Below are 137,925 nucleotides of genomic sequence, written 5' to 3'. Positions count from 1 at the left end.
AAATTATGCAAGTAATGCAATTAAGTCAGGTCAGTGGAAGCAAGGAATGATTTTTTCCTCTTTTTTTATTTTTAGAGCAGCACTTAGGATGACAGTAGATAATACAAGGAAAAAGAGAAAGTTCTCAAGCAAAAACTTCTGAATGCCTGAGAAAGGGTCTTGAGTAAGTGTTCTGAGCTGTGTTAACTTCATGATCTTCCATCTCTAGAAAGGGAAATCGTAAAACACACATCACAAAACACCTGGACAAGTTACCAAGAGCAGACTTTTCTAAAAATTCAGCATGTAGTCACATGTGTAGCTAGTATCTTTTTTTTTTTAATAAAGCTGACTCATCCTTCTCTTCCCTTTTCAGTGCTTTTTTCAAGTCTTTGTTTTTCTAAGTCTTTAAATGACCAGATGTAGCTCCATTTCAGTTTCTCCTGGAAGTGCCTAGTTTTTATTCTTAGTGTCTCTTTCTTACTTGAGCCACTCCTGGGTTTTTACTTTGTAAACTGGTTAGCTAATATCTTGGTTTCCTAAATCTCTGTGCTAAGATTTGGATGCTCAGATGCTTTTTCCTTGAATTGGATCAACATCTACTGCTAGTTCTGGTTTCTTTTTTAGTTCCTCTTTTTCAAAATTTCAACTAGAGAAGGAGTCAAAACTCATTCAGCTTTCTCCCTGCACTGGCCAGAGGGTGAGCCCAGTAAAAAAAAATTAAAGGAAATAAATCTACTTCATTTAAAACCTCTTTCCAGCTAAGCTTATTTACAGAGTACCAGTGAATGATAGCGTGAGGTGTCTTTTCACTTGGAAGTTTGTCCAAACAGAATTTGAAATTAGCCAGACTAGGTGTGAGTGAAAAAGCACAAAGGAAGTCTCTTGAGGACTGCAGTGTGTTGGCCAGAAACACTGGTGTTTCCAGAGAGAGATGGGTGTTGTGGACGAACAGAAATATGAATGAGTGACAAAGAAAATTCTCCCATTTTCTGACCTTCCTCTCCCAAAGGTCAAAGTTAGATCCAAATAGCAAGAGCACTAGATCACAGAAATTGAGCCAGCTGCGAAATTTCAAGACCACCAACAAACCTCATGGAATCGTAGAACCACAGAATGGTTTGGTTTGGAAGGGACCTTTAAAGATCATCTAGCCCAACCCCTATGCCATGGGCAGGGACATCTTTTACTAGATCAGGTTGTTCAAAGTCTCATCCAACCTTGTCTTGGTATGGATTTCACAGGATGGGTTGTGGGCACATCTCAAGTGTCAGTGTTAGACTGAAATATCCAATTACTTTATTCATCCATCCATATAGACAGAGAGAAGAGGAAGCATCTCCCCCAGAGTCTGGGCAGAGTGATTAGAAACCTATTCAGCCTTAACAGTAGTACAGTGTGCAGGAACGCAGCTATGAAAGTGAAGGATGTATGCACCTAAGTTAATTGCCCATCTCAGTCCTTCACAGCTTTTGCAAATGGCACTTTCCAGACTGAGTTCAGAGTCAAACTGAATGATCTCAAAAAAATAACCTACCTAAAGGTCAAGACTGCACAGTTATTCGGAGACACCTGTGTCCACAAGCCCAAAGGAAGCTTTACCTGCAGGGTACCACCGTGCTGAGCAAATACTCCCTGTCTGGTGCTGAATGAGCTCACTGGGCACCCGCTGATGAGCAGCCATGTCAACACGGAGCTTTGGCCTGGAGTATATACACTGCTTTAAGCAGAAATGAGCTGAGGCATTACGCTAACACTCACTGAGAGCTGCAGTGGTATCCCGTTGACCCCACCTCCCTGTAGCTTGTGACTACCCTTGTCCAGAGGTCACTGGCCCTGAAGCAGGATCAGCAGAAGGAGATGGCCTCAGTGCTCCCCAGCAACTTCAGCACAAGAACCAAGATAGACACCAGGCTATTTTCAGGATGCAGATAAAAACAGCTGAGGGTTTAGAACTGAAAACCAGTGTGAATTGAGCTTTTATTCAAAGTAGGCAGTTCTACATTAATCCACAAAAATAGGGCTTTTATCTGACATGTTTAAAATCTTTATAAAAAAAAACCCAAACAAGTTATATTGTGAGCATATACAGAGTTTTCCAATGGTAGATTGTTGGTTCATTTCCAGAAATATTTGCTCTTTAGACATCCAGACCAAAGACAGTGCCCAGTGAGATGGAAGTTCTGCAAAACAGAACTTTTTATAGGTTTTGACGAGAGAATCCTTTCCTCGCCAGGCATCAGAATTGACAAGTCTTACTTCCTAACAGTTTAGCCTGTCATCGCCCATAGCAGCATCATGGGATATTTAAGGAGACTTCAAAACCTGAAAAAGACATTTTGTTAAATACCCTTTTGATTAAAAAAAAAAAAAAAAAAAAGTTTTAATATCACAGAGGTGTAGGCTGCACTTGAAACTGTTTGGGAAGAGCAGAAATTTAAATGTGCATCATAGGATCACCTTTATAAAGTGTATCAAAGTCCTCTTTACTAATGTTCCAAGTTTGAACCAAGAAAAGCCGAAAGCCTCACCAGTGGAATTTACTGAACTATTCAGTCTTGCAAGTCTTGCAGCCAGTAGGTTTGTTAAAACCAACCAATGCACACAACAACAAAAACCCTATTAAGAGCCTAGCCAAAAACTGTAGTTTGATCTTTTTAAATCACAGACTCAGGTCACATATGTAATTACACGGAAGGGAATTACACAGCCAGTATCAAAGGCCTCTTACCTGTGGTGACGGATATGATCTTGGCTCATGGTCTTTATAACATAGCAAATTTCACTACTTCGAGACTTTTGTGTTCTGCTAATTGCTCTTTCATCCTAAGAAAAGGTAGAAAGAATGGTTTCTAACAAAGTAATTGAAGTAAATGAGATTGAAAGCATAACCCAAGAGAAGTTTGCTCTTTTTTCCTTTTTTTTAATTAAAAACCACCCTCTTTTCTGTATTTTCATGCATGGAACATGAGAGATTTGAGCCTAGCTACTGTGCTGGGGATGGGGAGATATGTTCATAAGTGAGGAGATTCCCCAGTTGGAGCCATTTAAACGGGAACCAAGTTTATAAGAAAAGCCATCCAAACATTGCTCAAGCATCCTTTTCTTATTGACCGTTTAGACCAAACACATGCGTTCATAGTGTACATCCCCCTAACATTGACTTCAGAAGGAAGTAGCACTGTTGGGTGCCACTGTTGGAAGATACTTTTTGCACTGTGTATATCCTGGGAAGGGCCAGCACTCTGCTCATGCAAACCAGCATCAGGCAGACCTACTCTCCCAACGTGTGCTGCCTTGGCCCCAGACCATGTGGCCATACAACACCCCAGTGGGAGACTCCATCTGGACCTCGACTTGGGTGTACCAGCTTGGGTGCACAAGGAGCTGAAGCCCCTTGGTTATATATGAGCATGGTGGGACATCAGGGAGCTCGAGGCTGAGGAGCAGGATGCCAGCAGGAATCCCAGCCTAAGCAGACCTGGCCCCTGCCAGTGCAAACAGCACTCCTTCCTCAGGCACAACCTGGGCTGGTCTGGCTTCCCAGTATGAGAGAACACTGGTCTCTTGTGAACTGGTAGGTCTGACTGGGGCAGGGGTGGAGGGTGAGGAAACAGCTGACAGTGCATGTTTCTTTCCTTTTAGCAAGCCTGCTCCCTTTGTTCACAACCCTGCCATAGCACTTTTACAGACAATTAAGGTGTCAGCTAAACCTCATCCTTCAAACACTTAGCTCAGACATACAAGCAAGCATATGGCCTTTTGCCTGTGGCTAAAGAAGGCAATGACTTGCATATGGTGTTAGCTTGCTTGTGCATCTGGTCTGAAAAAAATAATGCAAAATTTTATGGCATTTAGAACAACAAAAAAACTATCAGAGGCAGAGGAGGGTCATTAGTACACGAGGGAAGCAGTAATAACCTGGTAATTACTGTACATTAGCAAATTTTGGAGGGGTTCATTATTTTTAACAAAAACGCATCCTTTACACCCTTGATCTCTCTCCACTGCATCTCCTCAACATAGCTGACTTCCTCCCCAAAAGGGGGCTTGCAGAAGCAGCAAATTGTTTAGCCTTCAGGGAAGTACAGCCAACTACATTTATAAGCCTCGTCAAAAGTTTAAGGGCAAGTTCTTAACCAGACCTTGGTGTTCAATGTAAACTAAATGTCAACTTTAGTATTCAAAATAAGCTAGAGTTGGCCAGAAAATCCCCCTCACTTCCCCCACCTGTCTTTCCCTTTTTTCTCCAGCACCGTGCAGGATACTGACCAACAAGATACCAGAAAAAAGAAATTGTCTACCTGAGTGAAAATGCTATTTTTTTTTTTGTCTCTAATACTCTGGCTTTATTTCCAAAGCTGTCCTGGGTTACATGCAGGACAGCTGAGACACTTACCAGGAACATTATAAACAGGGATGCAGGCAAGCTACAAAACCATAGAGTTCTGGTCAGGTTTGGGGTGGAAGACCATCTCCACTAAAGCCAGCGAGAAGCTGTGACAACAATATTAGTGACCTTTAGGACCTGGATTTACCCCTTAGGATTCATAGATTTTGATTGAATACAGAGGAAACAATCATAGCAAATATATGAAAGACCCTTTAGATTAACGACTGTTTTTTTAAAATCTGTGTATAAACCAACAGCCTCAGCCAAAACACATTTTAGACTTCTATTTCCAGAGTTTTTATTTTGAGTAGCCCAAACAGGTTGTACTGATAACAGAAAGTTACTGTGTGTCAAGCAAAAAGGAGGGGGAAGGTGTCACTGAATTTATAATAAAAAAAATTCTTAACCCAACCAAAATGATTCTATGATTCTATGGTTCTATGATGTCCTGTCTCTTCTGTATTACTGTGTGTCATGAAAGGAAGTGGTTTAGATCACTTAAAGAATCGACTTCAAAGATATTAGCAAAAGTGATTTTTTAATGTGAATTTGTAGAAGTGTGGCTTAATAAAGTTCAATGACAAGGTTCACTCTGTTACTACATGGGAGAAACATACAAAGGAAAATGGAGTTAGAATCAATTTAGAATAATTTACACAGAGACCGGAGATGCAAAAGGCTAAGGGAGACCCTCCCATTGAGTCACAAGGTTCAGAGTGGATCCCCTTGCTTTCTAAACTCCTGATGGACCCTAGGTGCAGCTAGATCCAATCTTAGTTCCAGACTTGGTCTATGGTTTATGTCTAATGGAATTAGTACAAGGGTAAGGAAAACGTCCCATTGAGTCCCAAGGTTCAGAATGGACCCCTTTGCTTTCTAAACTCCTTCTCGGAGAGGAGTCTAGGTGTGGCTGGATGCAAACTTAATCTCAAACTCGTACAACCATTTATGCCTAATGGAAAGGATATAAAGCGTAAGGAAAATCTCCCATTGAATTACTATGCCAATTTGTCAGTGAATGTGTGATTATGGATCCTACATGACTTTGAGGTAGCAGCAATTTAAGATTTATTAGCACTGTTACAGTAAATCACAAAATTAGGTTATATGATTTTTAACAATCATCAGTCAATTATCAGAGTGATTTAATAAAGTTTGCTATCAGCACTACAAAGGTTCATAAATCAAATCACACATACAAACACACACACACACAGAGGTTAACCTGTGATCAAGATGTTTCTCTCTTTGCCAATTGTAATAAGTTACTGGTACCAAATGATGTTTAAAACCTCGCGAAATCTGATTGTAGTGAATTACTCACTTTTCTCCTTTGTCAGCCTTTGACCCCTTCTTCTTTGTCAGCATCTACCAGCCGACAATCTTGGAAATCCTCACAAAATCTGTTCTTTGAAATCCTCACGACATCTGCTACTTAAAATCCTCACAAAATCTACCCTGAGAGGTGTTCCACCTCAGGGGGAGATACTGGGTCACAGCCTGCTGTGATCCTGGAGAGCTCAAAGGATCTCACTTAGGATCACTGTTTACAGGATCACAAGATGATTGACGTTGGTCACTATATTTCCATTCTGGCCATAATTCTTGTCAGGTAATTCTGGCACCCTCCAAGGTGGGCCATGACCCAGGCAGCAGGAGTTTCAGGTACGGTTCCAGGCAACAGGAGTTTCAGGTATGGTTAGGAAGTGCCTAATCATCCTAACTCACTGTACCATAGCCAGGATAAGAAAGTACCAGATTGTCCCAACTCACTGTACTTGTATCCAAAACGAGCACAATGTTGGCTGGTCCTAACATTGCAATGTGGCCCGGGGCATCTGCACTGTGTTCAGCCCACATTTTCTCTTTTCCAATCTTCATACAAGTCATAGATGTAATCTTCTGCAGTCTCATTGCTATCAATTCTGAACCCATCTCCTAACAATTTTTAGCACCTTCCTCTTTGCAGCGGTCTCACACAGTGCATCTCCCTCAGTCTCATCAGTACCAGACAGGGCCATGAAACTCCCACGTATATGGCTATTTGCAGTCCTGCATTTGGATGTCATCATAAGATACTCTGATTTGCAGAGGTGCTGGGCATCTGGCATCTCCAAACTGCTGGCACGAGGCGTTAAGGGTTCCAGGTAACAATGTTACACCAACAGAGAGTTGACAACAAGATCAGAGTCCTGCAATGAATTATCATTGTTTAGGTGGATCTTTGCACTCACATGGAGCCTCACCGAAATACATCTAGTTCTGCCCATTCAGAGTTTATCAGAGGATCCAAGGCTTGCCATTTATCGACAAGTCAGTAGGAATATTATTAGCATTATGTTGTTTTGCAAGCAAAGCAGAAATTTACCAGTGCCACAAACCCTGCCAAGTGGCTTGTTAATTGCATTTAAAAATTAGGTGCAAATGCACGGTACAGAAATGCCTACTTTCATTTTGCAGTGTGTGTTGAGGGATCCCCCCTGTGCTATCTAGCATTCAGCCAGGACCCAGCAACACAACTCTCATTTTGCTAGGCTGAGCTCTGGCAGGCGAGAACTAGAAACCAGAAAGGTCATCCCTTTTTGAGTCTGTTTTACGACAGATGGTTACAATCAGCTTTTACCAGTAAGCACAAATGAACCGTGATGTTTAAATTCTTAGCATCCTCTAGATAATATCTCAAGTAAACAGAAGTAAATTGCATGTAAGAAACGACCACTTCTATTTCAACATTCCTCTCTGAAACTGAGAGCATGACTTCTTGAATATCCACAGTTCAAGGGGCCCCGAGTTTGCGTCCTGCTGGATTAACCAAACCAGTTCTTGCTAAGAGCACTGCCAAATACTGGAGATGACAGGATGTGGAGCATGTATATCACCCTCCATAAACAAAGTAACTGCCAGAGTAACTATTCATGCTGGCTTTGCACAATATATTTTGATTCTATAATGAGAACAACCTCTCTTCACTCCCTGTAGCAAATATATTTGTAAGGTTAGGAGGCCTGTGTTACCATCCATAAGACTAATTAGCATGCCTTTCTCAGCCTTGCTAAAATGAGATACTAGTATACTGAAAAGTGTATTTCTGAAAGATGGAACGGGTGGGAGAAGAAGGACAGGAAAGTTCCCTAAAAAACCAAACTGCAAGTGTTAACAGAGTTGACACCTGTTGCATCATTTACAGTTTAACAGCAAAAGAAATTGATTGTTTAGGAAATTAAACTTAACACTACTTACTACAAAGAAACACATTTCTTTTGTTCATGCTGATTCATAACCCTTTGCTGGTTACACTGCTGAAGCATTTGCTTACTTTGGAAGAAATTTACCTCTTCCCCATGAGAAAAGTGTTTCCCATAATTTTTGCCATGAGCAGAGGGAGTTCAGGGGTCAGGTGCCAGCCCTGAATATTTTTTGTAGGAATGCCAAAGTAGTATTTTGTTTGTTAGCCTGCAGTCTTATTTTCCCTGCTTCTTTGTTCTAATCTTTCCCCTCCCATTTCCTTTAGGGGGATGTGGAGAAAAAGAAAAAGAATAGGAAGTTCAATTTTTTTTATTTCCTTTAAAGAATTCTGCAAAGATGCAAGTGTACAAGAGAGAGAAACTGGGGGTGAAAGAGGTCTACTGCAGCAGAAACTCTTTTCCTCTTTGGTCAGAACATCAGGCCTTGGCTGCTACAAATTGCTTTATGGTATATAGGGAACTAGCAAAATTATTTTCTCACTAGAGTCAAGAAACTGAAAATCCAAGCAAAAGGGACGTTAAAACCAGACTTTGGGGAAATTTTCAGGGTTTTTTTAAGCTTTTGTTAACAGCTTTTTATCCTGATTTGTAATAATGGTTTGGCTAACACTTTGCAATGTCTTCCTGTCAATCAAAGAATACATGCTGACAACACACATGTGAGCCCTCTCCTGGGCCAGGAAATCCTTCACCAAAGCAAACACAGAGCAGAGCAGAGCAGCTACTCCTGATGCTTCTTAGGAAAGAGAACAACCAAAAAGACTCTTCTTAAAAACAGAGAGGTAGGTTGAGAAGAAGAGGTCAGCTCTTTTTAAAAGCCAGAAAAGCTGAAAAATAGATTAAAAACCTGATTTGAAAGCTCTTTTATGGGTTATATTTCAGTCCACCACAAAATAATGTAATAATGATAGTATCAAAGCTTTTGTTTCCTATGCAAAACAATTAAATGTTTACTACTCAGATTTCACTGCATAAACTTTCAGTGCATGGCTGCTCATGAACATACAAAAATTCATTTGACTGGAAGATGTTTGGTTTGGAGAAAGAAGAACATATGTTAATAAAGTGACATGTTGATAATGTGGCATGATAAAGTAAACATGTTTATAGTCCTCCTTCATATTCATGAGCAGTGGATGGATCTCTTCTCCCACAGAATAGGAAGGACAGTTCTGCTAATTCGACACAGATGCATAGTATTCTCTTGAAGAAAAAGCACTTGTTAATAGGATATCCAGTTTAAGTTTCACACAAACTAATCATCCCAACCATATTCTGCCTTTAAAAAACATTCAACAAAGTACTTTCATGGTTTTGTCTCTTTTTTCAAAATCACTAGTAGATTTTTTTTCCAGAGTTGAAGGAGTCACCAGATTCAGTTCATCATTTCTACAGTAGCCCTGGAAGTTAGAGCAAAATAAGCAGGGGGGGCAAACCTAAATGGAGGCAGAAAAACACATACCTTTCACTTGCAGCAATGTTATTAATCCTTGCATTTTTCTGAATCAATTTCCTGTGACTGGAACATTAGGTTCCTGTTGCACAAAAAAAGTTCTCCCATTTTTTCAATCACACCCAGTTGGTATGATGGCCATAGCTAGTCCTCTCCAGGGCTGTGGTCTTCACACATTGTACTGGTTGCAATACCCACCTCTTGTGAGATGTCTTCTTAGAATTGAAGTCTAAACATGTTACATGACTTACCTTGCCAGAAGATCAAACCATGGAAAAGTCACGTTATGTAGCCTGAGCTAATAAAACTACTCTGTGATTAGTACAGCCAGAGACAGGTAGATTTACTCAAACTGCAGAGAGACCTCCTCCCACCACAGACAGCTAGCAGAGTATAATTACAGTGTGTCCCAGACTATTCTGAAATCACAGATAACCATGAAATATCAGGCACATTTCCCTCAGATCATAACTTAACATACTTTAATTGTTTTAGTGAAAACTAGCAGTTTTCTCAGGATGACCAACCATGCAGGTTCTCAAAGCATCTGGTGTGTGACTTCCCTCCATCATTTTTACCATGCTGCTCATTCACCATTTTCTGCAGAGGTAGATGCAAAGGCATGCGTTTGGTAACAGTGACAAAGAAACAGTGTTAGGACCTCTGGTCTAACTCTCAGCATACGGAGGCTTAGGAGAGTAAAAAAAATAAAATTCCTGTGTTTCTTCTGACAGATGCTTAAGACCCCAAGATAGCCAGAAAACATACCAAGTAAAGGCTCCATTAATCATTTCCAGTGCATTACACTTCATTAATTAAAGTTTTGCCCTGGACAAGCATTTAAGTGCTGCAAAAAAGGTCCACGTTCTATAAGGCTTAACAGTATTTATTCTGAGCTTTGTGCACAGAATAAAGTTAAAATAAGGCCCAACAGGTACTAAAGCAAGCCACATTCTGTGCTCTCAGCTAGACATTAAGCAGGCAGCATTATCTTGATCTTTAATCCTACATTAATGAAATACTGAAAGGAAGGACAAGCCAACAGTGATTAAAATAACTACAAGTAAATATTTGGCAGACTTACAGAATACAATTAGGGATACGTGTATGTTAATATAGAACACATACCTGTGTAAACTGTTATTTATTAAAAGTAAGCCACAGGTAACAGACAAAGCTGCAACCTTAGAGTTGCCAGAAGGTGCTATTCAATAGGTACTGAATGCCAATACACATGCTCTTCAATACATGTTGCAACCATATTGGTGCTTAGACACTCTCAGGAAGAGGATCCTTAGACTCCATCAGCCTATGTGGATGATTGTGTCTCTTCTCAAACCTCTCTCGCATATGGTATATATACCTCTCTGGTACAATGGCTAGTGGGTTTTCTACTAAATCCACTGCTCTCACTTCTGAAACGTTAACATTTTTAGCATGCAGACATAAGGATTATTTTCTTAGTCTTAGGACTTTGCTCCCACGGATATACCAGAAGCTCCTGGCAGTGACAGGTCCAAGTCATGGAGTTTGGATCTGAGTCTGGGCTTGGAGAAATGCAAAGTTCCTGGGATGCTCCCCCCAGCAGTCTCTGACTTACAGGGCACATCTTCAGAAAGGCAGCAAAACAGGGAATTGTCTGGCCTTGTCTCCTTGGGAGCTTCATATCAATTCTAGGTGCGACAATTGCTTTCCATGACAATGGAGAAATCCATTCACATGGAAAGATTTGCACTTCACCTGCATGCATGACATTTTTAGCCCACTAAAGCTTTAAAAGGGGAGAAAAGAAATGCAACAGAAGCTTTTCACTCATCACTGGGAAATGTATTGAAGAGACTTCAAAATTTGTAAAATCAGAGAATATCAATACCAGAGATGTGTTTTTAAGTACCTGATATGGTCCTGCCCTGAGGAGACTGCCATTCAGGAGCAAGCACAAAGGCCATGCTTTTCCATCAAAATCTGCTAAGCTATTTTGCTCATGTGGGGTCTCATTGTCCTTAGTGGGTCTCCTGCCCAAGAGTTTTATGTAGTACTACATATAGTCTTTGTCAAATGGTTAGAGAAAGTTTCTGCTTCTATAGAAATGCAATTTTTCTTGAAACAAAATAGGTGGGATGTTGCCAGAGAATTTTAGTAGTCCAGTTCATTCTGACCCAGAATTACCTTCTTCTAAAATGGACAATAACAAATATTATCCATTCTAATAGTAAAATTCATCACCATTCAAAAAAAATTTGACACAGGCTTCTCATTAATCGCAAAAAATCCAGAGTAAGCACCCTACTACATTCTATGTGTAATGATTCTGAAGGTCATTAAATAAATCCTGTGAACTGATGCATTTCATTCCTCTTTTTACCAAACTTAGACTAAAGAAAACATTAAGAACACCACAGAGCGAACCCAACCTAGTAGCAGTAAACTGTCTTAAAGGGTTGTCTTTTCTTCCCCATTCAGATGAATCTGTGTATACATACTCAAGAGATTTCAAGCATGGACTGTGCAAGGGCATATCATGTTCACATCGCTGCCCACATCTTGTCTGGTGCAGTGGTAAAGCAATTTGTTCTGTGTCAGTAACAGCATTTATGGCATTGTGCTGATAAGGGGGCCTAGGATGTGATTTATTCCTAGAGCAGCTGAAGATGAAATTCCAGCTGTGTTACATTCTCTTCATTAAACAGCTGTAAGTTACAGCCAGATCCCTGCAAAAGGCAGGGAGATACTGAGAGGATGAAAAAGAAAAACATCTCCAGAGACATGGCACCTCACAGTCTCCAGGGCACTTGGCAGTCAGCTTGGCTTGGCTAATGGTCTTCTGTGTGACAAGGAACATATGGCTTTCACAGTTAAAAAAGTTCTCGAAAAAGTGTATCAGAGAAGGGAACATTAAACCTCATGCAGCTTCATTCAGTGAAGGGCAAAGGGATGCAAAGGCAATATCTTACCTGGCAAGAGCTAAACCAACCCCAAAATTTCTTCCTGGACCTGGAAACTGAAAATTATAGCTTATAGAAAAAAAATGTTATTGCAGTGAGTCATACGCTCCCATCAGTGGAGAAATAGTTCCAGAGTCACCCAGTTGACAGAAAGAACCCACCTATGCACCCACCCCCAAATATGCTTTGGTGGGTTTCCACACCTCCCCAACCTGTCGTATCTGGGAAAAAAGGACTCCAGGGCATACGATCGTTGTTTAGAAGCAGTACAGAGCCGCATTGTCTTTGGGAGCTGCTAGATATTAACCTCGAATTTGCAGTCATCAATTGTCCATGTACAGCCTGTAAACAGACTCTGGTAGAAACCAGTCTCCGCCTCCTATCTGATGTTAAAGAGAGAAGCAGCATAGGCAATAAGAGAGTTTTAGTGTAAATCAGCCCTAAGAAAACACACCACTGCGATATAACTCCATAACCAGCATTTGAGCATACTGACAATTGTCCTTTTTAGTGTTTTTTCTCAAAGAAACAGATCAACCAGAGCTCCTCAAAGCAAGAAGCCTTGCTAAAACAATGCACTTGACCTAAACTCATAACAAGAAATGGCTAAGACACAGTGGATGGAGCTCACCACCCTAACAAAACTTTAGTCCAACTTAGGTAACGTTTATCGAAATTTCAAACTCAGTGGCTAAAATCTTTCAAAGTTTTCAGCAAAAGATAACAGGTCCTTTTTTAGGCTTTACATTCAGTAATTATTGCTAGCAGATATGTCTATCATATACATATACCCCTTCACAGAAACACAAAATTCAGTTTGATCAATAGTGTTTTACAAGGTGAAATAATGATTCACAAACCGATGCAGATCCTAATAAAACCAGTTTGTTCGAGATGTACATCTGAGAAGAAAGGTCAGTCCCTACCACCTTCAGAAAGAACCAGGAATCACCAAGTAAAGCTGGCAGGTGGGGGGGTTGTGGCAAACCCAGGTAGTTACACTGCAGAACTCCTCGCGGCAGGGCAATATGGACCGTAACGTTTTATATGCATTGAAGGGAAGTCCATGCAGGTTAATGGAGAAGAAATCCACTGAGCTACAAAGTACACAGAAACCACTTCTGGCTCAGCAAGATGTGAACGGGAAAGACCAAAGGTTTGGACAGCACAGAGGGCAGGAAGGGGAACAAAATGCTGAAATGTCGTGTAGTCATCTCTCTGTTTCCACCCGCTTTCCTCAGCATCCACTTTCGGCACTGTGGGAGGAGGAGTCTGGGATGGAGACCCTGCACAGATTCAATGTAGATTCATTATATTTTTGCAGTCTTTTGAAAAATATTCGTTTAAGATGAAAATGAGAAGAAAAAATAGCTCCCCATAAAGCCATTAATAACAAGGGTTTAGTTCCTTTTTTTTATTAGTGCCAGTGTTTACTCTTTTGTAGAAAGAGCAGCTTTAGCCAGTGCCTTTTCTGAATAAATCTTTTCATTTTTATGTGGACATTTTACATCTGGAGATAGTAAAAAAAAAAAAAAGGCAAAGTCACATAAACATATCATTATCCAGTTGCAGTAAATTTCCATCACAGCACTTAGGAACCTTCTCTACTCTCTGAAATTAAAACAACTCAAATAAATTGCAGCTGGATTACTTAAAACAGAAAATATAGCTGTTCTTGGCAGTGTTGATCTGATCACCCCCATTTTCAAGTTGCTTTTAGAAAGAAACAACAGTTTCTTCTCCATTTCTTGTTAATCTGCTTGCCTTCATTCTCCAGGTCCTGTTTAGTTTCAAAAGATATCCATCAAAGGTAATCATAAGCAAAAACACTTAGACAAAAATCACAGCTAAAAAATAACAGGAGAAAATTACGCTTTTGCATACCAACCAGAGTACCATGTCTTTTCTCTGCCCATCATGTAATCTCTCTGAGGGCATGTACATCTGCCAGAGCCATGGACATTGGACCGATGCTTCTTTGAAACAGGAAGGATGCAGGAAGCAAGTGGAAGAGAAGATTCCTGGAATGTCACTGCCGCCCCACTCTTGTTGAGGGTTTTGTGGGCAGGTCCAGACCTGGCTGTAAATAGAGCTCAGTACTAGTTATGGCTGATATTTTTCCTGTAATAGATTCAACAAACCCCTGTTTTTGTAATAAGTAGAAATGTTATTGCCTTAAGTATTTCTGAACTTTTCCAGGTGGGTATCACAGGCCAGGCTGTGAATAACAATTAGTGCAAAAATACCTCCAAAAGTCCAATCTCAGCCTTGCTTAGAGACAATGAAGAAATTACCACTGGAAATCTTGTTGTTCTGAAAATTTCTGCATAAAAAGTCCAGTTGTCACATTATCTTCTTATGTCATTAATGCACAGTGAAAGTATCTGCCATGCAAAGAGCACCCATTTGTGACAGATCTTGAAATTGATATGTTTTACTTGGGTTATAGATACTATGAATTTTGATAGGCCCACTAACAATTTCTGCAAAAGTATCTCCATTGGAAGGCTAAACTGCACTCTACAGCATGGACTTCATCAGCTCAGGAACAAATTCAAACAAGATTACAGTGCAATTGCAGCACTTGCTAGAGGCATGCAATGAACAAAGCTAGAACTCCCACAGAGAGGGCAGCAATTCCTGCCTAACACTGGAATTGGGAAAATGTGTGAAAGAATAACATCTACGTGCTTTAATGAAAGAACAATACCAACGAGACCTCCTCCTCCACTCTGCAGAGTAAAAGGTATTTTACTAGCTAACCAGCAAGACCTCCAGATAGTGGGAGCTGAGGGAGTGAAAGCTGCAAGGTGATGTTGCCAGCCTTCCTGGATGACTGAGCTGTGACTGCTTAATAGAAAATGCAATTCTGACAAGAAGAAACCGAAGACTGATGGGGGAACAGGACAAACCCTGGCTAAATACAGGGCTTGTAGGCTGTAAATTTTCTCTTTCATATCAGATCCCAGGAAGCATTAAGGCAACACAATGGCAGGAGCTCAGAAAACTATAAGCGGTCAAACCTTACAAAGTTGTTATCCTGCATTTTAACTGTGGCAACCGGGTGCATGTCTTTTCTCCATGGCAAATTTAGAGTAAAATACACTGGCCAAAATCAGGAAGATGAATAATACTGAAACATTTTATCTCACCAAGGTGTGCAGGTTAAAAGCTCCAAAAAAGACCTCATATATCAAGTGTTAATTCGTGAAACTGCAATTGTGAAGTTGTTTCTTACAATAACTTCTCAGAATGGAGTGAAGCAAGGTCAATCAAACTAATACCATAAGGCACCAACACAAGTTTTGTAGTTTCTCCCAGAAAAGGATCTGTACAAGTTTGCCTTTCTAGTAGTGACCCCTAATATACCTCTTATTATAAAAGTAACATTGACTCTGTTCCTCGAGTGTTTCCATGAATAACTATATATTTTGAAGAACTGCTAATTATAAAATAATTATTTCAAATGGTCTAAATAATCCTAAGAAAGGACACAACAACTGATGAAGAGAACTCCGACAAAGGTGAAAACCAAAGAACGCCACTCAGCAGTGGAAAGCTGAGGTTTTTTTACAGAATTTGTGTTGAACAAAGCCATTCCAGAGAAATTAAAAACAGTTGCTAGAACACCTCTTCCTGATGGAGAAATTACTGGCATTCATGGGAATATAAACCTATTCAGTGACATTCCTTCCAGACCTATATAGGATTCCTGATTCCTCTACAGATTTTCTGCAAAGCTTCTTTTTCTGGTCTTTGGAGGAGAGAATTCAATAATCAAGTCCCTCAGGCAGCTAAAAATGTTGTTTGCTAGCCCTCCAGCTTATAAATGACTGGCCAGGTGCCTTGTGAATAGTTTCATTACCTGAAAGATGCATCTCTGTTACTAATGGATGAAGAGCAGCCAATTGAGCCATGAATAATAACTACAAAGCACAAGAGAAATTACAACCAGACTAGCAATAAGTTGCTTGCAATTGTGCTTTTGTTCTTTAAATTCCAACAACATAGCCAGATCAGATATCCAAGTGAGAGAGGGAACAGTATGGTGAAATCCCAGGAATGTCACAGGAAAGGACAGGAGGCATACTAAATTTTCACAAGGGAAATTGGCAATCAGTTGATTGCTACTCTGAATTTGCAGAGATTGCACAGCTAATAGATAAACTGAAGGATGAGCATTATCCACTAAAAAAAAAAAAGAGCACAACAAGCCAAACAAAACATATCAGAGCTTCTGAAAGACTTCTAAAATAAGAATGTTACTTTGACATATATTCAAATCAACAGCACAGCTGGTGAAAGGCAGTCACAGGTGAAGGCTTATGAGAGTACTAACCTCAATTAATTCTCTCCGACAGTAACATATACTGTGGAAGAGGAGACTCAATTACCTGGGATATCACTAAGACACACATGAAAATACTCAGTATTTGCATCACAGTCAACATTCAGGTAACAGATGGGGCCACACCAGAGCAGGTCATTGCAAGTGGCCACTGTGCACCCCCTCCACCCTGACTGTGGGTTTCTAATCCTGCTGCTGCCCCAGGCCTGTCCTCGATGCTGAGACACGCTTGGAGCCACACTTGGGCTGCTGATGCAAAAAGATCACAGAACAGCAGCAAGATGATCTCACTTAGTTTCAAATTTTACATCTGCAAGCAGATGGGGAATTAGGCCCAAGCTGACATCTCTGCCAATTAAGGGCTATCAAGACATTTTTCCAGCCAGCTTTCATTTCTGAGGCCTCACTGGCTTTTAGGGGGCTCTGATCGCTAAGGGCTTGCCCTTTAAATTGCATTGCTCAGCTCCCTGTGTGGTCTTCTGCTAGATGCTTGATTGAAAAAATATGGCCAGAATTAACTTTTAAAGAACATGCCTTTGTAAAGTGGTTTTGGTTCATGAAAGCTGTGGAACTTATGGGGGAACTCACAGAATAAGACTTTGCAACTTTTTCAGTAAGATTTAAAGTGATAAAGGCCAGAATTTTTCATATTTTTTAATTAATTTGCACTTACATCATGCTGAAACAAAACAACTTGCAGGCAATGGAGAAGCTTTGCTAAGGATTTTAGCCAAATATATAGGCTGACTCTCCAGTTTATGGTAGGTACTCCATTCCTCTCACTACAGCTGTGAGAGATTACAGCAGTGGTTGAGCTCTGACTGAAGCTGGAAAGCTGTGCTTTTTCTTGGGCATGAATCCAAAAGGTTACAGAGCATGAAAATATGACATTGCATGAAGAAGCTAAAAACCCAAGAGCAGCCTAGCTTTGCTAAGCTGGCTTTGTTCAGTCTGGGGTCCTGAACCCCCTTTCTTTTCACTGTGACTGCCCTGTACTCTGCTGTGTGGTGCAGGCATGACTAGAAAGTAATCATGTCAGTCCTAACCAGCTCACCTCATTCCTTCTTATACCTCAGTTTCTCTACCTGTGAAATGAGAAGACTGGTATTTTTCACTGCAGTGCTTCACCACCTACAGAAGAAAGAGCAAGCTGTGAAAACTAGGACCTTGTATCAGCACAGGTTGTAAAGCTCAGTGGTTATCTTTGTCAATAGTTGTGTATTTTCATTCAAAACTAACCAGAAAATATTTATTGAAACTGAGGACGTGGGAGAAAGGACACCAGATGAGTCAGCAACTCATTCTTACTTTGCAAGCAAGTAAATTTGCTTACAACGCTAAAGCTGTTATTTGCCACATTTTCAGCTTACACATGGTTGGCCAGGTGCCTTGCAAATAGTGTCTGCAATTTAGTGAAACACAGTAACTCTTAAGGAGGTCACTTTTTAGAAAACAAGATTGTAGCTCATTGCACATATCCTTTCATATGGCACATTCCTGTCCTTATTGTCTTCCCTTTTAGCCTAAAATATTTATTGGGGAAATAAAAAGGTAAAGTTAGCCTCCTTGGACTTCCATGCCAGGCTTTGAACAGCTGTGTTATCACACCTCAGGACACCAAAGACAAAGTTTACAGGTTTTTAGCACTCAGGAGTGGCAGCAGAATCAGTCCTGTGAAAGGCAACTGAAAATGCGTTTCAATACAGCTGCATTTGGGTTCATTTTTGCAGACCCTTACATATTTCCTTGAAAGGTTTGGAGACAAGAAGGTGTTAGAGAGATTTCCTAGATGAAGGGGAAATATCCAGGTCTGAGAGTGGGTGGTGCACATCTAGGATAACCATACAGAAGCAAATGTCAAAACCACAAGAATGTGAAACTGGGGGTTAAAAGCCCATGAAATGGTCACACTGACTGGGGCACCAACCTGAAAGCTGTTCCATGGCCATAACTATCCCTGAAGTGAGGATGAAATTAAAGGCTTTTTCAGGGTCAAGCCCTTAAACACACTCTGGGTACATTAGTGCATTTAGTCCACACGGTTAATTCCACTGAAAGACTGCAACAGTTTGATGCATGCAAGTACAGAAGTCTTTCTTCTATTGCACTAACATAAAGAATTTAAGACACACTAAAAGTCAGGAAAGAAGATATTGCATATAAATTCACATATTACAAAAATAAAGGAACATAATCTGTTTTTATTAGTAAAAAGCCATTAATTTTCACGTATGTGCCAAATGAGAAGGATTTAAAGAGGAATGTAGTGATGTAACTCATTAGTAGTGAAAAGAAAAAGCCATACTCAAGCAGCAAGAAAATATATTTTGAAGAGGAGTCAGAATAATCAGTACCTTGTGGGACTGAAGCCCAAGGAATTATACAAAGTTAAAATCACAGTGATGAACCAAAGAATACAACAATAGATTTAAAAATGTCTGGAGCCAGGCACCATTGTTCAGACATTCCAGACAAAATGCTCCACAAAAAGGCATCAGACAGTTTTTTATGAGCTCTGCAAAGAGGATATTTGAGCTTTTTTCTACTCCTGAGACTAGGATCCTCTTACAGAGGAGACACATCACTGCTGTTATCAGATATTTTAGCGTCCCCAAAAGCTGAAACAGAATGGTCAGGGGAAAGGATTAGAAGAGGGCCAAGCAAAAGCTGAAAAAGCCCATAGCAATTCAGTAGTCAAAGCAGAGAAAGACAATGGGGGTTCCCTTAATGTTTTTTACCACATTTCAGTTTGTTAACTAAGGAAGGCAATGATTTGTGATAGTATTCATCAGTGAGCTTTTGGAGAATGAAGGTATAATTAAAAATTAAAGTAGGAAGGTGTTCTGTGCATAAGATTGGCATTATTAAGCATGCAGACAAAATTGTGCAAAAAAACATATGAAAGAGGTACTCAGGCAAGCCTGTAGGCTCTGCTCAGGAGCTGATGGCATTGAAAGCAAGCCGATAGCACTGCTGGAGAGCCTTAAAATTGAGGGACATGGTTGAATTCAATGCAGTGAAGAGGAAAACTGGTGAAGACGAGGGATAAAAAGTACAGCAATGTAGTTAGGGTGAGAGGGGATAAGAAGGCAACATTTGCAGATGCCAGCATGGCCAAAGACAAAGCTAGAGTGATCATGATGGTGGTGAAGGAGTCATGAATGATGTTTGAGATCCAGTCAGTACTTTGAGATGCCTTGGAGCAAAAAAGAATGTAAAGGACAAAAGAGGATGAAGTCAGAAGCCCTCCCTAGTCTAGCAAGACAAAAGGTGGTAGATCTTGCATTTCTGGGAGCAAAACTGATCTGACAGAGCAAGTAGAGCCCACAATACAATGGTGTATTTACAAGTCTCACTTCACTGACCAACAAGCCACAGGCATGTTGAGGAGCGTGGCACTGGAAAGGACAGAACTGGTGGCTGCTCTTCCTGCCTTTGAGCCACCAGCTCTTTTACATAGCTACCAGCTTTAGGGGGAGAAAGGCAGAGCTATGATTTGTACATACTAGTTCAATTTTAGGGTCAGAAATAGATACCAGAAGATCAAACAGAGCAGACAATAGCTGCAAGGTAAGTTGTCAAAAGGAGCGATTAGATGGGAAGTGTGGGCGGTTTTTCAAAGTACAGTTCAGCAGTTTAGAGAGGAGTTTTCAGCAAAGCAGAGTGAGCATGTGATTTCCACCTCACCGATGCTGAGAGGCAGAGATGTGAACAGAAGGGGTAAAACACCCACTTGTTACCACAAGGACAGAAGATTTATGTGGAGAAAAGACTGATACAATCAAAAATAATTTCAGGAACCTAAGGAGGCATCTGAGTACATAAACAATCCAGGTCATTTTCTACAGATTCCCTTTCTAGTGCACTGAAGTGAGAAAGAAATTATCAGAAAAAAAGATTAATTCTGGAGGTACAACAGGGGAAAAGGTGATGAGTTAAAGGGTGGGAGCCCTTAAGGAGAGGTATCTTCTTAAGCCAGTCAGGTAATCATTCTTATTATACTCTATTACCATAGAGCAAATTGGAATCTGGTCCATCCTAAGACAATTACTTCACAGCACAAGGGTTTTTCTGCATTCTATATTGGGCAACTTTTAATGAAGGATTTACACCATGAAAAGAAGGAGCAGGTTATGTTTCTTTGAAGGGAATCAGTGGCTTCAAATAATACAGTAGTTCACTCTGATTTTACTGATGAGAGCTTAGGACGGGAGTAGATCTCTAGATGTGGGTGTGGTTGACCTAAACCAAGAAAATATCTCTTTAGTTTGTGTAAAATATTTCAACAAGTAACACCACAGATGGATTACATATCTCCCCATTTAGAGACACACGGGAATAGAAAGGTGAGCTCTGACTTGCCCAAGTTCAAACAGGGCATATAGAGAGGTGGAAGACTTCTGTCTCCAATTATCTGTTTTTGAATTTCCAGATTCTTTTATATCTAGGGTTTTTATTCCAGTCCCTAGAATCTCTGCACTTTACTGAGCCTTAACCTTTGTTCCTGTAAAACAGCAAGATCGAAAAAATAGTAGGCAAGATCTATGGATTGGATGGACAGTATCTAAAAACATCAGTGCACCACTTTTGATCCCTGGAAAAAGCTTCTGTGGCTCTTGCCAGAAGCTGCCTTTCATTGTAGAAATGAGATTGTATGTACCAGCATCCTCTGCCTCACTTCCTGGGAACTGACATAAAAATACCCAGATTATCCAGGGAAAGAGCTAGCACAGCTGCTGTTCTACTGATGCACCAGAACAACCAAGGGAAATAGTTCAAAATAGTCATGACAGGCTGAATCCACTCAAGGTGTAACTCCATGAGGGGCAGAGAAGGTGCAATTATGAAACCAGTCCTCATAGGAATGCCTTAGTGATGAAATAAGCCAAACTGGGCTGTATATCATCTCATTTTAATCTTCTCTGCATTTCAGACAAAACAGAACAAAGCTCTTTTTCTGTCTTCTCACTTGTTTTCATGCAGGATTTGATGGTCCTGCCATACCTGCATGTACTGACTGGGCAACTAATGAGCAAAACATCGCAAGAAGTTATCGACAGTTTGCCTTCATCTCACAGATAGGCATTCACTAACAGTAAAATTCCCTGCATGACATTGGGATTTCGGTCTTTCAGAACAAAACTTTATGCAACTTCTACTGCACTTTGCACAACAGTGTGAGAGGTGCTTCCTCATGGACACTGCAAACTCAGAATTTGTCCAGTCTTCAAATGCATTTGTCGAATGCAGCTCCTGGAAACTTCATGATTCTGTACAGAAAAGCAACAAAATGTTTCAGCTTCAGCTAAGTTTCAGTCTCAGCTGTGCTGTGCAAAAGAACTGCAGGGATCTGATCCATCTGCCTAGCAGGGCAGGTTGCTTTTGTGAAAAGAAGCCTTAGCAAGAGTGACCTTAGCAAGCTGAGTTTTCTCCCTCATTTCTTTGTAAGACTGCAGGAGGAACTAATGTTTTGCCTTCTATTTTCATCTTTTCCATTTAATTCCCCTCATGCTGCACATCAGGAAGAAGGTGGGGGGATAGCTGGACTACTAGGCTATCAACTGCCTCCAAACCAATGCTTTCAAAAAGCCAACAATCAAGTTTCCCTGACAGAAAACTAGAAATGTGAAATGCACTCTCCTTGGCTAAGCTACCTTCATTATTTCTGTTCCTAGCTTGACTCTGTTCTTACTGATTTTATCTCATTTGCTGGTGTTGTGACACCTTAATTGCTCCAAAATTACAGTTGGTATTAGACCTTAATGTTTGGTTTTTTTACATTGCCATGATTAACAATGAATAATCCTGGTATGATAACTGCTACATTTCCACCCACCATCACTCAACTTCAGCTCACACGTAATGTCCCCCACAGCACAGCAACCACTATCGGCAGGCCATCCCAAGAAAAGGCAATAGCTGAAGGCAGGGGCTGGACGCCACGGAGATTTCACACATACTATCAGGAGAGACTCTTGTCAATCTTGCTTAACTGTTGTATCCTGCAAAGATCCCAGTCAACAGGGAATTCATATGGCCATTCTGGCAGCAAAGTAGGGTCTTTTTGCAGAAGTTCTTTTAATTCACATGGATTGCTGATTCCCAGGAGGAACTGCGAATCCTAGACGTTTTTGAACAATTTGAAGCCAAAGTGACTGGATAAGTAAATAAAAAATTACAGAAAATGACAGTTAAAAGAAAAGACAAAGTCTGTTTTCCTATTGCATCTGCTTAAGGTCCTTTTTCTTCTGCAAAGCTATACTGATAAAACAGTGTAGCAGATGCAAGCATGAGGCCAAGTGGCTAGTGAAATGAGGGAAGAATTATTACAGGTTTTACAAATGCTTTCCCTTTTTGTGCCAAAACATGAATTTGTAAACAATTTGAGTCTTCGTAATTCCACTGAAAAGCACAGTCATTCCCTTTAACAGGTTTTGTTTCTAACATTTCTAAGCATACAGGCCAGAAAAGGTGGTCATGGTAGGACTGTAAAGAGTTACAGGTAATGAAAATCACAAATAGCAATTTGGTATGTAGCTTCAGGAAAGGCACAAAGCAGAGCGGTTTTTGCTGGACTTCATGTTTTCTGCACACAGGCTGAGCCACATGTGTCAAACACAACATGTACTTTTAACCTGACCACCTGTTCTGAAAAAATGTGTGTGCCAAAATCCAGAAAGATCACACAGCCTCAATGCGTATTAGAGTATTTTTCAACTGTGTGTGACGTTACATTCTGCAAACCACATGGCCACAAAAAGGCAGAGAAAGTCTCCACTGCACTGCTAGTTGCAATTTTTGTCTTCAGCCCCCATGGAGCCCAGGCTAAGCTTTTCCTTTCTCCAGCAGGGAGCCCGTCAGATTGCACAGGACATGGGTAAACAGACATCTGTTTCTCCCAAACTTTCTTGCATTTGGTAAACAAGCTGGTTTAGCCAGGGCAGGATGCAAAGGAAGGAGATCCTGACCTATGAGGGCAGTGTGGATTGCTTCAATTTGTTCCACCAACATGCACAGGCTGTGAAAGTGGAGGAACCACACTATAGATGTTAGCTGTAAAAGTCAACCCAAAGCCTGTGCAACAGGGGATGGGAGGCCAGGCCAAGCCATCCCCTTGTGAAGTACTTGGTTGTCTTGGCCAGCAGAGCAGATCATGGTCTTTCTTCTTTTCCTTTTCATTGGTACCGTATATCCCTGAGGAATGTACCTCAGTGGGACTTTGCACTTTCCTTAAAAATTTGCCCTTGTTGGGTTTTTTTAAACATTTCGTTGTGCAGTTAAAATGAAGCAGGGGGAAAAGTAATCCTTTTGCTCCTGAGATGTTTTTGACACCACGTTGCCCCTTTAGGACTATTTAAAAGCCCTTTTTCTGCAGAGGCACTCATTAATCAGCTACTTCTTAAAAGCACAGGGTATGTGTGCTGCTAGAGATCACAGGTGTCCAGGCTGTGTAACCATGCAAAGACATTTGACCTGCACTGAGACCAACCGTTTGCCTGGTCTCAGGGTAGCAGGTGGAGAAAAATCCATCCTCTCTATAACAAAGGCAAGAAGAAACTACAACACTTCCAATAAAAATCATCTTCCAAGAGGATTTTTACTTCCTCTCCCCTTTTTTAGACTTCTGAGGTTTCTCCAGCAGCTTTAATGTGAGAGGAGGAGGCAGACCTAAACCCTTGGAGCCTGATGATACTCCCTTATGGCAGGGGATGAGGGACTCCAGCGCTGGGCCAGCCTGGGAGGGCTGACGCCTCCGGCAGCTTCAGTGCTACGCCGTGAGGAGCCGCAGCCTCTGCCCCGCGCACCTCCCCTCGCTCCCACCCACCGCCCGGCAATAACTACCTGCCCAGCCCAGGGTAGGCACAGGCGGGGATGGCGGCTACGCTGGGGTAGCCCTCTGTGCGGTAGCCGGTCAGCGTGGCCCTCGGCTCAGCCCTCTCAGAGGGACCCTGGGCCAGGCCTCGGGTGGTGCCAGCAAGGAGCCGAGAGGGAAAGAAACCAAGCACTTTTGGTTGGACATAAATGGCCAGGCAAGTATATATCAGCTAAACCCTCAGGAAAGTATTTTGAGCTATGTTCAGTCTCTCTCCCTCCCACTGTCCGCACTATCCCCTTCCACCCTGTAAACCATACTCTATTTCCCAAGACACTCACTGCTTGGCTTCCCGAGGGACACGCTTCTCCTCAGCACGAGCTACACAAGGGATGTGCCTCCTTACCGGCTTCTTTCCCTGCACTCAGCTTGGCACATGCACCTCAGTCTGCTTCCACCCTTCCCTGAATTTCATCCCCAATATTTCAGCAACTCTCCGGCTTTGATGTCCATTTTCCTCATACCTTTAAGCATCTGCTTCATTTTGCCTGACAACCTGACTTCATTAGCCAGGTCAGAGCAAGATGGCTACCCTTCCTTCTTCTTCCACAGCTGGCTGCAAGGGATCACCCTGGAAGGACACAGTCTCCCTTCTGGCTTGTTGTCCCAGATCCTTGCAGACATGACAAACCGTGATATGTAGGCACCATCTTTGCTCTCCACTTTTTCCCCAGCTGGTGAGTTATACAGTTCAAGCTTTTTCTTTCTTCCTATAAGGACAGTCAGAGGCAGACCTGGAGGACCACCATTTCAAAACCTTTCTCCATTGTGATGCTTTGAGCACCTCTTATTGATTAGGAGAGGCACATTTTCCTCCCAGTGCTACACTGGTCTTGTCTTCCCACATACAGTAATGTTTTTCCTTACTGAAATGAGTCTTAGTCTCCCATTTTAGCCCAAATGGGGCTAAGATGAAGATGCCTGTGCCTACTCAGGAAGGCTATGACCTTCTACTGTTTTGCTTTGCTTTGTTAGGAGCCAGTTTTCCCCCAGGAAAGATGTCTGCCACATCATAAACTGGGAGCATCAATGAAAAAATGAGGAGGTGGGTGCATGCAGAAAGCACATGGAAAAAAAGAGGAGGAAACAACAGGGCGAGTATGGAGAGGAAATCTCACCTTAAACCTTGGTGGATAACAAGATTAAGAGGAACACAAGTTCAGACAGGCTCAACAGCATATATGGAGAACATGCAGGGCAAGAGCAGAGGGATAGCAGAAATGAGGAGATAGGAAACAGCATATTGTACTGTGACACTTATCACACCAGGTGGTTATGTTAACAGATTTACTGAGGATGCAGGTAGGAGGATGAAGAAATACAAGGGGAGGCAGGGGTTGCAAAGGAGACTAAAGACTTGGCACAAGGATGAGGAGAGGATTAACAGAGTTCCTCCACAGAAAGCCAATATGCTTTCCTCAGTTTATATGAACCCCACACGATTGGGCACTCCAGCTCAAAAAAGCAGATGTCAGATTTTAAAACAATCCTTATTATTGTTTCAGGACGTCACAGTTGGCAGTGCAAATAAACAGAGGCACAGAGTAATGAAGTGGCCTGCCCCTGGATGCACAGCTTGTCACCATGACCACTCAGAAGAGTAAATTCCAATTCAGACTACAGCACCTTACCAGTCCAACTGGTTTCAATCTTCCCCCCCAACACACTTCTTTCTTGCTAATGAGCAAGCAATCTCTCCTTCACAGACGCAGAAACATTCCCACAGAGGACTTACTTGCTGTGGAATAGAGGGCCTTTGTTCTTTGTCTAAATTCAGTATCATTAAAAGTAAGCCTAACAGCTGCAACAACAGTTTCAACTGAACTGTCCTCCCAGCTACTGAAGCTGTCCAGTTCTTTTCAAATCTTATATTAAAATCTCTCTGTTGCTCCTTATATTTGTTTCTCCAATTTTCTTCACTCTCTCTTCCTACTGTGAGAAACACTACAGAACAAGCACCTATACAAAATAATATGCAAATCAAGTGCATAATGTCTTATATTTATATATAAGTATATAAATATATACATATTTATATATGTAAATGTGATAACAAATACTTCTAGAGACTCTAATAAGAGTCAGGCCAACCTGCCACAGCCCCTTATTCTTAATGCCCTTGTGCATCAGACATCCATTTTGTTTCCTTCCAAATGCCTCCTGAGACATCAGTTCCCCTGCAAAGCCCACTGATGCTTAGTAGAAATGCCACCGGTCCATGAGTGAAAAGAAAACATGCTAGGATCCAAAGGCAGATCCTGCTCTCTGTACCACTCAGCTACTTACTCTGTGTAACTACTTGAAATTACATTATACGGTTGCTGAAACACAGGAGTCATTTTAGTTATATGCTGAAGAGACCTCTTAAGTTTCTTGAAGGTCACCCTTGTTGCTATGGTATGAAGAATGCTAAGTGCTCTCCCTGCACTTAATAATGATACTAAACAAAAGGTAGCACCAGAGGATACTTATTATACAGAAATAAATGGCAGTGCTTTTTCTTATTTTAACTAATGATTGTTCTATGGTATCAACAAACCAGGCCTGTTTCATTGATGGAGTTGATGTGAGGTGTTTCTTTTTTAAATAGCAAAAAAGGGGGATTTTCTCTGCTGTTTACTCAACAATCTCAAAGAGCACTACACACAGAAAGTAAATACTCCATTGCAGCAACTATAGGCTTTTCACAGATCAGCCCAGAAAAGAAAATGATTGAATTAGGAGCAATAATGCCTCTTTTTTTGCAAGTGAAAGAAAGCAAATATTATTTGGATGAGGTCCAAGCAAAGCTTTCCCAGCACACGCTATTTTATTTGAGGTATAAAGGCCTGCAAAAAAAATCCAGCCAGCTACAGCTTGTGAAGTTTGCCACCTACTGAGGAAAGCACAGCACAGCAAGGCCAGAAAAGGGAAGAAAGAAAAACGATTGTGCTGAAACTGTTACAGGATAAAGCCATATTCGCTATTGGAGACTATGGCCATAAAGGCTTCTGGAAACCTCTAGACAGCCAACAACGGATCGATTAAACAACAGAAATACTGCTCCTCCTCCTCCTTTATACACAAAGCCTTAGAGACAGTGTTTTATCCTGAATCGGTTCTAGATTTTGTCTTACAAACCTAGAAATGACTGAAAAAAAAAGACTCCCAGCTACTGCAGGGAACATATAATTTCATAAAGATCCAAGGTGTTGAGATGTCCCAAGTCAGAAACTGCTAGGTTATAAAAAGTCACACTGTAGCCATTTCTAAAAGTATATTGGTCATTTTTATTCACCTCCAAGGCCTATAATAAGTACTATTAAAAAACTAAGACTCTGTCTTTGCAACAGGAGCCATATGAGAAATACTACCTGTTAAAGTTTAGAAATACCTGTTACGGTTTAGAAAACCTCTCAGTATGCTTTTATGTGAAACACATGGCATTTACACAGCCTCAGAGCAAGGCATACAGTCCTTACACAGGTCATGGAGACATCACTGAACATGAGAGGGTTGCCCTCATTTCAAATTCACATAGGTAAAATATGTATAAAACTGAAAATGCTACTAAAACGTTTAACAGAGCCATGAATAATAAAAATAAATCAGAGTGTAAAACCTTCAGATGACTTAGAGCCCAGCCTGGTGTTTCCTTGCATCTAGTCATCAGGTTATAAATAAAGCCTCATCAAAATAATACTCCCCTTCTGCAGATGAGATTGCTGCCTGCCACAGCAGAGAGCAACAGCTCCACTGCAGAGCTCATCTCCCTCTCTTCAGAGCAGAAATCATCAGCCCTGGCTGCTCCCAGGTGGGTTCCCATTTGAATTTGGAAAGCCTAAAGACCATCAGAGCTACCACATCTTGCACCAAAAGCAACTGCACTACATCTGTAGCAGATGAGTACCTCTGCCCAAGCATACGGCAGTGACCGTGGCCATCTGAAGGGAGGGACACTCAGACTCCACAGTCAGCTGTACTCCCTTACTGCAATAAACCTCTCTGTGTTAGTGCCTGCACTGCAACTACAGAGCAAGCACTAACGGGGGAGAAGTGTTCTTCACGCAGCCAGAAATCCATTGTTCTAAGGTTGACATTGTTATATGAAATCATGCCTAAGTGGAAATATTATTAATTTATTTTAAATAGATATTTAAATAGCATATACACATATGTATTTATATGTATGTATGTATCTGCATGAATGTATATATATACACCACAGCAACTGATACCATATAAATAAATGTTAATAGAGATGTATATGAAATACATGTACAACAAAGATGCTGAACAATGACCCAAATTCTGCTAACTGGGTAGTGTCATTCAAAAACATCACCTCTGACAGAAGTGGTTCTGTAGTCTATCACCCACATGGATATATATGCCACTCACATGGATATATATGCATATATATTGCATCTTACACAGACATAAGATCAGGGTTTGACTGGCACAACCTAAAAAACAGAAATACTTCTTGGCAATAAATCATGATTATTATTGCAAGGCACCGAGAATGGCATACACTACCCAAATTACTGCACGCACAGTATACTGTCAGCTTCACACAAAGGCATAATTCACTACACACTGAGCTGGTGTCCACTGCTGTGAACTGCCGTGTCAGTGCTTTCAGAGCCCCACAGCAGCACTTATCGAGGCTGTGCAGAAGCTGTGGGGCCAGCAGTGCAAGGTGCCAGGCAGCTCCGACACACAAAGCAAGTGTGCTCCGCTTCCCAGAGCAGCAGTGGAAAAGGGCAGTCACTGCTCTTCCAATGTATAGGTTGAGAGAGTGACTGCCTGAGTGAGTAGCTTCCTTTTTCAGGAGGTAAACTAAATGCCCTGCTGAGGTACTCCTGGTCAATCAAACTAATGCTGCAGCAAAGCTGGTATACTCACTTTGTGCTGTGATTAAGAGAGCAGTGGCTTCTAGCAAACTTTTCCTGAGAAAATCCTATAATGTTGGCCCCTAATCTAACAGCAATGACTTTTAAAATTATCGTAGTCAATGCAAGATAATGAAATAGATTTGTACACTCTGCATTTCTTTCGCTTTCTTCCTGGTGGGCTCAATTAAGTTAGGGGAAAACATTTCGTTTCTTGAGTGCATTAACAAACTTCATTTATAATCAGAAGTAATTTGTCTCAGAATGTCCCATAAAATCAGCTGCATACCCATCTGGTCATGGTGCTTTATTATCTAATATTTCTTGCAGGTCTTCTTTATCTCTTCCACATCACATGGCTCTGTTAACTCTCTTGGCTCTCGTGCACAGCAGCAAGCACAGTAAGGCACTGGCAGTCAAGATGTAGCCTCTCTGGGTTCTGCTATGCTGCCCTCCGTGATGACAGCATGCAAAGCTATTTTCTCAGTAGCACCAGTTTTAAATTCCTTTCTCATTTTGAGCACATACCTGGAATCCCCTGGTAGGAAAATAACAGATTTTCAAAGTTTTGCAACACTTGCTTTCTCTCCTTGTGGGTGGACTGGGACGTCAATGCATCAGGACCCTAAGCCCAGTCCCAGCATCTCACCCAGCCTCTACATGCCCACCTCAGTTCTGCTTCTGCTCTGCTCCAAAATGGGCACAGACCCCAAGCATGATTTGCATTAGCTTCAAATGAGCAATGCACAAGACAGTCTGAGAAGTTTGAAAACAATCTCCATCTGTCTCAACCACCCCCTCTGATGTAATTTCAGATATGTCGTTACCTTTCACACCCTAAATGTTTGGAGAAGTTTGTCCAGCCCTATATGGCAGCTCTGTGCTTTGGATGTGCCAGATACCATGTCTACAGGGCTACAGACCTCCATGTCAAAGTGCTCTCTCAGCTGGTATTTTGGCTGTCCCCCCTGTCATGTCCTCGTGCATCTGCAGCCAACACAGCCAACAAGGCAATGACCAGTTTACAGCTGTGGAACCACGAACCCATGACATCAGTTTTTAAAAATGATTTATCTTGGTGATACTGATAGGATTTTTATTATGCCTTTAGTCTCCAGATCTTGCTTTCTGCTTTTGAGACTGCTGTTTCCTCTGTGAATAGCATTTCCCTATAACCTGCAGCTGTCTGCATTCAGTCCTCCAACTGCTTCTCCAATAATCAGAACATTGTCCTCAATAACATTGCACACATTTCTCAACTTCTGCTAATCTTGTTAGGACTACAACCATTTCTTTCATATCCAGAGAAATAACTCCCATAGCATCTTGTATTCCCAATTCCAATTAGCTCCTGTAAAGAGCAACCCCTTTTTTCTCTGCAGTTTCAGAGTCCTTCTTTGTTGTTTGTGTTGATCAGGGTGAGGATAGCTCCTGGCAGCTGTCGCTCTCCCTGTGGAGCAGAGTCTTTCCCTTCTGGGAAGTGCTTACCTGGTCATTTAGGTTATTTACTCGGGATGAGATAAGGATAGCAGAGGGAATGAACTTAGAAGAGGGAAAGAAAAAGCAAACGTGAGAGGTTGCAAGTCATGTGATTGGTGTTTCAGGGTCACTACTCGGGAGCTGCTCCCCAACCACTGCAGTTTGGGGCAGCGCAATAAGGCTGCACTTTCTGCTGTACACATGTCAACCTTGCCTCTGCCAATATCAGGGAGACTGGAGTGTTTTCCCTGGTATTGGTGAGGGAGCCCAGGCAGCACCCTCCCAGCCCCGGCAGGGGATCAGCTGGTGGGTACCATGTGGCACTGCCTCTCCCCCAGCATCCTGCAGCAGGAGCATCGCTGGTGGCTCTTCCAGGAGCTCGTTCAGATTTTGTCTGTCTGGTCGTAAAACTGTCCTAAAGCCCCTCTGGATCAAAATGCTTCCTTCCTTTTAGAAACATATTGTTCATGTGTTTTCTTCTCTCTGACCAATAATGATAGACCACTTTTATAAAGCTTAAAATAAATTATTTAACTGGTTTTGAAGTTGCCTTCCCATGCAAGGCCTAACCTTTGGTAAAGATGCAACCATCCACACCTCCATGGTGGAGACAAATCAGCCTCCCTCACCTCTGATTTCTTTCTGGTGACCAATTGGAAGACAGAGCAGTTTCAAGACTAAGATCAAGCCTAATTACTAATGAGCCCAATTTCAACACTTGCATCTGTCACTGGAAAAGTGACACATCACCCACAAGCCCTACCAGGAATACCCTCTCACATATTAGAAATAGTACTTGCTGTGCAGGTTTTTTAAGTAGGAAAGTTTAAAGCTGTAATTTCCTTTACATTATCTACCGTGTTTAATTTCCCTGTTCAGTAAGTGTAGGCTGGCATCCATACCACCTGTATGAAGAATGCCTGCAGCATGTTAAGAGGTCTGGAAATTTCTGGAAGAGAGTCAAGGCCCTGTTTTTACACACATGGTGGGTGTGCTTGTTAATTTCACATGAACGGCAGTAAGCATCCTGCTCACAACCAGCTCCACCTGCAAAGCCTGATCAGGGAACAGCGGGAAGGAACATCGTGTCGTTGCTGGCCCTGGCCACTCTCTGGGACGAGGACAGCCCCAGGCTCTGCTGCTGGGTTTCCCTGGCCTGGACACAGAGGTGGGGGACTGTGACTAGGTTATTCTCACTGGTGGTGGCTTACCCCACATTCAACAGAAAAGCTGGCTTTCTCTGCTGCCCCTGTGGCTGATTCTGGCCATCCTTTATCTTTTGCTCTGCAGCTGGGCAGGCTCACAATGTCATTTTTGCTACTGCTGTCTCAGCTCAAATGCTCTGAGTGCATGAGAGATGACTAACGTGATGCCTGCTGGCAGAACACCTCATGTCCACCCAGGTGCCAACGCTGCAAACAGTTCAAGCCTGGAAATACTGGGGTGCTCTGCTTAGAGGAAAGCCTCAACAGGGAAACCCCTTGGGTAGTTCCTCCACTTCCCCAGTTCCCAGTGTGAGCTCCCCGGCCGGCAGACGTGATCGCGACTGGCCAGCTGTGAGAAGGCTCACTCCAAACTACCTGTGTGCAGCAACCTACCTGACAGACTAAGTCCAAGGTCTCATGAGCCAGAGGTCTACTGCAAATGTGTTGCTTCTAAAAGCAGGTCTGGGATAGAGAACATAGGGTTCTTGAGTTTTTTTCTTTAACAGGGACATCTTGCAGTCTTTGGCATCTTCTTTGTTTTGTCACCTGTCCCTGCTCATGCTCACAATGTATCCCTGCGATTAACCAGGGCCACTTGAACACACAGCTGCCCTGGAGGGAATGTGAACCTACAGCAGGCAAAGCTGGGTGCGCAGGACGTAGGCTGCTCCCCTTGCTGTACAGAGTACCCCAGTGCTTCTGTCTTCAACACAGAGTGCTCTTCCCTGCATTGAGAGTTGCTGGACTGTAGGTACACCATCTGCTCCCTCCATTACACCTAGCAGAGGAGGAGGGCTGTTCAGAAACCAGCTGATTTAGGCTTGAGTCTTCATGGAGTTGGGAGAAAAGAGAAGCTACCTGGGTCTTGCTGAGGGTGGGCAAAGTATGTAGAGGAGGGGGGCAGGAAATTATCATTCAGCAAGACCACACCCCACCACCACTTCTCCCAGCTTCTTTCTTCCAGATATGAACCGCAGGATGGTCCAGAGCCACAGAAGGCATCAGTCTAAGAAGGAGGGTGAAGTCTACTAGTGATGAAGGGCCTCTTGTCCGCTACAGAGGTTGGAGAAGGTGCCTACAGCATAAGACTGAGGAAACAAAACTTTGTTCTGTAACTATTATTTTACTGCCAGATACTTCTGTTCCCTGAGCTTTCTGCTTGGATTGAATTACATAGCGCTCAAAGCCCTACCTCCAAGCCTCAAAAGAAGTGGTTTCAAGCGGCACATGTTCAGGGTCAGCTGTCACTAAGGTATATTCACTTTGTAATTAAATAAGAAGCAGTGAACACTATTCCCCACTGCTGGGTGTTTTATCCTACTTTGTTTAGATCTAAGCCCTTTCCTAAGTCTACGAGAGCCAATTTCACTGGTTTTGAAGGAACCAAAATGCATATATCTGAGACTGGAATTTGGCAACTAAAAGGCTCAGACACAGTATTGTGATTGTTAGCAAACAGCTGCTTTCATAACTGCTCTTAAAAAAATCGTATGATGTAAAATAGAGAAAACAGAAATATTAAAGAGCAAAGGAGGTATACAGAAAAAGCAAGAAAACGTTAAACGCTCTGGAATCCTAGCTGACCAACAGGTGCAATCTTAAACAAAACAGAAATTAAACACAGGCTAATAGAGTTGGAAATCTTGGTTAAAAAACTAAAAGCCAAATCTGAGGTGACATGAAAGGCTGCACTGTAAGGCTCAATCAGTAGAAGATTGGACCAGTGAGATCATTAACAGCAAATGCTTTTTATAGCAATGCTAGGTATCATTACAGGCCTAAAATCATATGCGGAATATCTTAGGTGCTTAAAGGACAAACACTTCCCTAAGCAAGTCTGTTAAAGATTGATGTTAAAGTCCACTAAAAAATGCATTTCAATAAATTTTCTTAAATCAAAATCTTATGAATATCCACAGGAATAGGAAGGAAGGAAGGAAGAAATGCACCAGGAGAAGGTGCAGGATTTTTTTTTTCCTAACTCAAAAAAACATTTATTAGTTAAAGCTGCATTTTGTGTTACGTTTCTTTCAATTTTGAGATTCACTAATATGCTGCTCATACTCCTAGCAGTTCTTCCTACTGTTTTGAACTGCTGTGATGAGACAAAGCAGCAAGCAGCCTTGTGTAAGCCAAGCACATGTCAGCTTTTGTCACGGGAACAGGGCCCAGCCTGTTTGTTCTCAGGTGTCCAGCGTCTGGGTTTTGTAATCACGTTCTCCTCATCTAACACTCTCTAATGACACTGCAATTTAATAATATGTAGCTTGTGCAAGCTACTAACAACACGAACTGAAAGGAAGTAATATAGCTTAAAATGGCTGAATTTCCAGAACATCAGCAACAAAAAAATCTCATGCTGCAACGAAACAATCCATTTTCTTTCAAAAATAAGGAGTTCAATGCCCTTCCATCTGGCTTTCTTCAAAGCTTATCCTTTGACAAATCAGCTACCTAGTGAGTTGAGATTGAACAGACCTTTCAAAAAGCCTGAAGTACAAACAAACAGGCTCAGGTAATCAGTTTCTGTTTTATTGTCAGTGGGTTTTGTACCATAAAATGTTTTCCTGATTATTCTCCAACACCCAGAAACTGGTATTCTGGAGTGACTGTGGCTTCATATTTGTTAACTGGAATTGTCCCACAAGGCCTCCTGAACTTCTGAGAAGACAGCTCCATCCAGGCTCTCTAACAGAAATGTTCATAGCCCCTTCATGGGCACATTACATGAAGTGGAGACTTTGATGAGAAAATACTTGAAACCATTCAAAAATAATTCACAGTCTTGAACCACCACTAGCTTTTTATGCCTTAAAAATTTCAGCCTTTTCTGGGTGAAGCTGCCTCTGTTGTCTCTGGTTGCCAGCTCCCCTGGAAGCCCAGGTCTCCAGAAAGATTTGAGAGATGTTGGGGGTTTTTTTGGTTTTGTTTTTAAAAACAATATTGTTTGAGCTGATCTAAACAAGCTTTTACTGATGGTATATTGTTTTTTAGTGCCTCAGGTACATGGTAGTAGCCAACACCAGGTCCCTCAAAAATGTCAGCACGGTGTTAGTGGGGGCAAGAATAAACTATCCCAAGAAACCCTGCTAAATGGCACAGCAGCACGGTGTAAAACTCCAGATGGTGCCGCTGCAGCACTGGAAACTCCTGGTTTCTTCACAAGATGTTGCAAGACACTTTTAAAGGCTCCTCAGTAATGTATAAACCACAGAAGTGTTTTACAGTGCTACAGTAGCAGCTGGCCATAGGGGACCAATTAGTACAGATAGTCACATCACACCAAGCACGCTGGAATCTATATGGATGCACTGGGTGGTAATGGTGGATTATTTGGCATTTGAAGTAGGAGTTACAATGCAAAGTCTTTCTTGTGAGATCCAGTGGGGCTACTGCCCCAGTCTGCTGCTATGCAATTTGGGTGGCAGCTACCATTATTTAGGCAGAACAGTTTAAATGTTACTTGAGTGTTCACCCAGAAATACCTGGGAGACCGAGCCTACAGCTACATTTATCTAAGCAACTTTTTTTCTAAGAAACAATGTTTTTAATTACAATAATTAACAACACCTTGGATTCATGTCCAGGAAACTCCTGCATTTGCCTACTGTAAACTATCTAGACACACCAGCTGAGTCCTCGCGCTTTTGCAGTCAGCCCGTTACAACTTCTACCTTGCCTAGCTGTATTGCAGCAGTAAACAGGATTAACAAAGGCTAATACTAATCTAACTTCTCACTCAAAAGTGTATTGGAACATCATCTGGTTTTTTCTTTTTTTGTGATTGTAATTTGATTGTAATTTGTCACAATTTGTAATTGTGAAAACTCATTGAACATACTCCTACATATAAACATAGATATGTTAATTGACCTGTCCCTAGCTAAAAAACTATTTAAGTACTCCATTCATCCAAGATGCCTTAACTGCACGTTTATGACAACCTTAGGCCAGTATGCAAGTTATCAAATGCAGAATCTGCGTGTGCTGGGGGAACAAGATGAGAGAATAGGACATTGGAAACATGCTTGGTTTATGGATGAACATACTTCATTTCAGGTGGTAGATCAGGTCTTCTGCCTGTCTCTCAGCATTGCTTCTGGTTCTGCAGATACATGGCAGACTCCCTGGCAGAAAGACTACTGGACTAGAAATAGCATAGTCCAACCCCACTCAGTCTTTTAACAGAAATCATCAGCTCCTTCAATGGTGTCACAGCAACACATGCCAGCTAAGTATTTGCCCCCAAGCTGTTATTTCAGTGTTATAACAGCATGCTTTAAATTGGTCAAAACAATGTTTTTCTATTCCAAATGAAATCCAACTTTAGACTTAAGATTTTGCTCAAAGGTTCTACTGTCTCCCCCTAGAAATAATCCTCTGTTAATGTAATGTACTTATTCAGATCTTGTGACTGAAAGTTGAGAAGTCTGAGAGTTAAAAACTGTGCATGTAAACAGACAGTTCATGAAAGTCTAATGGATTTCATCACTGCTAAAAATGTTCACCTATTGGCAGAGCTGTCAGATCCATGCTACAAAAACAATCTTGTAATTTAAGAAGTTTCAGATGAAAGAGCTAGATTTCTTCTGAATATACCACAAGCTACAATTAAAGCTTAGAACAGAATGAGATGAATTTGCATACAACATGTTCTTCATGAAAACCTTCAAACTCACAAGGCAGTATCTTACTGCAACACGTCCAGATTTCCTCTTGCTAAGATTACTAGTCAATACTAAGGTTCTCTCCAGGGGTACCTCTTCAGGGATACTTTTTTACAAATGCATTGCATTTTAAAACACTTCTCAAGAGAGGGCAGGGATTAGGCTCCAAACAATTCAAAGAATTACACAGAAAAAAATTTTAGTAAGAATATAATTTTTCACATTGCCTCTCAAGTGGCAACTACTTCCACTAGCATTTCTCATTCTGCTCCTTATCAGTGTTCTCTTTATGGTTTTATTTGAAGAGATCTTGCAACATAAGACTTTCACATGGCCATTGCACTACTACATCTCATTTTTACAGTGACTGTTGTTACATAAATTGATCCATTGAATTGATCCAAGAGGGTCTCTTCCTTGAATGATGTACATTACTATGGAGCTAATTATTTACTGGATTGGAAAATGTATTTCTGAAGTTGAAATCCAGTTAAGTTATTCCATACCACAAATTGACTAAAGATACATGAGCTTTCATTAAATGAATAGCAATGAAGAATGGGGCTTTCCCAGTTATTTCTGAAATTGCATAATATCCCTGCTCATTCTAGGGTCCCTGGTGCAAAGTTACCACTGTTTGTTTGTTTGGGGGGGGGGGGGTGTTGTTTTTTTTAAATGTACACCTAGAATAGGTAACACAGATGATACCTTTCCATCCATCATAACTGTATTAACCCCCCACAAAGAACAAATTACTTAATGGAAAGGAAGACACCCAACTCCCCACTCTCCCAGCACACACATGCTGGTCAAACAGAGATTTATCAGGCAAAGTAGAAAGAAAAAATTGTGGTCTGCCTTCCTCTCCATCTCCTTATGCCCCATCTAGAGAAACTAACCAGGTCCCCCCATGGACATACTCATCCCTGCCAGGTGCTGTCTTGGCACAGCAGCATAAGGTATTTGGGGAATTTGAATGCTGAAGAATTCAGTTAGCTTTATGTAGTAGTTGGACATGTAATGTAACCATTATGCTATTTATATTTGTATGATTTTGTCAGAAATGTTCAGAGATGTTGTTCCCACCCAATGTTTCACTGATGGTTTAAAATCAAAGAACCTAGTCTGAAAATCATCCAGGTCACAGTAACTGTGTTAGCATAAGCAGTGCACATGAAGTCAACTACTAAAATATAAACATCTTCATAAAAAGAGTTTGATCTCTTTCTCAGTGGCTTATGGACAGCATCCTGGTCTCCCAAAATTTTGACTTCCTACCCGAGACAGGAAACAAGATATTAAATCTCCTTCATAGCCTGTAAAACAGACAGTCTCTTTGGTTGGATTGTGTTCGTAAACTATCCCCCTCAAACTGCCAGACAATCACCTCCAAATAGATAGCACACACCTTTGGATAGAAACAATTTATTATGTAGTGAAAAATACAATTGTTGTGGTTGTATTAGCTTCTGTGTCAAAAAACCACACAAGCCACAGGAGAACTGCTTCAAAATTAAGTGTAAAGGTCCATAAACATTACCGATTTCACAGGAAATTCAACAACAAGAGCTTATAGGACCATCGACAACATATTAACTAAAACAGCTGTTCAAAAATTTGGAAAAGACTGCTTTATTAGCACTCTGAAGAAATCTGTACTCTAACATCAACTCATTTCAACTTTTTCTCCTAGGATGATAGGCTCTATCCTCTACTCAATTTGTTGCTGTTATTACCTCACTAAGTGATTTCTTTCTTTTAGCCCCTCAGAATGAGTGCAGTATTAAACTGTGCTATAGTGGAGAACAGACAGTTGCTATGAAGTCTATATAAACCCTGTTTTAAGAACAGTGCTCTTGGGAAGGCTGCTTACCCTAGGAAAACTTGTGTGCTGGCCCTGGCTACAGCTGGTGTCTATAACACAACTAGACTAGGCTGAGGAGTGTTTCAGACCATTAAGAGCATCCGTAGCTGCCAGCAACTCACTGATACTAGGATCCTTACGACAGCTAATGTCAGTGAAGCTGAAGCACCTTAAAAGGGGGTGGACGGGTGCCCACCCCAACCTATAATTTTACACTGAAGACAACACAAGTAACAATTCAAGACCAACTATTTTCATATTAGTTGATTTAATTTAATCTAATTTAGCCTTTAAGTCTGATCAGTATTGATCCTCATTTGAGACACCTGCCCTAAACTTTTCTCTCTGGAGGTCCTCTGAGGAAACCTGCAATAGATGCCCAGAGTTCCAATGGATATATTAATCCCAGTTCACACCTGTGTGTGGACAACTGTCTAGTTCTAACCCAGAATGAACACAATTAATTTTAAATAAAGTCTTGCCAAGTCAGTCAGTAATTCGTAAGGATAAAAGCAAACTTTCTCAATTTAACTTGGAAAAAAAACCTAAACCAATTAAATGTTTAAGATCTGGCATTGCAAAACTCCCATATTTTTTCCACAAATTAGTATGGTTTTTTTAGATATCTGTCATCCTCAGAAATGGCCATTAGTCATAGCTCTGCAAGGTTTTTACACAGGCACAGAATCCCGTTCAGGCTGTACTGATGACAGAGAAAGCCTTCATATGGCAACTTGAAACCCCCTTTCTCTGCAGTTGCCAACAGGGAACTCCAACCACATGGGATCAGCAACCACCCAGATTTCAGGAGTTGGAAGGATTTAAGGACTTCAAAGTAACTACTTTATGTCAACTTGGTTTGCAGTTTGTACCTTGTTTCTTTGAATATAGTCCCTGTAAGAGCAGAATTCACTCTCGGCAGCCCCCTCAGGAGCATAGCTCCTTCTCCCTAATTTGGCCTGATGTGAGGTCTACCCTCATCAGCTCTTTTCTTAAGCAGAAAAAACGGTTTTGTTCTGCACTACCTCTGGATCATATTGCCTCCTTTTAGCCAGCGATTACTCTGCACTATAATTTTTCTTACTTGACACTTTTCCATCACAATCACATTGCTTTACCCATTCACATTATTATTCTGTTTGGTCCCACAGTCTAATGTGACATCAATGGTTTGGGTGCTATGGAAATCCCTAGCCAATATATCCCTACTTCTACCCCACTCCTATCCTTCACATCCAAATTTCCCCTCCATTTTCTCCCTTGACCCTTTCCTAAGGGCTGTCCTCTTTCCCATCTGAATGGGGGCAACTGCTACAGCTAGCAAAGACAAGCAAGTATCTTGGTTCTGCACTATTCCAGGGAAGCAGAGAGCACAGGTACTAGTGACGGACAAAACATTTTTCTTTGAAGGCTCTGCTACCCATTTCAGACAGGCAGACAGGTAAGAATAGGATTCCAACACAGCTGTCCTAGGCAAGTAATGAAAAATTCAAGGAAGAAAAATAAAAGCAAAGTGATGGCTCCATTTTTCCTTTTTAGCTTCAGAAGTGTCCAGAAGGAAAAGAGCTGCCAACAAACTTCACTGTTCCAACAGGGTTTCACACACCAGAAACACTGGGCATACAACAGTACTCAAAGTCCACGTGGACAAAATTTCCAGATGACACAATGGAGGTCGTTCAGACTGGTAGACCTAATCTCATTTAGGTGCATAGGTAAGATTCCTGAAGTTAAAGAAACTTGCTTGTATCAGAAAGCATGAGTGAACTTTCCATTTTTGTCCTGCCAATGTCAGTCAGTAAAATTTAAATTCAGTTTTGCAGTGGACCCAAACCCAATTGTTATCTCTATTGCAACATACCATTTGAGGAGCATATAAAATAAAAAACACAGCAGTTTTAATTCAGTTAACTGAAAAAGATAGAAAATGGAACATTCATAATAAGGTCCACCAGTCTACCAAGTGGCACTGCAGACTATCCACTGGAACTGTTTGGATGAGAAAAGATATAATTTGATTTTAATTAGATTGCATGACTCCAGAAATCGCACACGTATTAATGCAGTGACTTTTCACTTACAACATGCAACCAGAATGTGAAGCTAGCTTATTTGGCTCTTCTTCAGATTTCCTTAAAAGAGGGTGAATTGTTCAATAAGCAGAACAGTTACTACTGAACAGCATACAGTATTTCAATTGCAGATTCTAGTTTTGAGGCAAGGTTTATTTTCTTCTGCTTAAACTATTAAAATCTTAGTCTGAGGAAAACCAGCCACAGCATATTCTCTAAGTTGTTTCATATTCACTAGATGCTAAAACATATGGATTGTCATTGGCCTCCAAAGTATACTGCATTTTACATAGCATCCTATTTAACTGTTCATCTTCTGTTAATCTTGAACTCCCCACAATGCATTCCACTTTCAGCCCTCTTCCTTTTCTTTAAGCTCACAAGAACCTGATTTAAAGCAGCCTCCACTTCAAAGATTCATTATGAAATAGACACAATGATTATCATATTATTTGTATTATTGACTGGAATAAATTAAATAAATTGCTTCCACAGAATATGGACAATAGAGTAAAATTCATGTAAAATACAGGAGGAGCACTTCCCATTTGGGTTGTGAAAAGAAAACAATCTTGAACTTTATTTGTATTACACACAAAACAAGCATAAACTTTTCTTTCAATTCATCTTCTTTCCAAGTGTATAAAACAATGAATAGTAGGTGAAAAAACATCTAACATTTTCTCATTGTCAACAATGATGGGAAGTTTTGAATGTTTCTATGTAAAAAATAATGCAAATTGATTTGAAGCAATTGTATTAATGTAACTGTAGAGTTTGTAAAGAGATTTAAGGCAAGCATCTTGTCAAAGTAAAGCTTGAGCATGCACATTCTAAACCACATATAAAATTTTGAACTACAGCTGGATTCCTTTTTAGAATATTGTTTAAGTAGGTTCATCAATGCATGCAACACAGAACCTCTCTTAGAAGACAGAGAAATAATCTAATCAAGATGGGTTGGGTGTTTTGGATGGAAGCTTTATACCTATACCTCAGCATATTTAGACGTTGTGTTTTGCCTGGACATAAGCTCTATCCCCTTGAGTAAAACTGTATTAAAAATAAAACCATACTTAAATTCATACTGCCCTCTTTTCTACATCAAGTTTAATTCTGAAGATCTCCTAATGCTCTGAAACAAGTTAAGCCTAACATAAGCTATATAAGTAGCATTAACCTAATTTTACATATCCATCCACCCTGATTTTAGATACTGAAATAAGAGCAGGTCATTTAAGCATCTCGAAAAAAGTTATCTTAATATAGTCTTACACCCATTTCATGGTAAGAAAATTAGCTTTGAGATCCACATTTACATGCTCCAATATATAAGGATTTAACCTCTCAAATGAGATTTCAGTAAAACCTTAACAGTTTTCCCACACAGTGGCATGTCATCAACACTGAGTATTCTTCATCCTATGGCTTCAGATAAGGTAGGTATTGAATCTGGCCCACTCAGCCTGGATGCTCTAACTACAGTTTTTATGGTACAAAAGCACGGCACAGACAACAGACAGCTCCTACTGCTAATGCCTTTGAAGAAGTTACCTCTTTAAATGAGTGACTACATCTAAGAAGGTATTCCTTGGTGCGATTACTAGCTGACATGTGCTTCCCCATAGACTGGAACTGCATGCTTATGTTTCTAGAAAAAGCAGAATATTTAATTTTGCATTCATTAAACATTGATTTGCTGTGCTAACCAGAGGCTCTGATTTTTTCCAGAGGCTACTCTTCTACAAACTGCAAAGTTCAGAGCCACAATACTTAAATTTTTTTATGAAGCTGTCCTACAGAATTTATTCGAAAATGAGTAAGTGACAAGACCAGATTTAAAAACAACAAAAACCCCCACAACCAACCAAACTGAGCTAAGGTCCCAGCACTGCTGATATCCTTCCCCTGACTGGAATACAGGAAGTCCAAGTGTTGAGCTGATGAGGTAACTATAGCTTAGCCTCAGAAATGTAACACAACTTCTGCCAAATGCTTGCAAGAATGCAGATGTAGTTCCTATTTTTGTGCCTGTATCTTTCTTCAGTGTGTCTTCCTTTTCCTTCTTCTATTCAATGTACTTCCTTTATTCAATGCTCTGCAAGCCCTCTAATCTAGCTACAAAGGTTTTATTCTGGACTATGGTATGTCTAATGTTGTAATTAGTGTCTTACAGAGAACAACAAGTATACAGAGGCATCTCCATTCTTTGGCCTTTCTGTGAGCTACATTAGCAACTGTCTGTTCTTATAACTATAATCATCATTCTTATCATTCAAACCATAGTAATTAAGTTGACCTATTTGCTGGGAAGCATCACGTAAAATTACATGCAGCTATGCAAACATTTAACCATGCCACATTAAAAAATAACTTTTAGAAAAGTAGGTGTTCAATGTTACTAAAACCAAGTCCTGCACACATGTAAAGAAATAATTTTCTCCCCGTTTTTAATGTTGGGATTTTAAAACACTCTTAGGAGTATATTATGTCTAGTTCTCACTGAATTCAGTGACATAACTGATAACAGAATGAGTTAATTATTAAATGGTATAAAATACCGGAGTGATTAAAGTTATTATTTGATCTCTGGTGAGAAATAAAGACTAAAGTAGTTTATTTTATACTTGCTCTCTACATTTCCAAAGACCTTTTATTCTCTCCTAGACCTTGATAGCTTTGTACAACCTCTCAGCCTAGATAGGTTGCATAGAAAGAGCTATATGCCCAAGTTAGTGTGTTTAAACTTGAGATCAGGCCTTTTTTCTTTAAATATTGTTTTGATAAATCTCAGGTGAAGGTTCTTTATGCACAACTAGAATACAGTGCCAAATTCAGCACTCGGTAGCACAAGCATAAAGTGTGATTTATTCCTCTGAAGTGAGAATCATTCCAATGCATCACAATGAACACTTCTACATGCTCTTAAAATCAGAATGTACTTCATCATCCCTCAGTCTTCATTATTCTGACCTTGCTTTTACTCAAGTACCAGATATGAACATGTGCAAACCTCAATAGTTTAGAAGCAAATAATCCGTACCACCAGTGCAAATATAAACATTCTTTGTTGAACTATGCAGTGTAAGAATATACAGAAACAAAAGAACATTAAACATTAAGATTAGTAATAAAATAATTGCAAAGTATAAGTTGGATTTGTTACAAGAAATTCCTTCTTTTAAACATTAGTTGGCAAGGTTTTTTGAAAACGTAACAGGATCTGATTATTGTACATTTTTCTGGCCATAAGGTGCTAACTACAGCTCCTACCCATGCATATTAGAACAGACATGAAAACAAACTTTAATCAGCTTTCTTTTAACATGTATTTTCTTTCAATTTCTGTTAAAAAGTGGTGAGAGCTAGGACTTAAAAATGATAACACAACAGTCTTTCACCAAAACACTAAACATCTGAATGATATGCACAGACAAGAAGTTTTTTTGCAATATTTTCTAAGTAGACAATTCTTAATCAAAGAGAAGGTTTGTCTTATAACCAGGCTACTTTATTATTCCTCACCTTAAAAAAATATACATCTATTATCGGAAAGATCAGAATGACCTTTTGTCGTAACATAACTGTAAGTTTAGCCTTGCTTACTTAAACTAAGGACTTAGCTTTGCTCTTATATATATTATAATTGCTAATATTATCAGTGGAGGTTATAGCATCATAGGTAAATGCTCTGCTTTGCTCACAGTTTCAGCACATTATTCAAAACTCCCATGGGACATGAACAAGTGAGGTGAAGATTATAAACAGCAGTAAGACTAAACCAGAGTTGTATTTAAGGCCCAGTACAGTATACAGCAGGTTAAAAAAAAAAAAAGCCATAGACTTTTCATGTGAACTCTTAACCGCAAATCACTTAACTTAGACATAATACTGCAGTACTAAATAATACTGCATCAATGACATATTGTGTCGGGGAGACATGCGCTTCTTCTGCAGCACTGGGAAAACAAAGCATCTCTACAGCTCTACTGAGACCTACCTTAAGTGAAGGGCTACAAATCACTCTCACACATTTATATTTCAACCCTTAATAAGCTGGAAAAAAAATCCAGAATAAAGCTAAGAAACTTGATCAATTGGGCATTCTGACAAACAAGTTTGGAACAGCAGGATAGAAAAGGAGACAAGCTGTAAACAGTACTTACGCTGGGGACCTCAGGGCATCAAAACACTACAGAGGGTATTGCAAGTTTGTGCTGATATGCCTGTTCTCTGCATGAGTGCAAAAAGGCTGATCCCAAAAAGAGACAAAGTGTAACATACACAGGGTGTTAATATTGACTTTGGAAGGCTGAACTGAAGAAAACAAAGTTCTCTTTTACTCTCTCTGCAGTCAGTATCATTATCCATGAAAAAAGTACACTGCTACACAACACTTTGTACTAAACTTTCAAAAAATCAGCTTCTAAGGAAGCTCATTGTTTACTTTCTGTTAATTTTGATTTGTATCCCAAATCACCCATAAAATACTAACTGCAAGACACTCCCCACAGGAACAAGAGCTCAGATGCTCCATCCTGAGTCTGTAGTCCCAGTTCTAACTCTTCTGTAAATTACTATTTGAAACACAATTTATAGAAGTTTTACTGGCAACTGTTTTCACAATCTTTCATGAGAAAATGAAATAGTCCCATTTAATAGCTACAATACAATAATCAGATTAAACCAAAATAATCCTAAACTGAACATGTAAATACCCAAAGAGGTATTTAAAGTATCATCTGAAAATATAATGTACAGAATTTTATTTTTGCTGCCTACAGCTTATAATCAGATGTGTATAAACAGGCAAGTAATTAGAGAAGTCAATTGGTGGCATATGCTAATCTCTGTTGACAAAGAGACAAATATCTTTTGTACTTTACAAGTACAGTCAACAGAATATATTTTAAAATAAGCATCTCGGGTATCTAAGCTTCAAACCTGTATGTGTATAATTTTACAGGATAATTTAGTTACGCATTTACAATAGGCACAAATACAAACTGGTAAAGACAGACTTTGGATCAGGCTTCCACTTTGAAAGACCAGTTATGTTTATTTAGCTAATACTTTTAAACTCTTACTTCACCTGTAAGTATGCCACTGTATTACAGATTTATATGCAATTAAATGACTCAGTTATTTATAAAGTCATAGAAGAAAGCTGTGCTCTCAGTCACCTGAGAAGAATAACTATAGCACTTACATCATATTGACTGTTGAATTAGAAACCTTCAGTAACTCATTTACTGACAATACATTTTTCGCCTATTTCTTTTGTTCTGTTTTTTCTTGGATGGGAGTTAAAGGCAGACAATCACATACAGGAGCATAGTTACTATGAATTTACTGTGCAGAAGTAAATATACTGGCATTAATGAAATATGGAAATGGGCAAGTTCTGCAGCAATTAGTGAAAGAACAGTTAAATAAACAGTTTAAATAAAAATAAAGTATATTCTTATTTTTAAGAATAGACAGCTAGCAGAATCTGCATATATAATGAATTGGGAAACTTAATTGGATACTGCTGCTCACATATTAACATGAAAAGAAAAATACATGCACTTATAAGTGTATCAATTTTACTATACATTTTTGGTAGAAAGTTATAATTAGAATATGCACATTTTCTTAACTTGAAGTTTAAAAGTGGATTAATTTTTTGATGCACAAACAACTTGCATTAATGAGTTATTCCAATTATTAGGAAAATAAATAAATCCTGCAAATTTTTATTTACTTTGGTTGGAATCCAAGAACACAGAATACCAACAAGGGGGTTAGTCTTAAATATTAGAAGACTGCTTCGAAAAAGGAAAAGAACAATCCTTTCTCCAGATCCATGACATGAAAGATGGGAAGCAATCAGTTTCAGTTGTGCCAAGAATTATTTGGAGTAGACATCAGGAAAAATTTCCCAGTCTTTTCCCACAGGGAAAGACATCCTGTGTAAGTTACAAAATTTCTCTCAGTGCAAGCATTTTTAAAAAGAAACCAACAGGTTAAACAAGTCTGTCAGGAACGACATAAGACTGTTGATTCTGCTTTAGGACAAGAATACAGAATACATGACCTCTTCATGTCCCTAGTAGCCCTGCTTTTCTATGACTGAAAAATATCCCCTGTAACCACTTGGAGTGAAACAGACCTGCAAAGACATTATACCTGTAGCCCTGCTTAACTTTATCTGACAGTGTAAAAATACTGTACTTCAGACAGGTTCATTTTATTCCCAAAATGAAATTACGTCTAAGATGATGAATTTTTTCCTCTGGAACACAAATTTCAGATTATGGTATGCCAAACGTGGGTAAGGTTATCTGCAGACATTGCATTTTTGTTCCAGAGGCAAAAAGGTCTCAAGCGTACTGCAGAAAATCAAACCTTCAAAAAAATGCAGGAATTATCACCAGTTCCACTGCATAACCAGCATCTGTTTTCACGTAAAAAAATAAAGTGTTTGCATTAAACTTTATTGCACCATCAACTTTTTTTTAAAATATCCCCCATTCAAGTCAAATATTAAATTATTTTTATCAAACAAAATATAAGGTCTTCTTTAAAGTATCAAGTAGATATATGTGCTATACAGAAAAAGAACAGTCTAAAGGAATGACATACATCAAATCAGAGATGACAGAAAACAATCATTAGGTTGTTTCTTCTCCAGGATTAAAAAAAGATTGCAAAAAGATTGTGTAGGCTATTGTATGCATGAAAAACATCCCTCCTCATTCAAGGTGTTGAAGCAGGTGACGTCTTCAAGCTGTCAAGTGCTGCATGAATTCTGAAGTGCAACCTGGACTCCATAGAGTAGTCTTTGTAGTTGTTTCTGCAAAAATAACTTTATTGTTAAGAAAAACATTTTTGGCCTGGATTGTTTCTACTTCATACATGCACGGAAGTACCAAATTTAACAGCCTTCGTTCCTTCAACAGGAAACAGAGGTTGATACACAGATGAGTTATGAGACATTTAAAGCTACACCCATAAACTGAGCAGAGAGTTACACCAGTACTAACAACTGTCCTGATAAATTGAATCCATGTCTTAGCATCTCTTTCACTTATTTTGATCCTTTCAACAGCCCTCCCAATTACTGAAGTTTCCTGTGAAAAGACAAGCTAGAAGACTACAGAAAAGAAAGGCTGTTAGCTAAAAGTGTATGTTCAGCTTCAAACCACAACTCAGCCAGAGTAATAAAACACAGGGAAATCACATTATGTAATTTAAAAAAAAAAAAGGCCAAAAACTACTGAGTTTCTAACAAAGGTGTTAGGAGGCTGTTTCTAATTCACATTTACAACACTACTGGATGATTGGTATACTTCTCTGTACACACAAGGAGCAAATTCTACCCCATACTACAATCTACAGATGAAGCGAACATGCTCCTTTACAGTAAATTTAGCTCTCTCATGCTCTTCTGTGACAGAATGTGAAAGGAAAAAGGGAGGTGGTCAGAAGCATACTGGCTTTTAACCTACTCCCACTAACACTTTTACAGCAGCAGACATAAGCCCCCCACAGCTGCTCTCTGGGACAGAGGTGGTATAGATCCTTTCTCTCCATGCATGCAGTGGAGCCTCAGCATCTCTGAAGCCTAAATGAAAACGAGACACTTTCCCTTCATAGTGTCTTGTTTGAGATTGTTGGCTCCACTGTGCCTGAAGGACAGAGTTTCTTGAAACTATAAAATTCAACTATATCAGACAACTTTTCCAAGCCAAGACCATAGATTTGTAATTACTCGCATTTTGCAAAGGGGCTGGGAGGAAATAAAAACTCATAGAATCATAGAATGGTTTGGGTTGGAAGGGACCTTAAAGATCATCTCGTTCCAACCCCCCTGCCATGGGCAGGGACACCTTCCACTAGACCAGTTTGCTCAAAGCCCCATTCAGTCTGGCCTTGAACACTTCCAAGGATGGGGCATCCACAACCTCTTTGGGCAACCTGTTCCAGTGTCTCACCACCCTCACAGCGAAGAATTTTTTCTTAGCACCTAGTCTAAATCTACCCTCTTTCAGTTTAAAACCATTACCCCTCATCCTATCACTACACTCCCTAACAAAGAGTCCCTCCCCACTTTTCCTGCATGCCTTCATTGCTAAAGTTACTCAGCTAATCTTAATCTACAGGCTGATACAAATAAAAAAAACCCACTTACTTTGCAGTTTCTATGTATCTTATTGCTTTTTCTCTCTCATCCTGTTGTTTGTATAGGAGGCCCAACTCATACAGGGTGAAGGGCACCAAATAACTATCATATTTTATTTGCTTCTCACTAGAAAAACAGAAAAATACAGAAGTGGTTAATTACAACCTTTCCTCAAGTGACCAGTTAACTTTTAAATGCAATCACTGCATGTAAAAGCACATGGCCAGAGAAAACACTCTAGAACCTTTTTTAGTGGTTAATTCCATGCACATTAATTATACCTGCCAAGAGTGGATGTAAAATACTGCCAATAGGACCTTCTACGTACAAAAAATTATTCTCTCCTACTTCCTATTGTACTGTGGTACATTGCCCAATCTACCATGAACACAATTCCAAGACTGGGATCCTGCTTTGTGACTTAACAGTTCAAAAAAACCCCAACTATCCAAAAAGATAACTTGAGATAAAAACATTCATTGGATTAGGCAGTATCATACAAGTACTTCTTTCCACACACAGCACTGAGACCGCCTTACCCTAGCTTGCCTGAACAAATCAGCAGAGAAGTCAGAAAATTCAACTTTTCCTCAATACAAGAAATTCTCAGAATCACTGTAGCTGGAAGGCACCTCTGGAGATCACCGAGTCCAATCCCCTGCTCAAAGCAAGGTCAATGGCAGCAACCTGTCCAGGACTGTGTCCAACTAGGTTTCAAATATCTCCATGGTTGGAGACTCCACAGTCTCTCTGGGCAACCTGTGCCAGTGTTTGACCAACTTGACAATAAAACCAGTACTCTGCTTATATTTAAACAGTATATCCTGTATTTCAGCCTGTGCCCATTACCTCTCATTCTGTCACTGAGTACCACTGAGAAGAGTTTGTCCCACTGTTTCTTTTTTTTTTTTTTTTTTAAAACATGCTCCCTTCAGGTAACCCTTTCAGGTCATCTCTTCTCCAGGCTGAACACTCCCTGCTCTCTCGGCTTCTTCTTGTATGACAGACGCTTCAATCCTTTAATCAGCTTTGTGGCCCTTTGTTAGACTTGTTCCAGTATGTCTCTCTTACACCAGTGAGTCCAAGACTAGACACAGTACTCCAGATTTGGCCTCACCAGTGCTGAGATGGGAGGAAGGACCACCACCCTTGGCTTGCTGATGACACTCTTCCGACTGCAACTCAGGACACTGTTGGCTGCCTTTGCTGCAAAGGCATATTGCTAGCTCACAGTCAGCTTGGGGTTGACTGATGCCCACAATCCCAAGGGCATTTTCTGGTAAACTGCTCTCCAGCCCCCAGCCTGTGCTGGTGCATGGGGTTATTCCTGCCCAGGGGTAGAGATTGGCACACTTCCCTTTGTTGAACTTCATGAGGTTACTGTCAGCCCATTTCTCCAGCCTGTCCAGGTTGCTCTGAATGGCAGCACACCCATCTGGCTTATCAACCACTCCTCCCACTTTGTATCACCTGCACAGTTGCTGAGGTTGCATTCTGTCCCATCATCCAGGTCCTTAATGAAGATGTTAAAAACTACTGGCCCTAGCCTCGAACTCTGCATTATTCTACTGGTGACTGGCCTCCAGCTGACTTCATGCTGCTGATCACAGCCTTCTGAACCCAGCAGCTCAGCCAGTTTTCAATCCAGCTCACTACCCACTTATCTACTTGAGACCTCATCAGTTTGTCTGTGATGGTATTGTGGGAGATGGTGTCAAAAATCTTTCTAAACTCAAGACAAAGAACATCCACTGCTGTCCCCTCACCTACTGAGCCAGTTATCTCATTGTAGAAAACTCTAAGGATGGTTAAGCATGATTTCCCCTTCATAAATCCATGCTGACTACTTCTGATCACCTTCATGCTTTTGGAAATGGTTTCCAGAATTATTTACTCCACCTTCCCAGGGACTGATGAGAAGATGACTGGCCTGCAGTTTCCCAGATTCTCCTTCTTGCCCTTCTTGAAGATAAGGGTGAAATTTGCTTTCTTCTGGTCCTCAGGAACTTCCCCTAATTGCCATGACCTTTCAAAGCTAATGAAGTGTCACAATGACATTAGCCAGCTCCCTCAGCACCCATGGATATATGCCAATGTCCTATGTACTTAGGTATATCCAGTTGCCATAGCCATATGTATGTCTAGTCTGTTCACACTTTTCCCAACCTGACCCTCCTCCATCAAGGGTAATTCCTGCTTGTTCCAGCTTTCCCACAGGTTTCATGGATCTGGAACTCCTGAAAGCTGATCTTGCCACTACAGGACAAGGTAAAGAAGGCATCGCATATCTTGGCCTTTCCCGTGTCTTTTACAATCAACTCTGGGATTCTTATCTGGATAGAATAACATCAACCAATATTGCAGAACGAAAAAGTTTGCAACAAGCACTGGAAAACCTCTCAGTATTTTGAAAGCAACACTTCCAAAGAGGCACCATATCCACCAAGACAAGCCTTGATGCAGAGACAGTGTGTCTAAAGCAGGGAGACTGCTTATGTGATAAAGAGTCTTAATGTACTGTAGCAGCCCAAGAAATGTAGAGTATAAAGCTGACCAGAAGGTAGACATTTAGTTTACCAGACAACTTCTCCTCATGCAAAACACCCCCTCTATGATGAAGTGTCTGAAGGTTTTTGTGATGCCTCAGCTCTAAAAGCCTCCACTGTATCAGCTACCTTTGGAACAGGACTTTCAGAAACAGCATTCCTTTAACTTGTAACTAATCAAAACCCGCTCCCCTATAACTTGCAAAGTGCTCGACTAAACACACTTGGGATCTTAGAAATGGCAAAAGAAAGCAAGATGGCAAGAAAATGATAGCATTATACATAGAAAAATTAATACTTAAGGAGAATTTGTTAAGTTATTTATTAAAAAAATTGCATGCATGAAAACTGCTTTTTCAGCCTAATTACTCTAAAAATTCTAGAAAGTTTACAACTACAATCATTACATGACTCCAGGTTATATAAAGAAAAGTTATTGCAGTAGGTATGGATCTGACACCTGAAGTATTTGAAAAATCCATAACACAGGAAACTCAAGTTTTCAACTGAAACAATTAGCAACAACAACAATTTCTCAGCTACGTAGAGAAGCATTAACTACTGAGGTACTAAATTCTGAAAAAAACAGGAAATCCATGTGAATTATCTTTACTTATATTCATAGTTCTGCAAATATAAAAATACTCATTCCAAATGTATTTAGATAAATGCATTACCCGTCAGTTTGATTTACTTGGTCTAAAATATCACATTTACATAAAGCTAATTAATGTTAAATTGCTATAGAAAAATACTAGCAAAGTTTTGTGGTTCTCCAACTACTTTCAGAGGTACTTTAATTCCAGCTCCTTAACAGGATGTTGAAGTTTAATTATGCAAAATTCTAACATGATGGCTTCTACAGGAGTATCAGAAATTTCACCCAAAGCTACAAAAAACAAAGGTTAAAAGTCTGTTTATGTTATTTTTACCTTTGAATTACTTTACTGAAACACAGTTCAGCTTGCATGAGTCTTCCCAAGTGTTTCAGGCAGAGGCCCTTCAGTAACTGCAACATGCACACATCATCCATATAATATTCACTGTGATCTAAAAGTAAAAGCGAGATACATCAAACAATTTGAAGACATCATGAAAAGGAAAATTAGATTTTCAGTAGGGAATATGTATTCAGACTCAGGACCTTGCTTCTCAGATTTTATACCTCAAAACATACATAACCTTCAGGTACAATTTTAAACACTGGCTAAGAAGATGTGTGTATAAGATCTGTATCTTTCTCTTTAAAGATACAGGCTAAGGAGAAATAAGAAGAAATTGGAACATCCAGATATTCCCTGGTCTTCTGTATCTGGAAATCAGTACAAAGCAGGCATAAACTAGCATCAGTTAAAGATTTCTAACACCTAATACAAGAAGCAAAACCTACAGTGAGACTGAAACCTCCTTCGCACTTTATTATCTTAATAGCTTCCCCTGTTGCAGAGTGCTGGCAGACCTCCAGTAGCACCAGTAACATGAAAAGCACAAGAACACACTAGGACTCTGTTCTGCAGAACTTTTCGGAAGCATTATTTGGCAGTACAAATTCAAGAAGGCATGTTTATTAGTATTCCATCATCTTCAATGATTAAGAAGCTTCACTAGTAGTGTATAACGTTTGGAAAATTCAAGAAAGTTTTATGTTCAATAAGACTGAAAATACCAGATTAAAGAGCTTTTGTGAAGTGATTCAGAAGTATAACCTTAGCAAGTATGGTCCTTTTTTGTTGCCTTGGTTTATAGCATTTGCTTGGTGCAGGGAAGGAAAAGAAAGAAAACACATATGGATAGACAGATGGCGGCACATACATTAACAATTCAGGAAGCAAAACACTCTCCCTTCAGATCACATTGTTTACAACTAATTACGAGCTCTCTAAGGTCACGTTAATTTTTTTCTTAATAGTCTGCCAAAAAAAATCCTACGTAAACAGTTCTGAAACATGCAAGACTAAAGCATTTTAGGATTCGTTGAGGTGCTTTGCCACTACATTCAGGCTTATTGCTGTCTGTGTTTAAACCCAGGAAGTCTCTATAGATAATAACTGACAGACTGTGCTTTTAGTGAAAGGCAGAAGCACAGTGGGTGAGTATTTTGCATTCTCTCTAGCCTGTTTTGCTAGGCTAAGGTATTGCATTCATGTGACTGTCTCCTAAAGGACTCATTCATTGAAATTACGGGGGGCAAGCACTGATGTCAGTAAAAGCTTGCCAGTCTTTAACAACTTCAACTAGTATCTCCCTGGTATTTCCCACAGGAAGAAAAGCTATTATGCCAAAACACTGACAGTAAATGACAGTAAATACACAGGCCAATTTAATACAGACAACCTTGCAATAAATGTGAGAGAACCATCTTCCTACAGTCCTCTATACCAGAGGGAATATTATTATCAGGATTATAAAACACAAAAAAAATGATTTTTCTTTAAGTAACAAATTCCTTTTTGTGTCTTGGAGATGAGACAACTGTGGAAAAATAAGATTTCCGGAAAAAAAAAAATTCATTTCTAATGTCTTTCATCGGTTCCTTCTACCATCTCTATTTGCAGCTCTGTACAATATAAAACCACTTTCAATCCTTGACAGATTCCTTGCTGTGCCTGTTCAGTTGAAGCAAATGAAGTATCAACAGCTCTAAGAAGTCTCAATCCCTGAATGACCTTTGTGTATAATTAACACACTTTTTTACAGCACCTTAGCAGTCCTTTAAAGTCCTTTGAGAGAGAGCTGTCTCTTAAAATAATATTGTATCCTTGCCACACTGTGCCAATAGCCCTAATCACTTTCTTTGGGTCTCAATTCAGCAGCAATTCCGGTAATCAGAGTCTTTATCTTGTCTGAGTCCATATTTTTGAAAGCAAATCACGTTCATAGATGCAAAGTCCAGAATAAAACTACATTTGGCTGCAGTTATTACTAAAAAAGATACAGAAAGCATAAAAAACAAATATGCTTCCAGATTATATTCTACTTGTAAACTGCATCTTTCCATAAGAAAAACATACTGGTTTTACTTCTGTTCCTTTTATTTTGGTACCTTGTGCATCTCTGCTTAGGAATTTGACAGGAAATTTATTTCACTGTTACAACTGATCAGAACTTACAGTACAAGCCTCTGCATGATACAGCACCGGATTCCCAACAGCTTCTGCCAGAACCCTCCACGCAGAACTCATGGGAACATTACTTTATTTGCAGATGTCTTGCATATTGCTACATTTTGGTTTTAATATGACAACAAAAAAAGGAAAAACACTTGAGATTGAAGAGCCACACTACTGATTCCACAGAAATATGAAGAACAGCACAAAAAAATTAAGGGACCCAATTCAGTCTTGGCCTTGCAAGTTGCTCTTATTTAGTTTATTATACTACCCAGATTTTACCACTATGCATTTCTCGTACGTCCTTGTATAACTTCTGATGCATCACCTCAGTTTATATGCAAATCATAATTAGATGTACTTTTACATTTCATAATTAATGTTTTAATCATGTGGCAAAACTAACTTTTGCTAAATTGTTGATAAGTGTGAATAGAATCTGGGTTCAACAGAAGTTATTTTTAGGGAATTACCATTTTTAAAAGTTTCGTGTGTGAAAAGATAGTATTTATTCATTCTAGACAACTCAAAAGAGAAGTCCACCGAGAAGTTCACATGACAGATGACAGCACCCACCAGATAAAACCTGATAAAGCCAGTACTTCTGCAGTAAACCTGTTGTAATCATGGAACTTAAGATCCTTTAGAAATAAGTTATGGACTGATTCTCTAAACATTACCCTGAACATCTATGCTTCAATACCTCAAGATCTAAAACCATGGTCAAAGTTTATTTGTTAAAGATGTTTTATTTTACAACTAGCAAACATGTTTTATTTTGCCAGAAAGTAAAAAACCTGTCTCGTGCATAGTACTTCACTACTTCCTTTATACTTAGTCATATTCTGCTCAGTATATGTCCTCTGTAGTAACGTCAATGTGTGGTGTAAGTGGGTTTAGAAAAAATATTTGTCAGACATTTAAGAAATTAGCTGATTATGCTCCAAGAACACCCTCAGACACTGGAATGCCTTAGTAAGAATCAGTTAAGTTCTCTAACTAATCACCTCACATACTTGAGTTTTCTATGTTCTTCTACAGCATCCATCAAGCCGGATAAAGAACATATTGAAGAACCACCATCAACTTTCATGCAACTCCAAAATTTCCATACTCAGATTTAATAGCACATCACTTGAGTCAACACTTACCTCACAGAACATTAGCAGACAGAAGCAAAGAAAAATGTCAGCATTTCTTACCAGCTTATTAATTCCATCCTAACTGATCACTTACTAGTTTCATTTTGTAATGCAGTTTCTTCTTTTTCAATTGTTACCAGTAAATTTTCAGTGAGGTCTGCTCTTTGGCCCACAATTGCAAAGCCATTCCAGACATACATCATTTCCTGACCAAAAAAAAAAAAAAACAACAAGACAAACTCATGGAATTGCATAAATATTTAACTAAAGAGTATCCCTTGGAAGGCTGTTACGGAACATTTTGAGTACATAAAAATACTGCCTACAAAAACTTATTTTAAACAATATGAAAGGTTCCAAAGCCAAAACACTCACTGTTGAGAAGCCCATGAATAAATGTATCTGTACGACTTCAAATAACCACCCACAATGAGTACAGGACATTCTGTCAGTTACATGCAAGTTTACAAAGACAATCACATTTGCCTTAATAATCACTTAAAGTTGCATAAGGGTATCTATCTATGCATAGGAGAGGCAAAACAACATTGAATGTGTGTGGGCAAAGTTAACCTGGGTTTCTGAGTTTTGAAAGTTTTGACACTTTTTACTGGGTTCTATCACATATTTTCATAGATCTTTAAAAACAAAACTGAACAGAATTTATCACGCAATAGTTTACCATCACCCACGTAACACATGAGCAAAACTGGGTATTTTAGGTTCAACTTGTGGACTCTGCCACATGAACTAAAGAAGCAGCTGAAAGTAGTTACTTTCTATAGGATTATAGATAAATTTGTGTATTTGTGGGTGTCTGCATGTACATACAGTATACCTATATACGCATGCACCCAAACACCCACTTGTGTGTGTGTTTATACATAGATGCTATAATGTATAGGCTGTTACCTTCCATATGGAGCAACACTGGAAGCAGATAAAACTTTCTGGATAAAAATGTAGTTCCAATACACACATTCAACACACACTTCCAATATAATTCCTATAAAATCTTATTTTAAAAAAACAAAACCAAGGGAAATCCTGGCAAAAAGCTTCCCAGATGCTTTGGTACAATAGTAAGCAATATGCTTGTTTCAATGCATTAAACATTATCACATTGTAACACATAAAGAGAATGAGAGAATACACGTACAGAGTTAACGCTAACCAGTGTGAAACTCTGCCAAGATCTTTACTTACTTATTGCAAACACAAGAGTAGCATTCGTTCTACTCTATTTGAATTGTAATTACACCTCTGAAATATGAAGCCTGACATCATTCTGAAGCTGATACAATACATTGTTGAAATAATTCCGCTTATATTGTGCTGTGACTATGTAGGTTTTCAGAGGGAGAAAAAACCTGGTTCTATCAAAGTCTGAAATAGTGTTACTGACACTATCAACTACATTATGCTAGATTCCTTTCAATTCTGTAGTCCTGTCTAATTTACACCTACTGCTGTAACACCATACGCTATTTTTGCTTAACCCATGATGGAAAAATTCTTAAATTAAAAGATACTGCATTTGACAGCAAGACCAAAGATATATACTCACAACTGAATAGCACTGTGCTGTACAAGCCCAAGACAACTTTATTACTTAGGTCTTTATACGTAACTGAGTATACGCTGAATTTTAAAACTGATGGATTAATTTTCTTTGGACCCCTCTTTCTATATCAATGAGCTTTAACATTACGAAATTCATTCTCAAATTATGTTTTTATCTTCAGTTGTTGCTAAACTACCCATGTACAAGAATTTTAGCATACACATATGCAAAGTGTCAATGCTGTGTACACATAAACAGACCATGCACTACTAATGCCTCTGAAGTTAAAAGCATGAGAAATTAGACTAGCATTAGTAAAGTATCATTAACTTCTGCACATTTTGCTCAGACTCGATATAAGTGGAAAAGAAAAAAACAAAACAAAAAACCCCTCAATCTTCATTTTCACCAGAAGAACAGAAAGTGCTGAAGTACTCCTTAACTTCCTAATGAGTCTGGAGGACAAGGACTGAAATCCTGCCAAACTAAATAACATGAACACATATGCTAGAAACCCATGCAGGTTTCTAGCTGAAAGGTGACTTTCAGCCTCATGTGACAACAGCAACCATTCTCTGTATGTTTGAACTTTCACATGAAAAATCTGGCTCTGGTTTTGGACTGCTAGTAATTGGTAGCATGATCCAGTCCCTAGTACATTTCACAAAAATACCATTGCATGAATGCAGTAATTCCTTAAAAAAAAAATTTAAAAAATGCAGACACATACTACCTGATATTATTCTTTCCCTGTATAAAGTATTATACTTATCTCTTTTCTATTTTAAAGGGATGAAAAGAAAGCAAGCATAAATACCAAGGCGGGTAATATCAGCTTCACTGGTTGAGAACTTGCATAGCGTCGTGCTTTCCTTACTGCAAACTTCTCAGTTGGGATAGATTTTCCTGCAATTCTCTGTTTTAGACCATCCACTTGTCTACAAGGAGGGAAAACAGAAAACAGAAGTTGTTTTATGTAATTTTTATTTCATCTTATTTCATTTAGTAAGATTTGCTGTTCACCTCTGAAGTATAACATCTTATATTGTTTCACACCACTTAGACCAGAGCTGTAGGACATATGTTTGCTGATAAAAGCAGCATTTCAAATATTCTGATGCTAAAAGCAAAGAGAAAAACTGAAAAGTTGATGGTTATAAGTAGGAAGTAAATAACACAAGACAAAGATACTCAAGTCACAAACTTTTATGTGGGGGAAAAAAGACCGCACATGTAGTTGCTTTATAAATATTTACCTGAATAAAGATACAATGTCCTCACCAGTCCTTTTCAAATCATCCTCTGGAAGCATACATAGAATTGCTGCCTTCTGGAATACATATATTGCCTATTTCAAAAAGAAACAACAACATATTACCACATCTAATTTGCTGGGTTGTCAATATACTAAGGACTCAAATCTCTCACCCCACTTGCTGCAGCGAAGTGTTTCCAGTAATGCTTAGGCAGGTGGATAGCAGTTTAGCACTTCCTTTGTCACATAATTTATGTTATAATTTTATTTTCAACATATTTATTAATATTCTAAATAAGTTAGAATGCTACAGGGGTCTCCTGCAAAGAACAGGACAATTTATTACGCAAATCACTGATAAAGAGATGAGTTTAAATGACATAACTATTCTAAAGTCCATTACTGTTATTATATGATCTGTTATGTGTCGAGACATGCCTAAAAAAAACAGAAGAAAATATCCCAGTACTGATTCAAGGAAAAGTTCAATAACGAGACTTTGCAGAGGAAAAAAAGATAAACATCCATAATTCTATTCTAGACATTTGCACTTCATGTTGAATATACTATTCTCTTCCTCTTTTGTCAAGAATTGGATATATCCCCTTTTCCACTAAGCATAATGAAACAGTAATCTAGAAAGCAACAGACAGAAATGATGTATCAAAAATTATTTGCACATTGTCTTTCATTCATACTTTGAGAAACATTTCTACAAGGAAAAGGTAGATACCCCAACTTTTCTCATGAGACCCTGTTTCCAGCAGCCTTCTCATTTCATGTCGCAAAGCATCTACTGAGTAGGTGTGCTCTCATCTGTCTTTAATTAACTAACACAGCTTCTTCAGCCAAGTTTTATTAGTGAGTGTTAGAACTTGACTTGAGATGCATGTAATCAGTTTTTCTCTCCCTCTTCTTCCTCACAACTCTGGTAAGTACCTCTGTTTTTCAAGGAGCTGAAGCATTGTTAGTTATGGCTCTGGTGCTTCAGAACATGAAATAAAAATTTCTCCTTAACCACCCAGTTAAACCTACCATTTTGGTGCCATTGTGCCTTTGCTTATGGGTTTCAAAAGAAAGCAAAAATTACACTTATTGTGTGAAATTAAATGCAAATTTAACTGTGGAGAGGCTACTGGTATATCATAACCATGTCCACCTGCCCATTTACCTTAGACCACCTGCTCTCTTTGCTGAGCAGGTCTGCATACCGATATGCTTGAAGCCAGTTCTGCTGGAAGGTGTAGCACCACATCAGTTCCCAGTAACAGAGATGATGAATCTGTTTCCACTCTTGCTGGGCTGCTATGCATTCTTGGAACCTCAACTGCGCCTATGATGTAGTTAAGTAAGAATGATGAAAATTGGCTCAACTGCAGCTCCACATGAGAGCCATGTCTAATTACAGAGCAAATTCTTTCCTAGCACCCAAGTGGAGAACACCTGACTAGTAAAATGAGATAAACCTCCCTTTCAGTCTCATTTACGCAGAGAGAGCTGGAATCAATATTGACACTGAACATGAACAGGGATAAGAGCATAATTATCAGTCCAACTAAAATAAGTTACTTAGATGAATTAGCTATTTTTTTCCTCAAGTTGAACACTGAACAAATAAAAACCTTAAACAGAAAAAATACATTTACCTTTTCAAAATTTCCTTTCAGTATATCTATTCTGGCAGCATAAAATAGAATAATGGAACCCTTGAAAGGAGATGAGAAAAATACCCAGTTACTATTTTAAGCTTAGGGAACTACGTTACTGTTATAAAATTTATTGAGAATACACACATTTGGAAATTTCTGGAGGTAGGGTTCAAGGAGACTGTCTGCTTCCTGAAGGTTGGCTTCTCCTGTACCTAGAAAACATAACAAACCAACCTCAATGTACTTAAAAAAATGAGTTTCATGGTTTCCAAATCATATTATGGCTTGAATAGATTAAAGGATGACTGCTTTTATGCAAAAGCAGAATTATTTAATCATATTCTGTTTCTATAAACATGAATTCTTTTCCTGAAGATACTAAGTGCTTTTAAGATAGTAAAAGTCTGTAAGTAGAAACAGAATAGAATATATGAATACTCTTTAAACTGTTCCATCATAGATCCTAGTTATATTTTGAAATCCCTTTAAGTGCTTTAGCAAGTTAGGAAAACATTCCTCAGCTGCCTCCTTTCCTAATTTTGAGCTCAGTAATGAAGTACAGGTGATACTGAAAGAAATGAAGTTCTCCTTAATTTCCTGATGAGCCTGAAAGACAAGGACTAAAATACTTCCAAACTAAAGAACATGAAAACATGTATCAAAGATGCACACAGAATTAATGGTGACTTTTAGCTGCATGTGGCAAAAGCAATTAATTCTCTACATGTTTGAGCTCCCAAGTAAATTGTTTGGGAGTACAGACTTCTTTCTAGAGATAGTTTTCATGATATCTGACATTAATTTACAGATAAGGACTTGTCTGAACTTAAAAGTGTTTTGTGATATTTTGCTGTTGCGTGTTGAGACAGCCCTGCAAATGGAACAAAATGTTGGTATAATGGTACCTACCCTCACTGTTTCTGCAGACATAGCTTTGTCAGAGATATAGTTTCAGATCATAATTAAGTATACAGCAATCTCCTGTTACAAAGCTAATTGGCCACAGTTTTGAAATTCAGTTAAAAAAAAAAATCACAGTATCTATCATAATGTGTAGCATGACTGAACAGCTACACAGTGGGTCTCACCAAGGATTAAGGAGACGTAAGTATGATAAACCAACAGGGTGAAAGTACACAGAATGGCCCTCAAACTGCTGCCAGATGCGCCTTCCCGTAGTTGACAGAGGCCCAACTCCTAAGAAACATCACAAACACATGCAAAATTAACTATCAGTATACAGAGTTACTATTAATAGTTGCTGGCTCCCCCAAATCCAGTTTTCCTTTCAGATGTAAGTATTTTGTAATTCAGCATTTCGTTATCTCAGATCCAACACAACCTTCTGCCAAAACAGTTCTGCCACAGCTGATAGCACTCAGGAAGGAGAAGATTAAGCTAACACTGAATAGAATTACCCATGCATTTCAGTGCTCTGGTGAAATGGGAACACACACAGACCATGCAGACACACAGGTCTACATCCCTTTCCCACTATTTTCTGGCTATAAGCCTTTCAGAATAACATCTTTAAATCTATGTTCAGTGAAAACTTCTCTCAACTGTTCCAGTGCTACTTGTTGGTAAGAGTCTTCCTTCACAGGAATCCCTGGTTATCCTCAATTCCTTCCATCAAGTCAGCCCCTACTTTGAGGTTCTGATCAAAATACTAGCTCTGCTGACACACCAACTTCTAGATACCATTTCCAGAAGCTACAATGGAATTTGTGTGTGCTGAGGAAAGGAATCCAGATTCATGGAGACTTATCAGCTCTTAACACATGAAACTTCTTCCCACCCTCTCCAGCTTATGCCCATTACATGACAGCTTGACTGCTTGGGGGATTGTTGAGAAGAGCTCAGAGCTTCCCTGCTCAACACATCAGATTTCAACAGTTTTGCCTCAAAACAAGTATTAACCTAACAAGAGTTTTATTGCATAGCAAATTGATGAGTTATAGGGGAATTCAAACATCATACAAAAAAATGTGGCGATACTCCAAAGTTGTCCTTTTCCTTTCAGCTTTTATTGCCTTTTCAGTCAGGGCAAAAATGTGTATTATGGCAGAACTTCAGCGTGAACCAGGTCTCTCACAGGAAGAAACAGAATGTATCAGTCTCTACTGAAGTCTAACTTTACATAAGCAGAACTGTATTTGTGGACAAGCTAACAGCAATAAGACCATACGGTGACTCTCTGTCTCATTAATAACTTGAAGTTATTCTCTGGGTTGCTTTGTCTGGGTTTGGGGTTTTTATTTCTTATGGGTGCCAAAAAGAGTTTTAAAGAGCTGTAAGATACTTACAAAACAAGGCTAGGTTTACAAAAACAAGGCTATGATTACAAATACTTTCCTTATCCATGAAAAAAAGACGTACAGAGATTCCACAGTGAACACATGATACTCAGAAATTCCTTCTCCCAGAGAAATGGGCTGGGATTGTGGGGGGAAAAATGTAGAACTGATTCCCCCTCAGTTACTGTTATGAGGAACATTAATTTCTGATTGTATAGGCTAGAAAAGAAAGCTGATATCCTCTCCTTAAGGATCAGCAAAAGGGAGGGAAATCGCAATTTCAAAACCTCTGAAGTAGACTGATCATTTCCCACAGCTGTTCAAAATCAGGATATCACCATGCGTGCTTTTATGCCTGCATCATCTAGCCCACTTCTCATCTTTTTAACACTACAATACTGATAAACAATATAGATCATTACACTGTTAGTATGAAATATATGACATTAAATCCATCAGTCTTTATCTGAGAAAAGACTAATTTGAAAAAACAAGTATCAGATCCAATACCCTATTGCCAGAAAATCCAATAAATTCTAAAAGTCGGAGGATCCTTCCTGGTAAAAGCGACAGCATCTGAAATATATTTCAAACAAAAATAAGGTAAATAAAAACCTATATACATTAAAAAAGTAAAACCACTATAAACTTGAGCCAAAAATGCCACCTACTATGTTAAATGCCAGTACACATAAGTGAAAAGTAAAACACAAAATAACTCAAAAATAGATATGCATGATCAACAATATGTAATCAGTCTGCAGCTTCAAGGAAACTCAGATCATCCAGCATGGAAACAGCAAGACAGAGTCCAGCTGTGCTTCTTCAGATAATGACAGATATTTCTGTCTTCAGCTGATCAGAATTGTTTGAAAATTGTGGGTCATTTGGAATGAAAGTATTATCCATTTTGGTGGTACTTACAATCTACAATTGTCATCTTCCTTTACCCCCAGTCAAATGACACAATGGCATCATGAAAGTTCTACTTGTTCCTACTGTGGGAGCACTGAATTAGCAGACCAGCAAGCATACTTGTGTTAGAAATACTAGCTATTGTTATCATTCTTTAGCACTCTATTACATGCACTTTTTCTTCCCCTTGTAACTGCATTCTCCACATGCTACACAACAGAACACTTACGAAGATCACAACCACCTTTTCAGCGAGCACTACAAAAAAGGTCTATTCAAAGGTCAGTTTTTGAAAGCTCCATTCATCCTAACACACTCTGCCCAGCAGAGACTTTTTCTTTTAAGCTTCCTCCTGAGGAGACTTCATGAAGAATAGGAAAGGTCAGAGCACTTATGAACACAGACATCTACCAGTTGCTTGGGTTTTAAAGACTGACAGATGCATATAGACGTGAGGAGTTCTGACCATACTCAGAACTGGCCAGCTCCAGTCTGGAATGATACAGAAATTAACATACCAGCAGAAATCAACTCTCACCATTGCCACAACAGATGTGAAAAGGCAACTGTAGTAAATTGTAAAGAAAAATGCTAGTGGATGTGCCCGGTTTTCTTTTGCACAAACCCAGTAAACTACTGCTCGTTATTCTGAATTTGTAATTACCTAAGCCAATCTACAGTATGCCACTGAAGCAAAGCATGGTATACATATGGGTGTTGGAATAAAAGCAGTCACTCCAGGTATCCTGTAATCAACAGCATAAGCATCTTAAAAATTCCTGGTACACACAGGTAGATGTAGCTGTTTTTCCTCTTAAGAAATACATAAATTAATTAGTCCAAGAGAATTAAACATAATTCAGAATAACTTAGTAAAAAGATCCTAGAAGGCATGCATGCAAAAAGCCACTGCTGTCTTCATATTTCATAAAACCTTCAAAACCTGTATCTCCATTTTACAAATGTGTAATTTTTAAGCAGGATTGCAGTACTGTATCTGCAAAGAAAGAATCCTACAGAATTATGCCAATGGCCTTTCTGTAGTCTGAAAAAGTCATACCAAGTTGAATGCTCCAATTCCAAGATTTACTCCTCCTTCAAACTGGTGATAAGTTTCATTTTTGCTTTTGCTCCCCTGAGTCATCTGTAGCACCTGATGACATTCTCTTTTGATGCAGGAAAAAAAAGGAGGGAAGGAGAAGCATGACTTAGAAATCATATGAAGAAGTATAATCATTATGACTGCTATAAAAATATTTCTTTTTATTTTGGAGGTATTAATGCAACTGAACCTGCTTATACCAACATTGAATCCAAGAGTTTTCTAATGGCTTACTTGTATATTTGGTAACTTGTCCTAATTTTGAGGCCACCTTTGATAAAGTTGATCATGTTTTCATCCTGGGAAAAAAAAAAAATTAACTGTACAGAAAAGTGCATTCAGCTATACATACAACACACAAAAATCTTCCAGCTACAGTTAAATTTATTTGTAACTTAACAGTTGTTGGAAATATTAAAAATGTGTTTCAGTTATTAGACTCATCTCTGAGACTGAAGTTAACACCCTCTGGTGTAACATTGCTCTGGTGCATATTACAAATTTTAAAACTTAAAAAGGGGGTGAAAAAACAGTCAGTTACTTTTAACAGAATTTCCAATGCATATCAATGAAACAAGAAAGCTCTCCACCAGGTGGTGCTGTAGGAACTTTTAAGAAAGTTTTGAAATACCGATTCTGACACACACAAGTGAGCCCGGAACCTGACAGATGACAAACCAAAGAATCCCCCGAACAGATGAATTCCCTTTGCTGATCAACAGTACCCACATGTACTACCCAATATGTGTGCTTACTAACCTCCAGAAAAAAGTCAAAGTAAAGCCACAATGTACTCACTAGCCATCAAAAATAAATTCCTGAAAAGCAAGATGGTTAATACCTCAACAGGACAGAATTTTTTCTCTTAGAACTCATACAGAAGAGGAATGCGTGCAGGCATTTCAGAAATGCACATTTAAATACTCAGGAACAGCATATATGATGTGGAAAATGAAGCAGCACAAAAAAAGGCTCAGCATCATCAACCAAAGGAAATTCTGTCTTCTACAAAAGGGTCACCATTTCAAAAGACCTCAGTTGTTTTGTCTGCAAGACTGAACAACCAAATGCAAGTGTTTTAGTACAAGCACTCTTGCTACTTCTTTCTTGAATGGTTACATTTTCATTATCGTCATCATCCTCAGATGCTAAGGCACGCTCATTTTATAATCATTAATTACTATATTGTTCCTGACACCATGTCAAAAGTGCATGGAGAATGATACTGAATTGGGAGACAAGCACGCATCAGTTGAAGTTTTGTTAGTTGGGAAACATTCTATCCTTTTTGTGCAAAAAAAGACTTTCACTTTCAAACAAGACATTTCCTTATACTTGAACATCTTTTTAAACAAGTGCTGGACACTGTCAGATGTGAGGCAAGTCATTTAAACATACCATCCTCGTAAGACTGCAATATACCTTAGGTTTTTGTTTCCTTGCTATCAATAACATCTTTGGTTATTCATATAAACAAAGAAAGGATTTTGCTGGGTAGCACAGTATTTACCCATACTTTCAAACACTGCCATGAAATAACATTCACTCACTAGGAAAAAGTTTGCGTTTTAAATACCATATCTATTGTGGGAACAATGTTTTACAAGTACTAACATCTTTCCATTAAACACAGATACAAAATAAACAATTGACTTTACCTGTACGAAGGTGAGAGCTGCTTTCTGTAGTAAGCATTCAGCATAGCAGATTTCAGCATGCATTTCCTCTATATAAGAAAGAAAAGTTATTTACTGTCAGCAAAGTTAGTGTCAATATTATCTTCTTGCGGTCATTGGAACAAATAAAATGCTGCCAAGAAAAGAAAAAAAGCAGAATTGTGCTGTTGCCATTTTGATAACTGCTGAATAATAGCTGTAACACACAAATCCCAATAGAATTCTTCTATTTTGCTTCTCCTCAGACAAAATCTTTGATCTTGCCAGAGCTGACTTCAGCCTAAGGCAAAAGCTACTTGTCATTCTGGTGGATGCTCTCCTGTACTTTCCATTGATCCTAAGTTTAAATATCACCCTACAGCAACTAGGTCTTCCAACCCTTCTTCCATGTCTTAGTAAAAATTTTTACAGATGAACGGTAACACTCACTGTGGCTCAGGCTTCTCCTAAGTCCAGTAAGACATTATGAACAGGTTTTCACTAAGTCACGCTCAACAAACCGAAAGCCCCAGGGAAGACTTTTTGTCCTCATGCAGCACTAAAGTACATCTGACTTAACACACAAGACATGAGCTACTCTGCACCCATGCTGCAAGACCAGCCACATGCACAAGGCTGCAGTATGTACAGTGCACATGTGGTGAGTTTGATGTGTCCAGTATTAGAGGATTCTTTTGTGTCGGGTTAGAAAAAAATGCATACTTGATTCTGCCCAAATCAGAAATAGGAGATCAGCATTTTCAGAGCCGTGAACAATGTACTGACACCATTTCCCAAAACACCTTAAGGCAAAACAGACAACCACAAAACTTAACATATTCAGATTCCAATGCAACTAATGACAAGGACATATTCCACAGCATCAATGATTCTTAAAGTTTTGGGAGCTTTCTTAAGTAAAAAAACAACCAACCAACCAAAAAAACACAGAAATCTCTCTTCAGTCCTATAATGTATTGTGAAAGACATTCCCTTCTTAATTCATGCATGTTCAGAGCCAAAAAAAAATCAGGTTGAACCCCCCATTTTGAGAAGATTTGCATTCAAATTCAAAAAAACCCACCATATAGGTGGTTGGTTTGTTTTTTACTGTAAGGCACTAGTCAAGTTACAAAGTTAAGCATATTCTTACACATTGGTAGGGTGTTTTTGAGCTTTTTTCACTTTATTTTAATTGTATTATAAACCACTTACCTTCACTCAACTGATCCACTGACTGTTTAGATACTAGATTGGACAAGGATTCCACCACCGTGCTTCTTTTCCTGAATCTAAATCAGTTGTACGTGGAAGAAAAGAAACCCACACAGCATGAGTGACATTTCAAAACAAACTTGAACTTAATTATTTGTAATTTTTAACCATTTCCAACCACAATTTATAGACATTCTTACTGAAGTGATGATTTGCCAATAGTTGCAATTCTTTCAGTAGTCTAATCATGGCCACTGGTATGCATCTAGACTCAGAAGCCTATCCAACCTTAATTGATGTTCCAAGCATGCATTTAATCTACTTTAAGTGTACACTAACTTCCACCCCACTTCCACCCACCAGCTGCAGAGGTCTCTCTGACGCTGGGCAAGCCACTTGAACTGGACTTAAAAATTTTATGAATTACTTTTTTCCATTTCTTAAACTTGCACTCAGAATTAGAACGAAAAAATCAAAGAGAGCTCTGTTTTCAATACAAATGAAAACATAAATACTTCAGTATTTTATGGAACTTTTATGCCAGATATTATGTCAAAACAGTCACATATTTTACTTTCAAGAGATCTCAACTGTCCATGTTATAAACTGCTAGTTTATTTTAGTATGGCATTCAAAAAATGAATTCGTTACTATTTACAAACAACTCTGCTTGATGAAGAAGCTAAAGAAACAATTCTGCGTTCAGAAAAGGAACGTACTTTGTAAGCCAGGAAGTCATTAATTATAAATACTGAGCATTAGCTTATCATTTGTTTACACTATTCTGCACACTGAAAAGCACAGGATCCTAACAACAAAGATTATGACACTACAGGTTAACATAACGCATACAAAAAAAATATGGTCAATTAAGGCACATGTAGTTCTGGCAATTCTTCACCTTGGAGTGTTTCACTGCCTTTATCTTGCATTTTATGAGTTTTGTGACAGACTAGGCCAGAGCACTTCAGCATAAAAGTTTGTATCCTGAAGAGATGGAGGCACTCATTGAAACCATCTGAAGTACAAAGAGACACCTAATTTTCGGATATACTAAACAACATAGTTCAGATTAAACAGAGAATCCATAGCACACCTGAAAAAGAGGCAGAAACTGCTGACCCTTTATTTTCTTCAGCAGTATCTAATAATTTTGTCCTGTTTCCTTTTCTTTTGTTTGTCATTGCTAAGGAGGTGATGTTACATGTCTAAACTAACAACATTTGGAGGTAATTTCTTTGGAGAACATTAACGATAAATTATGGCCTAACCAATATGATGAAGAACCAGTTCAGTAGAATAAAGCACTCATTTCTGGTTTTGTCAGAGGCTTGTTAAGCACTTTAGCTTTGACAACCCATTTTCTAAGGTTTTTTTAATTAAAAAAATAAAAGATCACTAATAACTTCTATTTTCTACTCTATTTCACTGTTGTTCCAAGCAAGACCAGAAGCAAAAGGTACAGATCCTTTTCTTGATGGGAATAATAGCCCATTAATTTTAAGGTAAGCTAAACACTTATATTTGAAACAATAATACAAAAATTGCTTTGGTTTTAGAAGAAGTCTCAGTACAAGCTTAATCCTATTAGACTATCAGGTCCACCTTTGCAAACAACTTTTATAAAAAGAGTAGTGTCATGATGAAAGGGAAAATTAAAAATATGGAGCTTTGAAATTGTTGATCCCCATGGAAAACAAAAAGTCATAGGTTGAAATAGCTCAGGCAGTTCAATCATGTAGTGTCAGCTTATGTGAAGGTATACATACCCAACCAAACATTTAACTAACTTCAGAGGCCATACATGCCCAGACCCGACAATCTGTCATTTCCGCAATACTAGGAAACATATCCTTACCCATAATAATTGGATAGTGAGACTTACTCCACCTTTCCAAATTTAGATCAGTATCATACTGACAATAGCCTGCTTTGAAAGTGTACAGACAGCTGGGATATCTTACTAAGAACACTTAGTGGATTAAGTACCTCATAAATGTTCACTGCTTGGGCTTACCTTTGGCAGGTTTGCAAAGCTTCCTTCATTGTAGAAATTCCCATTTGTATATCCTGCTGTTCAAAGGTCATAGCAGCTTGCATAACTAAAATAGTGCTGTACCCAAGGGCATGGTACATACTATCTTTAGACCTAGGGCAAACACATAAATCTTGTGCATTTAAAAACTTTAAATTACAATACAAAATTAAATGCTGAGACATTTGCATTAATTTGTGAAAAGTCAGAAGAATAAAGCAGGAAAGTAATGGACATGAGAACATAACCTAGCAAGTATCATCTTCCACTGGGTGCTACAGGTCTGCCTCCACAGGATACTGTCACAGCAAGTTCCAGAAAATATCCTGACTGGGTTACACAAACATTTGCACTTAATTATATCCCATTTATAGTCTGCTGGTATATCAATTTAATTTAGCTAATTAAGCCTTGACATAAATATTCGTCCGTCTGCTTTCACTTAGCGTAAGAATTAAGGACATCCTTCTAACATTACTACTTGATCCAAAGACACAAAAATCTGCATTTGCGTCATAGAAAAGTCAGTACACACATGCTCAGTCCTGCATAAATGGCTACACTGAATCAGCCTGGCTTCCACAACATAACAATTACACAATCAAAAAAAAAAAAAAAAAAAAAGTTGTTGGAAAGTGGCTATGGGAGGTCATATACTCAAACCTAAGAGTTGCAGCAGCACTATTGCCAACACTATGTCAGGTGAACTCAGGTTTTGTCTAACCAAGTTTCAAGTGGTTCAAGAAAATGAAGACTGCATAGCCCTCTGGAGGCCTCTCTGGTACTGTACTGTCCATGTACTTTTTCCTAATGTCCGGTTTGAACCTCCTAAGCCTCAACTTGGGGTGACTGCCTCTTGTTTTACCATCTGCCACTATAGAGAAAGATGTCTCTGTCTTTGCAGCTTCCCCTCAGTAGCTCCAGACTGCTGTTAGATGAATGCCCAAGTCTCCTTTTTGCCAAACTAAACCAAACCCAGCTCTCACAATCTTACTGAGTCATATGTTCTAGTCTTCTACCCATGCTGCTCGCTCTCTGTTGGATCCTCTCCAGTTTCCTTGAGTTTTTTTCTTCCCCATGGAGCCACCCACCAAAGGTAATTCTGAAGACAGGAAACTTCAGCAGAGTCAAGGAAGATAGACCCTTGGGCTAAGTGTTTATTTCTTAAATATATCAACACTTTCCCTACACTTTTTACATTATTTAAGGATTTAAGTTTAACTTTCTTTAAAAGTCTATTTTTCAGTAAAGCAATTGGCTTTTTCATTTTTAAAGGTGGCTTTTTGTTTCCTTGCTAGGCTAGGTCCTCCTTTGCAGATTAGCTGAATACACCATATAATAAGGTCAAAGTCTATTAGCTGCCATGGACTCGAAGCATCAAAACCAAGGAATTTACAGTACTTTTTTTCTTCATAGAAAAAGTAAACTAAAAGAAATACTTTACTGTAAATAAAAACACTATTGTATGAAACAAGGTTTTTTTGTTGTATAATGCAAAATGAAATACGTATGTATGAAATTTACAAAAAACATTTGGGTAATATGTGTGTGTGTATTTAGTAATACACGCATGCACAATCCTTGCATGTAGGATTTGGTATTTTGCATACTACCCAAAAATAATTTTAGCATACACAAGTGCAGGTGGGCCTTCTCAAAGCGTTGCTCTATCACAAATAACACTCCGCAATGCTCAGAGAAGTGAGCTTGGGTATAAGTATAGCTCATCTGAAAAGGTGTTATTCCTGCCTACCTCCTCTACACTTGAGCTCTCCATACAACTACAAGCAAACACTTGATAGCTGTGTCATCCTCCCAAGGTTTCATTTAACCATGTTCTTCCACCTGTCCATACTGCTGACCTAACACCACCAACCTATCATTCTCAGTCCTACTATCACCAAACTGCAGAGCAATAACTTTACCTTGCTCTACTACCTCTCACTGACACATCCCTCAACATCATACACATCTTTGAGACACAGACAGGAGAAGAACAGTGAACGGGATTCAGATCCCAGTCATAACAAACAGCCACCCAGATTGCCTCCCCAGGCAGTCACAGGTAAGCTAGGTTTATCCTACGAACCTGTCGGTATTCTTTAGTTCCCTCCCTCTGCACTGCCATGCTTTTCTTCTCAGTGGAGCAAAGGAAACAGGTGAACCACAGGCAGAATTAGTCAGAAGATCAAAAGGTGGGCTTTAATGGTAAACACTACTGTGACTCAAACATAATATAAAAAGCAACAAAAAGAGTATTCTGGAGTTTTGTTCCAGCTTTGTCGTCTTGTCAAAAGCAGTTCCACTGTACAAATTCTCTGATCAAAGATACATTGGATAAGGTCTTGCTCCCCTGCTTTTCCCCTCTGCACGAGGAAAGGCAGCTTGAATGATAAACTCCAACAGAACAGTTCAGTGCTTCATTAACAGGTTTTGCAATGGTCTTAAGGAGAAACAAGTGCACTGCTAAAACCCAAAGATACTAAGAAATGCTTTTGGACAAAAGGGAATAAGTGAAAACTACTGTCTTCAGAGGCCTTAAATTAATCTTCAACTACCAGACAGCATACTTTACACTATCTGTTTACAGTAACTTCAGCAAATAACAGGACCTCACCATGGACGAAGTAGTTCCAGGGCTTCAGAGAACTTATTGTTCAGAAATAAGTTCAGTGCCATTGAACATTCTTCCAGAGCACACTTGAGATCCATCTTGGATGCCCTAAAAAAAGATTCTTGGTTAGTCAAACTGTAAATATAAAAACAAAATGAAAAGATTTTTTTTCCCCTAGATAACACAGAAGGTCTTTTATAGCAATTTTATTACTCGTTTTTAAAATCTAGCTTTACAAAAACAAGTCACATGAGTAACACTTTATCCATGCTACATGGGTGTGCCCTCTTTGCTCATTAAGTGATGTTTATAGCTTTGTCCTCCTTTTTTACCAGTCAATATGCAATGGAGTCACTCTCACTGCTACATATGTAACACAAATACTCTGAACTTATCACTGTCTCCAAGCTCTTAATTCTCCGTATCGGTACAAATGCAGTTTCAGACTCTGTATTCATACCTAAGTCTTGAGAGTGATGACAAAATAATATTTTCATCCAAGAAAGCAGTAAACAGACTCTCACTCTGTAAACAGCTATGCCAAAAATAGTCCTGTCAGAAGCCTGCAGCTGTGCCAAAAGCTTTTGTTGTTCCTAACTCACTTCAAGTTAAATCACTTGCACTTGCTTAAGAGGAAGCCATCTAACAAAACTGCTGTCTCAGCCAGTTTTGTCTGGAAGACTCAGGAGCACTCACGAATTGCTCCATGGGCGGAACTGGTGACCAACTGGACATTCATGGTTGTGACAAATAGCTAGAAGCTACACAGCCTTCAGTGTACACAGCTGGACCTGGAAAAGATAATCTGTCCGCAGCTTTAAAACAACAGGTTTAGGCTCTATAATGGGCTTTATCCAAGGAAGGTTAAGCAGTGGTAAGCAACAGATCGTGTCAATGAGATGAATATTTAAGTGCTGACCAAAGAGAAGAACCCTGAAGGAGGAATTTAAGAGGAGAAATGACAGAAGAGTGCAGCTGCTCTAAATCTGACAGTAACACACTCACACACAAAAAACAAACCAAGAAAAAGGGGGACATGGAAATATGACTAGACAGGTTTTTTACACAGAAACATCAACTTCCCCTACCCTCCTCCTCTCTCCATCACCTAAAAGCTTTGACAACACTGGCTCTGGTTTTTGTACCCCTTCTGGGGCAGAAAATTGGGATAAGGCTAGATGACATCCCAAAACACTTTTTCAGCTTTATTTTCTGTCATTTTTCAGTGCCAGTACTTGAAAAATTCACCTTCTGTAGAAAACTAAAATCTCTAACACAGTTCTTGGCAACTACTAGATATTTATTATTGAACATACCAAGCGGCAAATCCTGCCCTTCATAATGAAGCAGTGAATTGCCCGACAGTCGAAACCTGTCAGTTTTACCATCAGATTGTTACCAACAAATTTAAATACAATTTAAATACATTTTCTCCCATACTGGGATTCAACTTGACTACTATTTATACAGTTTTAAGATTTATGTAATTTAACCTACAGCCCTTAAAAGTGAAGCGTTTGCAGCTCCGCTTCAACTGTTACCACGAGCTACTGGCTAAGCTTTTGCATCCTCTGGCTGGGCAGGCTCTGCAGGAAAGGTCATGTTCTCGGTGCAACCAACCTACAGCCCCGACCTCCCGCTGTCCAACAAAAGCACCACTGTCACACCAGCAGAGAGGGGACACTGTGGCGATCCAGTCAACTTTTTTTCCCCCCAAGCCTTACCAGCAAAGCGGCCGCCTCTTTTCCCATGTGCCTAGGGTTCCTGCCAGCCCATCACCCCCCCAGGTTTCACCCCAACATCCAGTCCTAGGTGAGAGCCTGGGGAATGAGCACTGCAACGTTTGCCCTACTGTATAGGGTATAGGTACGGCTACAAAAGTCTTTATTAGCTGTAATGATTCGTACTGCGCAACTACTGGAGAGCAAACCTACTACATTTGTGTTCTCTTCATTGCTGGCCTATGTCACCAATGACATACTGTCCCATTGCCACTATCAGTTTATGTTGTCTCACTTAAATACCCTTAAGCTAGATAATCTGAGTTGCCTTCCAATATTTTTAAACGTCTTTCATGGAAGTTATAGTCTACAGCAGGTTTACTTAGGTCTACGTATAAATACACAAGCCCCAATAACAACTAAAAATCCTTCAGACAAACAATAGTATCTTTTCTCATGCTGCAGGGACACAAAAAAGAGTCAGCATTTTGTTGTTGTTCATATACCACTCTTCATACCCTAGGCTGCACTGGAAAATATAGAACATAAAGGTACAATTTATACTTCAGACTACACTGGCTAGTCTTAGTTAACCTGTTATCTAGACATTCATTTTTTACAAGGCAGTTCCACTAATTATAGGAATATATTACAGTCTTTTATTTTTATTCAGAAAGCTTTACATTGTATATTTAAATATAAATGCACTGGTTTTATTATAAACCTTACCTTTGAGACTACTTTAACTGAAGTGTTTAAACTGAACTGTAAAAAAAACTGGGGTTTGGCTTGTTGGTTTTTTTCATTTTCAAAGTCCTAAACCTTTTGGTATATAAGAATGTGTGATTCATCTCTGCAAGATAGTTGATAATCAAGGCTACTCAATGACAGAAGTGTATCTGAGTAAATCCATAGGTTTATTTTTCAAATTTCCGCCACTACACATACCACATGAAAAGTTTCTGAAACACACCTCTCAATGAAAAATTGAAAGAGCGAAAATGTTCAAGAGAAGGGAAATGTTCCAAGATGGTTACAAAATGAGACACCGTTTTTACTATGAATTCAACAGGATCATGCACAATTTTTGGTTTCCTCTTTTAACACAGTTTGCTTAATCTTTTTGATTTTTTACTTTTTCCTCTGTCTCAAACACCCCAATTAACTCTTTCCCTTTGGCTCCTCTTTGATGAGAGGAAAAGGAAAGCACTATATCAAGCATATGATTTTTCATCAGAAAGCAGCAATTTGCTGTAGGTCACATAGGGTTAAGAACTTTCTTCTTCATGTTTCAGTGGACACAGCTTTTTATCTTTATGATGCTACTTGCACCGAAATTAACAGGGGACTTTGCACTTCTCAGATCTAACTTAAACAATCTTTGAAAAATTAGAACATCAGACATTAAATTGTAAATTCAAATCATCACTTCATGTTCACATCTTGCATGGATATACAGGCCAAAATAGCAAACTGCCTTACAGTTCTAACACAGAGACACCTTCTACCATTCCTTGACCAAGAAAGCCATGTAGGAGACACGCAGAATATCTATCTCCTCACATCGTGAATTCGTACCTTCTGTACTTCAGTTTAGGAAAAAAGCCCTCAACCTATCAAGACCAACCACAAACTCATTTTGTATTTTACACATTCTAGCTTCTAAATCCAGAAAATAAAATTACCTGGCTGAGCATTTAGTCTGGATACCTGCCAAAGCCTCAGCCTGTAACACCTCTCCATACTCCCAAAGTAAGTTTTTCTTCCAGAGCCTGGATCAAGAGAACCACAGACTCTAGATTACAAAGCATCCCACCTATTTGGCAAAGGAATGGACTTAGCACACTAATCTGCTCAACTGGTTAAAGGTTTCCCATTAACAACAATCACTAGAACAAGTATGCTTAAGATCCTACACTTCCTACTAAGTAAAGCAGAATTAAAATGTTTACCAAAACAAATACGAAGAAAGCAATTGTATTTGGGTGCATTCAGACTCTGAATATGTAAACGAATCTGTCCAAATTAAAGTATTTATACGAGCAGTAGAGAAATGTACACATTTATGTCCCCTCCAAATGTCTTAAATAGTGTGCCCTCCAAAGAACAGTGTTACGAAATAAAATAATAATAAAAAACCCCTCATTTATAATGACTGAAAGTTTTGTAAAACACTATTTTATTAGCTAATTCCATCTGTTAACAAATCATTTCCAAAGAAATAATTTGTAGCTCTATTTAGGGTTTTTTTCTGGTACTTAAGCAAGGACCTGAGTTAGTCCCTCAGTAACATGTAATCACCACCACTGTGTGTTCCCATGCTTCTACATCATCATTTCACATTTGCTTTTTAGGAAACTTAAGTTTCACTTGGCCATGACTGTTAGATTACACATTCCATTTGCTCTGCCTTTCCCACTAGGAAAAATGGCTAGTTGCTTTCAAATAATTTCTCAAGAAGGGGAAAAAAAAGGGGGAGAGTTTCTTCTTTAAATACCAAATTTGCAGGAATTGTCTTAAAAAAAAAAATCCAGTAATCAAAGCTGAGATCTACCAGATGGCAACAATGAGTTTTTACTCTCTCATACTTGCACACCACAACCATTTTGTGACCAGCACTGAAGCAGTGCCCTGTTCCAGGTGTCATCCAATACAAATCCCAGTGGCCATGGGGGTTGTTCCAAATTGCAGAGGACAGATGGACCTTCTGGTCCCTTCCCCTCACAAAACATTTGCTAACTTTAAGGTGGGCCAAGAACTCTGTGAGCTATTGGAATGGAACCACCCAACACGAGGCGATGACCTGCTACGCCAACTATGGAGGAACTATGAACGGTCATCTGAAGTAACAGAGGGAAGAGAACCACAAGTGAGATGTATAATCACGTAGTTCGTAAAAGAATCCGAGGGAAGGTGGATCATTCGTAACAGCAGGTAATTTAACAACTGATCACAACTTTATTCACTTAGTTGTAAAATATCTGGGTTCAGCCTAGAAAGAGTAAGAAAGTTTCCTACCACTTCAGGTGAAAAGTAAGCAAATAAATTGATTAAAGTGTTACAGTACCCCACCGCTGTACCATGTTTCTGAATGCAAGGATCAAGATGTAAGGACAATGTCCTATTTCCACTGCTTCACTAGGCCTCATCTTAGTGAAAAGAAACACATTTTCTGTATCTGTAGGCTGTAAATCTGCATACTTCCTATCCTGCAGTCAGCAACTGCTGGAACTTCCTTTGGAAGGGAAACCTAATCTTTATTTTGTATAACATAGCCATGGGCATGCTGGCTTTTTATCAGAGAGGACCATTAGCCATCAGGCTCCCAAACAGAACCATACCACCAACTCTAGCATTACCAGGGTACATATCAATATTTGTAAAATATTCCCTTAACACAACACAGCCCTGGCATCCTGCCAAAACTATCCGTTCCTATTAAATGGGTAAGCAGCAGATTCTCTCCAGCACATTGCTGTCATGTTCTTTTCCTGTGTTACAGACTAGTTCCCATGCTGCTGCCTTTATGTGTGACCAAAACCTGCAGACAATGCAAACAGGATTCCTTACATCAATTACATCTACTGTTCCTTACATCAAGCAAGCTTATGAAATTATTCTGCCACTTCAAATATAAAACTTGGGAAGCCAGTTTTCTCAGACCCTTATTTCTGGTAAGTGAATCATATCCTCTACCAAAGAGTCTCACTCCTGTTTAATTACTCTTCACATATATTTTCTACTGTTTTTTCTACTGTTTTCCTACATCCTGCAGCAGAGGAACATAACTAGAAGGAATCACTCCAATTCAGATTCATAACTTGATACCAGAACAGTCAGAAGAAAGGAACATACTGACTCAGAAGCAACTTGGCTATCTTCGCTGGCAGACAAGGAATATTTCTATGCAGAGGCTCAGAAAAAGCACATTTTTTCCTCTCCTCCCAAAACATTACAAACCAATTTCTACAGCAAGTTAGCAGACTGATGAACAGTTCAGTAAGCAATGCTGACTCACATTCTCTTTCTGACTCATGTTCTCCTTCTGACTCAGTCTTATTTTGGCAATCTCGTTTTCTCCCTACCTCCACATACAGCTTCCGAGAACTGACAAAAAATTAACACATTTTATCACCTTAGATGAGCATATGCTTTAATTTATCCTGGAGTAGACTAAATTAACACTACTTCAGTGAAATTACTATGGATTTTACACCCAGTGAATACAGTTCACTTCTAAATGAAAAAAGGAAAAGAAAAATGTGCTATATTGGGTGTTACACAAAGATAGCAATGCCACCTTACAAGGAGAACAAAACACCACTGTGTTACCGTCTAGGTACTTTAAGGATACTTTAAAAAATGCTGTGTGTTGGGAAAGGGTTTCTCACTACTATTTCAAACTTTTTATGAAAAAAGAATAAATGTTTTGAATTCCAGCAATAGCTTATGTATGTTGGGCTTGGTGCTGAGCTACTCATGAAACAGTTCTAATACAGTGGGGATATACTGCCCATAAGGAAGTTATTAGCAGCTTTAAGTAGGTTCTTCTAATCAACTACTCAGAGCTGCGATAGAAACAAAGAATAAGAATACTGATTTGAAAACTCTGAGTTGTATTGGAATATTCACCATTGGGATGACAATCCTCAGGATGTACACAAAGCAAGAGCATTAGTAATTTAAAATGTCAAAACAGTTTACAGCTTATTAAGCCACTTTAATTTTTTTTCCCTACAGATTAATTAAAAAGGGAGCATAACTACTAGTCTAAAACAAATCAAAAAAAGTAATTGCTCTAGTATTTAAAAGCAAGTTGTTTAAACATGTAATGAGTTAGACAATAACACCTATCTGTCCACACCAGGGCTCAGTGTAAGAGCATTCCTGAAAGGCAGTTATATATCTGAAGTTAAATATTAACTTGGTACATGCTCCTGTCTTTGTATATACAGGACATTTAGTCAGCTTTTAATACAATCAGCCCTGGTGCAATGACCTACCAACTCTTCTCTTGAAAGAGGATTCAGGAGCTAGAAATGGAATTGCAGAAAAGTTTACCTTTAATCTAACTGTATTTTCCACATTTTAAATCATATATTTAGGACCGAGTTCCACATCACTTTATTAATATTAGCTGGACTTAAATGTGTAAACAGTACTTTGCATGAATAGGGATTATAGAATTTAGGTTTTCAACTTCTAAAACTATTTGTTGGCTCTTTTACAACACAGCCAAAATAATCAGCCTCATCTGATAAACAACATTTAATTGCCACTGACTTGGTTTTGTATAGCTACTGTTCTCGCTAACAAAAGTCTCACGGGGCTACAGTTACCGAAAATATTTGATGTTATTAGTGGGAGCAAAGCAAAACTTTGAGGGGAAAAAAGCAGAAAAATGTGAAACTAGCAATAACAATTTAGTTTCAAGATACCCACATTAAGATGCACATCTGATGCATACAAAAGGAATGAAAATAAGGTCTTCTAAAAATTGGGAGGTATACAGAGAGGATGCTATTTTGATAAGGATCACAAAAACAAGATGCGTTACATCTAAGAGAACACTCCCCCAGGAATTAAATACTTCAGCAAACAAGTGACCCTTAACACTTACAGAAGCTTCATCAGAAGAATCTTTCAGAAGGATTTGTTTGCTTAAACTCAAATGAAAACCATTTTGGATGTCAACCACAGTGTCAACAGGTAGGGCAGCAAAAACTATCTGTAGCACTCCTCTTCAGTAACATATATGCAGGCACCTGCTAGAGTATTTACTGCCAAGTTAATGATGACAAAACAGCATTAAAATGTATTATTCTCAGGCAGTTCTCATCCTCTGCAGGAAGATGGTAAGTCAAATAGTCCTAATATACTGTCAAAATCTGATACTCACTGTCGCTATTCAGAATGTTTCTATACTTTCTGAAGTGGATCTTTCCCTTTGTAGTAATGAATAGCTCAATTAGAAAACTCAGTATTTAACTGTTTATGTTCTACCATGTCAAAAAGAGTAACTATCTTGTCACGCGTCTTAAATAGCCAGGACGTGACTTCTTAACAGTAAATAGCAGCTGACCCTCACCAGAATCTACTCAATAGCTCCATTTTCTTGGCTAGAAGGCTCAGGGTGTTTTTGAATGCTGCTCTACTTCAAGTGTATTGATCCTTTGTAATGTGCAAGAACAGTGGTGATTCTGATGCTTTTTAGCTGATGGGATCCCTCTTCCCCTCTCTCCCTTATTGAGGGGACCACTGCGCAGGCACACTGTGCTTCTTCCACACATGCAGCACTGAGCTCTGTGCTGATGTGTACTGCCAGGCATAATTAGCACAAAATAAGCTCAAGCCTTCAACAGAATCCTGTGGGGGCTGGAACTCACTGTCTCCCTGGACGACTTTCTCCCAGCCAAGATCAAAAGCCGTACTCAAACGACAGTATCAAAAGTCACAGTTTACAGCTTACAGAGATAACATTAAATCATGACTTCATGTTCACGTCTTGCATAGCTTTACATGCCAAAACGTACTTGATGTCCTCTTAGCTGGTCTTACTATTTAGCAAAGATCCAAAACGTTTAAAAACTGCCACCACCACATCACCAATCACTTGTTAAACTCAAATGACCTAGACACTTCATGTTACTGCAACACAAAGACTTTCTGTCCCTGACATCCTTCTTTTTGCTGTGTTTTTAATTTTGAACTAAGCCTCAGACTAGCAGTGTGTCACTAGAACAAGGATACTTCCATTCTTAATTCTGCAATATTCAACAGTCATGCTTTAAGAATGAGGAAACTGGTAATGAACAGGTTCTTAGCTCTTGATCCCTGCCAGTCATTTTCTATTCAAGCATAGGAAGCCCAGTACTAGTCTACTCCTCCTCCTCTCTCTCTTCAGTCTCAGTGAAGGGAAAACAGTCATCCTTTACTATGACAAAGACACTTTCCTTCTGCCCAGCCCTGTAAAATAACAATAAAACCCCCTCAGAATTCTTATTTTCTTCCATTATTTTATCCTTTACCAATGTATGCCAATTTCTCTTGTGATTTAACACCTTGCCTCTGTATGCTGTCAGATTCTTCTGGTAAGCTTTAAGCAGAAAAAGCGAACTAGTGTCTCTGCCCATGGGTAACAAATAATAAACATCTCTACCTCATCTGTTTAAGGAAACATCACTGGACTGTGATTCTTAGTGCCTATTTAATGTTCCTCCAAATAGATGGTGGTCTCCTATCTCTGTGAAATATTTCCAGGATTGCTCATATCCTTATGAATATTTTTGAATGTTTATGACCTTGAAAAATCTATTACAGGCCTGCATTTGGCCTTCTTTTTATATGCGCTGCTAGCAACTGCAAAGATCTGCAATTTCCAGTAGGAACTGCTTTAACATTAACAGTAACGTACATCCATGTGTATCAATTATATCTGAGCAAGCATACAGAAAACTCAGCTTTTAGTTCTGCTATCTGGAAATATCTCTTCAAATAATTTTCTTCATATTTTGAAAGCATAGTACTCCTCACCATTAAATTAGCCATTTGAGAAGAAAAATCTTTTTCATCTTATCCCTCTCATCCATCACTCACATATGAGCCAACAGTAACACCTCACTCTTCTGCTTAGTGATGTGCCAAAATCTAGTTTGGATCATTTCCTAAGGGACAATGTTATTTGCTACCACTGCCATTAATCCTTTGCACAGGCACCAAGTGGCAACACAAGTATAAATCCTATCAGATAAACAGTGAGATGCTTTGTAGGAGTACTATCTATCTATCTACCTACCAGAAAGCAGCAGGTGGCACCAACAGTCCTATGACACGAAACGAAAGCTAATATAAAATAAGCTTATTGCCAAATCCCACTGAGATACTCTGTTAGGCCTACATTTTATGTTCAGGATAGTTCAGTGAAGGGTGGCTGAAGGCTTACGTGGCTCTTCCTAGTACAATCCACAGGCTTACATACAGTGAACATTAGGAAATATTCATAAAAGCAAAGAGAGTAGCTTCCTAGTTATGTTGGGTTTTCTTCTTATTACAAGCGACTACTCTCTAAAACTCACAAATGTGGGACTTCTGTTTGCTTTGGGTTTGTTTTAAAATAAATACATGCAGAGATGTACCACTTTCAGGAACAATTTCAGCATTGAGTTTGAATCTAAGGAACCCTCATGAGCGCAGAGCATGTGTCATTCTCTCTGAGGACTACTGACCTGAGTAAGAAACTGCACGCACCCCTCACCCCCCCACTATGCTGGTGCTGGCACATGTCTTTCAGTAGCTTGCTGGCTAGGTAGAGGACTCAGGTTCTGAAAAAGCAAGGTGCATCAGGCAAGCCTCCATGAGGCTGGATTTTCTTCTTCTATCTGTATGCATGCTATGCATTCCTCCCATCTGGAGAACAATTCAGAAAGGTGGAATCAAACCGAGTAACCTTTATCACATTTAGATGTTTCTGGCAGCTAACAAATTAAAGCATGTTAAATCCTTTACATTAAAGGGATCACAGTATTTTTAAATTGCCAATCACTTCCAGTTTATGAATAAAAAGGATTCTTAACCTAATGTGTTAATTTAAAAATAATCAGGGAAAGATATAAGACCATGTGATCAACAGTTTTTTCTATTATAAACAGAAAACTTTTTGCAAACTGTTTTACCATTTCATCTAAAACCCAGACTTTAACGCCACTTATAATCACACAGCAGAAAAATCTTAAGCCATAAAGCTAGAAGCCTGAAATTATTTCCAATTTACATGTATCACTTCCTATCCTAGGCTATTATCATTAATATAGAAAGCTTCCAAACTATAGCTGCCTGATCAGTATAGCAAATGCTAACTTTTTTTTACCAATACAGTAAATCCACTAGTCATAGTTTATCTCCACAGCAACTTCTGCGTTCATTATGCACGCATCCCTTTTTATGAGAAGCATGAATTTTAGGTAAATAAAATCATGTAGTTTACATATTCAATGGAAATGTTATCAGCTTATGGGAAGCATTGAAAAAAGTTTCATGCTGATGCAAGACAGACTTTATTCCTTTGAAGGCGTAGTGTCTTCACTGTTTCAGAACTTCACCAACGCATGCTGTAGTCTGTGTGCTAAACATTCATTTAAGGAAACGCAACTGGCAGCAAAACTTTCCAGTGCTGCACTAGCCAAATTTGCAAACAGGCATAAATTACTCTAAAAGCTTACTATATTATGATCCACTCAACAACAGTCAGTTTTTTAAAAACAGACAAACAAAAAGAATCAAAAAACCCCACCAGAAAACACACAGCAGACACGTACCCAACAATGGTCATTTAGTTGAAATGGTATTACTTTACACAGCCTGGTATTTCAGCAAAATTGTTAGGGTAACACACTTACTGTCACTTTTTCCTCCCTCACGACTTTCTTGGATGCTGTATTTAAAATCACATTCTACAGCAGACAGAGGCAAACAGTGTTGTTCTTACCGAAGCCCTTCCTGGGTACTAGCTTTCACCTGAATTTTGGAGACACCCATCCACCCACAGAACTGGTAACAGCAGAGGATGGAAACACCACGCTACAAGGCAATTCAGTTCACTGAGGTTCCACCTTCCTCCTCAACACTACCTGACTATGAGGAGTAGCATTTAGCCAGTTATTTGTAAACCCGTCTAAGTGAATCCCGGATTGTTGTCACAATACCAAGGGATCTGCCTATACTCTCCTTTGCATGACCAAGCAATCTCACCACTAGGGCATTTTCCTTTTCTTTAATAGCATTTTCTGTTTGGTTGCTTTTGGGGGTTTTGTTTACTGTTGGTTTTGGTTGTGTTTTTTTTTAAATTAAATTCTTTCTTCTCCCTCATCTTACAGCTGTGGCAGAAATGCTGATGCAGAGCAAAAAGAAGAAACAGTAGTTAGCTGATATTATACCCTTGTATACATAATAAAATAAAAAGAAAGCATCAAAACCTGTTTTTTTCTAAATGAACAGCTGTAGAAAAGGAGTTGGAGCTCTCAGAAAAACAGAGACAGTAAGAAGGGAAGAGGTAACTGAGGAAAAAAAAAAAAGAGGCAGTTGCCCCTGTTGAAAATCAACTATTATTAAAATGATATGCATGAAAATGAGCTGAGAATGACTTTACAGTTTTTATCTCTACCTTAGCATTGTCAAAAGAAGTTCAAACTGACAGCTTTTCATAGACTATTGGAATTTCACTAAGAGATCATTTTAATTGATCAATCATTATACCTTACCAGGTATATATATGTCATCTAACCATGAGGCAGACAGAAGGCATATAAAAGCTCTGTTCCTCTTCCTCACAGATCAGAAGCTGGGAGGGGGGGAGCTGCTAGCATGTTAGGACGAGTCCTTGCCCTCTTACTTTCTAGAAAAGCAAGTTCTAATTTTAGCTTTTCTAAACTTCACAGATACGTATTTAGCTACAGGAGACAGTTTTATTTTAGGAATTATTACTGCTCACAGCAGTAGAAATATTTGTAATACTGTCTTAGGAATGAAATGCATTAAAAAGCCCTCAAACACACCAAAAACTTTATACATAAACAAAAATTCCTTCTTGTAAGTCTCATCTGACCTTAAAGTGTTGGACCACCACCTGTCAGGAGACTGATAATGTTTCTTTGCTTTACATTCGGCATGTGAGTCTTATTTGTGATCTCCAACTCTGGGGGCATGCACAGGACTGTTTTTGTTCTAGTTACAAAGCAGCCCAGTACCTACAGTGCTGCTTCATGAGAATCTAGTAAAGGAATACAAGAAACTGATCAAAAGGTTTTCCTTCCGAACATTTACTTTATGTCCATCACTAGAGGGGGCAGGGAGGGGTGAGGAGATGAAGGAACTTTCCTGATAGTCTATCTTACTGAAAACGTGGAATTTGCTTATCAATATATTTATTATCAATGCAGTATCTGAACACCACAAGAAAATACTGATTGCTGTATCCTCACACTTTATTACTACCCTAGAGATGCAACAAAGCAACTGAATAAGCACAAAGGAAACAAAACAAGGCAAAGTTGATCATTTGTTTGAGTCACAGGAAATCGTGTCAAGACTAAACTCATCATACTGGCTAACCAGCACCCACCATTGCCAACATCACAGTCCGCCCCTCTGGAAAACACAAAAAGATAGGCTACATTTCTAGCCACTTTTCTTAAAAACAAAAAACAAACCAAACCATGAGCATTCACAAATGTTTTCAGTTTTGGACTAACCATTAATCAGGTTCACTAAACCAATAATCAATTTATTGCAAGTCAGGTGGTTTTACAGCCGGAAGGGAAAAAGAAACATCAGCAGCTTTATCTGACACCAAGTTCTTTAAGTTCAGCTGAGAATTGCAGCTGAACATGTACATGCACGGTAAGCAAGATGCAAATCTTCCATAATGGATCGGCCATATTGTGGGAGCAAGACACATGACAACTACCCGGGTTACTATTTACCCATCTGAATATGCACATACAGATTATCTGATCACTAAAATGATTGTGAAATAATCCTATTGAAGCGTATCAAGCTACCCCAGCATGAATTTGACACAGCATTGCAAAATATTTGTAATCCTAAAGACAGTCAGCAAAACAATCAGATCACGGGTATTTAGAAGTGACCACAGTTTGACAGAGGGGAAAGAAAAAACAAAGCAGTGTCAGTGTCAGTTTGCAGGTAGGAGAAAAAAATCTGCTTTACACTGTTCTGCTGGACACTAAGGGAAATGCACAGCACTATAAAAGGTTGTTATCAGATTTATTAATAGAAGTCAGTGGTCCAGCAGTATTTTTAGATGTATGTTTTAACATGAGATCTTTGCAAGTAAACTGAGAATCTACTATGTTTGGAGACCCCTTATCAGACTAATAGTTCGTATCAAATAATCCAGCTGAGGTCAATACAGGCAATACTGTGTAGAAAAATAAGCACCCGAATATGCCAGAGAGCAATACTGTCAAAACTTAATATACAGTATGTAGATATAGATAAATAGAGGTTCACAAAAAAAAATTAATCTGTTCAATGTTTCCCTTAGAAAGTAGGTTTAAATAAGACATGCTGACAAGAAAATAGGTTGAAAAGCATCCTCCTGAAAGAGCTAGCATATATAAATAATAATGACAGGTTACTGACAGTTTTACACAAAACGAATAAAAATTCCGCTTATCTTGCTATGGAAAAAACAAGAAATAAATCATGCAGCAAGTATGACACCAGATCAGGCCAGATGTTTACGGGACTAACACTGCGTCACACAAATACTGGCTCAGATCCAAAGAGACAATTAGGACAGTGTGATCCTAGTAAGACACTCCTCCTAAACTTCAAACCAATTTACTGGAATTTATTACACAGTGAACTTATAGCTAATGCTGGAGACCTCAAATTACTAAAATCTCTACAAGCACACTGTATTATACTTAACATTGAGTACTTAGAAAGCAGAACTGCATCCCATGAAATAAATTATTTATATTTAAGTCAAAAATTATATAACCTCAAATGGTTAAATCAGCCCAGCTACCAACAGTAGAAGACATACTCTGTAAAGGGGGAAAATAGCTACAAGTCTGTTACCGTTCTTAAATTACCACATTTTAAAGAATGGCATCCCAAAATACACACCTTGCGGTGTTCTACAACCTACAGCATCTGAGCTGATTAAGCACTGACATCAGCAGAGAAGCTTCTGCTCTCTAAAAGCATTGTTCACCACTGCAAAGGGCAGAGGAAAAACAATTATTTCACAAACCCATTGTGAATGTATAATTTTTCCTTCCTCTTCAAGGAAATTAATCTAAAAAAAAATTGTAGTTTAAGTGTCCAACATACCTGCCAAAGTAAATTTTCACAGATAAAACCCCATAAATCTGGACTACCACATTCATGATTTCAGGTACTAGTAGGCAGAGATAATATACTTACAGGATTAATTCAGTTAACTTCAGGTATGTAAATATAGTCCTTATCCAAATGTAAGTGCTGCTTCTTTCACTCTGTTCTTTTTCCACCGCGCACACATACAAAAAAAAAACCACAGAAGAAAAGCATAAAGAGGAAACTGATTGTGGTTTATTTCTCAATATCCATGAGGTCTCATTAATGAGTTATCAAGCAAAAAGAATAAAAGGATAAAAGTTCACAAGCCAGCAGCTGGCATCACAGGCACTCTCCATAGCAGAATTCAAAAGAAATGTCAGTTAGAGTGGCAGCAGCTACAGTCAATGCTGGAAGCTGATGCCTCTGCAGGAAGAGGATGCTGGGAGATTTTCCCAATCTGTGCTGCAGCCTAATTCTAATCCATCACTCCTAACTGCAAGTAGAAAATGGAGACACGAGGAACGCAAAGTGATTTATATTTAAAGACAAAAAGGGAGTTACCGCAGTATTTCCTGAATAAATAAAAAAATGCTACAATTAAAGTCAGACAGAAAAGGAAAAGTATACAAATGCAACTGCAGTAAAAATAGATCAAACATAGAAGAGTTGGTAGCAAGCAGCACTGAAGAAAACTAACTAGCTCATCTTTTATTTTCATTATTTGACAGTACTCAAATAATTTTTTTAATTAACCCTTTGACATTTTTTCCCCAGAAATCCAAATTTTTAGCTAGAGTCCCAGGACCAAAATAAATCAATAGCACAGCAAGGCAGCTAATAAACAGTTATCTTCATGAATACACACAGCAATAGGAAAAAGTAGGAGTCAGAAGCAAAAGAGCTGCAAAAGAGATAGTTTAATCCCCTTGTTCTAATCTGTCCAGATGAGATATGGGAAAGCTCAGCACATGGGAGCTAAACAGCAGAAAATTAAACTATGTCCTCCACCATTACCTTTGAAAAGTATTCTTTAAAGCTGTACCACCTGAGCTAATGTTACCTATTTCTAGCTATGTTTACTGTCATGAACTGAGATTTACTCACAAAAATGGCTCAAAGAAAGCCTTTAAAACACAATGCAGGAAACTATAGATTTCCTTTAATCATTACAGATGGGTACTAAGTAATAAAGGCAGTAATACTTCAAACCAATCTATTTAAAAAATTCACTTTTGAAAATGCAAGTAAGAATGCAATATACCAGGAAAGAGTTGCATACCATTTCCTACAACACCTGAGGAAACCAAGGGCTATGATCAGGTAAGACAGGCTTTGCAGGACAGAGATGACATGGACAGCTGTCACTTACAGACAACAGCACCTTTAAAATCAGGATGTTTCTACCTTTTCCCTGAAATTGGTCTTTTAACACTATCAGGCACAAGGAGTTCAGAGATAACCGAGTTCTCCACCATATGACTTGGAAGCAATGCTTATGTGTCTTGTCACTTATTATATTAACATTATTTGGGGCAGGGAGAATCAAAGTGCCAGGATTTCTCTCACTGATTGCACATGAAAGGTAAACCAGTTTTGAATCAAGGTTAAGCAGTCACATAAAAATTGACTCAGTTCACACACAAAACATACAACATTGTCTTTAAATCAGTGCAAGTTGCAGACAGTCCACACTTGAGGGTTGAGAAAGTATTTCCCAGTAAAAGCTGAGAAAGAGACAGGAGCACATTTCCACAAAACTGAAAAAAGCAAGCTTTCTGTCTGCAAATACTAACACACCTTCAAAAGATTTTCCCTGTATTGTCTTAAAGAAAAACACACTAATACACAGTCAAGACACCTTCCACTCAGATTGTTTCCCAAAATGCTCTGAGACAGTTTTCAATCATCTGGTGGGGGGCTTGGGTGAACACCCAATAAACAACCAAAACACAACATCATTGAAGACCAGAGAGGTTTTTGTTTGTTCGATAGTTTAAAATAAAGAATATGGCAAATCTGGTTTTCAAACGTTTTTCCCTAACTACAATCCTCCTTCTCAATATCTGCGCAAGTGATAGCATACAAGTTTTTTTTTTTATCTGAGTTAGAGCTCATCTTTTCATTCTTATCTAAAGCACTAATAACTTAAAGATTGTACCACCAATCCAAAACATTAAGAGTCTACATCACTTTCAAAGTGTCCGAAGTTATTCAGAAGGCAATTCTTGAGTTGCATGACTGCAAATAGCATTATGCAGTCTTTATTAAAGCACAGGATAAGCATTACCTACCTGAAAGAAATTTAAAAAGAAAGAGAACACAGACATGATCAGTAGATCATGCATTCCAGCACAACACCAAGATTCCAACATGATCATTAACAGACTCCAGAAGTCTCCAGGAACCCCCACCCCAAAAACGTTATGTGAGTTTACTGCCATGGTGTTAATTTATTTCTCACAGAAGAGCAAGCCACAAGCAGCAACCCAAATATTTAGGCTCAATTCAGACAAACTTCTTTTGGCGAACACTGGATCACCGAAAAACAGGCTCTTGGTATCCTGTGCGGCAGTTCTTCACACAAGGGAGTAGCATGGTGTGGAAATGATGCAGAGTTTCAAGCAGTTCTCTGTAGAATGTCCCTGAGATGTTCTGTCTGGTTTCCCACCCCCACTCCTGTTTTTTTTCCCCTCCTTGCTTTCTAAAAAGCTATGGACACAGGTGAAATTATATATTTCAAAGTCAACAGGAGATACCAATATAAAAATTTGCACAGTGTGCAAGACTACTCAAATACAAACACACAGAGAAATCTTACACCAAAGGCAAAAGGTATAGTTGCAATAAATGTGGAAGAGTTAGGAATGATATAATTATTGCCCACTCAAACCCCCTCAAACTTAAACAATTTATAATCCAAGAACAGTTTGGGGTAGAGAAGGATTAGTGAGATTAGGCTGGTCTCTCACTACTGTTGTTCCAAATCTTGAGACTGACAATATAAAGTAGCTACTGTGTCATTTATGTAGCTATAAAAATATTATTTACTGGATACTAAAATCACCTTTACTGGACTTTTTATTTTCCCTTGACCTTAAGGACAAAACATAAGAAAATAAAACTTTGATCATTTAAATTGTCACAGCTGTTTCTCACCATCTTAAGACAATGTCAGAATTTGAGTTCAAACTTATGGAGACAAGCACTGTTCTTAAAGGTTTTTGGCTCCCTGAGTTCAAATTTTAATTTAGGGCCATTTCCTCAGCTGTTCAATTTCATTCACTGACAAAATACACACATGTGCAGGTATAACTGAAATCTTAACTACACTTCTGAGATTACAAGGATAACCTGCTCTAACTTCCTTAAACACTTCTGGCCCTTAATCTATCACCCCAGTAATACCATACAGAGCTGCTTTGGTAGGATCAAGGATTAACAGTATCCAGCTTTGGGGAGGAAAAGGAAATGCAAAAGAGGAATGATAATATAGCAATGAAATATGCCTCTTTCTGCTAAAATTGATAAAGACAGAAAATCCTAAGAATTCCATTATTCATCAAAAATAATCTGCCTGCTTTTCTACAGAATTCTAGCTTCCACCTTCTCATTATTTTGTTTTTTAAATGTGTTTAAATGAGATCTCACTATCTTTCCACTGATGCCATAACTCAGGGTCTGGTGTCAGAAATTTCTATACAAATAGCTCAACATGAATACTTCCTCTGTGTATGAACTGTTTGCAGCAGTCAGGCAGACTACTACATTTTTGGGAAGAAACAACTACAAAGCATCTTCTATAAACACACCCAGGCAGCTACCATGATACAGTTACTCTAAATGTTGTTATTCATTTGCACAAGCCTCTGATAATGGGGTGGTAATTGAAAACACCATCTTGCCTTTACCTCAACAAAAAAGACTGCATGCTGACCAGTAACATGGAAAAGCGTAACAACTTGATCGTAACTTATTCCTGTCACATACAGACAACATTTTAAGGAAAAGTAAAATGAGATGGGAAGAAATCCAAATACAATTAAAATTTCATACAAGTTCCTAACAAGAACTTCGGAGGATAAAATACATACAGAAATCAAAACAGCAGTGACAAGGTCAGTACATGTTAGGCATATGGTGATGGTTAAAAATTGTTGAGAACTCAAACCTCTTTTAATCTTCTTGTAAAACCAAAGAAGAGATCATTTACAAAGTTATACTCTGGCAACAGAAAACATGGATCTCTACATTCCACAAAAAGAATTTCCAGATAATCTGGGGAAAAATTAAGGTAGCAGAAATATACAGGAAAGAGTCACAGAAGTTGAGAATTATCTTGTTCAGTAAGACTGAAATTAAAGTTCATAGTTTTTCCACAATAAGATTCAGGTACTGATTAAGCATTTTTAGCAAGAATTAAATAAAAGAACAAAACACACATAAATCTGTTCCATCCATGTATGTTTTTGAACCTGTAGATGCTTAGCAGGTAACAGCATTAAGCTAGCTTGTGAAACAGATTTGCCCAAAACTTAAAGTATGCAGACACTCCAATAGAAACATGGGGAAATATTTGGTAAGAAGTAGCTTACCACCACAAAACTTCTTGGCAGAGGCTTGAATGAATTTCCAAAACAGAAAGAACCATTTGTCTCTAATTACTCAGTCCCTTTTACAACAGAATATGCCAATCTGAAACCAGTTCTGAGTTAACACAACCATGTAATAGCAAATTTACTTTCACATATATCCCACCTACCTTCTTTTTAAGGTTGAAGATGCTATATCTGAAGTTATCACCAAGCCAGCACTTTGAAAACTTAGTAACTCTTTTTGGCAGAGAAGATACTAAGTAAAATGCTACTGCTTGCTTTAACCAAAATGGCAGACTAACCTACTGCAATAGCCTTTCTTTGGCTTTAGCACCAGTGAGTAAAGAACTGCATTTACAGGTAGAACACCATTTAATGGTCCCTCCACATTTCTACAGAACAAGTATTTGCGGCTTATTACAAAAACTGTTTTGGAGTTGCTGTGTATACCTACCGTAGCCACCATGAGCAGAAGATCACAAAAGAGTCTAGATAAAGAATTTAATCCATTTAGACAATCAGAGCAAAGACTGATTTCCTCCTGGACCTGTCCTCAGATACGACAGCCAGCACTAGAGATTTAGGGAAGGATTTTACCCTATTAAGATAACTCATTGCCCTTTTAACATCTAACCTGGACAACCTGGTATCTACAGTTAAGCAATAATATTTAGGGAATAAAGCCAGTTAAAGCCAAGTTATATTAGCAAAACCATTTGCTAGCATCTACTGGAGCAATATACAGAGAGAGCAATATTACTCTATAGGTATTTTACATGAAGAATTACAAAGTGGTGTATGAAATACTATGAAAACATAGTTCCTACACATTCTTTTCAAATTCTCTAAACCAAGAATTTGATCTGACAGAATTTGAACCTCTGATCCCGTAAGTAAACATCCACAGTCCTTGTGGACACAACTCTCTGTAAAAAAAGGTCTATTTTAGTTAAATTCAGTTGGGTATAACCAAACTGCAATAAGCCACTCAAACCAATCCCAGGCATATAATCACAGAGCTGTAACAATGCCACTTTCTTACCCAAAATAAAAGAGATTGAAACATTAATAGATAGGAAAATTTTAAGACGAACATTATCAACAGCAAAATCAACAAAATAGATATAGCTTCCCAAAAGGTTGAACCTGTGGTAATTCATTGTTTCAGTGTAGTAATGCTTCCAAATTTCTACTACTGTATTATTAATAGAAAAAGCTACCATTAATTCTAGACAGGGAAAGGTCAAGTATAACTGGTGTGGCACTAGACTTGGGAAAGGCTTCCCCTCAGGCAAACTACCAGTGTCATTGGTAAACTACAACCAAAGAGTTTCAGGGAAGGTAAGATTGAAGACTTCCACAAAAAGTCCTAAGGTTTTTTTCAGTTCCTCAGGCACTTTTTAAACATAGCTATACCTTCTAAAGAATTTGAGAGAGAGGCTAATCAAGTGAAGAATCCTGTCCAGATACAAAACAATACACACATTTCTGTATAATTTCTGTAACTGCAGAGTAGCTAATTGTCTAAACACAGAGCAAGTCAGCAGCAGCAAGTATTCCTGCTGAGATTATCCTACTCTTATAGCTCAAACATTCACTAACTGAACTGCCTCTCTATGAACCTAATTTTCAAAGGAAACAACATACACGATTATGCTGACTGTCCACTCATGTGTCCCCATGCTCTTAGTATTTTAACCTATTTGCCATTTTCAATCAGCCAAATTTGTCAGAGAAGCAGTGGACTGAAGAGATAATTAAGATTATTTAGATAGTGCAGAAATACCTGAAGGGTACCTACTGAGGGAAAAGCTACAGTGTAATACACAATTTTCTGTTTTGTTGACCTGCTGGAAAATCAAGCTACCTGTTGACCATCCAGGAATAAGGAGGACACAAGTGCAGGTGGGTGAAAGGAGAGGTAAGTAGGTGATGCAGACATGTGCAGGGATGAGTAAGAGCTCAGGGAATGCAGTTGCTCACACTGTGCTTTCTCCTAGGCTTGTGCAGGACCACCTGAACAAGAACTGTGGGTGGTCCCACACTACTGAAACAGGATGAACTAAAGGCTGTGAAACCCAAACAAACGGAAAGTTAATTTTAGAATACACATATACCACAATCAGTCAACAATATAACAGCACAGCTGTAGTATTTTTGGCCAGTGGACGATGACAGCAACCACAGTGACAACTGTTCAACTAGAGACGTTAAGTCACAACATGATTTCTGCCCCACTAATATTCTCTCCATCATCCCACATTTACTCTTCTACATAATGGTTACTACATACAGAAGCAATACCAGCCAGAATAAACTAACATAAGTCTAACTTCTACACTAAGTGTCTCTGTTTGACAGCTATGGGCACAGAAGAGAGACTCAGGAAGAACAAATCAAAGCTCTGCATGTCAATAATAAACATCTGTGCCGAGCTCGGATATCAATAAAACAAAAAAACAACCTTCTCATAGAAGGAATGAGTTTTGGATAAATGTTCTCATAAAGTAAATATTACAGAGTCACCTTCTTCCCTCTCCTGAGGGAAGCAAGGGCCAGAGAAAGAAGTTATCTGATCATACAGCAACTGCTAGGGAGTCAAAGGAAGAAAAAGTAATCATTAACATGAGAAGTTCTCCACATGAATATATCAGATTCTTATTTCCTTCCTTCTGAGTCTCAGGAAGTGATAAATTTAATTTTTCAACTACAGTTTTACATAGAGAGCAGACCTTACTACCCTAGGTAAGATACAAATAGAGGGTCTGGCAAATCTCTAAGGTATAATTTGCCAAGGCCATGGAAATTTTGGCAATTAAATTCAGTCCAAAGCTACTGCTCCTGGGTCTAGAAGTGTTTTAGCAATCTGAGGATATCATGAGAAGCCTCCTTCTCATGTGCTTCGTGGCACAAAAATGCAGTAAGATCCTACAGAAAAACTAAACCCACTTAGGAACAGCATTATCTGTTTGCATCACGGTTTAAGTAAGGTGTTGCTTCAGCATGAAATCTAATGCCAGAGAAGTGACTGTATCTCACTTCATTAGGGAAAAACATCTGTGCAGCAGTACATTATGAGGTATAGCAATTTCCATTTGAAAATCTTGCTTAGATGGTATTGCATAATGTGCGATCCAAAGTTTTTCCACTAATGCTGAGCTATCATTTTTCACCATGCAGAAATGTCTAAAGCCATCAGTATGTAGCTAAAAGTTACTAAAATTTGCTATTTTTAATTCTTTACAACTTTCACATTTGTTGACAAATACATCATCACATATATCAACCTAATTACACTTCCATTTCCCAACTTTTGGGGACCTTAACTGTTCTAGAAAATGTGCATGTAGTCAGTGCATATAAAATTATGCTTCCTTGGAATGGTGAGCATGCAGTATTTCATTGCTGTATAAACAGTTTTAATAAAAATATACAAATTAAAAAAAAAATTCTACTTACACTGGGATGTTTTCAAAAGCATCTTCAAAATTTTCCTGCAAAAGAAAAAGAACTGTTTCAATCAAATGTGCATGTGTTTTGGAACTCTTCCTGTAACATAGCAAAATTACCATTACCAGACAGCACTTAATTCTGCAACATACAGTAATAATCAGAATATTCAGAGTCTACTGGCTTTTTGTTACGCTTTCAGTGCAAACCACTACTCAAACAGATACATCTATGGGCCTACTGCATCAGACTACAGTCAAGTTAAACCAAAGACCTCTTCCTTTTCAGACTCCCAAAACTTCCACCACGTAAGTCACAGAAGGCAATACAGACTTATGCCTCAGGAGTTTGTGCAGCACATCTGATGTATCCAGGATGCACTAGCTGACCAGTATATCTACACATTAAAGAAAAAAAAAATTTAAAGTGTTCTAAGCATATAGCTGATATGCAGGTTGGCCAGAGTATATATACTAGATCCAGGATACATTATAGATAGTGTGCATATACAGCCAGCTCATGCACTAGTAGCAGTTATGTTAACAGCTTGGTCCAGACATCTGGAGGATGTCTCTTTCCATCTAGATTCAAAGCTCTTTCCACCTAGGTTCAAATTCCAAAGTAAAATAAAGGAAGAGATGTGCAAACGTAAAAATGGTCAGAACGGTTCAGCTCAAGGATCATCTGTTTCTACATCCAGTTTCCAAAACTGGTCTGTGGAAGTGTGTGGCAGAAACACGGCAAACAGCCCTCCCTCCTACATTATTCTCTTCACCCCACACTTTCCAGCCTTTGGCAACTCAGGGAATTCCAGGCCTTGATGTGGTTTGTCCATCTGGTGATTTCCAGTAGATCTCTGTTCCAAGTAACGGACCAGTCTCCCCTTGATCCCATGTAGACTTCTTTTTATTCATGAGGTCATAACCTTAGTAAAGAATTTCACAAGTCTGCCACCCATTTTGTGCAAAATAATCATGCCTACTGGAATCTGGCTCGTACTACCTTTAACAGTCCCTAGCTATTGAATTGAAAGACAGTGAAGAATCAATTCCTACTTGCTCTTTCCTTGACACAATTTTGAAAACCTTTGTTGTATCGTCCAAATCATCTCTTTTCCAAGCCAAAGACTTCTACCTCACTCAGTCATGCCTTGAACAAAAACTATTTCCTACTTACGACTGTCCTTTCTGCTCTTTCCATCAGAAAAAACTGGAAGCAGGATGGGACAGATTGTTCCAGTTTTTAACATATCCCAGGTATAACACTGACTTGGTGTGCAAAGGAGTAAGATAATACAAATCTCACACAACATTCTCAGGGTATGTAACCACCAATGACACAAGCACTACAGTGCTTGCATGAAACCTGCCAAAAAAAGTTTTCAAACCAAAACCAACACTAATAAAAGAAACAACTTAAGTGCCTTGCTAAAACACCAACTGCAGCTTATTTCAAGGCTGTCCACTCAATTAAGACAATGGACATACTTGGAATATTGTTAGACTTGTTGAAAATATTTTGATAAAGAAATTAAAATCTAATTATATAAAAGAGTTTGGTTTGATTAAGAAGTAAAAAATTGTGAAGCATAGGTATGGAAGTGTTAAGTTTGAAATGTAGTCATAGGAACTTAGGAACTTTAGAAAATGTACTATGTGTGACTATAAGAATTCAAGTATTGTCTAAAATCAGTTAACCACAGAAACTTTGACAAAGATTTGTTGGTTTGTAGTGTTTTGTTTTAGGAAACTAGGGAAACCGTTATGGACACCAGTTTGCTGCCTGGAAACCCCTTACCCTTCCCACCTCGATCTAATTATCGAGGATTCCAATCAGTAGAGTTAAGTGAGATTAACCAATGATTGTTTTAACATAAGAATATTAATAAGATGGTGTGACTGAAGGACCAATTATTAGAAACGTTAAATTTAAGAATAGACATAGTATGCATTTTTATGTAAACTAATATAGATGATGGTGAGAATCGTACTGCGCAGAATCACCTAAGAGAGGTTAAGAAGCGGACAAGTGAGGAAGACTATGGAAGACCACCAGAGGGCTTCCGAAGACCACCAGAGACCTTCACTGCGCTTGCATAAAGGACATTTACATATGTTAATAGTTTCCCGGAAAACTAATGATTATGTATAACATTTCTCAGAAATCTAGTGAATATGTATAACAGGTGTGCATTTAACCTGCGTAGTTAAACCAGACAGATGCACACGATAGGTGGAGCGATCCCCCGTGTGCCCAGCGCTGCAATAAAGGAGTGCCTGCTTCTTAACTTCTCATTGTTGTCAAGGAGTTTTATTCTGGATTTCGGCAACAGACTCACTGGCAGTGAGGTGGAGAATTAGTGTTTCAGTGGTATTTACCTTAAGCATAACATGATATTGAAGCTAACATTCAGTAATACTTCAGAAGACAGACCTACACTTCATGAATTTTGCGTTTCTCAGCAAACTCACCAGCAAATGCAGCTGATAAATAATCAAACATTGTAATGACTCATTAAACACTGTTTCTCTGCCACAGGACAAATGCAGCAATACACTATGTGACTGTGATCCACCCTCCAGAAAAATGTTACTTTACTTGTATTTTTAACTGAGGAAAAATTTCCATTCAGAAGAAAAAACAAACTGTTGCAAAAGGACAGGACTTTTATCATCCTTCACAGAGTATACTACTACATCAGTTTTGAACTACTACAATTCCATGTTCTTTATTGCCTGCAGCTGCCACTGCCCAAGAGTAACAGGCATGTATTTAAAGAAGTGTTAACAGACTGCCCAAATACTCTCTTTCAAGCTCAATTTCCCAGCCGACAATACTATAGTAGGCAGAGCAAGACTTACTGTGAATAATACAGTAATCAACTTAGCCAATAAACTGAAGCCTGATCTGAGGAGAGCTGAACAGTTTTGAAACGCTGAACAGAAACCAACAGGAACAAACACCCTGAACAGAAACCCTGTTACCCGTGTCTCACCCTCGACACTAACAGAAGTCAGTAGTCTTCTAATAAAGTGCTTCTCTGAAGACTGTTTGCTTCCTTGAGCCACTTCTAGAGACAAGAGGAGAAATTCAGCACAATAAATAAATAAACAAAACACACTGAGAGTTTTCTGAGCACACCTCTGTTTTTCCTAAGAGAACAAACCTGACAAGGAAAAGTCAAGGTACTTTTAAATGTCAGGTACTTAAAGAACAGCAGCAATCAGAAGTTTACACCACGATGTAAAAACATCTGTGACATGAACGTCTTGCCTGCTCTTTCAAACCTGAGAGCAGCAGCTATGTATAAGAAGAAAAGAACTCTGTCTAGATAAGGGCCTCCTCTGCCTGGCTCCTACTGAATTTTCTTCCCTGCCATTCACACTGGTCAAATGCATGTCAAAACATTTAGAAGATGAAGTACAACCTTGGTATTTTTTCCCTGCATACCAAAGCACAGGGAATAATCACGGCCTCTCAAAGAGATTCCTTCAGGGAGCTAAAAACAACAAGCATAGTTTTTGTGAAGTTCCCGGTGCCTTGCCATTCCCACTGCATGCAAACCCCTTAACTGTCTCACACAAGTTTGTAGCTGGCTCTACAGACTCCCACAGATTCCCTCTACACAGAAGACAGTCAAAGGCACTGAAAGAGAAGCATAGCCATTTTCTACTACACTCCATGCCTACTACAACAAAAGAAGTGGTATCAACCTAAAGTGTACGGGAAAGAGACTGCAGCTGAAGTACCCAGAACAGCTCCTCTCAGATGGAGTTCTGGGATTCATCATGTTCCTCCCAAGATATACAAGGTTTCAGAAGTACGCAGAACATATTTACTTTTTTCCAAGTAGCCTGTTAAAACTTACTTGTAAATTAAGCCTGTTCAAGAGGAGAAAACAATTAAGAGTGAAGTGTTATATAAAATACAGAGCATCTTTAAGACTTCAAGCTGTATATAATATACACACATGTATAGGTATGCATATAATATATATTATGTCAATTAAAAAGAAAAAAAATCAAATGATTGATAAAGTTTATCCATTCCTTAGAGTACAGAAGCAGCCCAAAAACATGGACACATTCTTGCACATTTGGTTAAAGCCTAGTAAAGTTCGCATCTTTGACTGCTTGTCCCAACACTGCAACTTCCAGCTGATACAGCTGAAATGCCATAACCAATTTCCAGATGTGCTTGTTCATTTCAGTCTACAGGAAAGCAGGTTACTTAATTCAAGCTAAATAGTTTTACTTAGCACTAATGACAGGCTGCACACAAGTTTGTTCAAGCCTCAAGTCGTGTGCAACTAAATCAGCCATACTTGTGACCTCCACACTTAAAGTGTGAGCATAGGAATACAATTTCTGTTATTTACATGGCCAGAGAGACTTGACAGAGACTGAGGTTAACCCAATCCTTCATTCATTTCCTTCACCTGACCCACGTTCATCCCACAGCAAGTCCCAAAGGTCCTGTTCCGGTATGTGCTTGTTATAAAAGCCACACACATTCAGCTGAAATCTTCAGGAAACAGAAACTGCAGTTAAAGCCACAAAAAGGGCAACACGGCTTTTTTTTCAGATATTCTACTCAGAAAAAGAAATATATTAACAAACATTTAAGTTGGTACCAAGAGAAATGGTTTACCAACCACGTGTCTCAGTACATAATGCTGGCTAATGCTGCAATCCACAGATTTTCAATGCACCTTTTCCAGAAAACGCGTCAATCCAAGAATTTAAAACACATGAACATAAGTAAAACTGCCACTAGATGGCATGACAAAAACTGATCCACAAAGCTGGGGAAAAAAACTGGCACAAGATTTGACAAAATAAAGCCATCTCAAATGATTTTTCTTGAATTACATAATCTTCTTTTTTTTCTGGTTGATTATTTCACATCTTTTTGATGCATCATTTTCAAGATATGAGCAGGTTTGAAAAGAATTAAGTTTACACAACTTGAGATACTCATGTTTTGCAAATCCAAGGAAGTCAAAGTCAGACAGACATAAATGGACACAGTGTATTAATGCAAAAAAACTGACCAGTGTTGCTGAACTCTCTAGCAATGAGAGCAGAAACCATTTGCAGCAGACCACAATTCACCTATAAAGCCTCATGAAAAACAACATGCAAGCAAGACCCTTAAACTACTATAGGACGTTTATCAGTGACCGTACTTTTGTTCTAATATACCAGTAGAAAATGGAAACAACTGCTTGCCTTGATTATTACAGAAATCCTAGCATCAAAAGCGAACTCTCCTTTCATCCACATTCACTGTCAGTCATTTAACTTCAAGCAACTTTTAGACTATATCCTGTGACTCATAAATTATTGTCTTAAGTTTGCTAATTGTTTTGTCAATCTAAACTATTCCTTTAAAATCCAAATTTATGACAAGATATGTTTACCAAGTAAGGTACTAACCATCTAGATTCTCCCCACTGATAACAACTTCAGAGAACTAAGTCCAATAGTATCTAGGATCACTAGCCATGATCTGGAGTCCATACTAGATTGGGCAAGGGGAAAAAAAGCCTTATCTCAAAAATATCAACAGAACATGAATAAGGCTGCACTTTGATACAGGAAACAAATGAGACCACATAAAATAATGGTGAAATTATATTAGCCAGATTTAAATACTGTTGCTATACCACATTTACCTGCCTAGTCACAGTTTTATTTTGTAGGTACTAAATAGAGCACAGTTTTAAGGAAAGATTTGAAGAACCATAAACTTAACAGTAACTCCCCTCCCTGGAATGCCCACACACTAAGATATTGCAAAGCATGGGAATCTACGAAGACAGTTATATGTTTAGCAAGCACATACACTTTGAGATGCTTTTAGTCCTGATGCTTTTGCCCAAATTTCTGTTCAAGTAGTGGTACATCTAATTATTTTTGTCCACTTTTGTCTTCTGTAATTCAGCCCCATACCACTCTTCCCCCCCCCCCCCCCCCAAAAACCCAGAACAGTGCTAGGTGAAAAAAATGCACACCAAACCCAGCCTCTGTCAACAGCCATGCTGCCCCGCACTCTTTGTGCCTGCACCTGCCTGTGGGAAGCACAGCCGCAGGTTTGGAAGTCAGTGGCTGGATTCTACACAGAGAGAAAGAGGCTTCACTGAGAGGTCTAAAATTTCTCAGCCCAACAGGAAGGATAACACACCTTGCACTGCATTCACATTAAAATTATATTCTGTATAAGGATTCATCTCACAGGACTTCAGGGAGTTTAAACAAAATTTAGCTGACAAGCTCAGAAGCCACCTTCTAAAATCAGGGGACGTACACCCTGTTCCCTCTGGCTAAAACTGTCCAGACCCAGCTGAAAGGGCAATAGCATATCCATTGCATGTGGGGGTATCGACTAAGATCTCTTTTTCCCTGTAAACACAGAGTATAGGAAAAAAGTGTGACTATGGGGAGAGAAAGAGTGAGGTATAAGAAACTGATCTACAACACTCATACTACGGGCTGAGACTATGGAATAGAGGCTTTCCGTAGGATCTTCATTTCTACAACAAAACCAGTTTCCAGACAGTTTTGTAAGTCAGCAGTCACCACAGTTTTACCAAATGGGAAAGAATATATATATAAAAAAAAATATTTTGAACAAAATCTAAGTACCTAGACTGTTTTTTTTCCCTTTTCTATGATGCAACTTTGTAAACATTCATTTATCCTTAGCCTCAGCCAGGACTACATTTAAAATGATTCAAAGAAACTGGTGGCTAAAAATTTTGACTTCCAGGCCTACAGGAGTGACAACTTAAAATCACCGAGCATTTAAAACTTACCAGACATTACTGCAACATGCAAGCTCCTAAGAATATTACTCAAGGATATGAAAGGCCAACATACCATCTCTCCCCTTAGCTGACTTGACTGAACTGAGTACTGCTAATAGAGGCTGGAAAATCTCCTGAGTGAACAGAAACAAGGCTAGCAAAACTCCCAGATGTGCAGCTACACGGGAGCATGGCTGACTCCAAGTCCACTGTCAGTTCTCTACTCAAGCATTTTGCACTTGCATTATAAAAATATTGAGATTTTCTTAGTCGTTCAAGAAGACTCTGAAACTTGAGCCAAAGAATTGCTAGAATAGCCCAGACCTACTAGCACAGCAAGCATCAAGTAACTGGAATACCTCGGTTACTGTGAACTGGTTAACAGGACACCAATCTCAGGAAAAACAAAACACAACACAACACAACCACCCCAAAAAACACCACCCAAAAAAAAACCCCACCACAAAAAAATTGTATTTAATTAATAAAGAATTAGAGCAGAGTTGACACCGTTTGAAAAAAACCTGTGATCTGAGAGTATTAAAAATCTTTTTTGGTTGAAGAAATTGTAAAGACAAACACTTCAGACTTGACAAGCCCTTTTTTTACATGCTACGCTTATCTAGTTTTTAAGAGGTATCTGATAAAACATACATTATGTAAAGAATTAGCTGAGTAAACAAGAGGAAAAGCAGTTGTCAGTGGAAGACGGCAATGAAATTGTTTCTAACAGAATTTCTCCAAGGCTTCTTTCTGTTCAACACAATTTTTAATCAATACTCTCAAAACGAACGAAATGCTAATATAATTAAACTCACAGAAACAAAATCAGTACCAGGCAAAACCTCTTCGGTTTCTTGTAAACATTAGTTTTCAGCATGCCTTTTTTCTGCTGTGTCAAATCCACATTTTTCAGGCAGAGTGCTAACTACTGGAGCACACCAGTGAGAATAACCACAGACACTGTCTTTCGCGTCTCCACATTAAGGGTCTGAAAAGCACACAACATTACAGTTCAGCTAAGAACAAATTACTAGGTTTGACACCAGCCAAGTTTCACAAAACTGACAGCTTTTGTTACACAAGGAGCAATTATCTGTAGTTCTCACATTACTCTATGGAGAATTTGTTCCAATCAACTCATGGGCTATTACTTGAGCGAAAGATGCTTTTACACTATCAAATTTACTGTCAGAATCCCTTTCATAGCATCAAAACAATAACGCACGTATATATTCCTTTCCAAGTAGCTTCTGAATACCACTCTTTCCCAGAAAATGTATGCTCATTCTCCCCATATCTTTTTCACAGATTACAGAGATTTGATCTTGTTGCTTTAACCAACACCTACTCCCTTCCCCCCAAACCATTCCACTGAAGCATCAAGAATCAGAAATGACCACTTCACAAAAAAGAATGATAAACAACAGTGCAAGCTCACTGGTCTAAAGTTGTAAAACTTCATCTTGTAATAATGGTCAGTTAAAAATAAATACATTCAGCTATGGAAATTGGGTTTTTTTGATTCATCTGCAGTAAAAAAGTAGGGTAACACAAACTTCAGATAGACCCTGCACAAACTACAAAAAGAAAAGTAATTCTGAGAACTTGACCTATGAAACATAATCTGTTATGGACACCTTTCCTGCATACTAACAATCAAATGATTGTGTCACATAAGGACAGAATTCAACTGTTGCTTAAATGGGCAGTGGCATAAGAAAACATTACCTAGGACTGCATATTTTTCCAGATGTTGAGAAAAAGTAATTCCCAGCATTACAGCATGACCCAGAAGCTAATGTGTGAGTTGTCTTGAGCTAATTCACAAAGTATTGATGTAAAGAATTAGTATTTTGATGAGCCAAATAACATTCAGATTTCTTTTCATTTCAAAAATATAGATGCTTTTCACTTCCTAATACTCAGAACTGAGAGTAATTTGCACTACCAAGAGCTTAAAAATTGCAACTTTTTAGCTAGCACGTCATTAGACTTGACACAGTCATTTCTTATAGAAAAGAGCAGTCCACTTTACAAACTAGCAGAAAAGAAAAATAACCTGGGAATTACACTGCATATTAATGCTTATTGTCAAAAAAACCCAAACATATGAGAGAAAAGGCATTTCAATACTGTCTTGGGAGAGAAACAACTTGGGGAAGTAGAGGGAGAAGACATCCCCAACCCTTCTTCTCTGTCACCTACACACGCTTTATTTGCCACTGTGACTCCAGATCCTGGTATTAACGATTCATAGCCTAGAAACAGGAACACATGAAAAACACTCGGTTCAAAGGGGAAGGAGATGATGTAGCCGTTACAAAAGAAGAAAACGACTTCCCCTTCCCAGAGACAGAAATAGCCTTGAGGTAGCAAGGATTGAACTGAAATGCAGAAGTTCTGTTCTACTCGGTACAACCAATTTTTACATGAAAAGTAAAAATCTAATTTGTTTCTCTCAAGGAAAAAAAATGCAAATTTTTTGTGCTTACGTATTACTTCAGACTTACTGGTTTGAACTATAAATACAACCCATCTGCTTTTTAAAAATTGTTCTCAAGAATATTTGCATAAAATATCAGTGTTTTTCCAGAGAGCTGAGTGGACTGATTGGTGGCTGTTTTGGAGGAGCTGTGTTTTGCTAGATGTTTTCCACTGCAGATGAAGAACCTCAGCTGTCAGAAGCCAAATATCAACCTCAGTAGTTCGGACTTATTCATGCAATCTCATCCACGTAGAACAGTATGCCACATTCAAGATGTTTACTAATGCGGGTGACTTAGTCAGGGATCATGCTTTAATGAAATAAAAACCCCAAGCCCCAAAAAGAAAACAGGAGTTGGTAAGGTAGACCCCAGCTTTACCAGAAATTTGATTAACTAAAGAGTTGCCGAACAGTTAGCATTCCAAACAAAATTCAGTGTCATTTAGCTCAAAAATTAGATGTCAGTACCCACAAGAACAAAAGTTTCTCCATTAGTCTAGAAAGCAGTGGCCTTTTGACACAGCTGGTAACCCCAAAACTACCAGAAGTATGAAAATTGAATTGTGAGAAATTTACCCTCCATTTTCTACAGAGAACAGGTGTTTGTCATGTAAGTGCCTACCATAATTAAGTGCAACTAATCAACATGTTTTAAAAAGTGGACATTCAGCTGCATGCAAGCCGGACAATTGTTAAACAGCATACCAGCCACACTGTGTAAACCAAAGCAGGACTAAGACTGAACATCAGCTGAAGGAATTACACTCAGCGACGTCAGTGGTTGTGGGTCAGACCGGTTACATGCCAGAGGGAGCAACAAAATGAAGGCTTTTCTGAACCTGCTTCTAAAGACAGGGCACAGGGCAGTCACACTTCGGTAAACCGCCATCCGTCTCACTTGTTGTGAACACAACTGGCTGAGCTTGTGCTGTTTTAAACGACATCTCTTCCTCGTGACTGAAAAGTGGAAATAAGCAGATTCAGTTACACAGCAAGTAAAGGATCACAATATACTTCACTTTAATTGACATGTAAATGGCTGCTGTCAACAGTTATTCATGTTCAGATTCATATCCAACATTTTGCACATAAAAGCAAGAGTACAGTTTCAGTTAAAGTTGGCCGAATACCAAGTTGGCTTCCCTTACTGTTTACACTGGCACCTTCCTGCTATTTGACCTGCAGTTGTTTTTGCACAAAGAGCACTCCTGAGAGGCAGAAAAATAGGGTAGCAGCATAGAACTTCATTGCCGCAATGAAGTTTTTTTTCTTCCATTTTTAAATTAGTTGACTATCTTTCCTGTCCATCCCTCACACACACCCTTGGACACCTCCGAGTCCACAGGACTGTCACGTAGTTTGTATTTGTTTGTGAGTAGCACCAGAAAAAAACAAACAAAAACAAACAAAACAAAAAAAAGTAATCACACAACAAAACAAATAAACCACACACTCAGTCGGGAGTTCAAAGTCCCATACAAATGCACCTAAGTACGCTCATTGAAGATCTCTGCAAGATTGTGTATGTCACTATTCTTGATCAATTTCATTGGAAACACTGATTGCCAAGCAATTCTAAACTGAAAAGCAAATACAAACAGATGTACCTTGGCTGGATACCTCTTCCTTTTCATACCATAGGAAGAGTGATTTAAGAAGAATGTGAAGGCAACTAAGGAGACTGAGAAGGTAGAGACAATACACAACCATTCTTCTCAAAACAGATGCTACCCAAGGGAAGACACTGGCAGCTTCCGCTCTCTAGCCATAAGAAAGATTATTCAATCAAATTAATTCTTCTTGCCGCAGACACACCTCTGAGTCTCGCAAGAGCTCTGTGTCAAGCTCATTGAAGTTTTTACAAAAACTTCAGTGTCATCATTCAATCATTTCACAGAAACTAGATAAAACCCCATTAAAATCAAAAGGAACTTTATTATGCTATTTATTATGTCTATAAAGTTGGTAAGACTTTTGTTACATCTTTCTAGACATAATTCTTCTGACACATAACCATAACCACTAAGTACTAGGTACATCTGTATCTTCCAGGACACTGAACAGTATGGATAAGATACCACTGTTGAAAGACAAAGATGGTAAAGACTCTCCTACTTCCAGTCATCTGGATCAGCAATAAACATTTACAAACTTCTATCAGCTTACAAATAGACTATTCAGTTAATTTTTTTTCATTCAGTAGAAGAGGTAAAGACACAGTGAGAGGTTTCAGGGACACCAGACACTAACTAAAAGTAAGGCATTAGGTAGAGCATCAGAAACCGAACATGTGTTTATTCTCAACTTGCTTGCATGCAGCCAAGGCATAAGCAACTCTAAAGTCACTAGCCTCCCTGCAACTCAAATCAAAAAGCTTGGTCTCACTAATTCTGGGAAAGTTAATTTATCACAATGAGTGACATTTCACCCATTCTAGTTCAGAACTAACCATCTCTCATCAAGTTTAACCTTCCATGAGTGGCTAACCTTCACAGAAACTTCAGCTCAGTGTAGACAAAGGATTACTAGACAGTTTGCTGCTAATAAAATGGTGTCACTTCAAGAGACACAATCCTAGTGCATAAGGAGGTAAGATGCCGGCTTGCACTCATTTGACTCAACACAACCTACCAAATAAGTTACCATGAAGAGGAAAGAAAAACACCATTGGAAGATCCATTTGACAAAAAACAGACAAGACATCTGTGCTCTTTTTGGAGCTGAAGAATCCCAATCCATCCCCTCTCACAAGGGTAGATCTATTCAGCAGTCTCACCTAACCTTCCCACCTTCACTCCTATATTTCAGCATTCCCAGTGTGGATTATGAGGCAAAACCTGACAGTTTTCATCTAGGCTGCTTTATACATTATGTTACAGTGGGACACTCAAAATAAAAAAGTTAAAAAAACCCCACAAATACAGTAGAATCAGAAGTGACAACAGCCAATGTAGCAAGGTCTCTAATCCACTATTGAAAGATTTTCAGTTTGTCCTGGTTTCAGCTGGGATAGAGTTAATTTTCTTTCTAGTAGCTGGTATAGTGTTACGGTTTGGATGTAGTATAAGAATAATGTTGATAAAAAGCTAACATTTTTAGTTGTTGCTGAGTAGTGTTCATACCTTCATAAGTCAAGGATTTTTCAGCTTCTGATGCCCCGCCAGTGAGAAAGCTGGAGGGGCACAAGAAGTTGGCACAGGACACAGCCAGGGCAGCTGACCCAAACTGGCCAAAGGGGTATTCCATAACATGTGACATCATGCCTAGTATATAAACTGGGGGGAGTGGGGGTGGGGGATAGCAGCTTGGGGACTAACTGGGTGTCGATCGGCAGGTGGTGAGCAATTGCACTGCACATCATTTGTATATTCCAATCCTTTTATTATTACTGTTGTCATTTTATTAGTGTTATCATTATCATTATTAGTTTATTCTTTTCTGTTCTATTAAACCATTCTTATTTCAAGCCATGAGTTTTACTTCTTTTCCCGATTTTCTCTCGCATCCCACTGGGGGGGGGGGGGGGGTGAGCGAGCGAGCGAGCGTCTCCGTGGTGCTTAGTCACTGACTGGGGTTAAACCACAACACTGACTGAAAATGATTCTCCATCAGCCGGAAAAGCAGTGAGAAGTGAATGAGAAAGAAAATAAGTTCCTTAAATCACTTGTTTCATACAAACAGCCTTGGATGGGAAAGAACAGTATATGGTTAACTTTACCCACTTCCTGCTTCCAGATTAGGTACGCTGCCACCATGACCACTGATTGAACCATCTGGCAAAAGTATGGCAAGTGAAAATATTTTCCTTTGCTGTTTCTTTCATTCTTTGAATGCTACAACTTCTATTTTTGCCCTGCTAAACTTCTTCATTAGTAAGCGTAAGTATTTGCTACTAAACCAACTTTTCAAAACTCTGAAATCCTTAGATGTCAAGAACAGGTTTATTCAGAACCAAAGACAAAGAAATTACCCCTCCCCCAAATACATGCTTTTTAGTGGGAGTGCTGTTATCTGCAACTGAACTGAGCTGTTGACCCAGCTGATCAACATTAGAGACAGCAAAAAACTACAACCAACCAGTACTCAAGAACAGGGGGGTAAAGAACTGGGAAGTAAAACAAAAAGCATTGAGAAGGTAGTAAACACAAATACCTAATGCTGTAATGTATTATAAATCAAGACCATTTCAAAGGTTTTAAACCACCAGCCAAAACGTGTGGTAGGAGAGAGAAGAATAGCACTACCCTTCAAGCAATGTGGAAACGTGCGTATTTCTTGACAGGCAAGGCTTAATCTCATAACAAACAAGTGTGGGAAATCAAAAAGACTCTACAAACTGCATCCAAAAAAAAAAAAAAAAATCTTTTCTCTGGTTTTGTAAAAGCCATGAATCAACTTCAGTTATGCTGCACTGAACACCATCCTTCCAAAATACCTGGCTGTCATAACAAAGAATCAGTCACTGCTTTTTTTCCCAATTCCAGTGCTCAAAAGAGAAACAAATGCCATCACTTCCACTAGATGAAAGGGTATCAGCTATACTTCGATGGCATAATGCTTGATGCCATGACCATAGGCTTTGGAACTCTTCTAGTATAAGTTTTTTTCAGGACAACTGGTGTCTTATCTACCACGTAGAATTTCATAACTTATACAAGGAGGCTTCTAAAGATCTCATTTAAATGCAACTTCAGTTGTCACACTTCCACAGACTTCCTCATCTCATTCACAGAACAATGTGCTTTATTGGTTTTAAAAAAAAAAAAAAAGAAGGAAAAAAACCACGCACAGATTAGTCCAACCAGGAAAATAACTGCTCAAGTCACAGCTATACTGCAACCCGCTGTAAAAAAGGACTGCATGATCAGCTTAAGGGAGTGCTTTTGCGTTCACGTACTTCAGAGACAGGTTCTATTACTGTTGCTTGGTACTTGGTACAACTAGAAGCAGTTTAAAGAACAGGACTCAAATAATTTCTTTTTAAATAATAATTATAAACTTGCAGTTATCTTAGTGTTGTGACACACCAACAGCACATCTGAACAGAATATGAGGTCTCTGAAGTATAACATGAACTGTGCTTATACCATGAAGGTAAAGTCACCTACGAAAGTACAAGCAAGAGGAGTATCAATATCCATGCTTTCCATCAGTTTGTCAGTATATAAAATTCTCATCATTACAAGAGTTAGCATCCAGTTCTGTCAGTCCTGGGCATAAGAAGTTTGTCACTGCTTGGTGGTGGTTTTTTTAGAAAAAAACTATGCTAAAAAAAAAGTATTTGCGGTTGAAATTTAAACGCATTTGCTGAATTTCCAAGCCCTTCTCCAGCAAATATCTCATTAGCATACAACAGTTTCCAAACTTTGATGAGGTCTCTAATTCCACAATCAAGTTAATATTAAGCATGGGTAGCTTTCAGCAGGAAGCAGCAAAACTTCAGTTTCAGTCTCTGTCCTCACCCCACAACATACCCAACTTTTTGTCATGCAATGTACCATGCTGAAGACAAAAAAACCCAAACAAACAAATTCACATAATTTTGTCATTTTTTAAAAAAGAAGAATCTCACACATATCAGGATGGATCAAACAGAAAGACATAGTGTAAGTCAAGCTGCAATTACAAGTTGAGAGTCAGTCTTGACCCAGCATAGGAAAGAAGTAGACACACTGGAGACCACTTCCCAGTAAAGGAAAAAAAGGTAAAATATAAATAACTAAGAGGAGGAACACATTGTGTTGTCCTGAACTTTAATACGCAACTTCAAATAAAAATGGTCACTGCTTCCATAGATTTCTAAAGCTACCAAGAAAAATCCTAATTATGTAACAGGTTCACCATGCACTTACTACAGACTTATCCAGGCAAAAGCATCACCTCTTACAAATTACAGTTCCCCTAGAGAGATATTTTGACAGCATTCCAGAATGCTTACCAATTACAGTGTAATCAACAATCCTAAATAAGTCTCATGACAGAGGCACCACCTTGGAACTGCTGATATTAATACTTTTCAGAGATGACCCCAAGCTGGGGAACAAAACATGTTTACCTCATAGTAAAGATGATTCAGTGCCAGCTTTGCCTATAACAAATCAAAAAAAGAAGAATATGAAAGGGACATTAATAAGATCATCTTGGGTATTAACCTCCCCCTGTCTCCCTCAGGTTAAATATCCTCTTGACTACACCACTGGTTACTCATTTGTTCAGAATGCAACAGTAGCTACATATTTAGCACCACAAAGTTCTATTTTATAGTGAAAAGCGATTTAAGTGATTTTTCTTAACTGGTTCATTTCCTTTAAGAGAAGGTCTTGCTGCGATAACAGTAATTCCAACAACCTTATTTACGATAATGTTGTTCTCATTACGGAACTTGAAAGTCTCTATGGATCTCCTCATCCACCAGCAGTACTAGCTGCAATAACAAAACAGCAGAGCTTTAGAAGCCAACGTTATCTACAGTTGGAAGTGTCTGTAATACAGGATTAAAGCAATGACTTTTGTCCAGAGCACAGCTTGTTCCCCAGTGCAAGACAGACACACGCCACCTTCCATCTCTCCTGGAAACAATCAGATGTTTTTCATTAATAGAAAAGCATCCTCTTAAGGACACAGCAACTTAACTTCATTACTAGCATAAAATTAACTAATTATTAGCTGATTTATACCTGTGTTCTAGAGAGTTTGTTGTCTTTCCACCAGAAAGAAAGCAAGACAGACAAACACCTAACACAGAAATATAGTGTCACATTCAGACCAAGTGTCACATTAAATTACACTAAGCAGAATCAGATCTTGACTTAACGAGGGAGTAAGCTAATGTGTTAGTTCTTCCTAGGCTACTTACAGGCAAACACAAACAGAACACATTCTCATCTGAAGTTATAAGGGTAACCCTTACAAAAAAAAAAAAAAAAAAAAAATCACAAGTAGCACGCACCTTCAAATTTCATTAACATGAAGTAAGAGTTAACCTATTAATGTCCCCCTTAAGCTTCGTTATCGTGTCAAGTGTCTATGGCTTTCCTTCTTCAGCCAAGACTCTCCCTGCTTTAATTCTTTGTCCAGTCTATCCCCACGCAGAGTGTGCTATTTCCTCAGGCATTGCAGGACAGCTGCAGGATCCAGAAGGGAGACAGCGAACGGACTACAGAGGTGCACTGAAAGCGGCATGCACTTCCCCATATAGAAGCTGTAACATTTACTTACGCGTTGAAGCTTGTCAGAAAGGTGCGGCTCCCACACACACACAGGCACACTCCCCGTACAGCTTACTGATATCATGAGGAATTTATAGCCTTTGGAGGTTCTAGCTGGAGCGTAGTAACACAGACAGAGTAAATACACAGTTGTTACCAGATTTGTCACTGCTTCTGCCCAAAGGGTCACTTTACCACAAATGTAAGGTTACAGCATGTCAGTGCCTCTAGGCAACTGCTCATGCACACACACGCTCGCTGCTCCTCCTCCTCCTGAGAGGGTCACAGCCCTCTTCTGGTGCTTCGCATTGCATACTCACAGGCAATCAGGGCACCAACTCCTTTACACCAAGCCCACGCTGCAGCAGGTGTCCGCCGGGTGCACTGGCCGTCGTGACTCACGCCGTGCAAAAGGAAATCCCACATGACCACACGGTCCAATCCAAAGCACTAAACCTCTGCACACCACTTCCTTCCGTCAGCACCCAGGGACACAAAACCAGAAAAGCCGAACTCATTACACAAGGTGTAGGGTACTTCTTTTAACTACGAAAGGAGAAGTATCAGCCAGACAATTATTCCAGGCTGCCAGGGAACTATTTATGTCACAACTGATCTCTGCCCGTTGCTGATATCTGTATCCATTTTCACTACAGCCCACGGTCATTATATACTAGAAAGTTTTTATTAATTTGTGGAGGCTGTTGCAAAATTTTTTTGAAATCTCACTTGTGACTTTTTAATCTCTTCTTCAGACCATATAAAAAAACACTTACCAAGGGGCACAGTTTCAAAGTAAGAAAGATACAATTTAGGCCGATTTCCGCAACTATTAAAACTCAAGTTCACTAGTTTCCAGAACTCACTCACGTAATCTAAAGGGACCAACTGCTACTGTAAGGTATGATCTACACAGATACAAAACTCGTAAGAAGTTTACCTTCCCAGCATAAAACTGCATGCTCTATTGCCCCTACAGCACAGACCAAAGCTAAAGCAAACACGGAAGACCAAACACAAAGCTTTGTGTTTGACTTCAGTCAAGGACAAGAGGAGCGCACTTCAGAGACAACTTGAGAAGGCAAGCCCTGTATCCTGGGTTGCCATCAAAAGATATAACCTCAGCCTCTCCTTCTTGCACTTCACCTGTCCTTATAACAGCAGAGGACTTCCACAAACACAAAGCAACTCACACCAGGAAAGTCACGTGGGTTTAAAAAACAAAACAAAACAAAACCAACCCAAAACATTAACAAAGCTGGAAAAGTTAGCTCTTTCAGGGGTGTCAGGTGAGTTCCCTTCTGTGCTCCACCAAAGGGACACGCATGCACAAACATTGACCGGAATTCAAGGCAACTGCACAAATCCCATTGGCCAAGGGGGGCTGCTTTTTGTAGATAAACTAGCTAAAATAGACCGTAAACTACATCCCATGGTTACAACTCTTAAACCATTCAGAGAAAGCACACAAGTCCCTTCCTACTACCCAATCTCTAGTCCTTGTCCCTGTGCTCTGTTTTCACTCCTCCTTCAGTTGTGCCAGTGCAGTTACCTTTTATGACACACCTGTAAGCTGAACAACTTAGTTGATTCAGCATGAAACCCCAAAACCAAGGCACCACAGACACAGAGCTGTACGGTCTCTCCAGTAACTACTTGCCTACTTTCCCTCAGAGACACAAACATCCTCCTCCTCACTCAGGCACATCGCTACTTAAAGTTACAAGCTCACTTTTTGACTACTCCAATGTACAAACTCATGACAAGCGCTTATTCAGAAAGCAGTTAGAAGTAGTCCTCCACGGGGGAACTCTGAACTGTGGAAGAGGAGAATAAACACAGAGTATGACTTCCAGGAAGATCCTCCTCCCTGGGATCTGATTTGTGACATTGGCGTGACTCTATACTTGTTTCCAGTTCACAAAAAAGTACAACGTTGGGACAACTTGCAATTCCATCACACCTCCACTCCGAACATATCACTTAACTCACATGGAAGATAAAAATTCCACCATTCAAATAAGCAAAATGGACTTCCAAACAGCTCACCATATTTTCTTTTTTTTTCACTTGGACCTTAACACTCATTTGGTGTTCACTTACTGACAAATGTGTTTGCTCTGAAACTTAACTACACAACTTTTCCCATCCCTTCTGCTCAGCATGACTTGAATTTACATAGTTCACATTTAGCAGAAGTCGCCACACTTTGGCAAAGTGTCCATCTTCTGGAAGTGACTGGCCACGAGCTACCCCATATATTCCAATGAGAGAGGGAGCTATAGCCATATATAGCTCTTTAATTCAAATTACATTAAAAGACGCAAACACTGAGCTGCTGCTGCTGAATCTCTCTTTCCCAAGGTTTTAAAAGAGACTTTGCTTAAGCTCAGTAGAACGCAGCTTAACAGAGCCAGCTACTTCAGTAGTGTCAAGCAGCAGTACACAGGCAGGTATGTTTAACTGGATTTTCCAGAGTTGCGCATGTTCTTCATGCTAAGATTCTCCATCTGGACAAGGCACAGATTTAGATATTCTTTAGTACTACGTTTAAACCACTGAATCTTACCTTAAAGTTCTTCCTCTGATCCAAGTCACACACTTAAATTCAGCTAAACTTCTTTGTCTCCAAAGTTTAGTTCCTACGCTTTTTACACTTCCCTTGACAAAGAAAGTAACATGATTAATATACGATGAAGATGTAAGGACATAATAATTAGATAAAAATGGCATGCCCCCAACCCTCGCTCACCCTCAATGCAGTAAATGGGAATACTTTTCAAAGTATTTTTCTTGCTGGCAAGGCCCTAACAAACTGTACTTCATATTCAGTTATGCTACAGTTTATTAAAAAAGAAGTCAAGCAGCACTTAAGCTTCACATGACATACTATGACTCTCTTCAAAGTCATTATTTATAACTGTTTTCATGACAAATTATTGTCTCCCCAAATGAAAGTGGGAAAGTTTTGCAGAGAACATGGAATAGTTCTCGTTTTTACATGTTTCTTCAGCACCTTCTAGCCAGGTGAGCTACAAGAATCCTAAAGATCTGCATAAGCTTGCCTCATCTAAAAAGCCTCTTTACCAAAGCCACTACTAGTAATTCTACATCTCTGCAGTATTTTCAGCAGCAAGTTCAGTTTTTGCCACAGGACCTCAGAGTAACCATTTAACAGTGAATTACTATTCATACTTCTTTTAAAAAAATGAAAATATTAAATGAAAAAACTAGTTTCCTGCAGCCCTGGAAGCTTCCTAAGTTTGCAGAAAAGAAAACCAAAAAGTGACAGAGAGAGCAAGTTCAGCTAGCTGCCCCACTGGATTGGGTATCAACAGTCCTAAGGGAAAGAACCCAGATAAAACATCCTCTTCCTAGTCCATTATTTCTTGGTGAAAATAAAAGCCAGTGTGACATATTGAACCTTTATAATCATACATCCCTCAACTAAAGCTAATAGGAATACTTCTTTCTTTTGGCCACCTAATACTAGTTACAGCCAAGTATTACTACTCACCTACTAAACCGTGCACTTCTTAGAACAACTAGTACTGCCAATAGGTGCCAGACACAGAAATTTCTGTCTTCAGAAACAGATTTCCTTCAAACCTCCTCTCTGTTTTGATGACAGACTGTCCTTGCACATCCTCCAATAACAGGATTTCTGGAGAGCAAGAGTGTGCGTGATGCTCACTCCTGGGGACAAGAAGAAATCAAGGCAGTGCTGCACACCCAGCCACTGGCTTGTGAAGCTCATTTACTACTCTGTTGCACAGTGAATGCATAAGAGAAGTGGAATAAAAACATGATCCACTCACCACATCATAACAAAAGATATCACTGCTAGTAAGGTCTGAGGTATTAGATTAGCCTTATTATGTGGTAACAGCATTGCTTCCTTACTCTGGAATAAGACAACAGGCAAGTCTTCACTTGCTTGATAAGAAAAATCTTGCTTTTAGCACCTGGTGTTTGGGCATCAGTCCACACGTCTGTGATACCTACTTACCACTGACTTAACTGAAATGTTATTTGAACCCAAGAGGGCTTAGAATAGAAGAAGAAATTTTTAGCACTCACACACAAATTCTCACAGTTCTGACCACCTAAGCAGACACTTGACCACCTACGGCGCAAAGGTCTTGGACATGTCCAGGATCTAACCGGAACACACACCAACAGCAGCACAGAGCCACCTCTGAAAGCTGATTCTCCCTCAATTCTTCAGTTGCACAATTTTGCTCTCTTTTCAACGTGATCCACCATTTCTGCTCCCTCAAGTATAATTGTTTCTATTAATCCGGAAGAAATAGCACGTGTGAAAATCACTGCTTACCAGATGGATGTGGTCTGTCAGACTGTATTCCTGCCAGCCTGTTGCCAGCAGCTATGATCTTACCTCCACCTTCTGTGCTGGTGCCACACAGAAGGAAAAAGCCCGATTGCTTATTTGAAACTTTCCTTGCTATTCCAAGTCCTTTTGGTTAGGTAAACTATAGGAGACTTACTTAACAAGACAGGAGCCATAAGCTCATACATGCCTATCACCCACTCATATGTTGAGTCACCCTGGCCCATGCCGCTATGTAACACATGGTCTGCCAAGAAATTAAGTTCCTTTTCTCTTTCAACATGCAACCTCTTCGCCAAGACAGGGGCCCAACAAGAACCTCTGTCCAAGCCAAGTCATTGACCGCTAGCAGTTCCAACAAGACCATCAGGTCTAGAGGTTTCTCCAAGCATATTGGCACTAAAACGTCAACAAAGGAAAAAAACATACATTTGCAGAACCAAACGTGATTCCACAAAGTCATAATTCTCACACAGATTTACTGGAACTACAAGAAACAATCTATCCCCCTTTAAGTTTACATATGAAGTAGAACTGTCTTTCCATATAGTGGATGGCAAGCTTTTAGCTACAATTACCAAGACAGCTGTACCCATAGGGACAGTAACTTCACTGCTCAAAGTAAAGGCTTCAATAAAAGCTGTTAGATGCTGCTTTCCACAACAGAATAGAAAGAAAAACCAAAACCTTAAGAAAAAAGCTGATTCTTTCTTTTTGTTCTACTTTTCCATCTATATACAAAATAAATATCACCACCACACCCCTCGCACAAAAAAAAAAAAAAAACCAAACCACACAGAAAAGGGAAGTAAAGGCAAATTACAACAGACAAAAAAAATTCACTGCATAGGTACTTAGCTCTCCCAGAAGTTTATGTCAGCTCTGCCTCCACAAGAGGCATCTGGTGCTTTCTGCACTAACCCCACCTTTTCCCCCTATCCCCTCTATCTTTTATCCCTCACTCTGGGGAGGAATGGCACACTAATTAACCAAAGTGAACATTAAATTAAAAAGTTTAATTGGAACACGTTGCATACACTTCCTTCTCCCCTCCACGAAACAAAGACTTATGCCACACTTTTTTTTTTTAATCTACCTGGCTTTCGAATTCAGTCACAGTCAACCAAGGGGCTCAAACAGATGAATGAAGCAAGCTCTAGGGAGCCAAACAAGAAATGGAAAAACGTGAACAATAAAAATTAGCCATCTCAGAACAATATAGGTAATATAAAATTGGAGTACACATCCCTACCTTGAATAGGTGGTCACAAGGAAAAATAATACCTCTCAACAGGTACACCCACAGGTAAAACGAAGTTTTATTTGAAATAAGGAACCTCAGAATGTTGGAAGCAGAGACAGCAACCTAATTTTATTTAATAAAGAAGAAATTACTACTCATGCTTAGTTTTCCCGTGGTCCTATTCTCACCCGTGCTACTGGAATAGCTTGCCCCTCATCTTAGATGTAGATGTGCTTTGACAGTAGGAGAGGCCAAAACAGGAACAGGAAAAAACAGATGAGCTACGTGTCAAAGCACAAGCCTTTGGAATAAGCTGACAGAAGGAGTTCAAATTTTACATTCTTCAGTTGAGCAAGATCTACTTCTCAAAGACACAAAACCATACAAATCAAGTTAGGATGTTTTAAATACAGTCATCCTTCATGAGAGAAAGTGCCCTCACTACCCCTTCCCAACTCCATATTCCCAACATACTCTTCACTTTTTAAGGTGAAAAAGACACCATTGTGGCTTGTTTCCAGCTTCTCAAAGTCTCTGGGGGAGTGCAGCTCCCACTGTTTCTCACCACTGAGACTCTTCTTCCAGGCTGCAATTAACCAAACAAAACTGGTGGAGAGTCCTCAGTGTAAACAGGAGAGAGAGAACAGCCAGTGCTGCACAGTTCTGTAATTTATTCTAAAGCACATTATTGTATTAAGCTACTGGTGGAAAGAAGCACACCACTAGCAAGTTCTCTGATCATAAATGCAGAAGCTGCTGCAGCAGTGGATGAAAAGCTTGAGTACTTAGAGAACTAACCAGTACTACACAGCTTTGGAGTTAAAGACGATGCTGGTTTCATTTTGAAATTAGCTCTGAAGATAAACCATCCAGCCTGATAAAGCCAGCCTATACAGTGTTTGTCCCTGCTTGGGCAGTTCAAGAGAGTACAGCATGCATCATCAGACCTTCATTACTCAAATTTTCCTTAATAGTTTAGTTTAGAGCTGAGGCACAGATTAACTGAATTGGCCAAGCTGTCCTTAATACAAGCCTTAGAGTTAACCACAGCAAGGGCACCAAATCACTTTCAGATCTTTGCATAATCCTTAGTCTGGCTGACTGAGGCTGAACAAGGCATTTTTTTAGCATCTAGATACTTCTTGATCATGATCCTTTCTGTCTGGCTGTAACTCTCATATGCACAAAGGCCAAGGTTCAGTTTGGGTTTTTTTTAATGGATAGGGAATCCCCAAGTAACCAATTAAGCTGGCTTTAAGACTTTGAAAAACCAGGGCAGCACAGAGTGAACTTAATGTGAAGCAGATCTGGCCCACTATTTTAAGTAATCTTATACAGTGGAGGGGGGGGGGGAAGAAGGCTTAAAGTTTTGCTTGAAGACTCTGCAGTGGCTGGGAGTGCTGTTTTGCCTTAAAGTTAAGCATATCTGTCCTAGATTTGCAACCTGTTCCAAAAGAATACTAGTGTGAGTACTTTTAGTAGATGAATTCCATGTCATATAGTTGTTCAAGTGCCAATGGCATATTGCATTCTGAGTTCACAACTGGGCACACCACAGGTGGGCAGTTTCACTCGCGTAGCATCCAGGACACTGCTTCTTATTAGAGGATGACCACACGCATTCTAACACTCAGGAAGCAACACTGCACAGGAAAATCCTGAGTTTAATAACCATTTGTTTTCCCAGATGAGCATACCCATACTCTCATTAATACAGCCTCTTAGGCTTAGGCCTCCAGTTCCTGTTGGTGGTTTGTTTTTTTTTTTGAAAAAACAAAACACTGGACTACTACACTTACATGGGGGGGGGGGGGGAGACTTATTTACACTGCATAGCAATTCCTCACCATGCCCACTGGAAAGCCACAGCTGCACAACGAGGCATAAATTGGCAAAAAAATTAAATATAGATAAACACGGTATCTGCTACTTCCTTGAGCTGCAAGAAGCATAAGGAAAACCACAGACTTTATTAATCAGGGACTACAGCAGGGGGCAGCTACATGCTACCTTAAGTTTGGACTTTAGAAGCAGGGATCTTGCTGGTCAATGTCCTGTTAAGTAGGAAATAACTTCAAGGTTTAGTTTAACATATCTTTCTTCAAAGCTTCAGGGATGAAGAAGTATTCACAAGTCCCTGCAAAGCAAAATTATATGCTAAAAGCTATGTTTATATAGTACTAAGCATATATGTTTAAATCAGGAAGCAGAGTTCCCATCTGCCACGTTCCATGTAAACAACATTATTTAGATGCATCCAGGTCTTAAGAACAAAGCTAATAGAGTAACGTTCCCCAACTTCAGTTTCCCAACATCATAACCGTTGCAATCACTTTAAAAAAAAGCCAAAGCCACTTAAAAACACACTATCTTGTGCATGAAGTGCTGAAATCACATGTAGCTTATTAGTAAAAAGATTGTGGTGAACCTGTAGGCAAAGGCAGCCTGCAGCTCTCTAGACAACTTCTGTTACAGAAGCAGCAACTTTCCCCAAGACCAAGCTACTGTCTGCCCTCTCTTCCTGAGCTCTGGCATCTCACCAGGAAAAATCCAAGCACTTGCTCCATTACCAATTCTGGTGTGTTTCAGACTGCAGAAAATCAAGCGCAAGTCTCTGCAAAGAGCACGAGGTCCTTGAGCTCCTCTGGAGAAAACTTGGCACTTTTTGCAGGCTATTGCTCAAACACAGCCTGTTCCAGGTGCTTTTATGCCTACCTTTCAATTGTTTGCATGGCAGCTTCTTTTCCTCTAACAAAGCATGGACACTTAACAGCAATCTCGGTGAAGAACATTCTTGCCTAGTGTTCAGGAAGGGCAGCTGGGCTACAACTAAGTTGCTGAAAACCTGCTTCAACAATTGTGAATTCCAACTACTTGGTTACTGAGAGCAGCAAGAGTTTGTTAATGACTTGTTCTCACTGGTACTACTCCTTATATCAGAAACAAAACTCAGCTCCACAGAGAGCACTCTATGATTTTGCAGTGATTCACTCCAGCATACAATGAGATTTAAGTATTTCACATCCTCTTCACATTATGCCTCCATGCTATAACTTTAGGAAGTAGCAACTTTTATAGCACGTGCTGAAATACAGACTAGTATATATCCCCACCTTCCAACCGAGAAAAAGAACAAGCGAGTTTTTATCATCTCCTCCAAGAACGGCTTCTGCAACTGCCAAATACAAAACACGAGGATTCAACCGAACTACACAGAGCATACCAAGTCCTACGTACACATTTGTCAGTCGCCCTGCTGTATGGAACACTGCCTCACCTCAGAAACAGGGCACTGGTCACATGCCTGGTTTCAAAATTCACCCTAGCAAGGTTTTATAACAAAACAAAACAAAAAAGCTATTATGTAATCATATGATTCATAAGTTTTCTTCGGCAAAGTTTGGCCAGAGGCACGCCTTACAAATCTTTTTGAAGAAGCTGCTGAATGTACACAACGCTGAAATAGTTCATTTTCGACTACAGTCAGAAATCAAGTCAATATCCCCACACCTGCAACCGACCGTGTTTAAAAGCACCCTCCAGTTAAAACCGCCTCAGTTCCACAGTACCCTTCTCAAAAAGCTTACCTAGGAGATCCCTTATTATCTCCAGCTTCCCGAGAGGTGCTGTCAACGAATTCCGCTATTGCGTTTTTCTGGACCGAGGGGACACAAAGCACAGCTGAAAGTTGAGGTGATCGGTTTAAGGGACTTGCCTTTGGGCCGCTTAACGGACCTTCAGCAAAACAACAGGCAAACTATAGACTCCAGTCCACAAGGCATCTTCCTTACATCAACTACAGCTCTGCCCGACACAAAAGCTGCCCAGCCCGCCCGTGGCAGACCCCACAAAAGAGGAACCGCGGCCTCCCAGACCACTCGGGCGGTGACGCTTGCCGTGCCACCCGTCCCCGCCGCCCCGCAGCACCGACTTCCAGGGGCGCGGCGGGGAGCGGCGCTGCCTGCCCGCCCGCCGGAGACGCGCGGCAGAGGCGCGGCGGTCGCACCTGCCCGCCGCCACGGGGAGGAAGGCGCACCGGAGAGGCGGCGCGGCAAACTCGCACGGAGCAGCGCGGCGCTGGGGTTACGGGGGGGGGGGGGGGGGGGGGGGGGAAGAGATTGAGAGGCGCGAAAAAAACAAAACAAAAAAAAAGAACAGAACAATAAAAACAAAGGCGGAAGGGGCTGCCCGCGGCCCCGCCGCCGGGACAACTTTCCCCAACTCCCAGCGGCAACTCGCCCCGCCGGCGGCCAGGCCTGCCCCGGGAGGAGGCGGCCGCCCGGATGGCCGCCCGCCCGGCCCCAGCGCGACGGCAGGCGGCGGCGCGGGGCAGGTGGGCGACCGGGATGCCGGCGGAGCGGAGCTCCCGCCGCCGCGCCGGCAGGGGACGACCGACCGCCGCCCGCACGCACGCCCGGAGCCCTCCCGCCGCCTCCCGCCGGTTACCTCCTCGCCGCCGCCGCTCTCCTCCGTGCCGTTTCCTACGCTCGCCATGTTCCCGCTCCGCTGCCCGCCGCGCCGGGATGACTGCTGCTGCTGCGGCGGCCGCCGCGCCCCGTCCCGCTCCGCTCCGCTCCGCTCCCCACCGCCCGGCGGCGGTCCCCGCCTCCCGCACTTCCCGGCCGCCCCCGCTCGACCCCCGGCCCCGCCGCCTCCCGCCTCGTCCCCGCGGGGCCGCGCTCGCCACCTCCTCCCCGCCCCGGCCGCCCCACAACTCCGGTGGCCGCGCCCCCTCATTTGCATGGCAGGCCCGGCCCCGCCCCGCCGGCCGCGCCCCGTCGCTGGCGCGGCGCCCCGGCCGCCCCTCGGCGGTCAGCGCCCGGCCGCCCGGGCTGCCTCACGGCCGGGGCGGCGTAGAGGTGCCCCTGACACCGTCCCGGCCTCTCACATCGGTCATTGGGGGATGAAGGTGGCCGGCTCGACCTTCGGGGCAAGCGGAGCGTCGTCGCCGACGCGTGCTGAGGCCTCCGTCCTCCGCGAGGCCGCCCTTCCTCCCGCCGCCCCAGGCCCGGGCACCCCGCGGCTTGCGGCCCCCGCCGCCGCACCCGGCGACACCGGCCGAACTACGGTGAAGGTCCCTTTAGTCGTTCCTGCGGTCCCCTGGGTTGCCTGAACGGTGCCCGGCGCACCTTAACCGGTACCGCCGGGCTGGTGTTTCTGCGCCCTGTACCACCGGCTGCCTCGCCGACTGACTGGCAGACGGGCCTGGCCGGCGGCTGCTGTGGAGGAGGAGGAGGAGGAGGAGGAGGGAGAGGGTGGGCTGTGCGGCTGTGTTTGCTCTGGAGTTTGCTCGAAGGGACCTCGGGCGGCCCTGCGTGCAAGCGGACACCCGCAGTGAGTCCGTCGTCGTCGGTCTGCTCCGGGTATTCACTACCTGGAGTCCAGGAGAAACTTGCACCTACAGTCCTTCAGCACCCTGTGGAAGAGCTGCTTCATCGCCATGCTGACCGCCCCCTGAGAAGCAAGTTTGCAAAGCAGCCAGCTCTCCGAGGGGGACTGTTAGATTCCCCCACCCTGCCTTATCTGGTTGTTAGTTCGCAGTACCGTAATGCTCTTCGCTAAAAATATACCGATTTCCACTTCTCCCTATTCTGCCAGCTAAGGTCAAGTTCTACTAAAAAGTAGGTAGCGTAATGCCTGTCTCCGCTTCCTACAGGTTACTTCTCTGTCACAGCCCGTGTTAAAAAATACACCTAGTTTTGATACACTAACTTTGATCAGAACCAGAGACAGATGAAGAGAGAAAGAGAACTGTGAACACTTCAGCTAACCAGGAGGTAGATAACAGTCTAAGAGCTTTTTGCAAGATTGGGGATTCCAGTCTAGAGGTAAGTAAGGTCCTTCAGTCTAAGGAGAGGCAGAAGTACAGGCTTTCAGCGTAGGCTAGCAACTTAAATGTCCCCATTAGTCTTTCACAGACGGTACTGCTGTATCCGCTCTATTTTTACCCAGCCAAGCTAAGTAAAAGGGGGAGGGCAACCTAACTTGTGTATGTTCATCTGTCCTGCAAGATTCCACTCTTCTCAGTTGAGGTGTCACAGACGTGCCGTTCTGCCGCACTCCAGTCCCACTTGAGTACGTTTCTTCACTGGCAACTCGTTGGAAGATACTCCGGTGATAGTAATATACTTCTCCAGGACTGATCTGAAGCACATGGAACACACCAGCAGTGCCAATGCAGTAGACAGGCCCATACAGGCTTTGTATTTGACTCAGCACAATCAAGTCTGCCCACACAGCTCCACCTGAAACTTATGTTACCATTACATCAGAATTTTACACTGTTCACAAGAATTATACAAGTTATCATCCTCATGAATACATGACTCCCTATTTTTCAGCTCCACAGGCAATCCTTTTGAGATGTCTTTTTGCTTGGAGCAGCAGACTACACCCATTTCAAAAACAGTTTTTAACCAGTATTGTTCTCTAACAGAATACTATGGGGTACCTAGTATATGCGTAGGATAGCTAACACGTAAGGTCTCCAACTTCTAGAAACGTGGGCCTTAAAGATGAGAACCAGTTACACCATTCTGTAGCAGCCACAAACCTCGGCAGTTACACACTGCCAGTTCTAGCTACAGAGAATAAAAACAGCCTGATCCCTTATGTTCTTGTAGAAACTGTTAATGGACTATAGCACCAGCGCTTTTAGAGTTAGGTTGGGGAACTCACACCAATGTGCAGAGTTTGTAGTCACGAGTAGTTAAGTTACTCTATGCGTAGGAGGCATAACTGCATGAGTCAGATGTTCAGTTAAATACACTCTGCAAGTTCAAGACCAAGGTGTAGTTCAACACCACTTTGTCATTATTAGCTCTTGATAGGTTTCATTTATATTGTTGTATTCTTTCCTCCCCACCAAGTCCTTGAGCTCCTTTATACCTTCTTGGCCAGATCTAAGGCTGTATCTATCCGTGACCTTCCTCTGCTCAGAACAAAGATGCATGCTAAAATAATCATGGTACAGAAAAAAATGATATATCATTCCTGACCCTGGTGGCTAAGACATGAAAAATGCTACCGAAGTCTGAGTACAAGCCCTGTGAATGGCAGAGCCATTACTGAGTTTTGCTTGGTCTTTGACACGCTGCCACAGGGCATGCTCCCATTTAAGTCATTGTAATAATAGTCAAAAGGGCATCTCAAAGCCACTCTCTCACCCCCCTCATTGGCTTTAATCAGTTTAATCATTCTTCCCCTTCTCCCTTGAAATCTAAGCATTAAAGAAAAGCCTTGCAAATTCCTCTTCCTCTTACAGTTTTCCATTTGTAAAAATCTAAACAAAACAAAACCCACAACTTCTGAAGGAATACGGACAAGAATTAATAGGTCTTAATCCTCTGAGAAGAGAAGCCTGCTGCAGTTCCCAGCCAGCTCTACTTTCTATCCATTTGAGTCTAGGTATCTTTGCAGCAAGAATTAGGAAGATTATGAGCCAATTACTAATCTTTCAGAGAGCATTTCAGTGGAGGGGTTGAAAGGATTTTGCTGAGATCTGACAGAGGAGGCAAGACCTTGAGAGTTTGTTCCCTTCTGGCTGGCATAGCTATATAGAATTCCCATGCAGGAAAAGCCTGCCTACATTTTCCCCCCCCTTCAAAGCCATCACCTGCATGCTGCTGTGTTAACACTACCTGGATATTTGATAGATCTGCTAGTGTTTCATTCTGCCGTATAGCTATTCACCAGGAATTTCCCTCATTATAAGAATTCAGGGGATGATGGGGAAAAAGAAATATTTTTTTGAGCTTCTGTAATCAAATACAGATCTGACAAGGATGAGAAGTCCTATTCTGCCTTTCACGATCCGATAATATTGAAGAATAAAATCAACTTCAGTGTAAACACTTGGTATTGCTCTACTTTTCTTGAGGAGTAGAAAACAGTCCTTGAGAATAGGCCCGCTGTAAAAGCAGCCTAGGAATTTGCCTTAGCACTCCCCTAGCTATTTTGCAGTAGTGTTACACTGTCTCAGACTCACCCAAACAGAAGAACTGTAGGTAACAATCATTAAACAATTAGCGGATTCCCTGATGAAAGTAGGGCAAGTAAGCAAGACAGAAACCAAGTCCCACCTAGTTCCAGAAGTACCGTTTCATAAACTACGTATTAGAACAATGAGTACTATTAGAAAAATGAGCAGTACAAACTGCATGTGAATCTACCCACATAAATACGCTATGAAAGATTTGCTGAGAGAGTAAGACTTACCACGTTTGAGGAATACCTTTCAAGATCAAGACTGAAATTTCTTACTGCTGCACTGAGTTAGAAGCCAGCTAAGCAAAAAAAAAAAAAATTTTGCAGTAACTTAGCAGAGATACTAATTAACAAAAAACCTATAACGAAAGCAAGATGCAACTGCCAAGAGAGAAAAATAGATGAGGGTGTATTTCCTTATGGATTTTAACAGCCATGCCGTAACCTCTAGGCAATTAATTTTTTTTAGCCAGCACTAATTTTGCCAATTAAGACGAAGCCACGCCTTGTCTTGACAGGGACCAGTATCAAAATATTGTTTCTTTGCACAAGCTGAGCTAGTCTGTGGTTCACAAACAGTATTTCAGAGATTACTATAGCAACAGCAATAACCCCTTTAGACTTAAAACACATGAGAGTGCATTGATGCATACATGTAGTTGTAGGAGAAGGCTAAGATTGGTTATAAGATTATTTTCTTGTCAACTGCCCCCTTCCTGTACACACACACGGTCCTTTGCCACTATCCAGCCCTGCAACAAGTGTCAGGTTTTACCTTAGTCTCTAGAAAGAATATTAAGTTGGTCCCAGCACCTGTTTTCCCACACCCAGCTGTAAGGAGAGCTTAGCAAGCCACAGAGCAGCCCACCTAGTCAAGTAAATGCAACAGCTAAAGTCACTAAAAAAAGGAAAGTCAGTGTCCTCAAAATACATTCTCTGGCCTCAGGCCCCAACAAAAGGGCATAAGGAACTGAACCAAGCACAACAACATACACTTTTTATGAAAGACATAAAAGAAAGCAGCCTCTCCAAGACACCTCTTGGCATGCATGGAGGCAGTACTATGGCATAGAGTATTCGGGTACTGCAGAGACTACAGATACAGACATCAAACAAAGCTTAAAGTACTGGGCTGTTACAGTTACGAGTAAATGTCTTCTACCCTCAACAAGCTGCTTCATCCAAATCCTGTTTGTTAGAGCTCTCAAGAACTTTATTTGGAAGTGAAGAACCTAGGTGTTATTTCTTTGACAAATATATTGATGCAGTATTTTTATTTAAACACTTAGACTTTCACCTTCCATTAGGCACTTTTAGAGAGCCACAGTGGTTTCAAAGTCCCACATCATGTTTCCGTACTTAAAAGAGGTAGCCATCTTGAAGTAGGGCCACCGTTTCTTTCAGTCAGACAGCCATATTTCCCTTCAGTCACCCTACTAGCAAATATTGTAGTGGTGAAAAGACATACAGAACTGCTAGTTCACGTCCCCGAGACTAGAAGAGGGGTGATCAGGCAGTTACTAGACATTTCAGCATAAACGGGATCTTGAACAATATCCATAAGAAAGCTTACTCTACTTAGAGAAGCCCTGCCGCTTTCCCAAAGCCAGGGAAAGGACAGTAATGAACTTCAGACAAGGTATGATGGTTTACCTCAGTTACCATGTGACTTGTTTCGGTGTACCTAAGACAGGTTGCATAACTGATCCTTGGTGAAAGCATAATGCAATTAACTCACCTAGCTTTCACTCAGCCTCTAGTGCCTTTACCAGTGCATCTACACAGACATTATTTGCACACTAGTTTCTAGCAACACTTCTACAGGTGTCACCTCTAACTTATGGGCTATATTTTGTGTATCCCCTTATCACCATCTTAAGGGAGAACCCTAACAGATGCCACTCAGAATGACAGATGAGTTTTTTAGCCCTAGAAATAGGCATACCCCCCAACGCTTACATACCACATCTTTCATGCTCCAGGTGGAGTCAAGCTGTTCTTAGGCTGACACAATTTAAACTGGATGTATCCACAGCCACTGCACAACTTTTCACAACAGTGTTAGAAGGTAAGTCACAGAATACTTCAGGTTTGAAGTGACGTCAGGAGGTCACCTGATCCACCCACTGCTGAAAGTACAGCCAGGCTCAAGGTTAGAGCAGGTTGCTTATACTGCATTATAAATGTGCCTTAACAGAAAACACCTAATACACCACATAAATACAGACCTCCAAGCAAAACATCAGTCAGACTCAGTAGGATGATATATCAGGAAATCAGTAAGCTGTGCAGAGTAAAGCACGGCAATAAACTGAACAAACGAACAAACAAAAAACAACAGCAAAACAGCACAGCATTTATTACCTCTTCGGAGGTTTAAAAGCCAGCCCATTTTCTGTGATTCTAGACAGCAAAGCCAGAGACCTACCTGATTCTTCACTACATTTGGAAGCCCAGGTAGGCATCCCATCACCTAAACTTCTCCTTATGATATCTTTACCAATCAGCATTCTCTTCTCAACATGCATATCCCATCCTACCCCACTCTCTGACATGCCATTCCATTCCATTCCCTTTTCCCTACCAAAAAAAAAAAAAAAAAAGGAAAAGGAAAAGTTCACTTTGGGTTTTTTTCTGTTTATCTCCTCCTCAGCTCATTCATCCAACCAAGAGCATTTTCTAGCAGGTGCTTAAGGGCACCCGCCTATAGTGTCTTCCATCATGCCAGGCGATTAACCCCTTCCTGTCCTACAGCAGATGGTACATTTATTTATCTTGGTATGCTACATCTCATTTCTGCAGTTTTCTTCCCTTCTGTCTTCTCTTTTACAGCTAAGCAGTTTCCTGCTATTTCAGCAAGATATTCTCTGTACTTCTCCCAGTCTTATCTCTAAGCTTCCTGTTTATCATTACATCTTGTTTATTTTCATTGGAAGTATTTTGATGTTCCTTCTCCCAGCCTTTTGTCAAAGTGCATGTTTCAGAGAATTATAGCATAATAAAGGTCAGAAATGACCTCTGCAACTGTTGTCATCCAACCTTCCATTTTTTTTAAGACATAAAAAGCCACACTAAGTTATGGTATTTGTTTAGAAAATAAAATACATTAATGTGTCATCACTCCCCCTGATACTAGCATGATGCTTGATGTTTGCGTGGTATATTGTGAATGACTGATTATCTCTTTTGGCAGAATGTCTTGTTAAATAAACCCTTAAGGATATTGCTTCATTGCTGCTGTTTAATAAGGTTAATTTTTAATTGGCTCTTTTTTCCCTTTGAAACCTTTGCTCGTATTAACAGTCCAAACTGTGTTTTGTCATGTGGCACTTTTATTAGCTTCAAGAAATGGAGCAGTTGACCTATAAGTCCTCTAGCAACTAGAGCCAATGGCACCTTTGAAATGATATTATTTATGTAGCTGAATCCTTTCCATGTGCTTTTTTTCTTCACATACTCTATTCTTTATATCAGAAAAAGCAAAGGAAAAAGGTCTAACTTTACCTTACAGAAATTTTCTTTGCCTTACTAACAAAGTTTTCAAAGTTGTGTTTGCCAGAAAATATATTTCATCTTTTGTCTATTCATTTTGTTATTCTTTCATTGCTCTGAAAACAACATGTTCTGGATTGAACCATCTGAACAGATGGTTGTTATGTGTCCAAGTCATCAGGGAATGAAAATGCCTGAATGCAACCCCTTTTTCTCCCCCACTAAAAAAAAAAAACCACCAAACCTGAAATGTCGCGTATACATAACAATGTTCTTGTTCCCACAAGGAAACAGGAATTGTATCTCTGAGTGAGGATCCTATGACTTAATGATAGGGCAGCAATTTATAATTGCTAAATTGCACCTAAAGTCCTTCCTTTCACACTGTAGGAAAATTAATTAATTAATTAATTAATTAACTTGTATTTTAACTCCTCTTAATTGATGTAATATCCACATTAAAGGTACTTTTTCTAAAAAACAAAGACCTGCAAAACAGGCATCTGTATGCTTGCTTCCTCTTGCCACGTAGGCTGCCATGTTCAGAAGTTCCTACTGTAATGGCAGGTCTGGGTCATTCTGTTCACTAAAGAGATTTTGCTGCAGATGCGGTAGGGACTGTCTCTGTGCCTTGCAGCTAAATGCATACATTTAGCTGAGAAAAGGCTAAGATGTCTCATCCGAGGACATAAACCTCGTTCAGTACATCATGGCATTTGGCCAGTATATTATTAAGAGCTCCTGAAGCTTAAACATAACTCTTTTGGCTCCAACATTCCACATTAGCCAATGGAGAGAATGATAAGTGTTAAGAATAATGTGATATGTTTTACTCTCCTACTAATATTTATTGGAGTGACCGTATTCATTAGTAACTTAAGTGCAAGTACTGTAGGTTTCGAATACTGTTTCTAGAGTTTACTTCGAATTTTAACTGTATTGATGATTTAATTAGTTCATTCAAGCCACCTGTTATTTAAGAAGACCTAAAAATGCAACACTTAGGCAACTAATTTCTTTAAACTGCTTTTATTTACTTTATCAGTTAAAATGTAATAAAACGATTTAGAAAATGGACAGTTACAGGTAAACCCAAGCTTGCTTTGTCCACACTTTACACTGGTTGTATCTGATCTAGCTCTTAATCAAAAGCCCAGTAGGCCTGTTAGTATGATGCTGTGCCCAAAATAATATGCTTCCATGCCAGACTGGTGTGCAGCAGTTTTCAAATGTTCCTCCATCAGAGTTGAAAGTATGCATTCTGTGTCAAAGTCTTCACATGGTACTTGGTGTCAGCTCACTTGGCCAATGATTTGGCAGACCATCTGAAAGAACTGAGAAACAAAGACAACAACTTCAAAAAGGGATCTGGGGATGAGTGGATTTGTCGAGGACTCTGCAGAAGAAGCATCTGCTGAATTTACAGTCTTTTTGTAGCTAATTTTGTGCTTCCTAGAGAAATGAGCTAATACATCCTGTAGAAAGCTCTCCTGCACCTATGCTCTTTGTGAAAATATTTGTTTTAGCCTTATGCTGACTGTAGGCCACAGGCAGACCCTGATGGGGAAATCAATGTCATAAGGGTGTGCATTTGCCTTGATTTGATCCAGTCATAAAACCAGTAAAAATTTTTCTGGAGGGATGGAATTCAGACAGATGCGTCTGTTTGTAATGAAGATAAATTCTCTCAAGTAATTCTGGCTTGATTAATATCTTCAGCACTGTGTGGCACAAGTCCAGGAGATGTCTAAACATCAAATAAAGGGTAGATATTTCTGGAGTAATCGTTTCCTTTACTGACCACATATAACCAAAATAAAATTTCTGTTTGTCCTCAAGCAAAATACCAAACATGTTGAAGAGCATGTAGTCAGGGATTGCTAGACTGTATACAAGCTATCAAGAAAATGTTTTCTGAATGCTCTGAGATACAGAGATAGAGAAAGATACACAGAGAAGTTTTCATCTGAGAAACAGACATGCCGGGGCACACAAGTATTCTGACGAAAAAACTGATGACTATGTCCTTGTCCAAGTCATACCAGGATATGAGATCCTTTGGGGGACAAGGTTGTTGCCGAAATCCGGAATAAAACTCCTTAACAGCAATGAGAAGTTAAGAAGCAGGCACTCCTTTATTGCAGCGCTGGGCACACGGGGGATCGCTCCACCTATCGTGTGCACCTGTCTGGTTTAACTATACAGTTAAATACACACCTGTTATACATATTCACTAGATTTCCAAACAAAATGTTAATTCCTTTTCAATGATTGGTCTTTTAATCATACCACCTTATTAATATTCTTATGTTAAAACAATCATTGGTCAATTTCACTTAACTCTACTGATTGGAATCCTCGATAAGGGGGTTTCCAAGCAGCAAACTGGTGTCCATGACGGTTTCCTTAGTTTTTGAAACAAAACATAGAAAGACCAGTATCTTCCTGGTGAGGTTTCTGTGGTTTGTTTATTTCAAACTTAACAATACTAAGGTTCCTATGGTCACACATAACACAGTTCCTAAAGTTTCTATGACTACATTTCAAACTTAACACTGCTATACATTATGCTTCACAATTTTCTACTTCTTAATCAAACCAAACTCTTATATATATATAATTGGATTTTAATTTCTTTATCAGAATATTTTCAACATTCCCCCCTTTGAAAGTTTTGAAAATCATTTCAATACTTTCACTATCATTTTACTAATCACTTACTATATGGTGGAGGAAACTCTGAGATTGTTTGTCCATCTTGCTGTCTTGCAACAGCTTGGATGATCATGCGATTAAAAGAAGTTTTACGAGTAATTTGCCTTTTCAAAAAGTAATAAATCAAAAAGATCATTACAAAAATTATCAACAAGGTTAATATTGTACTAATCAATGATTTGATCCAAGAACTCAGATTCTAACCTAATCCCTTAAAGATCTTGTCTATCCAACTCTCTTGCATATCTTGTTGCAACTCTTGAGTGTCTTTCTCAATTTTTCCCAATAATTCCAAATCATGTTCCACATCCTGAGTTACATTCGGAATGTGTATACAACAATGGTCTATTCTGTCTTTTAAATATCCACACACTCCGTGTTCTTTGAGTAAAAGCATATCTAAAGCCATTCTATTTTGCAGAGTCATTTTGGAAGTGGCCTGTAATTGTATATTTAGATCTCTAAATCCTTTTCTGGTCACATTGGCCAGTTTCTCTACTTGTCCTGTTAGTTGGTACAGCCAGTCTCGATTCCTATATATTGCCAAAGGGGTTAGTAGAGATTCTAGGGCTCAACTAATTCTAACTCCAGTGGAGGGTTCATTCCATTCATCATCTATTTCTGACCTTTTTGCCCGTTTCAATTTCAAATTTTCTAATGATCCTTTAAAAGGAGACTTTTTCCAAATTGGGCATAATGTTGGCATTCCCAAAGTGATTTGTTTTACCTTCCCATCAAGAGGCAGGTGGGTTGTCCAGGTTCCATCACTCATTGTCCAAGCTAAGTGTCCTGGACTCTGAATAGTAGTTTTTCTGCAACTAAATATTGTTCCTCTTTTAGGTTTAAAGGTTTCAGTCAATTGAAGATCATTTTTAAGTCCTCTACACAAGCAGCCATACTTCACGGCTGCTGCTAAAGGTGGAATTCTTTGGATTGCCATGTCTTTAGTACTGTAATTGTATATTTTCTCACATTTCCACTACGGTACTGAATTTTCCTTTTCTCGTAATGTACTCCCTTTATCATTTACCGATGGCTAAGTTGTAAAAGTGGTTCCATCCTAAGTAAAACACCAAGGAGCTTTAGCCATATATTGGAATTGAGACAGTATAGTCATAGACCACACTGAGTCTCAACTAATTGTCCTTTCTAACGTTGTCTGATTAGCCTTGTTACATTTCTATTCCATGATCATTTGAGTTGTATTTTTCTTAACTTGTTCATCATAAGTACAATATCCTACATTATGAAATCTCCCAACTTTAATAAAAACAGAATTTAATAATTTTTCACAATCTGCCCTGCTCCCTGGAGACTTCCATTGTTTCTTGATAATTGTCACTTGTTCTTGCCATCCAACTACTGGCCTTTGTTCACAGTGGGTAGTCACATTTCTATGTTTTAAATTAGTTTGTCAAAATTCCCCATGGAACGGATTCACCAACTGCCCTTGGTATTGGTAAACAGGCAGTAATTTGTGTCACATTCTGGAAATTAGCAAATCCCTTAATCAATCCTACCATCAAATTTTCTTCCTGAGTTTTCTTTGGGAGGTAAATTAATTGTTCAGTTTGTTTCTTATTTCTTGTCTTTTTCTTCAGTTCAATTTGTCCTGGTAGATACTTGCCTTTTCCTTTATCTCTCATCCAACTAATTTCTAATTTGTCAGGATCAAATTCTGGAATCTGAGTAAAGTTACATCCCAATCCCAGAATACCTCTATAGTTCACTGTTACTTGTTGTTCAGCCACAATCTCAGACCAGACTCTCACCAATATTATTTTCCAAATCAAAACGCATTTCCCCCAGATTTCAAAATTATATGGAAGATTAGGCATGCTTCAAAGTCAGTTTTAAGGTTCATGGGTCTCTATATATAACTTTCCAAGATGATGGAGCTTTCTTCACCCGAGTATAGTGGATCCATGCATCTGATTCAGCAATCTTGACAGCGGTGAAAGTAGTCAACAATACTTGAAAGGGTCCTTTCCAGCGTTCCTGAAGAGGTTCAAAAGTCCATGTCTTCACATAGACATAATCACCTGGTTGGAAATCATGTACTGGATTTTCCAAAGACAGAGGTCTGTTCCAAACAACCACACTCCGAAGTGCAGTTAAAGTTTTTCCGCATATCCTGTATAGCAGATTCCATTTTCAACAAAGCTGCTACCATCTGTGTACAATTCCCAGTCCGGATTGTCCATAGGTACATCCTTCAGATCCTCTCGACTGGAATATACATACTCAATGGTAGTCAGGCAATCATGTTCCTGTTGTCCTTCTTCCTGTATAGAACTCAAAAAGACTGCAGGATTAGTCAAATTAGTGGTTTTCAAAAGTACATCATCTTGCTCCATCAAAATTACCTGATATTTCATCATTCTGCTTGGGGAGAGCCAATGGCCCCCCTTTTGTTCTAATACTGATATCACCATATGTGGTACATATACCACCATCATCCTTCCCAAAGTCAATTTTCGGGCCTCCTGTATTATCATCACAGTGGCTGCTACTGCTCTCAAACAAGCAGGCCAGCCTTTACTTACAAAGTCCATTTGTTTGGAAAAGTATCCAACCGGTCGCTTCCAACTTCCCATCTTCTGAGTCAGCACTCCCAGTGCAAGGTGTTGTTTCTCATGTACGAATAGCTGGAAGTCTTTAGTTAGATCCGGAAGTCCCAGGGTTGGTGCTGTCATCAGGGCCTGGTTTAGATTCTTGAAAGCTCTCTGCTGATCTGGACCCCATTCAAATGGTGGACCCTTAAGAGCTTCATATAATGGTTTAGTCAACAGACCATAGTTCATTATCCATAGCTGACACCACCCAGTCATTCCCAAAAAGGTTCTCAATTCATGGGTATTTCTCGGCTCCGGGATGTTGCAAATTGCTTCTTTGCGGTCTGTTCCCAACTGTCTTTGTCCTTGTGAGATTTCAAAACCCAGATATATCACAGTCTGTTTTGCTATCTGGGCCTTAGTTCTAGAGATTTTGTATCCGCTTAACCTCAAAAAGTTTAAAAGATCAATTGTTACCTTTATACACGCTGGTCTCTCTTCTGTTGCTATCAATATGTCGTCTACATACTGTAGGAGCAAATGTCCAGGTTTAGGACCATCTTGTTTCCACATCTCAAGTTCTTTTGCTAATTGGCTCCCAAAAATTGTTGGACTGTTCTTGAATCCTTGTGGCAATCTTGTCCATGTCAATTGTGTTTTTCATCCTGTTTTTGGATTTTCCCACTCGAAAGCAAATAATTTTCGACTTCCTTCTTCCAGGGGTATACAAAAGAAAGCATCTTTTAAATCAAGCACTGTAAACCACTGGTGATTCTCCCCTAGAGCTGTTAAAAGTGTATATGGATTGGCCACTACAGGATGTATGTCTTTTACTATCTGATTTATCGCCCTCAGATCCTGTACTAATCTATATTCTCCTGATGGTTTTTTCACTGGTAAAATTGGAGTATTATATTCAGATTCACACTCCTCTAAGATTCCATATTCCAAAAATTTATCAATTAATTTCTTGATTCCCAATCTAGCCTCAGATTTAACTGGATACTCTTTTAATCTCACTGGTTTCACATTTTCCTTCAGTTCTACTTTTACAGGCTGTGCCATTTTAGATTTTCCAGGTATCTCTGTGTTCCAAACTGTAGGGATCACAGCATCATCAACTTCTTGTGGCATCTCCTAAATCTTAACCTTCTCTTATATCATCAATATTTCTCCTGTCTTTGATTCTGGTATTTTTAAAAGAATTTCTCCTCCCTCAAAAGCTATCTGTGCATTTAATTTGGATAACAAATCTCAACCCAACAAGGGTATCGGACATTCTGGCACATACAAAAATTCATGTGTAATTGCCTTATTTCCAAATTTTAAATCAAGGGGTTGAAAGAATGGTCTATTTTCTTGTTTCCCAGTCGCTCCAATTATATTCGCTGTTTTATTTCCCGATTTCCCTTTATAAATATTCAAAACAGAATATACTGCTCCCGTATCAACTAAAAATTCAACTTTATCATTTCCCAGCTTAATTGTAACCAGAGGTTCAGCTGGGTTCCCCTCCGGTCCCCTTCATTCATTGAAAGTCATCATTTTTGCTGACTGCCCCATAAAAATCAAAGTCAATTGCTGTTGTTCTGCCTGTTTCCAATTTCAAATCAGTATATTTTTTAGCAGTGTCCTTCAATTTTTCCAAAAACACAGAGGGAGATTCATTTTTATCTTGCTTTATCTCATATAATTTAGACCAATTCAAAGCTTTCGGCATTGCATGTTTTACTCCATACAATACCCATTTTTGATACCGAGTTAACCTTCTCCTGTGTACAGGGTCATTTGGATCCCACTGGGGATCTCCCGAAGGAAAACTCTGTTCCAAAGTTCCAGAGAGCATTTCATTCATAAGTGCTGCCTTGCTTGTGCTTTTCCAGTTTTTAATACCATCTGTTTTTCTGTACTATTCAATAAATTATTCTCCCTGACTCAATACTCCTTTCCCATGAATGTGAGGGAGAGGGATCCTGCTCCTCCCTTGGTGGGGCTATTTCTAATTCTAGTTCCATTTCATCTTCTTTTGGTACTGTACATCTAATGCACCTCCTTCCAATATCACAAGCCGAACAACAACTCAGCTTTCTTATTTTCTGAAGTTAATGTCATCACCAAATTGTCTCGACTAATTAACTTGCATTCCTTTTGCCAACCCGTTCTCTGCCTCAAATAAAAGAACAGATCCACATATGGCACTTCACTCCATTTACCCTCTCTCCTACAAAATAACATTAACTGTAATATAGTATTATAACTTAAAGTTCCATTTGTTGGCCACTTTTCCTGCTCTTCCAAAACATACAAAGGCCACCAATGATTACAATATTCAATCATTTGACTTTTACGTAAATCATCATGTAATTCACTCCAATGTGTCAATAAACATCCCAATGGTGATGTTTTCGGTATCTTTTCATCAGTGGTTATATTTCCCATACTCTTACTCTTGAATAATTTGGCTAATGCCATTATACTTATATATCAAATACCAAATGCACCAAATATCAAATATCAAAGTTCCAAATATTAATAACCAAATATCAAATGCCAAATATCAAATATCGAGTATCAAATACCAAATATCAAATACCAGATAAATGCAAATGACAATTGTCCCAGATACACAGATGTCCAACCCAGCAATAGCTTTCGCTTATGACTTACGGGCAGACTTATCCCAGATACACAGATGTCCAACCCAGCAATAGCTTTCGCTTATGACTTACGGGCAGACGCCTAGGCTTCTCCACAGACGGGTACCCTCTGAGCCCCAACCCTGCGAAGCTTTCGCCGTGCCTTACGGGCAGGCTATCCGAACAGATTCCAGAGAAGAAGTGCCTTACCCTTTCTCCAGGGAATGTTGCGAGGAGCTTTGCGAGTCGAGAGCGATGGTTCCCCCCTGAGAATCCCTCGGTGCCGGCTGGAGTTCGATCACCACTCGATCTCGTCCAGTCTCACTCGCAAGGTCCCACCTGGGTCGCCAAAACTGTTGCCGAAATCCGGAATAAAACTCCTTAACAGCAATGAGAAGTTAAGAAGCAGGCACTCCTTTATTGCAGCGCTGGGCACACGGGGGATCGCTCCACCTATCGTGTGCACCTGTCTGGTTTAACTATACAGTTAAATACACACCTGTTATACATATTCACTAGATTTCCAAACAAAATGTTAATTCCTTTTCAATGATTGGTCTTTTAATCATACCACCTTATTAATATTCTTATGTTAAAACAATCATTGGTCAATTTCACTTAACTCTACTGATTGGAATCCTCGATAAGGGGGTTTCCAAGCAGCAAACTGGTGTCCATGACGGTTTCCTTAGTTTTTGAAACAAAACATAGAAAGACCAGTATCTTCCTGGTGAGGTTTCTATGGTTTGCTTATTTCAAACTTAACAATACTAAGGTTCCTATAGTCACACATAACACAGTTCCTAAAGTTTCTAAGTTCCTATGACTACATTTCAAACTTAACACTCCCATACCTATGCTTCACAATTTTCTACTTCTTAATCAAACCAAACTCTTATATATATATAATTGGATTTTAATTTCTTTATCAGAATATTTTCAACAAGGTGATTTGGTATTCCTCTAAGTTATACAGTGAACAGGTCCTTTGTAAGAAAATTAAGGCTCATATTGTTCAAGAGGCAGCTCAGAATTTTCATAATATTACAGTTTCCATACAAACACACAAAACTATTTTAATTGAACAAGGAAATCTTCTAAGAGGACAGATCATATTTGTTTTTCTGTGATGCAGCAGAATGTAATGAGTGAATAGACAGGATAATATTTTGCCTGTTTCTAGCTTCTATATTGATTAGCTAAAAATGCTTTAAAAGTTATTTTTTACTGAAAAACATAATAATCATTAATCAACTTCTGCTCTCAAAAGTTTGAAGAAGGTCAAGTTCAGAATATTTTCCAGTTTTATATGAGCTGTTTCAGTCTTATTTCCCACTTTAAAAAGTCCTGATTTTACATTTGAACTTTTAAAAATCAGTATGTCTTCAGCATGCTCACCCAGAGAAACACTTCAGCATCATGCGACTAGACCAGGTTGGGCCTTTTCAGCTCCAGCATGTGAAGTGCCAACTCCATTCTCAGAATGTTGGTGCATGAACAAGATACCATGAGATGTGAACATACAGTGAGTTAGCTACAATACAGGACTACGCATCAGAATACTCTCACTTGTGGAAACTGCAAGACAATTTTCCTGTGAAGGCCAGTAGGATAGGCAACTTCTTGTTCTCCGTTGCACAAGTTATTATTACCTAAAATGTTGTAAATCATCATAGATTTCTTTACCATAAATTTGCTTACATTAGTGCGTCTGACATGTCCTTCTACTTATCCTGTCTGTCTGTCTACCTACCTATCTATCTTGTGCCCTTGTATCTGCCCAAAATTTATGGTATTTTTGCTTTATTTAACCGAGCATTTCAGGTATTTTCTAAGCATTTCTCGTATTTCATAATGTTCGTAAAGCTTTATTCTCAATACACTTAGGGGACAAGAAATAGTTAAGGCTTAAGCAGAGCAGTTACGTTGTATGTATCAGTTTAATGAAGTCACACAGGAAGCAGGTGGCAAAGCAGGCAACAGACTCCAAGTGCTGTCCCTATCCTTGATTGTTCGAATCAGAGCAGTCAATGCCTGGAGGTCATCAAAGACATCATAAAAAAAGGGAGAAGATGGGCTGACGCAATCAGTGTGGTGCTCCCCACGCTAGCATGCATAGCATGCATTTCCTAACACGTGTCACAGAGCTGTGCTTCATTCAGCTCCTCAGC

At 39.5% G+C, this 137,925-nt stretch overlaps 1 protein-coding gene across 4 annotated transcripts; it reads right to left on the bottom strand.

Annotated features, from left to right (window-relative positions):
• Positions 1-40,834: 40,834 nt before the first annotated feature.
• TTC39B (tetratricopeptide repeat domain 39B) lies at positions 40,835-120,944 on the bottom strand. Of its 4 annotated transcripts, none has more exons than XM_052776638.1 (19): positions 120,817-120,944; positions 94,282-94,316; positions 71,667-71,771; positions 69,032-69,163; positions 67,015-67,091; positions 65,803-65,870; positions 64,379-64,443; positions 64,103-64,208; positions 62,638-62,703; positions 60,919-61,027; positions 59,975-60,042; positions 59,828-59,887; positions 59,353-59,514; positions 58,183-58,274; positions 57,744-57,864; positions 55,457-55,568; positions 52,043-52,160; positions 48,574-48,690; positions 40,835-47,235 (listed from the first exon to the last, which is right to left on the bottom strand). In XM_052776638.1, exons 1-19 carry the CDS (start codon positions 120,862-120,864, stop codon positions 47,139-47,141), a joined length of 1,758 nt encoding a protein of 585 aa, XP_052632598.1. In that variant the 5' UTR covers positions 120,865-120,944; the 3' UTR covers positions 40,835-47,138. The 4 variants fall into 4 exon arrangements, with proteins under 4 accessions (XP_052632598.1, XP_052632597.1, XP_052632600.1 ...); XM_052776637.1 differs by lacking the exon at positions 120,817-120,944 and adding an exon at positions 110,787-110,807; XM_052776640.1 differs by lacking the exon at positions 120,817-120,944 and adding an exon at positions 110,518-110,713.
• Positions 120,945-137,925: the final 16,981 nt, after the last annotated feature.

The sequence above is a fragment of the Harpia harpyja genome, chromosome Z (genome assembly GCF_026419915.1).
Source record: "Harpia harpyja isolate bHarHar1 chromosome Z, bHarHar1 primary haplotype, whole genome shotgun sequence".
Lineage (NCBI taxonomy): Eukaryota > Metazoa > Chordata > Aves > Accipitriformes > Accipitridae > Harpia > Harpia harpyja.
This window is presented reverse-complemented; position numbering and strand designations above follow the sequence as displayed.

Bases quoted from the DNA above. Each gene is read 5' to 3' on its own strand.
- TTC39B (XM_052776638.1), bottom strand. From the start codon at position 120,864: ATGGCGAGCGTAGGAAACGGCACGGAGGAGAGCGGCGGCGGCGAGGAG. The intron at 57,865-58,182 runs GTAAATATTTAT...CCCTCCTTGTAG, and splicing joins GACATTGTATCTTTATTCAG to ACAAGTGGATGGTCTAAAAC. The intron at 47,236-48,573 runs GTAAGTGGGTTT...TTATTTTTGCAG, and splicing joins AGATACATAGAAACTGCAAA to AAACAACTACAAAGACTACT.